The sequence below is a fragment of the Myxocyprinus asiaticus genome, chromosome 28 (assembly GCF_019703515.2).
Source record: "Myxocyprinus asiaticus isolate MX2 ecotype Aquarium Trade chromosome 28, UBuf_Myxa_2, whole genome shotgun sequence".
NCBI classification, from domain to species: Eukaryota; Metazoa; Chordata; class Actinopteri; order Cypriniformes; family Catostomidae; genus Myxocyprinus; species Myxocyprinus asiaticus.
In genome coordinates, this window is record NC_059371.1 from 21,072,610 (window position 1) to 21,216,788 (window position 144,179).

General features: G+C 38.8%; 3 protein-coding genes across 6 annotated transcripts; 1 reads left to right on the plus strand and 2 right to left on the minus strand.

The window, feature by feature from the left end:
- Window positions 1–316: 316 nt before the first annotated feature.
- On the minus strand, window positions 317–65,183 carry LOC127418995 (polyhomeotic-like protein 2). Of its 2 annotated transcripts, none has more exons than XM_051660001.1 (15): window positions 65,072–65,183; window positions 42,167–42,395; window positions 39,386–39,529; window positions 36,538–36,615; window positions 35,633–35,794; window positions 33,813–33,965; window positions 33,267–33,579; window positions 17,625–17,998; window positions 16,602–16,764; window positions 9,489–9,685; window positions 7,381–7,486; window positions 7,139–7,253; window positions 4,998–5,094; window positions 4,627–4,900; window positions 317–1,772 (listed from the first exon to the last, which is right to left on the minus strand). In XM_051660001.1, exons 2-15 carry the CDS (start codon window positions 42,329–42,331, stop codon window positions 1,618–1,620), a joined length of 2,496 nt encoding a protein of 831 aa, XP_051515961.1. In that variant the 5' UTR covers window positions 42,332–42,395; window positions 65,072–65,183; the 3' UTR covers window positions 317–1,617. The 2 variants fall into 2 exon arrangements, with proteins under 2 accessions (XP_051515961.1, XP_051515960.1); XM_051660000.1 differs by having other exon boundaries at window positions 9,489–9,688; window positions 65,072–65,182.
- Window positions 65,184–83,592: 18,409 nt separating this feature from the next.
- Window positions 83,593–89,702, minus strand: LOC127419008 (hereditary hemochromatosis protein homolog). 3 transcript variants are annotated; one of them, XM_051660025.1, is made up of 7 exons: window positions 89,451–89,702; window positions 86,004–86,299; window positions 85,736–85,781; window positions 85,279–85,530; window positions 84,676–84,873; window positions 84,221–84,478; window positions 83,593–84,098 (listed from the first exon to the last, which is right to left on the minus strand). In XM_051660025.1, exons 2-7 carry the CDS (start codon window positions 86,022–86,024, stop codon window positions 83,977–83,979), a joined length of 897 nt encoding a protein of 298 aa, XP_051515985.1. In that variant the 5' UTR covers window positions 86,025–86,299; window positions 89,451–89,702; the 3' UTR covers window positions 83,593–83,976. The 3 variants fall into 3 exon arrangements, with proteins under 3 accessions (XP_051515985.1, XP_051515983.1, XP_051515984.1); XM_051660023.1 differs by having other exon boundaries at window positions 84,676–84,948; window positions 89,451–89,698; XM_051660024.1 differs by lacking the exon at window positions 86,004–86,299 and having other exon boundaries at window positions 84,676–84,948; window positions 89,451–89,699.
- Window positions 89,703–102,475: 12,773 nt separating this feature from the next.
- Window positions 102,476–120,519, plus strand: LOC127419002 (solute carrier family 2, facilitated glucose transporter member 1-like). Its single transcript, XM_051660015.1, has 10 exons — window positions 102,476–102,685; window positions 112,063–112,158; window positions 115,084–115,244; window positions 115,339–115,579; window positions 115,690–115,852; window positions 116,102–116,289; window positions 116,450–116,554; window positions 116,924–117,025; window positions 117,320–117,523; window positions 117,826–120,519. Exons 1-10 carry the CDS (start codon window positions 102,668–102,670, stop codon window positions 118,012–118,014), a joined length of 1,467 nt encoding a protein of 488 aa, XP_051515975.1. The 5' UTR covers window positions 102,476–102,667; the 3' UTR covers window positions 118,015–120,519.
- The last annotated feature ends 23,660 nt before the right edge of the window (window positions 120,520–144,179 follow it).

Below are 144,179 nucleotides of genomic sequence, written 5' to 3' on the forward strand. Positions count from 1 at the left end.
GTTTAAAGGAGTAGTTCACCAAAAATGGAAATTGTCTCATCATTTACTCACCCTCAGGCCATCCCAGATGAATATGACTTTCATCTGCAGAACACAAACGAACATTTTTAGAAGAATATTTCAGCTCTGTTGGTGCATACAATGCAAGTCAATTGTGGCTAGAACTTTTACGCTCAAAAAAAGTACATAAACGCAGCATAAAAGTAATCCATATAACTTCAGTGGTTAAATCCATGTCTTCAGAAGCGATATGATAGGTGTGGGTGAGAAAAAGATCAATATTTAAGTCCTTTTAATTCTGATGCTTTAATGTAGAGTTCCCACAATCATGGAACCCGGAAATATTGACATTTTGAAATTGTAATTTCCAGGACAAGATAAGCATAAATGTATTGAAATTCCTATTGTTAATATAATTTTGTCCAAATATTCTCTAAACATTTAATTGGCCAAATTTTTTTTTTTTGTGAGCATTTGTGAGTCTATGTGCCAATTTGATGGTCTAATATGAGATTAAGTATAATCAGTTAAGTCTATCTAAATACTTTTAACATACAAATGGAAATTTGCCCAGCAACATCTGTAAAATGATTTCTTAAAAACAAACTTGTTTAATAATCATGAACTACTGGAAAATAAACATTTTAGAAGGAAGCAAAAAAAAAAAAAAAAAGTGTTTTCTCAGGTTTTATTTTCAAATATAAAAGAGAATCAGAGACTTGCTCTCAATAAATACAGAAATTTGATTTAAAAAAATGAATGTAAAAATACAGAGACAAGCTGCACTAAATTTCCAAAGATGAGTCCACACTGAAGTGATTTAGAAGAAAAAAAAAACAAAAAAAAAAACATCAGAGCTAATCAGATCATACTGAGATGGGATTAGATCTTAAATGTAGAATGCTTTTATCTGTAGTTTCAAAATCTGAATGCTGGTATGAAAAACTATAACTGGCAAATGGAAAAAACATTTTTAAAAGTTGTGTATAATCTTTGGGATATTTAGAGAAATATTAGGCACATCTTGGATAGTCATTGTCATTTTGAGGACAAAATCTGAATTGTAATTGCATGTGAATTGAGGAATTTCTCAGAAAATGTCTGATGAAGAAACTCGAACAAGTTTACTACCTACTAATGATGGCACACTCCAAGGCTAATGGTTTATTAAATGAAAGTTTCCTTGGCTAAACAATCAAACTTTTGAACCGGAACTACAACATAACGTCTGTATGTCACTTGAAAGATAGAACAGGAACAGAAACTGTAAACCTGTTTCCATGCTACCATACAATTTCCCTGTCTATGAATCAAGAGCCTTTGTTTGCACAAATGGTAAAGTACTTGTGCTTGTCTTCTATGGGATATCTCAAGCAAAATGGATCGTTACCCTCTGGGCCTGGCACAGTGGATTACACCAGAGTTCCAGAATTAATCACAACATTACCCTTTGAGGATAAAACAAAAGTCCAATTGTGACCAAAGGTATACACAAATTTTAATTGTTTTGAGGAGCAGCAGTCCTCAGGACCCAAAGCCTTAATGGGATGAGGAAAACCAGTGCAGAAGTTTAGGGTGCCCTTTCCAGTTGTGAGCTTGATGGAGCAGTGGGAAACGCTACGAGTCCTTGAGCATATTGATGCGGGCAAAGATTTTCAGTGCAGGCCCTAGTTTGATGTTCATGGTGCTCATGAGATGGTCCTCTTTCAGCAGCAGCAAGGCCTGCCCATCGATCTCCTGAGAGCGGAACTCTTCTGCAATCTCCTGGCAGCCTGACATAAACAACAGAACATTTTTTGTTAACTAAACCTCAGCATAATCAGTAAATTAAATGCTTAAAGGAATATTCCGGGTTCAGTACAAATTAAGCAAAATCAACAGCATTTATGGAAAAATGTTGATTACCACAAAAAAATTATTATACAAGGCTGATTTCTTCTGTTATTGTGTATATCTCATACTAAATTGTTTCAAAAATTCAAACAAAATCTAACAAAACAAAGGCAATCTGAGTAAACGCCAAATACACAAAATATATTAAGGGGGCAGTTAGTTTTTCACATGGGTGATATAGGTGTTGGATAACTTTTTTGCTTCGATAAAAAAAATATATACAGTTGAAGTCAGAAGTTTACATACACCTTAGCCAAATACATTTAAACTCAGTTTTTCACAATTCCTGACATTTAATCGTAGAAAACATTCCCTGTCTTAGGTCAGTTAGAATCACTACTATTTAAGAATGTGAAATGTCAGAATAATAGTAGAGAGAATTATTTATTTCAGCTTTTATTTCTTTACATCACATTCCCAGTGGGTCAGAAGTTGACATACACTTTGTTAGTATTTGGTAGCATTGCCTTTAAATTGTTTAACTTGGGTCAAACGTTTTGGGTAGCCTACCACAAGTTGCTGGAATTTTGGCCCATTCCTCCAGACAGAACTGGTGTAACTGAGTTTGTAGGCCTCCTTGCTTTCACACGCTTTTTCAGTTCTGCCCATATCGCATTGAGGTCAGGGCTTTGTGATGGCCACTCCAATACTTTGACTTTGTTGTCCTCGAGCCATTTTGCCACAACTTTGGAGGTATGCTTGGGATCATTGTCCATTTGGAAGACCCATTTGCGACCGAGCTTTAGCTTCCTGGCTGATGTCTTGAGATGTTGCTATAATATACCCACATAATTTCCTTCCTCATGATGCCATCTATTTTGTGAAGTGCATCAGTCCCTCCTGCAGCAAAGCACCCCCACAACATGATGCTGCCACCCCATGCTTCACAGTTGGGATGGTGTTCTTTGGCTTGCAAGCCTCACCCTTTTTCCTCCAAACATAACGATGACTATTATGGCCAAACAGTCCAATTTTTGTTTCATCAGACCAGAGGACATTTCTCCAAAAAGTAAGATCTTTGTCCCCATGCACACTTGCAAACTGTTGTCTGGCTTTTTTATGGCAATTTTGGAGCAGTGGCTTCTTCCTTGCTGAGCAGTATTTCAGGTTATGCGATATAGGACTCGTTTTACTGTGGATATAGATACTTGTCTACCTGTTTCCTCCAGCATCTTCACAAGGTCCTTTGCTGTTGTTCTGGGATTGATTTGCATTTTTCGCACCAAACTACATTCATCTCTAGGAGACAGAATGTGTCTCCTTCCTAAGCAGTATGATGGCTGAGTGGTCCCATGGTGTTTATAATTGCATACTATTGTTTGTACAAATGAACGTGGTACCTTCAGGTGTTTGGAATTTTTTTTTTGGAGGTCAAGCAAAGAGGTTTTTTTGAAGGTAAGCCTTAAAATACATCCACATACATACCTCCAATTGACTCCAATTTTCCAAGCTGCTTAAAGACACAGTTAACTCTGTATGTAAACTTCTGACCCACTGGAATTGTGATATAGTCAATTAAAAGTGAAACAATTGTTGGAAAAATGACTTGTGTCATGCACAAAGTAGATGAGTGGTTAAAGAATGAGTTTAAGACTTCAACCTAAGTGTATGTAAACTGACTTCAACTGTATATTTGAAAACTGTATTTTGTGTTTACTCAGGCTGCCTTTGTTTTATGTTATCTCGTTTAAAGATCTAAAACTATTTAGTATGAAAAACACAAAAATAGAAGAAATCAGGAAGAGGGCAAATACTTTTTCACTGCACGGTATAATATACAAGAAATAAATATATAATAATATTTTAACATTTAGGGATTGGCCCAATTCACTTCCATTGTAAGTGCCTAGCTGTAACCCATATTTTTGCTTTTTAAAAAAAAAAAAAAAAAAAAAAAAATTTATATATATATTATTTGATCTATAATTAATTGTTAAATCAACCATTTTTAGGTGGTTTCTGGTGTTACATTGTCATGGCAACAAAGTTGTAAAATTGGATAAAAATTTAAAGATTAGTAAGCAATTTTATCACATTAAAATCCTGTTAACACATATTGTTTCATATTGTATAGTGTATAGGAGCTATTTTGAAACTGATCTACATTAAAGCTGCTTGAGCGGGCAACTATCCGATAATATATGATATGAAATCAGAACTGTATTTTCTGGCACAGCACAATGAAGGGGCTCTGAATTTTCATAGAATTAAACTTGAACAGATAAACTTACATCAAATACAATGATAAAACAGAAAACACTAGAATAAACTTCTCTAACATAGTAGACAACAACAGCAGCGCAGGGACGCAGGTCTGTAAATCATTATTTGAATCTGTTAATTTAAATTAACTGCCAGAACAAATCGATTCACTATAATTAATCAATTTTTACAACGCTACGTAGGAGAGTGCATTTGATTATTGCCTCAGCTTGCTGGTCTATAAAGCTGAGTAGAAAATATAAAAACCAGAGATGTAGCACTTTTTTATGTTACACATGCAACATGTTGGAAAAAGCAGCTTGTTGCTTTTCCAGTAACATTTTGAAAAAAAAATAAAATAAAAACTGAGCTAGTCACTCTACTAAATTTTATACTTTTAGTAAAACATTTTTTTTTAGAGGAATAGCGACCTTTCAGGCAGCAAGATTTATTTGCTTGAGCTATTCTACATTAGGCAATTAAAACTGTTACAGCTCAAAGTTAATCCTATAAAATCTCTAGGGTAGCTACCTGGAAGAGAGCAGATGAACTCGTAAACATCCTCAACATTCCACTTGGCTGGATCACTGGCCAAGAAGTGCTGCGTAAGGAGAGGGAGCTCTCTACTGTGATCAGATCTGTCTTCATTTGGAAGCCTCTGGGCACCAGAGCTTGCTGCGGACAGTGGCGAAAGAGGCTCTTCATAGCTGGACATGTCTGAGCACTGGCTTGACTCACCATAACTAGGATGTGAGGGGTGTGGGGACAAAATAGATGCTCCCATGGCTGTTTGAGAGCTTGGATTCTGTGAAAGAACACGAGACAATAAAGCACATTTCTGCTCAAATCAACCAAATCGGACACTGACGTGATAAATAAAAGGGGTAGACATAATGCATTACCTGTTTCTTGATATCTGCGGCTCTCTGTTTCTTTAGTTTCTCCAGGGTTGATTTTCTTGGGAAAAGTCCCATTCGCTTTGTGCATCCCACATTATACCTGGAAGTGAAGAAAAAAAAAGAAGAAAAAAAGTGTCAACCAACCATTCATTATCATTTGCAATAGTGTTTTATTAGTAATTATCAGAATTTAGGGATTTCACCAGTAAAGGTGAAATGTTGTTGATCATAGACTGATAAAATCAGATGATATTTGGCCATTTTAAGATTATCAGCACTGGCTTTTAACTGTGCCAACCTAACAGAAGTTTCTTCCAAATCGACCCACAGCCTTGTCCAAAGGTAATGTCCAATTTCTGTTTTCACACATTTTTAGTGAATTTCATGAAGTACATTTTGTACATATACAATTATTATAAGTGTATTACCATATATCACAATTTATTGGCATGCACACATTTTATACATACATACATACATACACACACACACACACACACACACACACACACATACATCGATCAGTCACAACATTAAAACCACCTGCCTAATATTGTGTAGGTCCCCCTCATCTGGCCATTCTCTGTTGACCTCACATCAACAAGGTGTTTCCATCCACAGAACTGCCGCACACTGGATGTTTTTTTGTTTCTGGCACCATTCTGAGTAAATTCTAGAGACTGTTGTGTGTGAAAATCCCAGGAGATCAAGCAGTTACAGAAATACTCAAACCAGCCCATCTGGCACCATCAATCATGCCATGGTTCAAATCACTGATCACATTTTTCCCCATTCTGATAGTCTCTAGAATTTATTCAGAATGGTGCCAAAAACAAAAAACATCCAGTGAGCGGCAGTTCTGTGGACGGAAAAGCCTTGTTGATGAGAGAGGTCAACAGAGAATGGCCAGACTGGTTTGAACTGACAAAGTCTACTGTAACTCAGATAACCGCTCTGTACATTTGTGATGAGAAGAACAACATCTCAGAATGTTATTCTGAGATGCAGGTTGGCGCTGTTTTGGCGGCATGAGGGGGACCTACACAATATTAGGCAGGTGGTTTTAATGTTGTGGCTGATTGGTGTATCTGTATTATATATCACAATTTATTGGCATTTTATCATCCATCAGCCACTCCACTCTAGTTATCGCCATTGGTCACTGAGAAACCCTTATCTGTCTACCACTAAAAAAAATTGATTGAACATAAAAATAAGTAACAAGTATAACTAGATAGGTATGGTCTTTCAAGACAAACTTTGATATTGGCTTGACAAATCCATGTCTGAAAGTTTACTATAGTTTTACAGTTTTAAAGTTTGATGGATATGCAGACATCACAGTAAGACAAACAGCCAGTACAGAGAGAGTGAGAGAGAGAGAGAGACTTAAGGCGGTTGCACACCGAACGAGAAGTGCCATGTTGCATCGCGGCTAGGACACAGCACAGGTATCAAACACAGAGCATGTCGATGCGGTTCAGGTGGCAGACAGTACACACAAAAGTTACCAAGGTTTTTCCCTTCTTAAAGAATGAACAACGCTAGAGTAAATAATCTATGTCCTTTGATAATGATTTGGGTCGAATTTAATGGAAAATATGCAAGTTGTGCTCCGGGCAGAAATTTGAGCAGCCTCCGGAGTCGTAGCTAGGTGCCGTCGACAGGCGGCAGCGATGTGTACCATGTCGTCCGTCAGACACGTCCGGTGTGCAACCCCCTTTAAAGCAGTTTAAAAACCTTGTCTTGGTTTGTTTACATTTGAATAAATGACAGTTGGAGTTTAACAAGCATTCTGATGGCCCGTTTGAACATGGGATTCCCCAAAAATATATGGGATTTCCCAAATTTTCAATGTCTGCTGTGCGAAAACCATAAGTTTGGTCAGTTAGAAAAGACATACCACACTACTCCAGAATAGATACAGTCTGAAGGTCTGTATCAAGTTTGGTGGAAGTAGCTTGAAAGCTCTAAAAGGAGTTTGTGTTAGAAATGTTGGGCTTGGTTTAGGGATTTTGAAAGAAACTCTAAACAAAGTTTGTGAATAACAATATGTTGGATTTGTCAAACCAATGTAAATATGCTGTAAAAATACAAAATCTTAAATAATGTATGGGCTGCAGAAGGATTTGTAATCCACATACCTCTTTGCACACACTGTAGAACAAAACCGCTTGGATCTCCTGAAGTTATAAGCAAAGTCTATATTTCCACAAAATTCACATGACAGCGTTGGCTCCTCATCCAGGTTCTTCAGCTCTATGGATGAGTTTACATTACCAATTACATATGCATGACTGATTAGACAGACAACAGTCTGTGTGTTATTGATCCATCATGTTGACCCTGTGCCAGTGTTTGCATGTGCCACTAAAGTAACCCTTACCTCGTTGTGAAAGGTCTTCCATCTCAGAGTCTGCATTGTGAGAGGTCTGAGACTGAGGCTGCTTCTGCTTCTTTAAATTCTCTATCAGCAAAGATGGACGTTCAACCTGCATTGATCAATAAAGTAGTTTCATAAGGTAACCACATTTGTTTAATTATATTTATTTTCAATCACTTCAAGGACATTTTACTGCATTCTCAAATGTACCAGAGTATTCAATCAGTGTTTGCTCAAAGCTCACAGCTTTTAAAACTACTAAAGTCTGTGCATATATCCCTGGTATATTGTCCACTAGAGGGAAGTGTGTCTCTTTCAATAAACAAAGACTTCAAACTGGATCAGATTTACCTTATCCCTTAAAAAAAAATCAAGAGTTCTGGCAAACTTGCCACAAGTGTGTCACTCATTTTTACATGCAAATGAGCTTTTGCGGCAAACTCTTCATTATTGCCACAGGTTTGCCAGTAGTGACAAATTGTCCATTGTTGCCAAAGATTTGCTTCAGGTTCACTACTACTGGTGAAGAGCTGCAAACTTCTGGCAATAATTTTCAGCAAATCGCAAGCTCATTTGCATGTGAAAATAATGAGCGGCAAATTTTCCAGAACTCTACATTTTTGTAAGTGAGGTCAATTCCTCCAACCTTATCAGAGACTTGACAATGACATTTTTCACTACATTTTCATTAACTGTAACTATCAACAGACATTTTTTGTAATGTTAGCCAAGCAAAAATGCTTTCTGGCCATTTATCACACAAACACATACAGACTTCTACACACACTTGCGAGGACCTCCCATTGACTTCTACAGTTCATACATTATGCTAATTATAATAATTACACCCCTAACCCTTACAGACACCTTGTGGCATTTTGCCATTATTTGGTCCTTAACAAGCCTTTTCTACTTGCGAGGACTGTCCACACAAAAATGTGTCCCTCAAAATTACAAAGAACTGTAGTATACTTTAAAGGGATAGTTCACCCCCCTAAAAAAAAGTCTCATCATTTACTCCCCTCATGCCATCCCAGATGTGTATGACTTTCTTTCTTCAGCAGAACACAAAGATTTTTAGAAGAATATCTTAGCTCTGGAGATCCATACAGTGCAAGTGAATGGTGGCCAGAATGCTGAAGCTCCAAAAAGGGCATAAAGACAGCATAAAAGTAATCTATATGACTTCAGTGTTTAAATCCATGTCTTCAGAAGTGGTATGATTGGTGTTAGTGAGAAACAGCTGAATATTTATGTATTTTTTACTATAAATTCTCCTCCCTTCCCAGTAGGCAGCAATATGCACAAAGCATGCAAATTGCCAAAAACAAAAGTATGTGAAAGTGGAGATTTTTTGTTTCAAAAAAAAAAATTTTTGATCTGTTTCTCGCCCAACACCCATTATATCGCTACTGAAGATATGGCTATAACCACTTGAGTCATATGGATTACTTTTAAGCTACATTTATGTGCTTTTTGGAGCTTCAAAGTTCTGACTACTATTCACTTGCATTGTATGGACCTACAGAGCTGAGATACTCGTGTGAAAATCTGTGTTCAGCAAAAGAAAGAAAGTCATACACATCTGGGTTGGCAAGAGGGTGCGTTAATGATGAGAGAATTTTCATTTTTGGGTTGATTAATAATAACTGTAGTAAAGTAACTATGGTATTTATGCAGAAATACCATACATTTTTAATCACAACCATGACAGGTGCCGTTTTTAAATGTGTTCAGACTTACATTTTTCATGAACACCACCAAGGGTGTAGATTTTTTTTTGGGGGGGGGGGATGGGGGTTGCAGCATGAAGCATCTACATGATTCCATTGATCATGGTATAAATATGGGGAGGGGAGTTTGTACTTGCTTGTTTTGATTATGGGGGGGGGGGGTTACCTCCCTCCCATCCCCCCTGGAAACTACGCCCCTGAACACCACAGTTTCTCTAATAGAATCAATAGTTACATAAAACAAACCATGGCATTTGACCATCTAACAATGATCTTTTTACAACAATGTTGGTTAAACTATTGTTATTACGAAAGAACTCTGGGACAAGAAAAAACAAATACACCAAATACAAATAATCAGCGGAAATGGGCACTCACGGGGAAAGGCTCCGCTCCCTCCTGAATCACGAATCCCTCGATGACATGCGTGAGGATCTGGGGCTTTACTATGGCCTGTGGTGGTGGTTTACTCTCGCCATTTTGCGGAGCGCTGCCGGTCACAGTGGGCGCATTGTTCCCGCTGCCCGAGGTCATGTCTGGAGGTGAGCTCACACCTGCCTTCACATTCACTCTGCCTGCTGGACACGAGGACAACAGCCCCTTAAACACTTAACTATGATACAGCTTTGTTCGTGTCTTCATAAACTGAGCTGATATTACAGTTAAATTAATGTTCCGGGTCCATGTTAAACTCAATCAGCAGCATCTGTGACTTAACATTGATAACCACAAATAATCCAATACAGAAATAAAAAACGACTCGTTTTATAATTCGCGGTTACAGTAAGGCAGATGCAATGGGAGTAAATGGGGTCTAATTTGCTAATCGTATCTGTGTAAATTTATAGCCAATATTACAGTTTGTACTGACGACAACACCGGCAAACCCCTTAATCTGGTAAAACGCCGGTAAATCTCTGATTTTATCACACCAAAATCATGTTTACACGTATAATATTTACATACTGTGGCTATACTTTTAGAAAACCAGTGTATTTTATTGTTTTTTGACTGGCCCCATTCACTTCCGTTTAAAGTGGGTGAGTGTGAATACAGTAACTTGTATAACACTGATACGTTATTAATAATCTCCTCCATTTGTTCGCATACAGTTTAATATAACTATGTATATGTATAAACATGCATGTACTTGCTCGTTTCACAAGCTTGTTGCTAAATAATCTGCAATGTCTGGTTAAAGCACTCAGGAAACAGCTCTGTGAATACGAGCCATGCACAGCTCTCTGCAAAGATCCAGGTCAAAGTCAGAAGTTTTTGTGAGCACTACCCATTTTGAAAAGCTGCCAAAATGCAACCCCTGTACTGTAAGCATTATTATTTCCATGCTTTCTCGAAACTGTGTGAAAACACTCACATTCACGTGCAAACAACACTTCAACATCAGAAAGAGTGACTAGCGTCGCATCTCTCCGTCCTGGAACAAGTACCGATTAACGAGCAACTTTGTAACTTTATATCCCGAACATTTTGCTGAGGTTACACACAAACACTGCAGACAAACGCGCACGTACATGCGTTCTGGTGATTGTCAACGGCACACGCCTTTGTTCCGCTCGGCTCACGCACTCTTTACTTACACTTTCAAGCGTCAACAGAGGAAAGCACGAAAGTGGATTTAGCATTCCAACGTTAAGGACAGCTCTTCCATAAACCACCTGTTTAGCCACAAAGCAGTACAACGAGTGATCCGATCCGTTGCGAGCTTTTTGTGTGCGTAGATCTATTTGTTCTAACCGATTCCCTCTATGTGAGCAGCGGGACCACACTTTCTAATCCTCTTTGTATGGGGGAACTGAATAGGAAACATTGCGCAGCTGCGATTGGTCCGCACCCTTGGAATTCCGTCCAATGGCAGGCCGTATTTACAAAAACGCAGATCCCTGATTGGTTGAAAGGCAGAGAAAGAGCATCTACTTAATTATATGGTCAAGTTCTTTGTACCCATAACATTGGCATATAGTAATACAACTGAGTAAACATAAGTGTTCAAACTTTATTTGTAGGACAACATTAAATGTTAAGGAGACCTTACTCACAGTAGCGCCATCTTTGATTTTTAGTGGGAATGACAACGAGGCTGTGAGGGATAGACTTTCAGTCTCTTTAATGGCACGAACGGTATAAAGCTCCTAGATCACATCTGATTTTCCACAACTCATGTTGTCTGGAGTTTTTTTGTCTACTGAATGTTCTTGGAAAGACATTGTATCAATGTTTTGTCCGCGGAACGACTCAAAAACACTTTAAACTGCAGTACAGACCACTGAGGAGACAGTAAGTCTATCCCTCACAGCCTCGTTGTCATTCCCATTAAAAATCAAAGATGGCGCTAGCGTGAATAAGGTTATTGCCACTCGTTTATGAATGCAATTTAAACTTGCCTATGGTTGCAGATGGTTATATTGTTGTGTAAGCATAAATCACGCATATATAAGACTCCACCATGAATTGGCCTACTCATTAAAAAATAAAAATAAATTCTTTCGTTAAATAATCCATCTACACTTGTATGCATCTTCAAGACTTTTTTAAAGGGACAGTTCACCCAAAAATGGAAATTCTGTCATCATTTGCTCACCCTCATGTTGTTCCAAACTTGTTTGACTTAAGCTGCGTCCCAAATCACATACAATTTTACACCATTTTGCCATGTAAGAAGTGTGAGTAGTGCAACGAAAAGAACAGTACGATGAATACTTGGATAACTCTTCGACTTAAAACACATGCACTGAACGATCGCAGCTTGCTTTACATAGCGGAAGGGGCAGGGTTACTACATCCTGATGCTGGCCTGACAAAACAATTGCAATTAATGGATAATGTTGCAACTGAGTTAAATGCTTTACCATCATCCTACTCAGGGCCATTTCACCCTAGGTGAGATTGCGATTGTCGGTAGTGTATTAACATTGTGACTGCACCACTCTTTTATGTACTTAAATGGCTCAATGCATCAGAGCTCTTGAATCATAAATCATGTCATGTTCTTAACTGTCCCGAACTGGCTCCAGATAATTTTGCTTGATCCAGATAATTTATCGTGCCTTTTGTGTTAGATCAAACAAATATTAGCCATCTGTCTTGTGTGGGCTTAAAATGTAAATACTTTAGCTATTTTCTAACCAACACAGAGGTGAGTAGCTAGTTGTCTCACAGTATTGACTTGGTTCAAGTTCAAATCTAAGTGGATTGGAATAACTCTTTTTTTTTTTTTTTTTAAACCAATAACAAAGCTAGCTGTTCCTGTCGTGTTGCCTGATCATGAAGAATGTGTAACTAGATTGCAGCAAAGAAATGTAACAGCTCCAGACGTTGGTAGTTCAGTGTGAGACAAGTGAGACAAACACCTATGCCTAGAAAAGGCCCTGATCCTACTCTCTGTGAATATTTACATTATTTGAGATATACTGTAAGTGTTGGACTCAACCTGGAAATATTTCCACTATTTAGTAGGTCCACAAGGTGGCAACACTCACAATTGAGCCGTTACTGTAACAAAGAAGCACTAGATAGATAAATAGATAGATAATTTATTTGTCCTCAAAGACGAAATTTGTTTCCACCGTGGGTGTGTAGAAAGCATAAACACAACAATACCATACATATTAACCATCAAAACAATCACAAACATATATAAAAAAAATAAATAAAAAAAAACAAGATCATACAACGAATGCCAGAGCATAAGATGGCATCACAATGGCACATTACCTATGTGTTTAAATGTCGTATAGCCATAGGAACAAAACTCCTACTATAGCTGGCCTTTCTGCACATGGGTAGTCTATACCTGCGGCCAGAAGGAAGGAGGATGAAATACTGATAAAGTGGATGGTCTGGATCATTTAAAATTTTATGTGCCTTCCGGAGTGTATATGAAATGATACAGTCTGATAAATTAGGGGTAGGAATACCAATAATTTTACTTGCTAAATTAGTTATCTTTAAGAGTTCGTTCTTATTGGTAACTGTTAGCATATGAAAAAAACAAATGGCACCATACATAAGAACTGACTCAATAATACTTCGATACAGAATAAGAAGACTAGGCTGAACAGACAGATGTTTAAGTTTACGAATAACTCTAAGTCTCTGTTGACAGCACTTGTAAATACCTAGAGTGTGCTGATTGAAGTTGAGATGTTTATCCAATGTAATGCCAAGATATCTGAAATGCTCCACCAAAGAAGCACTAGAAGATGTAATCGCCGGTAAACAACAGGAGACAAAGGTGGAAACACCAACAGTGGATGTGCATGTGAAGAACATGTGTGTGAGGAGGTCATGAGATACCTGCATTTGTATAACTCGAGTCTGAAGAACTATAAAGACATCTTTATGGGTCTAAACTCCTGAAAAGAAATAGTCCACTTTGTCTCATAGCAGTCGTAGTGCATGCGCCAACCTCCTGTGAATGCGTGCACAGTTAAATGTAGCATACTTCAAAAGGCTAGCGTTCGACTGTACGCAGGCGCTAAGCGTACATGTCAAAACCAAAGTATACTTTGGGCTTATGTGTACAGTGAATACTGTATAGTGCTTCATTTGGGATGCAGCTTTTCTTTATTCCATGGAACACAAAAGGAGATAAAAGATACAATGGCACAGTCACTAATGGAAAAAGATGCAAAGAAAGTGAATGGTGACATAGATTGTCATTTTGCCTAACATCTCGTTTTGTGTTCCAAGGAAGGAAGAAAGTCATATGGGTTTGGATTAGAGGTCGACAGGTATTGGATTTTGCCGATAACTAAGGTGGTGGGAAAGGCCGATAACCGATTAATCAGCCGATAGTTTTTAAAATCGATTTATAGAATGTCAAAAAAATGTCAAATGATGAAAAAACTATCTGCAACTATCGCAATAGATTTTTGCCAATAACGATAGTTCCAAAAAGCAACTATCGTCACCGATTAATCGCAAAAACCAATATAACGTTCTACTTCTAGTTTGGACAACATGAGAGTAGGTAAATGATGACACCATTTAAATTTTTTTTTTGTGTACCTTTAAAGCTATTCACTGCATTAGCCACACGATTCTCTTTTATTCAGAGCAGACACAAATGTTTCGATAACAGGGTCTTGGGTTCCACAGGGACAAAGAGAGACCCTGGGTAACACGAGGTGCATGTATAGAAAGTCTATCGCCCATAAGATATAGAATACCACTCAAGTGGCACCCTCAGCAGCTGGGAGTCGCAGCACAATGGAGTCTTGTATTGTAGGATAAACTCACGTTCGTCTCACTTGTCTCACACAGAACTACCAATGTCTGGAGCTGTTACATTTTCTTTGCTGCAATCTAGTTACACATTCTTCATGATCAGGCAACACGACAGGAACAGCTAGCTTTGTTATTGGTTTAAAAAAAAAAAAAAAAAAGAGTTATTCCAATCCACTTAGATTTGAACTTGAACCAAGTCAATACTGTGAGACAACTAGCTACTCACCTCTGTGTTGGTTAGAAAATAGCTAAAGTATTTACTTTTTAAGCCCACACAAGACAGACGGCTAATATTTGTTTGATCTAACACAAAAGGCACAATAAATTATCTGGATCAAGCAAAATTATCTGGAGCCAGTTTGGGACAATTAAGAACATGACATGATTTATGATTCAAGAGCTCTGATGCCTTGAGCCATTTAAGTACATAAAAGAGTAGTTAATCATCTTTCATAATTTAATATTTGAAAGGTTAGGCCTCCACCACACCTGTCAGACAGCCAGAGTGTCCACCTTTATTCCCACATCCCACAGAGGACGATGGAGTTCAGACCCTCGCCTCTAATTATAGCAGAGGCTGTCACATTCTTGCAAGTGCGTGGACCGGACAATAGACACTGGGGGTGTGACAGATCTGCTCTTCCGCTTGAGGGGAGAGATCGCGTTGTTGGCCTTTGTGTTTTTGTGACTGGCAAGCCTACAGATGGCGGTGACATTGTAGACACGGTGTCTGGCAAGGTCAAGATTGCTGCTTTTTGATTTGGGGATCATAGCCTTTCCACTTGCTTTTTGTAATCTATATCAGTGGTTCCCAACTGGTTTTGCTTCAGGACCATGACATTACATGAACACTAATTTGTGACCCAACACCTTATTGTTTATCACATAATAAAAGTGAAACAAATTTCTTCAAAATCAAACATTTAAAAGTTAGTTATTATTCATTATATTAAGCAAATAATTAACCACACAAAACATATTGTGGTTGGCACAAACTATGTCGATCCTCATTGCAAGTGAACCTGTATTTAAATTAGTCTGGGTGTTTGTTTGTTTGTTTTTTAACTTACATGGTTTACAGGGTTGAGGGAAAGTCACACAAACTGTACATGTTGGCATCTACCTATTTTGGCTAATTTGAGTTTGATAGGATGCACAAACCTTGACATCACCAACAAAAGATATGGGATGCGTTTTGTACTCGATTTTAAAATTGATAATCCTATAAATTTTGCTATCTAAAACTATGCACGATTACATGGTTTGTTGCATTTCATTATTTGCATTAAAGGGATAGTTCACCCAAAAAAAATTAAATTCTCTTATCATTTACTCACCCTCATGCCATCCCTGAAGTTTATGACTTACTTTCTTCTGCAGAACACAAATGAAAATTTTTAGAAGAATATCTCAGCTCTGCAAGTGAAAGGGTACCAAAATTTTGAAGTTCCAAAAGCACATAAAGGGAGCATAAAAGAAATCCAGTGGTTAAATTCATGTTTTCAGAAGCTATATGAAAAGTGTGGGTGAGAAACCAATCAATATTTAAGTCCTGCTTTACTATAAATCTCCACTTTCACACTCTTCTTCTTCTGTTTTTGACAATTCACAGAGCTAAAACATTCTTCTAAAAATCTTTGTTTGTGTTCAGCAGGAGAAAGAATGTCATTCACATCTGGGATGGCATGAGGGTGAGTAAATGATGAGAGAATTTTCATTTTTGGGCAAATTATCCCTTTAAACATTGTTTTTCCTTGTTGTTCACGGCCCTATCTGAACAGACCTGCTGTCCATTTTTGTGTCACAACCCACCAGTTGAGAACCACTGGTCTGTGTTGTTGAATGTGATCATGCCTTTTTTTAGAAGGGCCTAAAGCTAACTAGTCTATCAACATTCACTCTATTAATTGTTCAAACATATTGTATTTGAAATTCTTCAAAAGTTAAATTTTCAACCAACTGTTAAAGCTTTGTTGTAATTGCAGATCTGATGCAGTAAATACATTCAGCCAAGTTACTGATTACACTAACATTGTGTGCATTTGACTGCTAGGACAAACACACATGCTGAGAGACAGAGGAAGCCAAATTGGCCTAATTTAAAGATGTATAAACGAAAAGTGAAGCATGCTTGCAGGGATGAGTGAATTAAAACATCATTCAACAATGTAACCCTTGCCCTTTTTGAACCAACTAAACAAGTGTGAGTCATGGAGATGAAACAATGTAGAAATAAAGCAATACCTTCTCTGTTTTCTGTCACTTGGCTTTGATCAGACTGTTGGCAGGCTGGCACTTGTGTCTGTATGGGTAGCAGCTGCTGTTGGCTCTTTACAGGGCAGAGCTCTCTAACTTCAGGAGGAATGGCACTGTCCGTATCGGTCCCATCCTGTTTGGCTACTCCCATCTGGAATTCATGTCAGAACAGTACAAGGTCAGACTAGAAAAGAATGCCAGTACTTACAGAAATAGTTCACCCAAAAATGAAAATTCTGTGTATATATATATAAAAAAGGACTTATTCACCCTAATGTTGATACAAGTCTGTTATTTTTATTTTTTATTTTTTTGTGGACTACAAAATGTGAAAGTTTTGAAAAATCGTTATGCAGTCCTTGCTATACAACAGCAGCTCATGACCATGTCGTTTAGCTAAAAAAAAATAAAAAAATAAAAAGGCATCATGAAGGTGCTGTAAAAGTAGTCCATATGACTTGTGCACTATATTCCGATTCTTCCCAAGATCAGTCCGGATCATGAATGAATCATTCTTTTCAATTAACCACTTGATCACAAATTGGAATGAGCGATTTGTTTACAAATCTGACTGATCTGGTTCTTAAATGCAACTCACTGACACAATGATCTGGTCAAAGTAGTTCTAGATTTAACAGTTCATTGGAAAGGATGATTATCAATGATAATGACTTAATTTTTGTCGGTTCCTCACAAAGCTATTCTATGACTTCACAAGACTTGAAATATGGTACCTAAGTTGTATGGACTACGTATATGGCAAATTTATGGTGCTTTTTGTCCTTTTTAGAGCTTTACGGCCTCAGGACAAAATTAACTGTTGTTATATGGCAACTGCAATCCATGTAACCATCCTGAAAAAAATTTAACTTTTGTGTTGCACAGAAAAAGATAACCTACAAAACAAAATAACGTGAGTAAATAATGTCAGAATACAATGAAGATACAAAACACTGAGAAAGAAATGTAACAATGGCCATTGCATGATGTGCAATCTTTGTCCTTTCTTACTTGCGTTGGAGCTGGTTGGATCTGGAGGTTAACTGCTGTAAGTTGTAGAGGTGCTGCATTGTTGTGGCTCAAAATGGGCGACTGTCCATTCTGGGTGAGTGCCTGCTGACTCACCATGGTGGAATGGAAGATGGTGGCTTGTTGGCAGGTAACAGGCACTTTGGGCAACACAGGGATAGGGCACTGATGAGGCTGAGCTGCCAGGGTTGGCTGGATGGCTACAGCTTGCACAATGTGGGCGTGGGACTGGAGACTGGGCTGAATGGTGGCGCCCTCTAAAAGCTGGGCTTTTGGCATTATTTGGGGCTGCTGCTGTATTACAAACTGCTGCTTGTGTTGCTGGAGCAGCTGATGGGTCTGGATTTGAGTATATGCTGAAAACAAAAGAACCACAGTGTTGGATAGATGGTTGATGTGTGTCTGAGAAAGAGAAATTTGCATTTTACATCTAAAAAAAAAAAAAACATAAACCAGTCTAAGTCAGTTTAAGCTGGTCTCCCAGCCTGGTCAGGCTGGTCTAGCAGTTTTCCCATCAAGGGAGACTAACTACACTTGTGGTTACTCCGCGAGCTGAGAAAACCCGTGTAAAGGTCCTCAAAATGCAACTGAATGATGGCCAGAACTTTGATGCTCCAAAAGCACATAAAGGCAGCATAAAAGCAATCCTCACGACTCCAGTGGTTAAAGGAAAAGTTCACCCAAAAATGAAAATATTCTCATCATTTACTCACCCTTATGCCATCCCAGATGTGTATGACTTTCTTCCATCTGCTGAATTCAAATGAAGATTTTTAGAAGAATTTCTCAGATCTTTTGGTCCATACAATTACAAGTGAAAAGTATAAAAGTAATCCATTAGACTCCAGTGGTTAAATCTATGTCTTCAGAAGCAATATGATAGGTGTGGGCGAGTAACAGATCACTTTTACATTCTTCTTGTGTTTTTGGTGATTCACATTATTCATGCACATCACCCCCTACTGGGCAGGGAGAATAATTTCCAGCAAAAAATGACTTAAATATTGATGTGTTTCTCATCCACACCTATCATATCACTTCTGAAGATATAGATTAAAACTCTGGAGTCATATGAATTACTTTTATGATGCCTTTATGTGCTTTTTGGAGCATAGAAATTTTGGCAACCATTCACTTGCATTATATGGATCTACAGAGCTGAAATATTCTTCTAAAAATCATAATTTGTGTTCAGCAGAAGAAAGAAAGCCATACACATCTGGGATGGCGTGAGGGTGTGTAAATGATGAGAGAATTTTCATTTTTGGGTGATCTATTCCTTTAAATCCATGTCTTCAAAAATGATATGATGTGTCAGTGAGAAACAGGTCAATATTTAAGTCCTTTTTTACTGTCAATCTCCACGTTCACTTTCACTTTCACATTCTTTTGTTTTTGATGATTCACATTCTTTGTGGATATTACCACCTACTGGGCAGGGAGGAGAATTTATAGTTAAAAAGGATTTAAATATTGATCTGTTTCTCACACACATCTATCATATCGCTTCTGAAGACATGGATTTAACCACTGGAGTCTTATGGATTACTTTTATGCTGCCTTTGTGCTTTTGGAGCATCAAAGTTCTGGCCATCATTCAGTTGCATTTTGAGGGTCTAATGAGCTGAGATATTCTTCTAAAAATCTTTGTTTGTGTTCAGCAGAAGAAAGAAAGTCACATATCTGGGATGGCATGAGGATGAGTAAATAATAAGAATATTTAAATTTTTGGGTGAACAATCCCTTTAACATCAACCATTGGTTTTTGATAATAAGGCATTTCCCTTTAAGTAAATCCACTCAACAATAAACAGTGAATGCACATTTTCTCTCATCTACTTCAACACCAATTCTGCTGCTCTATTTCTTTTATTCAAAATAAGACACTACCAAGGATGATTCAGTACATGCAGAGAGAACATGACAGAACAGGGAAAGATTTAATGCCTTCCTCAGGCATAATGAGCGTGATGTGAGAGGATGTGATATGTTTTACTTTAGGATAAAAATATGTCCTTTATCTGCTGTTTTACTGAATATGAGTTACATTAATTACATCAAATGTAAGTTTCAGGGTTTAACCTAGAATTTAAGTGACACAAATTAAGTTAAAATAAAGATAAACTGAATTATTATACACTTTTTGGGGGTGGCTAAGTCTATGTACATTACAATGTTCATGCCTTATGAAAATTATGCAAAATACTCTCACCATAAGATTTATAGGGTTAGTTCACCCAAAAATTAAAAGGGTGAGAAAATGATGAGAGAATTTATATTTTTGGGTGAACTACCCATTTAATGTCAAAAGAATCAAGGGCTACGATTTTGGTTCAGTCTTTATATTAATGACAATGAAAACATGTTGAAAAAGTACAAGAAAAAAATGATTGTTCCTAAAATATTACCATCATATATTGTAATAAATCAGATAACATATAAAATATGATGGCTAGTTTAGCACAACATCTTGATTCATTGTTCTTGCAGCTTTGTGTAGCTGATGTTAGGTTAATGGGTTCAGCTTTCTCCTGCACAATGTCTGTAAGGGGTCTAAAGCATAGTTCTGCTCATCCACACGTGAAGTACTACACAACCTGACTGAATCATATGGCTCCAAGTAACCTTTAGTTGCTCAGACATACTCTGACAGCTTGTGCTGTGGTAACTCCTAATGTTAGCCTAATTTATGTATGACCTTAAAGGTGCTGTGTTGATGCTTTCTCCTTTCACAATTTAACGTGCAGAAACAACTATAAGATAGATATTCATAGGTTGCTTTCCCTGAAAAGTGTAAACACTGTGGTTCTTTAAACATTATGTTTGTTTAGAGGCCCAACATAGTGATATTGGCTCCACCAATGGCGCAACTTTGGGGTGGGACTACCTGTTTCACAAACAATGGAAGACGACACTACTTATTATTTGTGCAATTCAACTTGGCGGCGCAAGTTGTTGCAAGTTTTTTGTAAACCTGATTCAAATCAATTGTATTTGAGACTTTGAAGATTGTTGAGCTCAAGAAAATGTAATTTTCATGTCATGCTTTCCTTCGGTGAAAAGAAACAACTTCAGTGATAAGCAAAGTGATCAAAAGTCATGGTCTTGAAATCATCCTCCTACATTCTCAACACTAAGTCTGTGCAATGGTCTGCTCAGAGGTTTTAGGAGTGTGTTTGCCTCTTGTATCATCCTAATGCTGTTTTTTAATGCCAAAATGAGCACAATATTAGTTAGTGTGCAATATTCACTCCCTGCCCCAACGGACTGCTAAGTTCAAAGAATTCACAGAATAGCAACAACAGACGCAGGCCTTTCTAGGCACATTAAAGACCACATTCTGGTTTAAATTCCAACCATGTTAATAAATAATTAACTGCTGCCCTTCATGTTCTCAGCCCAGTTTAATACATCCCTGCATAAAAAAAAAAAAAAAAAAAAAAAAAAATGTCTGCAAGACTTCCTGGCCTTTGAGGGGAAAGTGCCCAAGGAATAGCATATACATTCTCTCAGTCTCAATACTGAGCACTGCTTAAGACAACAAGAACAGTCTAGAGTGGAACTAGAGACCTTCAATTTACATCTTTAGCAACATATTGTATATACTGTACAATATCGCAAGCAATATATTGTGAAAGCTGAGGACCAAACTCTCTTGGGATTCGCCATGTTGCGATTCCTGTGTTGACATACTTCCTATTAAAAAAGGAAGTCTGGGTGGAACATATCAAATAGCTTGTCCATTTGTTTTTAAACAAATTCAGTTACGTCACAGCCAAAAATATTGATTTGCTCTTTACTAGTTGGTTGTAGGTGGTATTAGGGGGAGGGATTTTCTTATTCTAGATAGCATTTGCTTAGACAATAATCTGTGTAGTGCAGGATGAGTCATCAGTATTTTTGGTCCATTTCTCAACAGGATAAAGACAGTAGGCTAAATTTTAAATGTATATATCTGCTCAAAATTTGTAGAAATGGACTAAAAGCCGCAAAACCCTAATTTACATTTTATGGGGTCTTTAGTTATAACAATTGTTATTGATTCATATATATATATATATAAAACAGAATAAACAGAATATATATATACAGAATCAACTTTAACCCCCATTATCCCCCCCCCAAACCCCACCCTGTCCCTCAACAAACATCCATGTGTTCAAAGCCTAAATTACACAACGTACACATATAAACAAACAAACAATATTTTGTTTTGTTTTTTTGAGAAAATAAAAGTATAAAAATCAACAAAGAGAAAAGAAAGAATTTCACAAAGAACAGAATCCACAATTACTACCATAATTTTGTTTCTCTCCACGTGGTCCTCACTGAGAACCTTCCAGAAAGGACAAATACCTGTTACATTTCTTACCAAAAGCGCCAATTGACTTCCATTCTTTGTGAAATATTTGTCTATGCTAGTTTGGACCCAGCATTTAGTCAATTTGTCACCTAGTTTAATAACTTCCCCATCACCCGATATACATAGTCTGGGGCAAATTTAAATTTGAGTATCTAAAACCTCAAGATAAAATTCTGGACCCTTGCCCAGAATTCTTGAATATTAGCGCAGAACCACAGAGCACGGGCTATGTCTCCATCCTCCAACTGACATCGCCAGCAGGTAGGTGTGTCTTTTAAACAAAGCCATACAATCTAGAGGGAGTCCAGTAGAAATTATGCAAAATCTTAAACTGAATAAGGCGTACCCTTGCATCCCTAGACATAGTTTTAACATTTTTAAAAATTCTTTCCTACTCCCCATCCTCCAATACCAAGTTCAAATCTCTTTACCAGAACCTCTTATGAGCTGATAAGGCCCCGTCACCAAGACTCTGAATCAACGAGGAATACACTGAAGCTTCATGCCCCTTTCCAAAGGCTGTGAGCACCATACAGAGGGTGTCTGCAGCTTTAGGGGCTGTGTACTAGCACCAAAAATAGTACAAAGTAAATGGCGCAACTGTAAATACCTGAAAAAGTGAGACCTAGAAATCCCAAATTGCTGTGTTACATTTTCAAATGATCTCAAAGCTCCGTTTTCATAAAGGTCTCCAAGTGTAGCAACACCCCTCTCCATCCATTCTTTCCAGCAAAAGGTGGACCTGTCAATACATAATTTGGGGTTCAGCCATATGCTTTGTTCATAATTGAACAAACCGGAAACCTTTGTCCATACTGAATGTAAGTGTGAAATTATGGGATGCATTTTCAATTGTCTAGGCATTTTGACAGAAAGTCTTTGCAATGGTAAGATTGGGGCAAGGACTGCTTGTTCAATCATGTACCAGGGAGGGGCTCTCTCAGGTGGAAGAGACCAATGGGCCAGGTGTCTAAGACTAAAAGCATAGTAATAAACAACATTTTGGGGAAGCCTAAACCTCCTTTGTCAGTTGGTCTATGTAACTTACTGAAATGCAGCCGAGGTCGTTTACTATTCCAAATAAAAAAACTTAGATATTCCATCAAATTGTATAAAATAAGAAAGAGGAACTTCTAAAGGGAGAGACTGTAGTAGATAATTGAATTTGGGGATACAATTAATTTTTATAACACTGACCTTCCCTGCCATAGACAAATGTAATGAAGCCCACTTATCCACATCACACAAGAACCTTTTTGTTAATGGGTCAACATTAACTCAAACTTAACTAAATCTATTAAATTTGCTGAAAATAAAATGGCTAAATACTTAATGCCTTGCTTGGGCCATTGAAAGGCACCAGGTTGGAAAGCTGTGATAGGGCAATATGCTGTCAGTGCAAGAGCTTCCGATTTAGACCAATTCACCCTGTGACATGAAAATTTGGAGAAAGAATTAAAAATTTTATGGAGGCTAGGGATAGATCTACAAGGGTCGGAGACACATAATAATATATATATCATCTGCATAGAGTAGAAGTTTATGCACCACGCCTCCTGCTACAACACCAGGAAAATCATCCTCTTTTCTTATTGCTGCTGTTAATGGTTCCAGGACAAGAAAGAACTATAAAGGGGAGAGAGGACAGCCTTGCCAGGTTCCCCTACCAAGAGAAAAATAATCTGAAATTAATTCATTAGTTTGCACTACTGCTAATAGTTGTTTATAAAGTAACATAATCCACCTAATAAAAGTGTTCCCAAACCTGCAAATTTCCAAAATCTTAAAAGATAATCCCATTCCACCCTATCAAACGCCTTCTCGGCGTCAAGTGATTTGGCATCGGGATCTGACCAATCACAACTGACCACATAATATTTATAAAACGTCTAATATTATCAGAAGAACTACGACCACGAATAAACCCCACTTGATCTATATGTATAATAGTTGTAATTACTCTGCTTAATCGATTAGCCAGAATTTTAGACAATATTTTAAATCTAACTGGATCAGGACAATTGGATGATTTACATTAATTTGGGTCCTTATCTTTCTTAAGAATGAGACTGATCAAGGCTTGTATCATGGTTGGCGGTAGTTCACCTTTCTATAATGACTTTGTGTAAACTTCTAACATAAGTGGAGCCAGTTCTGTGACATAAGGCTTTAATTACCTCAGCAAGCTCCTCCAAAGTAATAACTGAGTCAAGAAAGTCTTTTTGATCACTTGTCAATTTAGGAAGTTCTAATGGCTCTACGAAGTTGCTAATATCCTTATCGGTAGACGAAAACATGGACCTATAAAGATCAAAATAGAATTCTTTAAAGGCCTTATTAATATCTGTGGCAGAAGTAAATATATTGCCTCATTTCACTGCAGGAATGGTGGGAAAAAACTTTCTCTGTTTTAAGTATCTGGCAAGAAGTTTCCCTGCTTTGCCGCCCAACTCAAAATATGTCTGTCTTGCCCTGAATAACCAAAACTCAACCTTCTGTGACAGAATAGTATTGTACCTATATTTTAGCTGGGTCAACTCTCTAAGACCACTGGAAGACATTTGGCACTTCATCTCTGTTTTAGCACTTTTAATCCTCTCCAATTCTATGAATTCTTGTGCTTTGATCTTTTTAATGAATTAGGCATATTGTATGATCCGCCTCCTAAGAACTGCCTTAAGCGCCTCCCATGCCACACCCACAGAGGACACTAAGGACCAGTTGGTTTCTACATAAACATTGACTTCTGTCTTTAACATTTGTTGAAATGCTGGGTCCTGTAGAAGAGATGTATTAAAGCACCATCTACATGATTTTCTTTTCTCTATATGCGGCAACATCTCTAAACACACCATGCATGATCTGAAACTAAAATGTTTCCAATTGAGCAGTCAGTGGCAGATGGAATAAGACATGTAATTATATTGACATGTAAAGATAAATTGTGTACCCAAGGCAAAATTATATGGACTACTTTCCAACATTTATGTAACAATCAAATCCTGAACAACCCACAGAACAGAAGAAAAAAAATGCACTTCAATCCCACGCACAACAGTCCCAACTGGCATCCATCCCCCGGAAATCTGACGGTCCATGCACGCACACAAGATTTTCTGCAACACTATTGCTACCAGATTGCTCAAGTCCAGTGTTGTTGTTTTTTCCCTTGTTTTGTTTTTGTTTTAACATATACCGTGCCATTAAATTGCACAAAAATGTAATACATAAAATAAGCCCAAGTAAATTATCACATCGAACCCACAAAATGAACAAATGATCTCAACAATAAGTCAATAAAGGGAGAAAGAGAAAAAAAAAAAAAAGAGTAGAGCAAGAGTCAGTGGGCAGCCAACAGAATAACATACCCTCTCAGGCTGCATCAGTAAAATGCACGATGTGTAGTCTGTATTGTTGACCGAGTGCAGGCAAAATTACCCACTCACACCATTGATTTAATGAAGGCCATAGCTTGTCGTGGGCATGTAAAAGTCTTGCGACCACCTTTGGGGTCAATTCTCAGCTTAGCAGGAAAAAGCAGTGTGAAGCCCACCTTCTGTTGGTGAAGCAATTTTTTACACTCTTTGAATCCTTCGCACTTCGTTAGTGTCGCACTAGCAAAGTCCAGAAAAACAATGATGTTGTGGTCCTCCCAGCACAACATGCCTTTATTCCTCTCTGCTCGTAGAACAAAGTCTCTGGATCGGGGTCTGTTACCCGCCATGGGAAGCTGACTGAAAACTCTGTCGGCGCACTCAATTTCGAACTGGCGTTCCGCGGTGTCGATAAAATTCGGAATGAGCCCGTCCAAAAACATCACCATATCTTGACCTTCCTTTCCCTCTGGGATTCAAACGAAATGAAAATTATTACGCCTGCTCCGATTTTCCATATATTCTAGTCTTTCCCACACGCATTCCACATCAGCCTTGCTAGCAGGCAGGTTAGCATGTAGCTCTCTTTTGGTCAACTCCAGAAACTTGACCCATTTTTCAACATTGTCCATTCTTGGAGCCTGGGTAGCTCAGTGGTAAAAGATGCTGGTTACCACCCCTGGAGTTCGCTAGTTCGCTAGTTAGCCTGTAGCTCTCTTTTGGTCGACTCCAGAAACTTGACCCATTTTTCAACATTGTCCATTCTTGGGGCCTGGGTAGCTCAGTGGTAAAAGATGCTGGTTACCACCCCTGGAGTTCGCTAGTTCACTAGTTAGCCTCCAGCCAGGTCCCCTAAAAAACCAAATTGGCCCGGTTGCTAGGGAGGGTAGAGTCACATGGGGTAACCTCCTCGTGGTCGCTATAATGTGGTTCGTTCTCGGCACGTGGCGAGTTGAGCGTAGTTGCAGCGGTGGATGGTGTGAAGCCTCCACACGCGCTATGTCTCTGTGGCAATGCCCTCAACAAGTCACGTGACAAGACGCGCGGGTTGACAGTCTCAGACGCGGAGGCAACTGGGATTCGTCCTCCGCCACCTGGACTGAGGCGAATCACTACGCGACCACAAGGACTTAAAAGCACATTGGGAATTGGGCATTCCAAATTGGGAGATAAAGGGGTAAAAAAACAAACATTGTCCATTCTTGTGATCAGGGTGGAAAGTTTCTCCTCCATAGATGCGATCGCTTGACGTATTTCTGCGAGGCCCTCCAAGTCAGTCGAGATTTTCATCAGCGCTGCATGAATGTTCGAAATGTCCTGACCTACTTCACAAAGCTCACTGCCACCATCGACTGGACCTCTCCAATCCTGATCCTGCGAGGCGTCCGACAGATGGGAACGTACGTGTTTTGTAATGTCCCCACAGGCCGACGATTTCACATTTTTCGACATCCTGCCCTCCCAGCACAGTTAGCAAACAGAACTATTACAGTTCTCACCGATTAATATTGTTTTAAAGGTTAACTGTAGCAAAGTTTAAGCGGCGCTCGCCTCTAAGCAACCAACCTCGCATGGCGTCACGTGACTTCTGATTTTATGGGGTCTTTAAATAAACAATAACTTTGCAAACATCTTGTGTTAGAGAGATGTTTTCATCTAAATCTACAGATGGTTTTCTCTGAGAGGCTATTAATTTTAGTCCCAAAGTGATGGGGGTGGACTTCCTCTACTCGTGTACCTACATGATTTGTCTCTAAAGGAAAAGATCTCCTAACCCCAATCTCAGTGTTCATTGCAGCTGGTCAAAGAATCTCTGGGTCCACAGTTTCAACCTTGATCAAAATGCTCCGAGGAGGCCCAACACATCACATATGCAGTGGTCACTCCAAGAAATGTCTGGTCCTACTTAGGATTCTCCCCAGTCGAAGTCCAAATACTTTGTTGTGTTTCAAGCTCCTGGCTATCCACTTTTCTAGACTAATGAATTCCTTATGAAGAAAACATGGGAGATGGGAGGGAGAGCCATTCAAACACACCATTTACATTTACCAAGTGTTAGTCTTTCCAAAGTCTATTTTTTACCCTCTAAATATAGTACATCCACCAAGATAGAGCATAATAACAGACTTTATTTTAGAAGCTACAGCCAAGGAAGCTACTACCCAAGGAATATAGGGTAGATGTAAGAACGGAGAGTGCTGAGTTCAGTTATCAAAGTGCCATTTGTGGGTTCATGAAGCCACATGTGTGTAATGCAAAATGTATTGATGGATGGTGTTGCTAGTGAGTACTGACCATTTATTATGGCTCTCGTGGTTTCACTTACTTTGTCTCTAGCAGTTCTGTGTGTATATTGGTATTGGAGCTGTCGAATGAAGGTTTGGTTTGTTCTAAGTGGCAGCTCGTTGCTATTAATATGACTGTGACGGATGATGCGTTATAAGATTAAATGGACAAAAAAAAATAAAAAAAAATGTAAAGAAAGCAAAGTGTCTTTTTAGGGTTCACACACAAGACACAGTCTTGCATTTGAAAACAGCTAGTTATATGCGCAATAGAATGCAGGGGTCTTGAGATGCATTCTTTGAAACTGAACTGTTTTTAATTTGACATGCTGTCTTAAAGGCTCGGTCACGTTTACCTTTGCATGGTGAAATTCGGCAGGCGAAGAAGGCGTAGGTGGATGTTATGCAAGTGTGAAACTCTTAAAAACTTTGCCAGTCATCATCTTTTTTTTATGCTGTACTATACACTCTGCAGTTATAATAACTCACCGCTAAATAATTTCCTCGCCCATTGTGAATATTCAGTGTAGCTCTGTACAAAGCAGTGCCTCTATAGGGTCACTGACAAACCAATCAACTCCTTATTGGTCAATGCTGCAAATTTGTGCGTCAAAGTTCACCAAAGCGCATGCAAAATTTGCTTTGAGAAATCCTTCTCATTGAGATGATTGTATTTCACCCGTGGAATTTTGTCGTGCAAAGGTAAATGTGACCAAGCCTAAAGAATGTTATGCTCATGAAGTGAGACATTAATAAAACAGTGAGACGAGATGCATGGCAAAAGACGTCCATCTGACCAACCATTTAAAAACTGCACAAACCAAACACAAGAAGACATCCTGTACAAGGATTGCGTTTGGAAAACAGAATCCAACAGAACTGAACAGAATGCATGGGTCTCGATGATTTGCAAAGCTGAAATGTTTTTAACGTTATACTGTATGCCATCTTAAAAATGTGACGCTCTTCCAGCAAGACACTGCAAAAACAATGAGAGGTGATGGCCAAAGATGTCTGTCTGAACCATGAACCAACAATTACAAAATAGCACAGAAATAACGAAGAACTGTGTAAATGTCACCTTATAACAACTTTTAGTGTGTTTTATAAATGCAGACCAGTGTTTGTGTCTGTTTTCCAGTCTAAACCAAAATGACCATACATGTGAAAATTGCTATGTTTTCCTGTGATCCAACAGGAAAGAATCAATGAATCATTTGACTCAAGTAAAACCCTTTTTTAGATGAGTGTTACTTAATGAAAAAGGATTTGACTTGGACTTGACAAAAGACTTGAGACTTGGAGTTTGTGTCAGAAACTTATGAACATGTCCAAAATGCATTACCACACAATGACTATTTAAAAAGTTATTACTGTTAATCCATAATTGTTTGCCTGATAGTCTTTGCCTGATTGGCAGCACTTCAGGGACCAGTTGCTAATTTGAAGACTCTCACTTTACAAATAGCATGTGGGTGAAATTATGTGGTCAAGCTTTGCATAAGGATGTGCATCTGTCTCAGTGTTAACAGATATCCTTTCACAGAAAGGCCATGAGAGGCCTGGCTTTAGAGCGGGCAAGCAAATAGAGGATTCCAGCACCCACAAATACACAGAGAGCAGGTGTGGTATCATGAAACAGTGTGTTTCTCAAGACTAATGCCACGGCAACCCGACCCTCTGTGTAATGCTCAAGGCCAGATGTCCTCCTCACTTGAGCTCTCATTCCTGCACTTTCACTTCTTCATTAGTGAGACAAGAACATGATGTTCCATTTTTACTATCTGGATCCTCCCCTCTTCTTTATTTGCACATAAAGACAGCACAGCAACTGGACAGCATGTCATTCTCATGTAGGCCAGGGCTCAACAATAAATAAGGATGGCTCAATGGCCTGGGCCAAGTGTGAGAAATTTAGGGTCAGTCGTTTTCATTACATCATCAGTTTCATTACATTACATAATTACATAATCATATACATGTGTTTTTATTAGAGATTAGAAATATATTTTTTACAGATATTACATACTACAGTACATACTTTTCTTCGTAAAATTTATAGATTTTGTAACATCGGTACAGATACAGGATATGGTGCCGTTATTATTATTAATGTCCTTATAATACATATTATGTTTTATTGTTAAAGTCCAATAATTATTTAGTGTCATATGAGAAATAAGACAGTAAAATCGGTTATGCATATTGGTTTACCAATTTATTTAACCAGACACTTAAAAAAAAAAAAAAAAAAGAAGATCATTATTGAATCTATTGATTGTAAACAATATTGAAGAAAAACAATATTGGTCGATCTCTGGTTTCTATGCCTTGCAAACTTAAATATTCAGATTTCTTTAATATATTGAACTTTATTGAGCATGTTTACATGTACAATCTTACACTGATTTTGCTTAATAAGCCAACAACATGTAAAATCATGTATATGCTTTAAAGGGATAGTTCACTCAAAAATTAAAATTCTCTCATTATTTACTCACCCTCATGATATCCCAAGAGTGTATGACTTTCGTTCTTCAGCTGAACACATTTGAAGAAAAGTAGAAAAATATCTTAGCTCAGTAGGTCCTTAAAATGCAAGTGGATGATGTTCAGAGTTTTGAAGATCCAAAGTTCACAGATAGTCAACATAAACATCATTCGTACGACTCCAGTGGTTAAATTAAGTCTTCTAAAGTGACATGATCACTTTTGGTGCGAAAAAAATATCAATATTTAAGTACTTTTTACATTTAATCCATCGCTTCTGGTAAACGTCACGAGAGGGTGGAGTTCAAGCGGTCTCTCGTGTGATGTATTCGCGTTGCCATGAAATGGACATAATCTCACGTTCTCCTCACAGTTGAGACATCCAGGATAAGCACACAAACGTACCATTATGCGTAAAGAAACAGACACAAATACAGATCTAACCAAAACCTTTCCTCCTACTCAGTTGTAAACAGCGCTTCTCTTCCAGGTGTGTCACACGTGCATCAGTTCTTGTGTGTTTCACGTGCCAATGCAATTACACACTGCTGCTGACCGGAAGTGATAATTTAGAGTTAAAAAGTACTTAAATATTGATTTAGAAGACATTAATTTAACAGCTGGAGTCATATCGATGTCGTTTATGCTGACTGTCTGTGATTTTTGGAGCTTCAAAAGTCTGACCACCATCCGTTTCATTCATTTTAATGACCAGTTGAGCTGAGATATTTTTCTATTTTTCTTCAAATGTGTTCTGCTAAAGAAAGAAAGTCATACACATCTGGCACATCATGAGGGTGAGTAAATGATGAGAGAATTTTCATTTTTGGGTGAACTATCCCTTTAAATAGCTTTCCGTTATTGGGGTAAGATTTAAGTAAAAAAAGATCAACACAGGCAGACTTTTGCCCATTACCCTGATTTTGCTCTGCATGAAAACACCTTTACCAGTGTTCTTATCGGCTTATCCAAAGTGCGTAAGTGTTCTGTGCATGCCTATTTATGTTTTGACATCAAAAGCAGCGAATAACTTTATGGTTTCAAGTCAAATGTAAACGTGTTTTCTTTTGTTGTCTGATTCTTTTGAATAAGCTAACTGTTGGTACAGTAGCCATCTGCGTATTGGTGTGCGTGTAAACGCAGTCACTGTGAAGGCAAATATCTTGCTGGCTTACAGGTGCATCTCAATAAATTAGAATGTCGTGGAAAAGTTCATTTATTTCAGTAATTCAACTCAAATTGTGAAACTCGTGTATTAAATAAATTCAATGCACACAGACTGAAGTAGTTTAAGTCTTTGGTTCTTTTAATTGCGATGATTTTGGCTCACATTTAACAAAAACCCACCAATTCACTATTTCAAAAAATTAGAATACATCATAAGACCAATAAAAAAAATGTTTTTAGTGAATTGTTGGCCTTCTGGAAAGTATGTTCATTTACTGTATATGTACCCAATACTTGGTAGGGGCTCCTTTTGCTTTAATTACTGCCTCAATTCGGCGTGGCATGGAGGTGATCAGTTTGTGGCACTGCTGAGGTGGTATGGAAGCCCAGGTTTCTTTGACAGTGGCCTTCAGCTCATCTGCATTTATTGGTCTCTTGTTTCTCATTTTCCTCTTGACAATACCCCATAGATTCTCTATGGGGTTCAGGTCTGGTGAGTTTGCTGGCCAGTCAAGCACACCAACACCATGGTCATTTAACCAACTTTTGGTGCTTTTGGCAGTGTGGGCAGGTGCCAAATCCTGCTGGAAAATGAAATCAGCATCTTTAAAATGCTGCACTTCATGCAGAAGGAAGCATGAAGTGCTCCAAAATTTCTTGGTAAACGGGTGCAGTGACTTTGGTTTTCAAAAAACACAATGGACCAACACCAGCAGATGACATTGCACCCCAAATCATCACAGACTGTGGAAACTTAACACTGGACTTCAAGCAACTTGGGCTATGAGCTTCTCCACCCTTCCTCCAGACTCTAGGACCTTGGTTTCCAAATGAAATACAAATCTTGCTCTCATCTGAAAAGAGGACTTTGGACCACTGGGCAACAGTCCAGTTCTTCTTCTCCTTAGCCCAGGTAAGACGCCTCTGACGTTGTCTGTGGTTCAGGAGTGGCTTAACAAGAGGAATAAGACAACTGTAGCCAAATTCCTTGACACGTCTGTGTGTGGTGGCTCTTGATGCATTGACCCCAGCCTCAGTCCATTCCTTGTGAAGTTCACCCAAATTCTTGAATCGATTTTGCTTGACAATCCTCATAAGGCTGTGGTTCTCTCGGTTGGTTGTGCATCTTTTTCTTCCACACTTTTTCCTTCCACTCAACTTTCTGTTAACATGCTTGGATACAGCACTCTGTGAACAGCCAGCTTCTTTGGCAATGAATGTTTGTGGCTTACCCTCCTTGTGAAGGGTGTCAATGATTGTCTTCTGGACAACTGTCAGATCAGCAGTCTTCCCCATGATTGTGTAGCCTAGTGAACCAAACTGAGAGACCATTTTGAAGGCTCAGGAAACCTTTGCAGGTGTTTAGAGTTGATTAGCTGATTGGCATGTCACCATATTCTAATTTTTTGAGATAGTGAATTGGTGGGTTTTTGTTAAATGTGAGCCAAAATCATCACAATTAAAAGAACCAAAGACTTAAACTACTTCAGTCTGTGTGCATTGAATTTATTTAATACACGAGTTTCACAATTTGAGTTGAATTACTGAAATAAATGAACTTTTCCACAACATTCTAATTTATTGAGATGCACCTGTACATAGATGAGGTTTTGTCAAACTTGCAAGAGTAAATAATAATAGTCTTGGAAGCATCAGTTTAAATGTGTTGAAAATTATAAACAAATCAACGTATTCCATTGTTCACCAGAAAAACCATGTTTATAATATTATAGCTGTTATGCAGTTACATTGAAATCTAATGTTTAATAAATAATTATAAATAGAGTTCATAAAATGAAAATTATAATTTTTTTGTGGCAGGGCCAGTAGAAATATTGGCAGGCAAAAGTACAAATCTGGGGCCAGCTGAAAAAAAAAATCCTTATTATTAAGCCTTATTATTATTGCAGACTATTGTAAAATGAGTTGAATCTGATGGGCCTACCTTTGCTGATGAGAGGATGGCCTGTCACTGAGGTCACATTGGGACACATGTTAAGCTCCTGTGTTTTAAGTTCAGTGGTTTTGTCATTCTTTCTCACTGTCTCAGAGGATGTCTCTGCAGGATTGCCCTTTGCTGGAGCTCCCTGTGGATTTGGCTCTACTCCAGGACTCTTCAGTCGGGCCACTGGCTGACTGTTCACAGAGAGCTGCGCGGATGCTCCTGTTGACTGTTTCACACTCAGATTCTGTAACTGAGTCTGGGAGAGGGAGGAAGCTAACTGCCCCTGCTGGCTGCGGAGGGCCAAGTTCTGCACCTGAGTGGACACGTACACAGATAGAAGAGACTTTATTAAGGGGTACTGGTAATTAAGTAAAAATGTCCTAGAAGTAATGCAACAGAAGTTGAGGTTAATAAACAAATGCTATGCTGTCACATTCACTCAGAAATAGGAAATATATAACACATCAGCATCCAAAACACAACAAATATTAGTGACCAGCATTGCTGGTCTTTTCAACAGGGTTGTCAGATGTAGGTCAGGCTTACGTGTCCACTGGCTGGCGTTGTGTTGATTGACAGTGCAGAGTTCTCTGGTTGGACTGTTGTGACTGTGGCAGTTGGGGTGAAAATGAGCTGGGGGAACAAAGGAACAGCTCGTCCGAGGCTCCTAGCTACTTGTACAAGATTAGTTTGTTGAGCCTGAAATCAAACCAAAAATGGTTGCTTCATCTAAAAGTATGATCCACAGAAGAGCAATTATTAATAGGAAAGTTCACCCAAAAATGAAAATTCTCTCATCATTTACTCACCCTCACGCCATCCCAGATATGTATGACTTTCTTTCTTCTGCTGAACACATACAAAGATTTTTAGAAGAATATTTCAGCTCTGTAAGTCCATACAATGCAAGTGAATGAGTGGCAAAATTTTTAAACTCCAAAAAGCACATGAAGTCAGCAAGTCTCCAGTGGTTAAATCCATATCCTCTGAAGCGATATGATAGGTGTGGGTGAGAAACAGATACATTTTTAAGTCAATTTTTTTACCATAAATTCTCCTCCCTGCCCAATAGGTGTTGATATGCACGAAGAAATGCAAATCACCAAAAACAAAAGAAGAAGAACGTAAAAGTGAAAGTGGAGAGTGATAATAAAAAAGGATTTAAATATTTATCTGTTTCTCACCCACATCTATCATATCACTTCAGAAGATATGGATTAACCACTGGAGTCTTATGGATTACTTTTATGCTGTGTTTATGTGCATTTTGGAGCATCAAAATTTTGACACCCATTCACCCTCATTATATGGACCTACAGAGCTTAAATATTCTTCTAAAAATCTTTGTGTTCAGCAGAAGAAAGTAAGTCATACACATCTGGGATGGCATGAGGGTGAGTAAATGAGCAAAGAATTTTCATTTTTGGGTGAACTATCCCTTGAGCCCTAGGGCAAATGCTATACAGTTATACTTGACACTGCACTCATCAGAGAGAGCACTTGAGACATTACAGCCATTATACAGTATGCACACAGCTTAAGGGAATGGTTTGATGGTCCTGAATTTTAAATTCTGGCAAACCTCAAATAGTTCATAACTCCTAATCAGTTCCTAAGCCAAAAACTGTTTTAGAGAAATAGAAGTTGATTTGCCAGTGAAAACATTTCATAGTCTCATTGGTTTTGAAATTGCTGCAGCTGTGCCACACAAGCCACAGCCAAATCAAAAAGATGTTGTAAAATGGCAAATATGACAATCTGTCTGAAGTAAAGCATGCCACTGTAAAATGAAGCCATATGTCAATAGTACGTACAGTATATATATATATATATATATATATATATATATATATATATATATATATATATATATATATATATATATTTGTATTTTTTTTTTTTTTCAAGAAAAATACTATTTATTCATGAGGAAATCAGGGAGAAGATTGTCTAGTAGCCTTGCATTTTACAGGAAATATCTCCATAACCCACACCACAGTGAACACTGCCATTAGGCAAACAAAATGGTCCATTTACACATAGGATTTGAAATATAACCACTCTGTGCTCTTACACACCACCAAGAATCATGTGCTTTGTTGGGTTTATCAGTGTTTGTGTACGTGTTATGGTTACTTAGCTATACTTTGGGGACAAATTTGTCCCTAGATGTTGGCTAAATATGAAAAACCTCCTTTTGGGGACATCCTCATTTGGAAAAATGAGTCAAGTTTTCTGTTAGGGTTTTGGTTTGTTAGACTGATGTCATTATATTAAGCTAAATAGAAGTCTATTGTATATCCTCATTAGATAGACAGCTAAGTGTGTGGGTGTGTGTGTGTGTACTTGTGTGTATGAGGTCTTACCATCTGAGCTTGTAAGTACATCTGTGCTTGGCTGGCAGATAGAGTGGGTGTGGAGGAGTTTCCCAGCAGAACGGCCTGTTGGGCAATGCAGACAGGAACCGAGCTCCCGCTCTGGGCTCGACTGATCAAATGAGCTGCTGCTGGGGATGTGGCCAGGCTTATCTGTTGAAACATAAAAAAGAAATACAAAAGAAATAATATTTATAAAGGAAGAAGAAGAAAAAGTAAAAAAAAGTAGGTAAAGTTCTATGATAAATTAATCTTAATCTTAATACATGGTTTTAACTTTTTTGAAAGTTCTGTTGTGAATCAGTAAATCACATTGTGTTTAATCTTAACACAAAACTTGGTTGCCAAAAAGCCCCCTTATTCAGAATTCAATTAATTCAAAATTAAAGTCAACATGAAACTCCATTTGCAACCCATTTTACTGTAATGCAAATGTTTTTGCAAAAAGTATATTCTATAAGAAAAAAGAAGGACGGAACCTCATCCATTGGAAATTGATCAGATTGTGAAGAAAGAGTAGACGTTCCATACCAGAATGGTGCCAGACCAGCATGTAAGTTTTCTAAACAATGCATAAATAGCTTTTTGCCTATTGGTTAACATTATCCAAAAGCTGATGCTGCCTATGTGATGTTAGCTGAAAAGCAAAGTTGTTTCAAAGAAAGAACAAGTTACTGATGAATCATTTACAAACAAACTTTAAGATAGTAAATGGGGCAATTTTGATTTCATGTTGACTTTGAAGTACAGTACAGAAGCCACTATTGTCTGTAATATTTGTATAAAAATGTGTGTAAAAAGGGAAATTACGTAATAAGTAGTACCCACTGCCATTTCCTCTATTGCACTGGAGACCTGTTGAGTGAGATATCAATGTCAGATTTAATAATACTTACAGTGGTTTGGGAGGCCACAGTCTGCTGGGATGTAGTGCCATTCTGACTGCAGCTTTGTCTTCCTGCCACTATACTAGCCTGCGGGGAGCGAGTGAATGCCAGAGAGAGAGAGAGAGAGAGAGAGAGAAGGCGAGAGAGAGACGGTAGAAAAGGGAAAAGACAGAGAGATAGGTCACAAGTCAAACCCAACCCTCATTAATCAACAACAAAAGCACTCTACACCACGTGAAAGAGAAAACACAGAGAGAGGGCCAGGAAACAGATCTCTCTTTCCCACACTGCAATCTTAAAAGAGTTTGCCAAAAAAACTACTCTAATATACTGTGTGGTTATAAAGTCTACAGTGCCCCCAAAAGGCACTGTGTGTATATTCAGTTGTGCTCAAAAGTTTGCATACCCTGGCAGAAATTGTGAAATTTTGGCATTGATTTTGAAAATATGACTGATCATGCAAAAAAAAAAAACTGTCTTATATTTAAGGCTAGTGATCATATGAAGCCATTTATTATCACATAGTTGTTTGGCTCCTTTTTAAATCATAATGATAACAGAAATCACCCAAATGGCCCTGATCAAAAGATCACATACCCTTGAATGTTTGGCCTTGTTACAGACACACAAGGTGACACACACTGGTTTAAATGGCAATTAAAAGTTAATTTCCCACACCTGTGGCTTTTTAAATTGCAATTAGTGTCTGTGTATAAATAGTCAATGAGTTTGTTAGCTCTCACGTGGATGCACTGAGCAGGCTAGATACTGAGCCATGGGGAGCAGAAAAGACCTGTCAAAAGACCTGCGTAACAAGGTAATAGAACTATATAAAGATGGAAAAGGATATAAAAAGATATTCAAAGCCTTGAAAATGCCAGTCAGTACTGTTCAATCACTTATTAAGAAGTGGAAAATTAGGGGATCTCTTGATACCAAGCTAAGGTCAGGTAGACCAAGAAAGATTTCAGCCACAACTGCCAGAAGAATTGTTTGGGATACAAAGAAAAACCCACAGGTAACCTCAGGAGAAATACAGGCTGCTCTGGAAAAAGACAGTGTGGTTGTTTCAAGGAGCACAATACGATGATACTTGAACAAAAATAAGCTGCATGGTCGAGTTTCCAGAAAGAAGCCTTTACTGCACCAATGCCACAAAAAAGCCCGGTTACAATATGCCCGACAACACCTTGACACGCCTCACAGCTTCTGACACACTGTAATATGGAGTGACGAGACCAAAATAGAGCTTTATGGTCACAACCATAAGCGCTATGTTTGGAGAGGGGTCAACAAGGCCTATAGTGAAAAGAATACCATTCCCACTGTGAAGCATGGTGGCGGCTCACTGATGTTTTGGGGGTGTGTGAGCTCTAAAGGCACGGGGAATCTTGTGAAAATTGATGGCAAGATGAATGCAGCATGTTATCAGAAAATACTGGCAGACAAGTTGCATTCTTCTGCACAAAAGCTGCACATGGGACGCTCTTGGACTTTCCAGCACGACAATGACCCTAAGCACAAGGCCAAGTTGATCCTCCAGTGGTTCAGCAGAAAAAGGTGAAGGTTCTAGAGTGGCCATCATGGTCTCCTGACCTTAATATCATCGAGCCACTCTGGGGAGATCTCAAACATGCAGTTCATGCAAGACGACCAAAGACTTTGCATGACCTGGAGGCATTTTGCCAAGATGAATGGGCAGCTATACCACCTGTAACAATTTGGGGCCTCATAGACAACTATTACAAAAGACTGCACACTGTCATTGATGCTAAAGATGCAATACACAGTATTAAGAACTAAGGGTATGCAGACTTTTGAACAGGGGTCATTTAATTTTTTTTCTTTGTTGGCATGTTTTGTTTTATGATTGTTTAATTCTGTTATAACCTACAGTTGAATATGAATCCCATAAGAAATAAAAGAAATGTGTTTTGCCAGCTCACTCATGTTTTCTTTAAAAATGTTACATATATTACCAATTCTCCAAGGGTATGCAAACTTTTGAGCACAACTGTATATACATATATATATATATATATACTGTATATTATTTTTGCAGAAAATGCACTGCATCTGTTCAGTGCAGTCTCAAATGTAAGTACAAATAGCTGAAGTGGTATTTCACGTGTTAGCCAATATTGCAAAGCAAATCCCTCCTTTGATGTTAAGAAATGATTGTTCCACTTGGTTTCCTCAAATATCCACAGGATGTGGAACACTATTGGTTAAACAGTGCAAAACATGCCTCTGGCCATTGCAAAGAATCACACATCAATACTTGTCACAAAAGATGAATGACCCAGTCCAAGGGTTACTCACTGCACAATTAATAAAGAGCTTGTGTGGTTTTCATCAGACCTTATATGCTTTCAAATGATATGATGATCTGGATCATTTTATCATTTCTTTTTTCTTTATCTTCACAAAGTATTGTTAGTCTTTTGAAAATCCTGTGTAATAGCATGCTCATGCATGCATGTTTTTTTCTCTCTGTGTTTGATTAGCGTATTGAGTGAGAGTTCAGTGAGGCAGTGAATAAACTATTTCTTTCATCTGACCGAATTAAGCTCCTTCAGGACAAGACTTACTACAAAAGCATGAATAACATTTAAAAGCTGGTCTGAGCTGTACAAATATTAAGACAAGAATTAATGTGTTAGTTAGACCAGAGTCTTGCTTGTGGAGAACAACTTTGAGGATAGGTACCAGCATTATATCTTGCTAAGATATTCTGAAATGCATGTATTTTTTCAATAGGATTTTTCACTTAAATTGTATATCCAATGTAATTTTTTATATATTAGAAAAATGCAAAGCAGAAGCATTTTCACTAATGGACTCTGACTTTTGGTACCTGCTGTACTGCGGCCAAACTGAGGTGCTGTTGCTGTAGAGCTGCAGTCTGGAGCATGAGGTGTTGTTGTTGGGCTGCATACATCTGCTGCAGGTACTGAGCCGCTGCTGTGCTGGGCTGCCTGTTCAAGGCCTGCTGAATCACCTGAGCAAAAAGACACAGAGAAAGACAGAAGCAGATGAGGATTATTAAATAATAAAATGTTTAATAAAAGGCTTGTAGCTTTTGTTATTGATTTCAAAGCCTATAAATCACACTTTCTGGTGTGTGCATTTACAAAAGTATACATTTTCCTATTCCTATTCTATGTCATGTTAATAGTTTTGAATATTGTTGGGCCTGCATTACCATGGTAATATTAATAAATATCAATGTTTGATTTTAAGGACACTACTGTTTACTTTTGCATGATTAACAATTGTATATTATTCTTCTGGGTCCTGAAGCAAATCCAGTTTTTTATTTCACAGAACACTTCTTATTGTAAATCCTCACTCATGCCTCTCTGTTTTCATCCATAAACAAAACCAGCACATAATGTACTATGCAGAAGGACAGGACAGTATTCTGTATAAACACACAGGGGTCACTGGGTTTGTTTCAGCATGACTGCATGCCTGAGTCATGATATGGCATGTGGGGTCACCGTCATCCATCAAAGCAGCCTACACAGTGACAGCATGACTACATTCCCTTAAATCCCCCTAAGAGGTCAAAAATCCCACCTAACAAGATCTGTACACACTGCTCTCGGGGCAATCACTGGACTGACAACAACTTGTTACCTGAAAATGCACCTCAGTTTCTGGCATTACGTTACATTCATATTGTTTTTGTATTACTCTAGTACTCAACTGAAATTGGTACATTTGCGCTATTTGTATTGTTTTCTACATGTGTTTGCTTACACTTGTATTATTCTCATATGTTAGCTGCTTTTGGATGTATGCTGAATGAAAACATTTAAATGTAAAAGTCTTGACATACTGTATAAGAATACTATCTTTATTTAATATATATAACAAGTGATATTTTAGGGAATTGCTAGAGTTTAAGGGAAGGGCTTAATTCAATCATGCCTTAGGAAATACACACTAAAAGTATGACAAGTATTTATTCTTTAAATCAAATTGTGAACAGTTGTTCTTAAAAATGAATATCAGAATACAATCAAAGAAACAACTCTATATTCCATTGCAGCATGTTTTAGATTTAAATAAAACTAAAAACACATGCTGGCATTATCAACGTTTTTTGTGCACAAGTGTTGAGGTCTGTGTGCGCGGATCTGTTCCTTGCTTCTTGTCTCACAAAGACTATGCAGCATGCAAGGAAAGTGCAAATATGAAACATCTGTATAATGTTTATTTACATTTGAGTAATTTGAAATACCATCACATCAGATTTGTAAGTAAAAGTTACTGTATAAACTGAAATGTTTTCATTAGATTTACTCACTGACTTCATTCAAAATTATGTAATGACGTTAAAGGAGTGTTCCGGTTCAATACAAGTTAAGCTCAATCGACAGCAGTTGTGGCATAATGTTGATTACCACAAAACTTAGTTTTGACTCGCCCCTCCTTTTCTTTAAAAAAAAAAAAAAGAAAAAATCTTTGTTCCATTGAGGCACTTACAATGGAAGTGAATGGGGGCCAATTCTTTTAACATTAAAACACTCACTTTTTCAAAAGTACAGCAACAAAACATCAACAATATGCATGTAAACATGATTTTAGTGTGATAAAATCACTTACTAACTAATCACTTGTGTAACATTAAAGCCAATTTTACAACTTCGTTACCATGACGATGCAATGTCAACAAACCCTAAAATGACTGTAAAAATTACAATTTAAACAACTTTACAGCTCAAATAATACACAAGTTTTAACAGAAGAATTAATGAAAGTGCTTTTATAAAATTATAAGGTTCACCTTTCTGTATTTACACACTCCAAAAATTTGCCCCATTCACTTTCATTGTAAGTGCTTCACTGTTACCTTGATTTTGGCTTTCTCTATAGAAAAGGAGGAACGAGTCGAAATAATTTTTTGTGGTACTCAACATTATGCCACAAATGCTGTCGACTGAGCTTAACTTGTATTGAACCTGGAACAATCCTTTAAGTAGTTTTTACTTAATATTCTTCCATTAAAATCTACTTAGAAAAACTATGTGCAAAAAAAAAAAAAAAAAAAAAAAAGAAGGAAAAAAAAGGAAATCTTACTAGTAATTTTTCAATGATTTTTACAAATGGGATTACAATTTTTAGACCCTAGCATAACTAGAGAAATGTAGCCTATATAACATTTTCCATGACTTTTCTGTGACTTTCGATTTTTGTTAATTTAATGACATTTCCAGGTCTAAAATTACAATTCCCTGATATTTCTGTTGTATGTTTTCATTACCATGTGAACCCTGCTGTTATCTTTGTTAACAAATGCTGTGTTACTTAATAAAGAACAAAAAAAAAAAAAAAAAAACACACACAAAACACACACACACACACACACACACACACACACACACACACACACACTAATGAAAAATGAGCTATTCCTTTTGAGTGTTGATTGATTAAAGAAGTACTTGCAGCAAATGGCCAGTAGATGTCACTATTGGATCATGCAATTTTATGGGGAATAGTGAAGCTTTCGCAATAGCCCTGTCATTATAAGGATAAACCTGCCCAATTAGCTTTTGATAATGTGATAATTAAAACAGTAAACTGGCCACGTATGAGAGATTCATAAACTGGGTAAATAGGACTCTACCTGAACGGTCTGTCTGTCTGTGATTCCTCTGTAGACTGATATCTGAGGGACAGCCTGCTGTCTGTTGGAGGAGCTTGATATGGTATTGTTGCCAGTGGAGGCTGAGGTAGTGCTGGGGATGGTGACACTGGCGCTGGAGGCCACGCTGCCCTGCTCCTTCTCCATGGGGGGCCTCCACCTGCCTGTGCCCGATCCACGACTACTGTCGATCCTTCACGCTCCCCTCCAGCTGACACAGAAACAGCAGAAACATGAGTATTGTTGAAAGAGTTTGTCTTTGAGGCGCTGTTGACAATAGGTTCTTCAATGTGTCATTTTGAAATGGTTCTCTCTCATGTTTTAAGGTTGTAATAAATTCCAGTGAAATCTGACCTTTAACCTTGCGATAACACAAAGTTATAATTTATCATTATCACAAAGGAGTACAATCAGTATCACAAATTTGCTTAAATTTGAATAGTGACCTACACTGAAAAAAGTGGTAGCCTGTAAGTAATTGTTACCTTAAGGATCTGTTTCTAAATGATCTAACCCATTAAATTACTTTTGTTGGCATACCGTAATTGGTCAGGTTGATTTAGTGAAAAATAAAAAATTTTTTAACTTAACTAACTTAACCAAAATAAAACATGAAGCACATTTTTAGGTTACCTGACAAAATGTCTTTATAGTGTAGAACCTTAAATACAGTATTTCTTCTTCATGATCTTTGTCATGATTTTTCTTTTTAAAATGATTCAAAATCCTAACACTTTCATTTAATACCATGGTGTAAATGTGGTCTCAGACTTTTGGATCCCACTGTGCATGAATCATGTCCTGAGAAACTGTACTGGTCCCATAAACCTCTGCAAGGGTGTTAATTTCCTTCTTTGTTTCCTCCATAACCCTGATCTCAAGCTACTCCCAAAGATACAAACAGATCCACTCAGATTACCTGCAGATACCCAGATCTCCACCACCCTGAGGAGAAACACGAGAAGTCTTAATCACTGCCTTACACCTGTTTCCAATATAAATTTGAGAATTGCTGTGTGAAACATTCAGCATTAGACATACAGTACATGTCACTCTATTCTCATTTAGTCCCAAACAGCTGGATCAGGTTTTAATCTTAGCAGACAAGTCTGCTATACTCATAAATCCTCTTATTTTTCATTCTTACTGAATGTGGCAGCTACACTGTTAGTTTGCTGGAGGTTTTGCAGTTCTTGCCTAATTGTAACACCTCACAGAATTGCAGGCTTCGGTTCATTTATGGTCCACATGCCCACTCCAGCTCCAGTAGCTCTCAGCAAATGAGGGATTAAAACAACATAACACAGACACGACATCAGCACCAGAGGCAGTCCCTGGCTTTGATCTGTCTGCCGATCTCTGAGACCGTAGCAGATGTACCAACAGGCTCTATAGCCCAATCACAAATGCTGAAAAGTAAGATTAATGCTTACATTTCCACTCAGGTATATCTGCTTTTGTGTATTTGGAATGCATTTGACAACATTGCACTTGAGATGGTGATTGTTTCATTTAGAGTCAGTCAAACATGTAACAAGCCTGTTAGCAAGCCAAATACGTTTAATATGAATGACTGAAAGATTACCTTTTTTTTTGTTGTTGAAAAAATGTAAAAGAAAAAAATTGATTCTTAAAGGTACAGTATGTAAGATTCTGAAACCCTTGCTATTAATGACACCTGTGGCCATTAAGTGAACTGCAGCCAGCTACAGGTTGCTTGTGCTCGTGCTCGCGCACACACTCCATTGGGACGTGAGCGAGCATCAGCCAAAACAATGACGTAACGTACAAAGAGACTGAACGTGATCCACCGGCATCATGTTGACAGATGAGGTAGCATAATTAAAATTACACAGTTATGATTATTTTACTACAAACTTTGAGACTAAACTAAAACTACTAATCAGCTAACATAGCATACTGATACACACATACAGCTACATACTACCAAACTATACCAGACAGTTTACTGTTGCACTGCACTGTTATGTTGCACTATTGTATGTTTTTTATGTCATATGTTGTACTACAAATAAGAAACCAGCGTATTTGCTTACATTTATCCTGTATACCTGACTTTTAGTACAAAGAGAATATCCTTGAAATTATTTGTAAGTTACGAAGCAAGGTATCTTGCAATTTGTCAGCATTAGCAGGCAAGATTAGTTAGCTAAAATTACACAGATCAATCCTTATGGCACTACATTTCACGTGCTTTGCAGTTATGTAAGCTTACCTGTCTAATAAGAAGAACGGCAATTCAGGGTCGGTTTTGATCCCCAAAACCGAACGAATGTCCCTCCAGGAATCAAATGCCCTGCCGATGTTCACTCTAGTTTTCGCTCGACCACGATCACGTTCCTGCTTCGCCAGACGGGATTCAGTAGATAAATGTTTTTTTTTTTTTTTTGGCTTACTCTGAGTTTGTGTAGGAGTCAGTGTTGTGCTGGGAGCCGGACGTTTGCTGGATTCCATCTCTAAGATAAAGTTACCTAGTGTTACAGACTGTCTGTTGACGCTGTTGAATAGCGGAAGAGAAGCGATTACTGAGGCAAGGCTCTCGGGAGCGCACATAAACGTCACATCCTTTGGATTTTCCCGGCAAAAGCGACCCGCTCCCTTCACATGAAAATCAGTCTACAGGCTTTAATAGGCAACCTAGGAAGTCCGGGGAGGGCTCATTTTTAAGTTGCGTTACAAGCCGTTCACACATTGGCAAAAAAATATATATATATAAACACGTTTACAACAACAAGATATACAGTAACTACCTGAGAAGCAAAATTTGCATGAGATATTAAAAGAATAGTTCATACAAAAATGAAATTCTGACATCATTTACTCACCCTCATGTGTTCCAAACCATGAGACTTTCAATGTTAAGAAGAATGGCATTAAAAGAATGTCTCAGTCAACATCCACTTTCATTGTATTGAAGAAAAAAAAAAAAGATGCAATGAAAGTGAATATTGATTAGGATGAATGTCATTTGGGTTTGAAACAACATGAGCGTAAATTATGACAGATCTTTTTTTTCTTGGTGAACTTTCCCTTTAAGATATTTTTTCAAAGAATGTCTCTTGAATGCAAGTATATTTTGCTTTGCTCCATTTGCAGTTGTCAGTTGTTTTAAGCATAAAGAAATTTGCCAATGGAACAAGACCAAACACACTTATATATTCAACATACACTCTCTGAAAACATATCTTTTGCAGTTTTCTGTTCCAGGTGAAAGTATCTTGTTCTAGGGATATTTCAATATTTTTAAAAGATAAGACAAAAATACAGATTTTTTGCAGTGTGGAATGTAGAAATGCAAAAGTCTCCAGATGTGAACTCTTCTAATCCAAATATGGATCAAATCAAACCCTACAACAAGAATTACCATGCTGCAAAAAGAGTTCACAACCCAAAACTAAATCACAGGCATGCACTGTACTCACTCAGATAGTCTGACAGCTTCCGCCACTATTTGTCACAGGAGGAAAAACTACCACCAAGGAAAATCCAATCTCTCACATTTCTCTGGACAGGACTCCTCCCATTACAAATGACTGGCATCCAATAATGTCATTAAACAAACACACATCAAAGGCACCAAAGACTGCTGCAGGGGAAATGAGGTGGGGGTTTTGTTTGTGGGGGGTGAGAGGACACTTTGGTGGCCATAGCAGACCCAGCCCCACTTCCTAAATGCAGCAGATGAACAACTAGACCAACAGCGAAGCTGCTGATACACATTACACACCAAGCCAAATGGGAGAGTAGATTCTCTTCTATAAAGCAATACACCTGCTAAAACATGTCCATACCATGTGTGAGAGATCTCATGCGTTAAAGGAATAGTTCACCCAAAAATGAATATTCTGTCATCATTTACTCACCATTGTGAGTCCGAACCTGTTTGAATTTGTTTCTTCCATGGAACACCAAAGGGGAAATTTTGAAGAATGAAAATATGATAAAACAAACCAAACAACTTGTAGGCTATATTCCTAGTCTTCTGAATTTATACAATAGCTTTTGTGTAAGTCCACATCTGATAAATGAATGAGTCATTCTTTTGAGCCAGATCTTTTCAATGAATCAGTTTATCCAGTTCACAAAACTGATTTGAATGATTCATTCACAAATAAGACTGATTCTTGATTTTTTCACTGATTTAGTGGAGTGATTTAGAGCAGTTGTTCTTGAATTAAAAGCTCACTGGAGGGGAAGATAATCAGTGAATAATGACTTTGAATTAACAAATTTTGATCTGTTCCTAACACAAATCTATCATATGACTTCAGATGACTTGGAATATAACATCATCAAGTCATATGGACCAGTGATTCCCAACCGGGGGTACACATATTCCAGGGGGTACATGAGCAGGTACGAGGGGGTACGCAAACAGAATTGCATTTTAGCTATGATGAACTTATTAAAAAAAAGTATGACATATAAAAATAACAGGGATTAGGGCTGGGTTACATTTTTTTATTTTCTAATAATCTCAATCTTCATTTGAATGATCTCAATATCCATTCTTAAAATCCCAAGATAGATATTTTAGTAAAACAAAGTTAAGCAGTCTGGTTTGACTCGTCAGTGTAATTTGTTCAAAGATGAGATCCACGCAATCCATTCGTCATTGATAATGTCTCTTTTAACATCTTTATTGTTCTTAACAGTTGTTGAACAAAAACAACCAGAAGAAACATTAGTTATAATAAAGAAGCTGTGCGACTTCACTCTTGTTAATATTAGCTTAACCAAAACAAAGCATGAAACTGACACTGATATCGATCAGTGGGAACTGCCCGCTTTCTTAAAGAGACAGTACCGTTTTAGCTTGTGTTCTACATATCAGCATATATTGTACAAATTGTGCATGCAAACACCATTTTGCATACATATATTACATATATATAGTTTTACCTACATGTTTATTGTTTTTTCATGTTAATGAACTGTCTACTACAATGACTAAAATGATGAAAACCTAATGAATATGAAATAAAATCAATAAAAATAATATTTTCCAATGTACCAAGTTAGAAGGTTTGCTGCCCTGTAAAATTAACAGCATTAGTCTGTTCTAATTGCACATTACATGGCTCATTTGGCCTGGTTTTGTTTTTGTTATTGTTGATCAATAAACGTCATAAATAATACTGAAATATTTTTTATAAATAAATGATATTTAGCTTTTGGTAGATATCTTTGGTTCTGGATCAATCAAGGGGTACTTGAGCCTTCCTGATTGAGCTGTGGGGGTACTTATAGCAAAAAAGGTTGGAAAAAAATTATGACACTTTCATGGTGCTTTTGCGTCCTTTTTGAAGCATGAAAGCTCGAGTCCCTATTCATTGCAATTACATGGAAAAGAGTGACCAGTACATTCATCAAAATGTAGAAAATAAAACAACAGAAGGCTGGGTAACTGATGAACTATTCCTTTTAGAAGGCCCTAAAATCTATTGTGCAGACATACTTACTTTCTGTGTTTACAGGACTTCATTTGAATGCACAATGTACAAGACAGAAAGAGCTTTATTATGCTCAGAGACACTGAAGTAATCAGAATACATGTGAGGAATTTGTCTGAATCCACTTAACCTTCCATTAGATCCATTAGGAATCTTTCAAGGACATATAAAAGCTTAATATACTCCTCTCTCCATTACCTTGAAAAGGAGACTCGTCTCCTCTCCAACTCTTTGTCGGCCCCCCCCCCACCCCCCCAGAGCCCCCCCACCAATTCTACTCTTCTCTCGTTATTTCTCTGCCAAGCACAGCACACTATACATTATTCCACTCAATTTGCCCTCTACCATGCATTAGAGAACGGCTCACCACACACCTTTGCATCTTACTGAATGTCTGGTGTCATCATCAATCCTGGGTATCCTGCCCACAAAGCCCTCTCATGACTATCTAGACACCAAAATGTGTTACGTTCAATAAAGACAAAAGTGAATTTTAGTTTAGCAACTAGAGCAAGGAGTATGAACTGAGTAAAGCAATACAAATTGGATTAGTATGAGAGAGCTGGAGCTTTAATCTTGAAATATTGATACTTTAGATAATGATGTTGTATTGAGAGGATCGATCCTCACGTTAAAGTTTTTTACATGCTAATGGGTTTTATTATTTATTTAGCATGAAAATATTTGCATTTAGCTTTTGATGGAGGTAGAAACATTGAAATATTGAGTAATCTTGAGTACAGAGCTGATATTGGATGGTAGTTTTTGGATCGAAAAGAGTGCAATTTTCAGTCCCTGTAAAAGCCAAGAAGTTAGGCCAAGGTGTCAAGGTACAGATGGGTTATCAGGACAATGAACAGGCCACATCAAACAACCAGGGCTCACCCTTGGGCCAAACTGACACCAGATGGATGAGACACCCAATCTGAGCCTGTTTGGGCAAGCCAGAGCCAGGTTAAACCAGTCCGCTAGGATCACAGCAAAATGGCCATCAAAAGATGTTGAGTAACAGCTAAAACCAGTTGTGTGCCTTGTCGTTCATTTGTCATGTCATAAACTTGACTGAAGAGGTACTACTGCTCAATAACTCTTCCTTTGATTTTGTTTTAAATAGTGCACATATGTGTATTTGGGTAATTGACCTGCAGTGTAACATGCAACACTTCATCTAAAACTATTTATTAATTATTTTAGGTAACACTTTACAATAAGGTTCCAGTCATTAACAACATTAGTTATCATGAACTAACAATAAACAATACTTATTAAGCATTTATTAATCTTTGTTAATGTTACTTTCAACATTTACTAATACATTTTTTAAATCAAAAGTTGTATTTGTTAACATTAGTTAATGCACAATGAACTAACATGAACTAACAATGAACAATTGTATTTTTATTATCTAATATTAACAAAGATTAATAAATTGTGTAACAAATATATTGTTAATTGTTAATTCATGATACCTAATGCATTAACTAATGTTAATGAATGGAACCTTATTGTAAAGTTTTATCTTATTTTATAATTATTATTCATGTTGTTTTATATATATTAAAGAGACTACATGGATGTGTACTTATGGACTATAGTAAAGAGAAAAAGGTGATTAAAATGGTAAAAGTCCCTAAAATATATGTTTCCTTATATATTCATATAACTTGTAACCTAAAATATTGATGTTGATGTAAAAAAAAATAAAAAAATGGTATGCATCAACTGAATAAAATAATTTGTTTTATTTGATCTATTTATAACTATAGAATGCATAGTGTTTTATTGTTTTAATATTACAAAACTGACTCGATTGAATTAGACCTGAAATTAGCGTGTCATTCTCACCACACTGCTAGTTAAATTAGCACACTCTCAGGATATTAGCTTCGTCACAGGATGCTTGCTGTTAGTTTTGACACTTTTGGCCAAGTGTGAATAAATGGTTAAGCAATTAAGAGCTCCTGCCCTTAATGGATCCATCAGATGTGGTGTCACTTAACAGGTCTGACAGTACCAAGATCAACTGTGTTTTCATTCTGTCAGATTCAATCATGAACCCTTGCTCTCAGAAAGATTTTGGTGTAGTCTAAGATCTTGACACAACATGTTCACTTAACAATATGCCTGTTGAGTGCACATCAGAGTTTGTTGTAAATCAGAAGTAAGGAGAACTGGGAAAGAGACAGACAGATGGAAGGAGGGAGCCACCAGTCATATTTGCCCACAGGAAAGAAAAATCAAATGGTGGGCTCTATTTCTGTGACCGCGCTTGATGTGGCGCTAAGCGCAATGGCTGTGCACTACATCTTATCCAATTTTCTTAAGAGCGCTAATTCTAAGCACAATTTTTGTGCCAGCGCAAAGCGCAAGTGGCCTTGGGTGGGAGTTTTTGTGCTATCTGTGGTTGTATGAGTGCAAACTGTGGGTGTATTGTATGTTAAAGGAATAGTTCACCCAAAAATGAAAATTCTCTCATCATTTACTCACCCTAACGCCATCCCAGATGTGTATGACTTTCTTTCTTCTGCAGAACACAAATTTCAGCTGTGTAGGTTCATACAATGCAAATGAATGGGTGACAAAAAAATCACATAAGTCAGCATAAAAGTCATCCATATGATAGGTGTGGATGAGAAATAGATCACTTTCACATTCTTCTTCTTGTGTTTTTGGTGATTCACATTCTTCATGCATATCGCCCCCTACTGGGCAGGGAGAATAATGTCAAGCAAAAAAGGACTTAAATATTCATCTGTTTCTCACCAACACCTATCATATCACTTCTGAAGATATGGATGAAAACACTGGAGTCGTATGGATTACTTGTATGCTGACTTATGTGATTTTTGGAGCTTCAAAATGTTGGCACCCATTCACTTGAATTGTATGGACCTACAGAGCTGAAACATTCTTCTTAAATCTTTGTTTGTGTTCAGCAGAAGAAAGAAAGTCATACACATCTGAGATGGCATTAGGGTGAGTAAATTATGAGAACATTTTCAGTTTTGGGTGAACTATTCCTTTAATGAAGTGGAGCAAAGCACAATGTGCTATTTTCCTGAGAAATAGGTCATTGCGCTAAGACTTCTAATCTTGGAGCAAAGTCTAAAATCAGTTCCTGCATTTGCAGTTTGGGGGTTTCCAGCAGCAGATGACATCAAAGAGCTATCAATCACTTTTAATACTAGCCTTGATTTGTGTGTCAGTAGATTAATAATAACAGTAATAGTAATAGTAATACCAATACGTTTATTTAGTGTAGCGCCTTTCCAAAGTTCATGGACACTGTAGAGAAATTAAAAATAAAACAATAAACAGAGAAACATATAACAAATATACATTAAAAAACAACAAACAATTTCAATGAGGTGACACACGGGCGAGCAGGACAAGAGCCAACAGTCCCAGAGAGGCTGATAGAGAACATATACAACATATCGCAGTCCAGAGCAGCACAGGTAACAAACAGAGCAGGAAATGCATTGCAGATAGGCCATTTAAACTACCAACAACTATTCTTATGAATGGGCTGTTTTTATTTATATCAACGTTGCTTGACAGGAAATGAAATACTGTACATAATAATATTTATAATAGGACGTAGACAATGCAATAACCGGATAACAATTAAATTCCACTTGACCCAGCCCATAAGCACTTTGCGCTCGCAGTTTCCTCAACCCACTTGCACCTAGACTTAGCCCATGCTTCCACAAAAAGATCAAAACTTCATGGCCATGCCCATTGACTTTGCACGTATGACATATTGCATTGCGCTCTTAAAATAGGACCCCTCATCTCTTTAACTTCTCAATTATTTCTACTAGACAGCAATGACATTAAATAGAGAGCAAAGCTTAATTTATAAGAAGAATCTGAAAATGTTTCTTCTGAACAAACTAAATCACACTACTGTAGGTACACAAAGTCTGCATTTATACTATGTGCAGTGTTGTTTTAATAGTAGTTTGTTGAGGAAAATAACTAATGGTCTCCACATTAATCTTAAAGCTCTCAACCATTATGACAACAATTGTCTCATTTGTGTCTATTTTCCAAAGCAATTTTAGAAGAAACATCTGAGACAAATTGAGACAAAAAATCTCCAGTACTTAAGGTGAAGTTCTCCTTCTTTGGAAGTTCTCAGCGAATGTCAACAGGTTCCTTCACACATCAAAATTGCTGTTTGCCAGTTTCAAAGTGAGAAACTTATCTTAGCTTTGACAGCCTATTGTGCTGCCCTGCCAGAACTCTCTCTCTCCCTCTTCTCTGGTATCCATCAATCTCCATGTTAGCACATTCCCTCTATGTGGCAACCAGGCGGAGGGAGATTTGTGGCCCTCATTTCCTTAAGATTTACCATAAAAACTGATGGCTTTGTCTACTGGGGGAACATCATTGTTGAGCTGAGAAAGCATGAAATATGGCCCTCAGACGTCTTGATATCACTTGAAGAGTGACAAGACCTATAGAGGGAGTGTATTGCTGAAGGGTGCGGGTGGGGGGTCTCTGACTGACTGCAATAACCAGTGTTTTTGTATGGCCAGTGACGCAAGACATGGAATCACACATTCATTGTATTCAACAAGCAGAGGGGATCTGAGGATTCCAGTCAGACAGAATTTTGCACATGCAAATACCCAGTTGGCAGAAAAAAACTATTCACAGTGATCTCATCTCATGTAAATGGAGGATGAAATGAATATACAGACATCTGTGTTTTTGCATATTGAAATGATCCAGGTTAAATATAGAGCTGCTTTATCGTGAGCTGCCCGACAGGAAGCATAAATGGTGTGCTGTGTAATTTCACATTGATTTGGGATTCTGTGCCTTCAAAGCTACTGTTTATGATGGAAACATTAACATATAAATTAGATGCTAGATAAATTGTTCAGACATAAAGGATAAAAGAGAAAGATAGCATGATTCTGGCCATTTTACTGTTGTTTGATTCAGCCCAATGCTCACAAACAGAACGAGTATCATTTCTGATTGTCAGCTGGAATCCAAGCGTGAAATAACCTGAATTTAAACATCAATAGCATATTTTCTTGCAATAACAAAACAAGCCTCCCAGGCACACATTGATATAGTCATTAGCACCACTGCATTATTATGTCTCAATCACAAAATAATGCCTGTATTTGTACAAAATTGCTTTAAAACATTTAAACAGCACTCTTGGGAGGCATGCACTGTGCCTAAGGGATCTGAAAACACAATGTTCGTTATGATAGCTGACTGCAGCTCTTTTAATTCCTGATTTCCTTAGGGATTATAAAGTGACATACAGTCCAGTTAGTGTGAAAATATATTTATGCTGCTGATACTGAAATAAAAAGAAATGTTGTCTTGAAATGAAACATGGTGCTATGGTTGATGCTCACACACTTGGAATATAAATTACTGTCATCCAGCCAAAAGTGTGTGAACATTTCAGGCTGTATTCTTCCCCTTTGTGTAAAAATGTAAAAGGTGTAAAAGACTGCAGCCAGCAGCACACATGGCCCTCAACTCTCATAGCCGTAAAACTACATTACCACAGGGAAGGAATCAGATACAGATGCCCTAGACACCACTCAGTTTACAACGCACCTCAAAGCCTTCCATTCTGAGTTATTACTGACACAACCTAAAGAAAACAGGTGAAAATCAGTTGTCAATGCAATGTTTGCACCTTTTCCACAATAAAAAAGGAATTGTTGAGAAAAGAAAAAAAAGAAAAAAAGTTTTTAAAAAAATCAAGGCAACACAATGCACTATATTTATGCCTTAATAATAGTGCCCAAAAACAATATTTTGTTGAGCCAAATTGAAGTTGTTCGTTCACTAAATGCAAAATGTCTCATTTAGCCAATAAACCTTTGTCAAGGCAGTTACACATTTACAAATTAGCAATGCAATCAGCAATACAAATAATTTCATCATTGCATTCTTTTATATAGTATGGGTCAACAAGACTCTTAACATGACGTGAACAATCTTTGTCTTTGATAAAGTAAACTTCTTGCAAAGTAATGATACATCAGCAATGGAGCCTTCTCACCAGGGACTAAAAACTAAATGTTTTTAATTTCGGTTCGTTTTCAGCAAAAAATGTATTTTTTAGTTCCGGTTCAGAAGTTCCACAGCCTCCTTTCCAAAAGGTTACCGGTTAGAACAAAATAAAAGAAGGGTTAATAATATTCTTTTTAAAATGAGAATACTTTGCTAATGGGTGGGTGAAATACCAATTGCAATGTTGCCAGATCTCACAAGAGAAACAAGCGACCTGGTCTGGAAAAACAAGCCCAAAATAAGCCACTTGCCTCATCAAAATAACTGAAAATAAGCTATTTTTTTCTGCATGGTGGATTTATCGGCATAGAAATCATAACAAGCAGTTAATTAACAGTTAAGTATAATTTTAATTACAGATCTGCTTCTGAGTCAAAACCCGGCATCATCAAATCTGTATTAATGCATCATATCTAAGACTTGAAAACATCTGAAAAATGTACTTTTTACCTCTAATAATGTTTTATAATTATAATTATAATTTTATATAGTTGTTATAAAGGTCTTCATTCACAGAATGCAACATCCACTATGGGCAATTAGGCAAAAAATGTGTGATGCAGCAGTTTCCTTCAGGATCTCAGTCTCTCCATCCACATCATTGTCTATAATATAAAGGATTTCGGGCAACATGAAATGGTGTAATTCCAAAAATTACCATTTGAACTTTAGTTTCATGAAAAAATTATCGGAACAAAATTAACCGGTTATAACCGGTTACCAGCATTTAAAAAATACCGTTTTCATTCTGGGCCAATTGAAAATCACTTTGTTCTGGTTTTTGTTTACGTTCTGCTAAAAGTTTCATTCGTTACGTTTTCGTTCCATGAACTGTTTATAGTTCCTGCTTCACACAGACTGTGATAATGCCTTAAAGTCTCATTTAGCAGTGTAAATATAGCATTTTTTCCCAATTTTAAATGATTTAATGTTCATTTATAACATTATACTTTGTTGGAGGTCACGTGACCCCATGCGAGGAGCAGACGTGTAAACGGCGAGCTCTGCGCACTTTGCTAGTTTTTAAATTATTTTCATGTTATAATCCGATGAGATTTGATACACCCAGCTACATATTTGTTCTATGAGGTAAACATGGCAAAGAAGTCAAAATCCTCAGGCTCTGGAGACATTAAGGGACACTTACGTGCTCAAGCTGAAGCCTCTGATGGGCCTGCGGACCGGGGACTCGGTTTAGATGGTGCGGCGGAAGAAATCCAGCATAACTGTCCAACATGTCTGTGATGCTGATGAAGGAGACCAACTGGTCCTCAGCATCCTCTATGGGTGTGGCTTGGGAGGCACTTAAGGCGGTTCTTAGGGGTCGGATCATACAGTATGCCTCATTCATCAAAAAATCCAAAGCACGAGAACTCGTCGAGTTGGAAGGGAATATTAAAAGTGCAGAGGCAGAGCTGAAGCGCCAAATGTCGTCTGATGGCCTGAATTGACCCGACTGAAATACAGATATAATACTATTTTGTCACGGAAAGTGGAGTTTCGGTTATTCAGGGCAAGACAGTCATACTTTGAGTCAGGGGACAAAGCAGGGAAGCTTTTGGCTAGATATATAAAGCAGAGAGACTCTTTTTCTACAATTCCCTCAGTGAACTCTGCTGGTGGTGAAATTTTGACCTCGGCCATTGATATAAATAATGCCTTTAAAGAGTTCTATCTTGATCTTTATAGTTCCATGTCTTCGTCTACTGATGAAGATATTAGAACATTTGTGGAACCATTAGAACTCCCTAAATTGATGACTGAGCAAAAAAATTCTCTTGATTCTGAGATAACCTTGGAGGAACTTGACGAGGTAATTAAGGCCTTACCTACAGGCAAGGCTCCAGGTTTTTAGATCTTATGCTACAGAATTGGCTCCACTATTGTTAGAAAGTTATACAGAATCATTAAAGAATGGAAAGCTTCCCCCAACCATGACAAAAGCCTGGATCAGTCTGATTCTTAAAAAGGACAAATATCCAAGCGAGTGTAAAAGTTATCGTCCAATTTCCCTGACCAGCTAGATCAAAAATTTTGGATAACCGATTAAGTAAAGTTATGACATCTCTTATACATGTAGATCAGGTGGGGTTTATTCGGGGCCATAGCTCTACTGATAACATTAGGCGTTTCATCAATATCGAATGATCAGTCTCCGGTCGCTGCCATCTCACTTGACGCTGAAAAGGCGTTTGATATTGTAGAATTTGATTATCTTTTTAAGATTTTGGAAATGTATGGGTTCGGGAGTACATTTATTGATTGGATTAAGTTACTTTATAGACACCTTTTAGCAGCGGTACAAACAAATGGATTAATTTCAGATTATTTTACTCTGGATAGGGGCACTCGGCAGGGTTGCCCTCTTTCCCCATTATTGTTCTGTCTTGCCCTGGAACCATTAGCAGCCGTGATAAGAAAGGAGGATGATTTTCCAGGGGTGGTGGCAGGAGGTATGTAGCATAAACCTTTGCTTTATGCAGATGATATTTTATTATTCGTCTCTGACCCCACTAGATCTATGCCTTGCCTCTACAGAATTATTAATTCCTTTTCTACGTTTTCTAGAGTCAATTGGTCTAAATCTGAAGCTTTGGATCTGACAGCATACTGCCCAGTAACGGCTTTTCAGTCGGGCGCTTTCCAGTGGCCCAAACAGGGCATTAAGTATTTGGGCATTTTATTCCCAGCAAAATTGTGTGATTTAGTTAGAGTTAATTTTGACCCCTTAATAAAACAGTTTTCGAGCGATGTGGACAGGTGGGCTTCATTAACATTTATCTTTGATTGGGAAAGTTAATGTTATTAAAATGAACTGTATTCCAAAATTCAATTACTTGCTACAGTCTCTCCCTGAAGATGTCCCCCTCTCTTATTTCATGCAATTTGATAGCATAGCGAAGTCCTTCATTTGGAATGGTAAGCGTCCCAGATTACATTTCAATAAGATACATAGGCCGATTGACAAAGTTGGGCTAGGCCTTCCCAAGAATTTATTTTATTATTATGCATTTCGGTCTCAGACATTTGGCTCATTGGTCACTTCCACCTGAGAGAACACCTCCCTGGTTCTGTATAGAACAGGAAGTTCTTGTCCCTATCTCGCCATTGCAAAGCCTGTCTATCAAACTAACCGGAGAAGTTAAGTTACATCCCGTTATCTCGTATTTGCATTCGGTATGGACAAAAGTGTCCACACTGTTTAATTCTGACATTTTTTAAAATGTTGCCTCGAGCATATGGCTGAACCCCAAATTATGTATCAACAAGTCCCCTTTTTGCTGGTCAGAGTGGATTGGGAGGGGGGTTACTACACTCTGTGACCTATATGAGAGTGGAGTGTTGAGATCCTTTCAAAATTTGGTTCAACTTATTGGGATTCCCAAATCTGAGTTCTATAAGTATTTACAGCTGCGCCACCTGCTCTGTACTGTTTTTGGGAGTAGTTTACACCCCCCCAAAGCGGCAGATACTCTGGGAGTGGTGATTACTGCTTTTGGAAAAGGTCATGAGGCATCAGTGTATTACTCCCTGCTAATTCAGAGTCTGGGTGACGGAACTTCAACTTCTCTTGAGAGATTACGGGAGAAAGCTCTAAACTTGGCACTGGATGAGGGAGTGTGGGCTAGGATCCTAAAAAACATCAAGTCTTCAAGTCTGCATCTAGAGATGCAAGGGTTCGCCTTATGCAATTTAAGATTTTACATAGAGTCTACTGGACCTCCTCTAGATTGCATAGGCTTGGTCTTAAAGACACACCCACCTGCTGGCGATGTCAATCAGAAGATGGAGACACAACCCATGTCTTTTGGGGATGTGTTAAGATTCAAGAATTTTGGTTGAGGATTCAGAGTGTTATGTGCGAGGTTTTGGCCTCTCAAATTTTATTTTGCCCCAGACTCTGAATTTTATGAGATGGGGCAGTCATTAATTTGGAGAATAAGCACATGAAAAACGGGGTCCTAACTAGTTTTATGATTGCCAGACAGATTATTTTAAGGAGTTGGAAGTCGGCTGGAGCACCCCCATTTCAGGAGTGGTGTTCAGAGATGGCCAGAGTGGCAGCTTTTTAGGAGGGGGTATCCAAAAGACTGGGGAGTCTAGACCTCTTTTTTGGATGGGGGGGATAGTGAGGGTTAAATATTGATTCTGTATGTATATGTTTTGTTGTTCTTTATTTAATAGATGAATCAATAAAAAAAAATTTAATCGCAAAAACAAAACAAAAAAAAACATTATACTTTGTTATCTTACTCTGGCATTCATTTTAAACACACAAGCTTTGCTTTTGGAGCAACTGGGAATGCAAAAATATTATTTGCTGTGGTCTCCCATTCACGACTACAAACGTTTACCCCATTATAGTTTACTTTCGCTTTCCAGACTGGGAAATGCGAAAAGGGTCCATAATTCATGCAGACACCCATAATCTCAATTATTTTACGTTTACTTAATCAACAAACATCATTAAATGAAAATATGAACATCACAACACAATAAATATCTAACAGTGACAAAAAACAACAACAGCATTAAAATTATAGCAAAAAGTTATCAAACAGCAAACAATAATCCTATGACAGCCACTGCAATGCTGCATTTTGCCCAAATTGGAGTACGTTTTATGTGGATTCGTAATTTACATTTCCTTGTATCTGTGACTTAAAAAGCTCTTTATGCTGAATAAAATGTAATTCTTTTTTTTTTTCAGTAGCAATTTTGAATTTGTATTTCGTGGGCATAATTTGAAATATGCAGTTAAAAAATCTTTAAAGTCGCTTCTTTATCTAAATACAAGTTAAGATTTAAAAGATATACTTTGGTCAGTGTTATCCTTCATTGCAAATGGTTACTGATAGCTTGCCAGACAGAGATAGTTGCATACACAGCTTAACACCTGAGCAAACCTTCTTGTGAAACATAGTCAACTGTCATAGCCACAGTCCTTATGTGTGAATCTGTCAAGACCCTACTTAGCAAACGGGGATGAAGCGATGACAGATTTTCTAAGTAATTTAAGACCTCAGAGTCAAACACACTCAGACCTCTGATTTACTTCAGTATTAACATGGAAAGCCTAGTGTTACACAAGAAATGTAGAAATAACTGTAAATATTGTTGGTATGCTTTAATGTGTTATAAAAGCTCTGTCCCTCCAATTTGTCTGACAGAGATGTAATAAAAGAAATCCATTTGTCCTTTGAGTATTAAAACCTCCACATCTGCTAAGCACTGACAATAATGGGTTTAATTAAATAACTTCCTTTCATTAACAAATGTTCCACTTCAGGACTGACTTTCTTATTTATGTGTCTCAGAGAAGTACGAATAAATATTATGCTATTACGATTTACCCATTTATTGCTTTAATGCCTTTAAACATTCCTCAGTTTCTCTGTACTTGATTAGAAAATTATGCAAAACCTGACAACTAATTTCTTTCTAAACAGGAAAAATGCATTATGTTAATGGTATAATAACTTTATACCTTCTATTTGCTCCTTACGTATGTGACTCTTAATATAGGTGCTTATTCTATGCTAAACAACAATTAGTTCAGTCCTCTTATTCAATTGGACAAGCAGCATTCTAGGACAGCTGATATTTCATATACTGCCATATTTTTGATTTCTGGAATACTTGATTCCGATTGCTAAATAGTGCCATTCGATCAAATTCGATTTGTGTGTGTAATGATGACACAAAACTGTATAACTGACCGTTGTCCCAGGCAACCAATTTCCTACATAGCTGTGCTAATTTCATATCTCTCATATCTCTCGTCACTACTCAGAAAAGACAAAAAAGAAAAATCTTGAAAACGTCATACTAATAAGCAACATTCACATAAGCAAAAAGTTTAATTGCAGATGCTTTTACATGTACGCTCAATGATATGATGAACTAAGCATCCAACAGCCTCAAGTTAAAAATAAACAGGTGGGAATATGGGCCAAACATCAGTGGTTGCTGCCTTTCGGTAAGGAACCAAATAATTAATGCCCTAAGCTTTGCCTTTCCAAAAAAAAAAAACAATAAAAAAAAAAAGTAAAAGAAAGGGAGATTGATGTCAAGCAGCTGTGTGGCTGTCGGCTCCTGAGCCAGAGAGCTGAGTAAGAGGGAGAGGAGGACAGAGAACACCTGGGCATGAAGCTTAGAGGCAGGCAGGGATCACTTTCATCTGCCCAGGCAGCAGTCCAGCAGGGGTGAGAGAGAGAGAGAGAGAGAGAGAGAGAGAGGAGAGAGTTGTCTGCATAACACTCTCAAACAGTTACTACTGTCAGTAGCTCTCACAAAGACACTCTAAAACTGCAACAGGTTTTCTTCTCAAAAATAAGACTTACTCTGTTAGGAGTGTGAGACCTGTGCACAAGAAAAAGTGAAAGGAATAGTTCACCTAAAAATTATAATTTTGTCATAAAGTCTCTGATTTAAGTCTCTAAAGTTATTCTTCGTTAGAAAAGAAGGTCGAAACAGCCAGGCAAAAATATACTATCTGCGAACATTTGGACATAGGTCACGCCCCTGGGGGAGGTGTTTAGAGGATCAATAAAATATGAGAGGCATGCTGCAGAGATAATTTAGCCCAAGATGGAGCACTTGTATTATAATGAATGGGAGAAATTGGAACGGAATATGGTGGATGTAGAAAACCAAGTCCCGCCTTACAGGAAAAAGAGCCGATAACTTTTAGATACAGTCATTGCCAGTGTCAATCAACACAATGTGCGCTCATGTGCATTAGCTAGACCAGTCTGAAAAATAGTGTTTTTTAGGGTGAACTGAGTTAAAGAAGCACAATTTATGATACCAATGAAGTCAGATTTTACTGCTAAATTTGAAATATGTTCTTTGATCGTAATCTTGACCAAAAGTTTAGGAGATTTCGGTCATTCAAGTAGATAGGAGCTTTAGAAAAATACTATTATATTAAGTAATGAAATCTCTTCAAACAAGAAATAATCTGCTGAAATTGGCTGAAGACCTGTTCAAGATAACAGGGTATCATCAGATGTTTTTGCCACTAATAGGCCAACTTAAATCAGCACTTAGTACTGATCTTTTGAATTTCAAGACTAAACATTTTCGTCCAGTTCTGCTGATACAGCTCTTCAGTTGATTCATTACATCAGAAAGTTTTTGGTTCTTGAACCAGATCCTCACAAGCATACACAAGCACTCTGAAGAGATTTCTCTGAGGACAACATATGTCATTCTTCAGGCTGTGTACACATCTAAGCTTCAGATAAGTATCAGAAACTGTCAAAAATGAAAGATAGAGCCCTGACACACTAGTATGTTTTGAATTTTTGTAAATGGGCGAGTCACACAGCAGAAAGCGTCATCAGTGATAGAAGAATGTCATGGTGAGCACTGAGGTGAGCGCGTTCATTCTCAGAGTCTGCATCTCATCATCATGAGGCCTCAGACAGCGCTGTATGAAAATATCTCTGCTCATCTGTTACTGCTTCTCACAGCTTTCATCGCTGAAGATGGATCTCCCCATTTGATGCCACATAACACTTATTCCTGAGTTCTGTATCTCTCATTTGGGATCAAGGGTTCACTGCCTGTGCTCAAACACATAGCCCCTCCCTCAAAAGAACCATCAGCAGCATGATATATGGCCTGAAATGAGCTGCTGTCTGTTAAAAGCAATTGTGTTTAGTGCTCTGTAAACTGTGCAGGACTGAGTGGTGTCTTTATTTTCTTACACAAGTTCACTGGTTCATAAATTTCTGGAGCACATTAAGTTAAACAGATTTGGTGTGCTGTCCATAATGGAGGGGCTTGAACATGGGACTGAGCTTGAGCTCTGAGATCCACTGGTTGACCCAGTGGTACTGTGTCAGGGTGGTTGGGATCCTCAGACAAACAGAGCAGTGTTTTAAAAGAGCCACACAGCCAGCGTCTTCACAGTTTTAGAGGAAATCAATCTACAAATTGCTTGCTTATAGTCTAAGCATATTAAGCTCTATCAGAGCACAACAGTCTGGTTCTATATGTAAAAATCCCATTCATTTACAATGATATAATTCGCAGTTCTTCATGGGATTGTAGTTCATACCCTAGTGAAAGATGGTTAAGTACACAGTCTTGAACCTTTGTCTTTTAATCAGTTTTTCAAGTACTTTTTTGCCTCAAAACAAAGTTTGTAATGTTGTGATTCACCTCGGAGCTGATTGGTTTAGTTTATGGCTTACAACTCTTTTATGGAGGATTTTTTGAAAAGCCTATGCAAAAAATGAATGGGAAAAATACTTCCAGAACCCAGGCAGCTGAAAAAGTAGGTGGGCACTGTTGCACTCTGTAGGAGAAAGTATTACACAATTCATCCTTAATCAAACGAATTACATATAGAATAACTCTACTAATGCATTAACTGTTTTTGGAAGGGTACACAGACTCATATGAGCAAAATACTGCTTATCGTGCTATCATATATATCAGATACAAAATTGTGTGATATCAAACATTAATATTACTGTTATTAGCCTCTTGTAAATAGTTTAGGGACAAGGATTATCTTGAATTTATTTGTGTTTTAAATCTCTTACATTGATATGAATGCAAGCAACACAAAAAGAGTTAGTTTGTGGAGTGGATCTGGAATCAAAGGCAATGTGTTATAAACTATTTTAGAAAGGACAAGAGTCAATAAAGTGTTAAGATAGTTTAGCAGGTTTTTAGCTTAAACAACCAACAGATATCCCTTGTGTTTACAAAACCGTCTTGTAATTAAGACCATTTGTAGTTCAGTTTAAGGAATGTATCCACTACAAAACTAGTTCAAAATGATTACCGTAACTGTAGTTTTAAGTTGATTTTTATATTTAGGCCATGTCCACACTTACACATTTTCAGTTGAAATGCACTGACCTTGAGAGAGAATGATAGAGGAAAAAGCTTGCATATGTGTATTAGTTTCAGTCTGTCTCTCTTGACTGAAACCCATCCATGAATGCACTAGAATCTACAGGAGATTTTACAGGTGCTTTAAGGGGGAACCAGAAGTGTGGCCCTCCACACAGACCAGTTTGATTGATTATTTGAGTGACCCAAAGGTGAGTGACTCAAACTCATTGTGAGGCCCATGTAAAACACAAGGGTCTTAATCCAGTTAACGTACAGTGGTGACATGCCCACTGGCGGTATGGGACCGACAAGCTTTGCTTGATTCTCAATGAATAGAAAAAAGAAAAGAAAAAAAAAGTTTGCAGAGCTAATCTGGAAGTGCCATAGTAGTGCAGAAACAGTCTCATGACATGTCGAAATAATAGTATTACTTTTAATAGTTAGCTCGTACAAAAACATACAACTTTTACTCCCATAGAAAAAATAAATGAACCAATGAACAATGTTATTGCAATTTTTCCTAAGTTTAAAGGAATAGTTCATCCAAAAATGAAAATTCTTGTATTATTCACCAGATGCCGTCCCAGATGTGTATGACAAAAGGCATCTCCAGTCAGTCAATTAATGTCGTCTGAAGCAAATCAATAGGTTGGTGTAAGAAACAAATCGACAATTAAAACGTTTTCAACTTTAAATCGTTGCTTCTGCCCAGCGCTGTGTTTCTGTTTGAAATGAACTAACTCTTGCGTGACATTCATTCCTCTGTTGTGAATGCGCCATAGCGCTTATGTCAATGATGCATTGACTGCTGGCAGGAAGCGACTTTTTAAATTAATAAAGATTTAATTAGCAATTTGTTTCTTACACCAACCTATCTATTTGCTTCAGTCATGTGGATTACTTTTATGCTGCCTAAATATGCATTTTGGACCGTCAAATATCCAGCAGCCTGATGGCACCCATTTACTTACATTATAAGGACTTACAAAGCTTCAACATTTTTCTAAAAATCTTAATCTGAGTTCTGCTAAAGAAAGACAGTCATACACATCAGGGATTGCATCAGGGTAAGTGAATAATGAGAGAATTTTCATTTTTGGGTGAATTATTCTTTTAACCCCCAACCCAAACCTAAACATAAAGTCTAACTCCTTTCCCAAACCCTACTACTTACCATGACTTTAATAGTAAAATAACTTTTGTGTTAAAGAAGAAAGAAACCATCAAGGTTTGGAACAAGACTAGGAAAGTGTATTACAGGTTATTGACACACATCAGTCATTTGTTTTGCATAAATAAACATGGAATGAGTAACCAACATTAAATTGTTGGATAGAGGCCAGCTAAAATGTTATGCTTGCATTGTATTGATTTGAAATTCTGTTTGTCGACTGTTCAGGTTGGTCTCTATTGGAATAAAAGTCATACCATTTCGTACTAGCCAAGTCACTAGGTTGGAACTGCATGACACAAAACATAAAAGGGACTGAAAGACAAAACTAATAAACTATTATTTCTTAATACTCTAATGCTGTAATGAAAGCATTACAGTTCACCAAAATAAAATGAATCAAATTATTTTTATTATTCAAAATGAACTATTTGAAAATGACAATTCTATCATGTATTGTAAAAGGAAATGTTCCTTTAACCATTCCTTTAAATAACAACTAAATAAACACTAAATGTTAATTATGTTCATAAGAAGACACCAGCAAGATAACACACAGGTGCAAGTTTATGTTTACAGAGCATTGGGTCAAACTGGTGTGCACCGAAAGAGTGCAGATGGTCATGTTATTTGAGAGGCAGTAGGTTAAATGCATTGTATCAGCACTAGTTCTCTGGCTGTCACTCAGTCCATTCGCGCAACAATGCGTTGTCCGGGAATGCATTGTCCCCATTTGGTTTAAAAGCTTCTTGTGTACATGTGTGCTGAGCAATCTCATCAATAATCCTTAAAAACATTGCAAAAACATTGCAAATGATGTGCCATATGTCCACATTAATCACTCTCTCATTCAGCTTTGACAGAAATACTTGACGGTTGCTTCTCTGTCACAGTGATTGTATTGGCTATATTGATTTATGTAATCCAGTTGGCACATCTAGGTAGGGTCTTAAGTTCCTAAAGCCCACCTAGATGATGTCTGTTAATCTGTGTCCCACTCTATGAGCTCTGTTGTTAGTAACTGTAGTGAAAACTAGTGCAGTGAAAACATGTGTTGGAATTCTCCAAAGTAAACACCTTTTCATTATGCCGAAACAGACATGCACAGACATACACACACACGTGCACACACACTATTTACATACAGACACACATTCAGACCACACATACTGTTGATATAACATACACAGCCTTCAATATCCACACACACATAAGAAACATAGAAAAAGACAGACATACAGTCCCTCCTACAGGATTCTGGATGAAGTGCCATTTTCATTCTCATGTAAAGCAACAAACAAAACACATCTTAATAAAGCTACATACCCTTGGCATAGGCCTTGTCTCCTTTCTCAACTTTAATCGCTTGCTCCTTTTCTGATATCCTACACCATGTCTGGGGTCTGCTCTATCCGACAGCCACAGACTACACCAAGCACAGAGGAGGAGTTGAGGAGGAGAAAAAAAATGCAGCATGAATTAGCATTCCTAAAGCAATCATGTGACTTCACCTCACCAATAAGCTGCCTCAGATTCATTATGATCCACCTCTTACTCTTCCCTCCCTCTGAGCTTCTCCCTTGTTTCACTCTCTCATAGATAATAAAGGATAGAGTACTGTTTATGTCCATGGTGCTTTTATAATGCTATTACACTTCCAATATCCACAATCAATTACTCTCTCAAAGGAAATGTTAGAATATGTACAGAGTTGAGAATTATGGAAATAGTGTTATGAAAAATAGACTTCTATAGGGATTTAATTACTGTAATGTGTGAATGGAGATGCACAAATGATGCAACAATGTGAGTGTAAATGAACTGAAATACAGTATATGAAAGCCGGATCCTGCCACAGAATAAAAATAAAATAGGTAATTCTGACTTTACATCTACCAATTTTTACTTTATAACTCACAATTGTGAGTTGCAATTGTGAGATATATAATGGACTTTGATATGAAGGTGCAATTCAGAGAAATAAAGTTGCAATAGGGAGATAAAAAACTAACAATAGTGAGATGTAAAGTCGCAACTGCGAGATATAAACTTAAAATTTGCAAGATATAAAGTCGCAATTGTGTGACATAAACTCGCAATAGTGAGTTTGATATAAAGTCGCAATTCCGATAAACAAAGTCACAATTGTGAGATATAAAATCAGCATTCCAAAAAAAATTGCAATTGCGAGTTTGAGATAAAGGTGCAATTCCAAGAAATACATTTGCGACTGCGATACATAAACTCACAATTCTGTGGCATAAACTTGCAAATTTTTTTTGCAAACTTTATATCAAACACTCAATTCCGAGATATAAAGGAGCAATTGTAAGAAATGAAATCGCAATTGTGTGAAAAACTCGCAACTGCAATTGCAAGAAATAAACTCAGAATTGTGAGAAATAGAGAATTTTTAATTTTTTTTATTCCATGATGGGATAAAGGCAATGCACAAATGCAACAAGCAAAGAAGAGTAAACAAAAAAACAAGCATAACTCACACACACACAAATACAGAGACTTTTGAAGCTATGTTTGCAATAGTCTCTTGAAGATGCAATGGTTTTCATTATAAGATAATAATATTTACTATACTCTTAAAGCAAAAGTACACTTTGGTTATCCGCAATGCAAATCGGAGCACGTACAGTGTGCGAGATGCAAATTTCGTCATCAGCATAGTCTGCGCAGAATGTCCGCTTGCGGCCCTGATTTTCTCGACATGTGAACAGTTCTCATTTGTGTGCATGCGTTGAATGAGTTTGTTTTCGCTCGTGTTCAAAAGAGTATACTTTGAAAGGCGACGTGGTCAACTGGGCACGATCCAATCTGGTATACGAAGTATGGGCCTTGAGTCTAAACCTAAATCTCACAGAAACCTCTTGTTGGATTTAAATGTGCACTCAGTAATTTTTTGCTAATTGCTGAACTTTTAAACAGACATTTTTTTTGGGAATAGAATAGTATTAAATGATGTACAGTTTAAATGATGTACAATCACATGAGGTGAAGAATCTAGAAGACTCTAGTCACATCAGTCTCAGAGAAAAATTGCTTTATTCTAGATATGGTGTTGGGTGCACATTCGTGAGTGCCGTCATGTTCCTATGAGATCATATGACCAACCGAATATTGCTTGTTTTATCTCAGTAGTACCCTATAATTGGACACTTTCACTCTAGAAATATATTAATCATGGCTGACTGTGAATTTTTAAAATGGTATCACAAACATGATTTTCTGTTTATGCGTGATGCTGCATCCACACCGCTAGGTGTCAGCACAACATAATCATAAACATTACTGAGTGCATCTTTCAATGCAAAACATGATTTTGATGATTGATGAGCCTTTCAAATAGTGAAACTGCTTCAAATGTTCTAACAAGTTGGTTTTCGACATGTTTCATAATTTTTTTAGGACATTTTCAAATATCTAGTCAAACCTGTACACACCCACACTCTGTCATAGATGCTTTGAGAAAGCGGCTCAGCTACAGAACTGAGCTGCCACTGAGGTAGGAATTGTAGTCCAACAACAGAGTGGAAACGTCTTGTCTGAATGTGTGCTCTATCCTCCATCTTATTAAAGTCTCTGTGTCTCATTAAAGCCAGTGGGGGGTGGAAGCATTCAGCACACCTCTTTCGCCTGACCCTGAATTTACGAGCCCACCTCAACAAAGGACATTAAACGGCAATCATGCCTGAATCTTGAATGCCTGAAATACATGATTGCTCTGGAGGTGCATGTATCACTCAAGGGAGACTCAAATAGTAGCGATAGTTTTCAGTTGTAGCGTGAGGCAATAAATTGCTTGAATGTGGTACAGGATGCTTAGATACTAAAAGCTGTTAAGTGATGGGAGATGTAATAGCCTGGGACACACAGGTGCATAAGCGGTGTTGACATAATTAAACAGGTCAGAGGACAGCAAGGAGAATGAAGGGGTGATTGTGTTATTTCCTGCTCTAATAATAAGTTCCTTATGCTTCTGTTATGTGTGTGTATGAGAAAGAGAGAGAGAGAGAGAGAGAGAGACCATTGCCCTATAATGAGCTTCTGCAGTGTTTTTTTTTTTGTTTTTTTTTTGTTTTACATTTTAAAGGAATAGTTCACCTCAAAATGAAAATTCTCTCATCATTTACTCATCATTACCCTCATACCATTCTAGATGTGTATGACTTTCTCTCATCAGCAGAACACAAACAAAGATTTTCAGAAGAATATCTCAGCTCTGTAGGTATGCAGTGAATGGTGATCAGACCTTTGTAGCTCCAAAAATCACATAAAGGAAAAAAAAAAAGTAATCCTTAAGACTCCAGTGCTTAAATCCATATCTTCAGAAGTGATATAGAGGTGTGGGTGAGAAACAGTACAAAATGTAAGACCTTTTAACTCTAAATCTCCACTTTCACTTTTACATCTGAAAGTCAGATGTGGTGATTGTTTACTTTCAATTTTACATCTGAAAGTGAAAGTTAAAGTGGAGATTTAGAGTAAAAAAGGACTTAAATATTGTTATATATATTCTGAAGATATAGATTTAAACACTGGAGTCATATGGATTCATTTTTATGTTTCCTTTAAGTGATGTTTGGAGCTACAAAGGCCAGAACACCATTCACTTATATTATATGGACCTACAGAGCTGAGATATTCTTCTAAAAATCTTCGTTTGTGTTCTGCTGAAGAAAGAAAGTCATGCACATCTGGGATAGCATGAGGGTGCAAAAATGATGGGAGAATTTAAATTTTTTGGGTGAACTATCCCTTTAATGAAAGCTAATAAACCAGGATGAAGGTAGTGCATCAGTATTTTTCAGTTATCTCATAGGAAATCGATGACAGGAGGTTGAAATTTTTGTTTGCTAAAATCGGTCTCTGCTTTCCAAATTTTCAATCTGCTCCCAATGGCCAAAGCTGTTGAATGCATGCGCACACTTACGCGATGCACTGCGCAAGACATGAGCAAACAATATCCGAATGATACACCTGAATTATTACATGAATATACTTCTAAACCAAACTCTACACCTAACACTACAGAGACCAAAACTGCATTCTTTTTTTCCACATACTTCTTTGAAAATATAGTATCCCGCTTGCTGGAAATCAAAATGGACATGATTTTTTTTTTTTTTTTTTTACAGTACAAATTATAAATATATCCATTATGTGTTTACAAAGCAGTTTTAGGATTTAGACCAATTGTTGTTTCAGGAATGTATACACTATAAAACTTGTTGATGTAATTCTTGATATGAGGTCTAGCCATAGTACTTGAATTATATTTTTAGCTGCAAGCCCTACTGCTAGTGTGAGCGTCCACTGTGATAGGCAAAGATCTGCCAAGAACATAGTAAATGTAAAAAAAAAAAAAAAGTAAATGTAAATGCAAGGATGTCTTTGTGAAGTCCGCTGGAGAAGTGGAAGTCACTCCAGTAAATCAGATTTTTGTGACAATGCAGAGCAATAACTTAAACTTCTCTGACACGTTTAATTTAAATGTGACTTGAACGTGACATTGCAACTGAGTTTGCGTGACTTTACCATCTACAGTAGTAGCAGAAGGGAGTCTGTCAGGTGTCCTCACTAGGAATGGGTGATACCACTTATTTTCTTTTCGATCCGATACCAATCATTTCAAGTCCAATATCGTTGATACCGACACCAATACCGATAATTCTATTAAATAATTTTTTTTGCAATTTCTTCGGATAAAATGGGTAACTTAAAATATTATTTTTAGTCATAATTCAAGTCATGTTTTTTTACATTTGTGAGCCTAAACAGAAAATTATTAGACTTCTGTTTTCTTTACCCTTACAAAAATTAACCATGGTTTCACTACAATAACTATAGTTTAACCATAGTGTTCAGTTAAACCATAGTTACCACACAATTATCCATGGTTACTACTACAATATTACTTTAGTAAAACCATGATTAACTATTTTTTGAATTACTTATTAACAACAATTACACACAAACTCATTTTAAGAAATGTCACCTGTAGATATGTTGTTATTTTAGCGTGAATTTACTCCAGAAGCAGTTTCTCTGATTTTCTATCATTACCTCCACATGGCACTGATCCCTCTTGTTTGAACGAGTCTTGTGACAGTGCAAGTGCTTGTCTGCTTGTGTCTTTCAGCATTTATGTTAAGATGAGTGGAAGAAGAAACAGTTCCCATCTTGCACAAGTATTTGCTAATATAGCCTAATCCTTTTTATTTCACTTTGAATGATTATTGTTCATGTTCATGGTAACCAAATAATAATATAATTTTTTTTTTTTTTTTTAGAATCAATATTATTGTGTGAGGATCGATATTTTTGAAACAACATCAGTATCGAAAGTATCAATACTTTAGGATCAATTCGCCCATTCCTAGTCCTCACAATTGTATCTTATGTGTTATGCAGGGCTCCAGATTTAAAAAAATGACTTAGGAGCCATTGGCTCCTAAACTGAAACATTAAGGAGCCAAATGGCTGTTTTTAGTTGCCAAATCACAGATTTTCTCGATTTAGATTGCTGTTCAGAAACCAGATATAAAGCAGAACGAAATCAGCTGATAACCCAATAATCAGAGGCTTAATAAACAGTATATATAGTTGAGAAGATAAGTTTGCATTCCCTTTTGTCTCATAAATGTTCACACCCCTTTCATAGTTTATACAAATATAAGAGATAAAATATTTTTTTTTATTTAATACTGCTCTTCAGAATCTACATTACAGATATTTACATCTAGTTTTAACGTTGTTGGCTGCTGACAATGATGCCAATGACGAAGACGTGAAGATGAAGAACCCAAGTGCAGTTTATTAATAAACGTGAACCAAAAAACCCTAACTAGAAACGTGAAACATAAATCATAAACATGAACTTGACTATAACCTGACTAGACTTGACTAGACTTGACTTGACTTGACTTGACTTGACTTGACTTGACTATGGCTTGACAAACACATACAATCACATTCAATACTAGACAACCAGACAATGCAAATATGAGGGCTTAAATACAAGACATGGGAGAACATAAACCAATGAACAAACAGAACTGATAACAAGATAATTAAACAATAAACCAATGAAAACATGACACATGAACATGGAGGGAAAACAAGACATCACATGACTAGGGAAACAGGAACACATGACATGAACCAGGAACTAGAATTTCAAAATAAAAGACATGAATCAACAGAATACCCATGACAATAGTATGCGTATAGTTGTGTGTTGTCTTCTTGAGCATCAGTGAATGTTTGCACAAGTCTCTCAATTGTCCTATGTGTCAAAAGCTTGATTTTATACCAATCATCAAGCTCATGTGAAATAGTACACACCTGTCTTCACCTGAAGTGAATCTGATTAACTTCAAATAAATCTCAGCTGTTCTTGTAGGATTTTTCTGACATCTTCTTGGCTGCATGCTACTACAAGAGCCATGGGCCACAAAGAGCTTACAAAGCATCAATGGGAGCTCATTGTTGAAAGGTATCGCTCAGGTGAGGGCTACAAATTTTTTTCGAAAGGCATTAGATATACCACGGACACAATGAAGACAGTCATCAACAAGTGGAGAAAGTATGGCACAACAGTGACATTATCAAGAACAGGACGTCCCGGGAGACGACATGACGCCATGCAAGAAGCAGACTTGTGAAACACGAGCTCTGCGCACTTTGCTGTTTTTTTTTATTATTATTTTCATGTTATAACCAGTGAGATTCGATACACCCAGTTATATATTTGTTCTTTGAGGTAAACATAGCAAAGAAGTCAAAATCCTCTGGCTCTGGAGACAATAAAAGACACTTACGTGCTCAAGATGAAACCTCTGGCGGCCCTGCGAGCTGGGGACTCGATTTGGATGGCACGTCGGGAAATGAAATTCAACGTCAACTGTCCAACATGTCTGTGATGCTGACGAAGGTTGTTGCTGACATGGAGGATCTCGCTGTAATACGTCGATCGATTACGGCGATGGAAGCAAAGTTCTCTGAGTTGGTTACAAGAGTGACAGAAGTTGAGAAACGAATCGATTATCTGGAATCATCTGAAAGGAAATTATCCGTTAATCCGCCCGCAACCAAAACAGTCATGGAAAAAGTCTTGGAAAAAATGGAAGATTTGGAAAATAGGAGCCGAAGGAATAACATATGCATTGTTGAAATTCCTGAGCATGAAGAAGGCAGAGATATGGTGAAATTCCTGGATGTGCTCTTCCAGAGTCTGCTCGACATAACAGGCCATAAACTGGAAATCGAGCGAGCTCACAGAGTCCCGGCTCACAGATCTGCTGAGGGAGACAGGCCCCGATCAATTCTGGCCAAATTTCTGAGATTATCCGATAAAGATCTCGTGTTGCGCGAGGCGAGGAACAAAGGAAAGCTTTCTTGGAAGAATCACAATATTTTCTTGTTCCCGGACTTTGCGAATGCGACAAGAGAGAAACATGATCAGTTCAACGAATGCAAGAAACTCTTACATCAACGGAAGATCGCTTTTGCACTGACGTTTCCGGCCAAACTGAGAACAGAAACGAAAGATGGTCACAGGGTATTTACCTGTCCAAAGCAAGCAATGTCTTTTATAAAAACAATGGGTGAGTTAGCCATTTGGGGTTTTTCATGTAGCTCTAGAGTGGATTAATTCGCTGTACTTACTCTGGCTGTCTGAGGAAGCTGGGCGCCATTTTTGTTTCTTTTTGCGTTGGCTCCGCCTAGCGACTGAAGTTTGTTTTGTGGCATGACTCAACTTTTGCATGGACGGGTGATCGCTTTTACACTGAAGTTCCCGGTCAAATTGAGAATGGATACTAAAAATGACTGCAAAATATCTTCATGCCTATACAAAGGATGTCTTTTATAAAGATGACGGACTGAGTAAGTCATGATGTATTTTTTTTATGCAGCCTCCGTGTGAATTTGACTCTTGATCATCCGAGGAATCGGGATATCTATTTCTTTTTTTTTTTTTTTTTTGTGCTGGTTCCGCCTAGTGGCTGGAGCTTGTTTTGTGGAATAACACAGTTATGGATGAATCTGTTCATTCTTTGTGCTTATGCCTCCTGTTGACTGGAGTTTGTTTTTGTGGAGTATTTTCACGGGACATTGGAATGATTATCTGAACAATTGAACAATTGAACAATTGTTTGTCTGTCCGAGGAAACTGAACGGCTTTATATCAGCTTGAGTTTGTTTTGTGGAGGAACACACCTTCAAGACAGTTGTGTGAATGAATCTACATGTTCTTTCTGTTTATTCTGCCTGTTGGTTGGGGTCTGTTTTACAAAGTATTTTCTGTTATGTAATTTTGCCTCACAAAATTTGTGCAGAAGCACCGGACTTGAGCATTCCGATGGCAAAGTTGTTGCGGGGGCTCTCGTAGGTGTAAATGGACTGTTTGAGTTTAGAGGGATTGACGCCGATTGGCGCTGTCGAGCGCGGGCGGGGTTAATGCGCACGTTTTTCTTTTTTCTGTTTGTTTTGTTCAGGGGGAAGTTCGGGGTTGATTGTTGCAATAATGTTTGAATGTGGTCTGTATAAACTTGTTTTTGACACACGATTTATTTTTTTTATTATATCAAAATGTAAAATGTTAATATGAGTGGGTTGTCTCTCTCCACATGGAATGTGAACGGGTTGGGGCACCCCATAAAAAGAAGGAAAGTTATTTCTTTTCTCAAGCATAAAAAATATGATATAGTGTTTCTTCAAGAAAGCATCTTTCCCCACAGGAAGATGAAAAAATTGGGAAGATATGGGGTGGAAATGTTTTCTTTAGCGCTGGCTCAAGTAAGAGTATAATTTAGTCATTATATTCAGGGGCAAAGGTTGATTTTGGCTAATATCAAAATCACCTAACGCTGATGATAAGGGCTTTTTTATAGATCTTGAAGGGATGTTGCAAGTCGCTGGCACCCCTCATGATATAATATTGGGAGAAGATTTTAATCAATTGATGGACTCAGTCCTTGATCATAGTGAAGCAAAAGTGTGTAAGCCCTCTAGAGCAACAGTGACGCTTCACAGGATGTGTAAAAATCTTGGTCTTGCAGATATCTGGAGACTTTTGAACCCATCTGGTAGGGACTATACATTTTTTTCATCAGTCCATAAGATTTATTCAAGAATAGATTTTATTTTTTTATATCTATGTCCCTCATTTCATCTGTTGTCGATTGCTCAATTGGAATCATCTTAGTCTCAGATCACACCCTGGTGAGTTTAGAGGTGTTGCCACATACGGAGAAAAAGAAATCATACAGCTGGTGCTTTAATGTATCCCTTTTGCAAAATCCTGATTTCCAACAAATGTTAAAGGCTGAAATCAATGTTTATATGGAGACCAAATGGTCCTCAGTATCCTCTGTGGGCATGGCTTGGGAGGCACTTAAGGCAGTTCTTAGGGGCCGGATCATACAGTATGCCTCATTCACCAAAATATCCAAAGCACGAAAACTCGTGGAGTTGGAAGAGAATATTAAAAGTGCAGAGGCAGAGCTGAAGCACCGAATGTCGTCTGATGGTCTCAGAGAACTGATCCATTTGAAATACAGATATAATACTATTTTGTTGCGGAAAGTGGAGTTTTGGTTATTCAGGGCAAGACAGTCGGGAGACAAAGCAGGGAAGCTTTTGGCTAGATATATAAAGCAGAGAGAGTCTTTTTCTACCATTCCCTCAGTGATGTCTGAATCTGCTGGTGGTGAAATTTGTACCTCGGCCATTGATATAAATAATGCCTTTAAAGAGTTCTATCTTGATCTTTATAGTTCCATGTCTTCGTCTACTGATGAAGATATTAGAAACTTTGTGGAACCATTAGAACTCCCTAAATTGACAACTGAGCAAAAAAATTTATCTTGAATCTGAGATAACCTTGGAGGAGCTTGATGAGGTAATTAAGGCCCTGCCTACAGGCAAGGCTCCGGGGCCAGATGGCTTTGCCACGGAATTTTTTAGATCTTATACTACAGAACTGGCTCCACTTTTGTTAGAAGTTTATACGGAATCATTAAAGAATGGAAAGCTTCCGCCAACCATGACACAAGCCTGGATCAGTCTGATTCTTAAAAAGGACAAAGATCCAAGCGAGTGTAAAAGTTACCATCCAATTTCCCTGATACAGCTAGATGTAAAAATTTTGGCAAAACTTCTGGCTAACCGATTAAGTAAAGTTATGACATCTCTTATACGTATAGATCAGGTAGGGTTTATTCGGGGCCGCAGCTCTTCTGACAACATTAGGCGTCTCATTAATATCATGTGGTCAGTGGCGAATGATCAAAATGGCGTTTGATATGGTAGAATGGGATTATCTTTTTAAGATGCTGGAAATATACGGGTTCAGAAATACTTTTATTGGATGGATTAAGTTACTTTATAGACACCCTGTAACGGCGGTACAAATAAATGGATTAATTTCAGATTATTTTACTCTGGATAGGGGCACCCAGCAGGGTTGCCCTCTTTCCCCATTATTGTTCTGTCTTGCCCTGGAACCATTAGCAGCCGCGATAAGAAAGGAGGATGATTTTCCAGGGGCGGTAGCAGGAGGTGTGGTGCATAAGCTTTTACTTTACCCAGATGATATTTTATTATTCTTCCCCGACCCCACTAGATCTATGCCTTGCCTCCACAGAATTATTAATTCCTTTTCTTAATTTTCAGGATACAGAGTTAATTGGTCTAAATCCAAAGCTTTAGCTCTGACAGCGTACTGCCCAGTAATGGCTTTTCAACCAGGCACCTTTCAATGGCCCAAACAGGGCATTAAGTATTTGGGCATTTTATTCCCAGCAAAATCATGTGATTTAGTCTGAGTTAATTTTGACCCTTTAATAAAAAGGTTTTCGAGTGATGTGAGTAGGTGGGTTTCATTACATTTATCGATGATTGGAAAGGTTAATGTTATTAAAATCAATTGTATTCCAAAATTCAACTACCTACTACAATCTCTCCCTGTAGATGTCCCCCTCTCTTATTTCAAGCAATTTGATAGCATAGCGAAGGCCTTCATTTGGAATGGAAAGCATCCCAGGTTACATTTCAACAAGTTACATAGACCGATTGACAAAGGTGGGCTAGGCCTACCCAAGATTTTGTTTTATTATTATGCATTCGGTCTCAGACATTTAGCTCATTGGTCACTTCCACCTGAGAGAGCCCCTCCCTGATTTGGAATCGAACAGAAAGTTATTGCCCCTATTTTACTATTACAAAGCCTTTCTATTATACTAATTGGAGAAGTTAAGTCGCACCCCGTTATCTCGCATTTGCACGCACTATGGTCAAAAGTGTTCAGAGTGTTCAATTCAGACATTTATTTAAATGTTGCCTCGAGCATATGGCTAAAACCAAAGTTGCGTATTGGTGAGTCCCTTTTCTGCTGGTCGGAGTGGATTGTGAGGGGTGTTAATACACTCTGTGACCTATATGAGAATAGTGGGTTGAGATCGTTTGAAAATTTGGTCCAACATGTCAGGATTCCTAGCTCTCAGTTCTTCAGGTACTTACAGCTGTGCCACCTGCTCTGTACTATTTTTGGGAGTAACATACACCCCCCTAAAAGGGCAGATATTCTAGAAGTGGTGATAACTGCTTTTGGAAAAGGTCATGAGGCATCAGTGTATTACTCCCTGATAATTCAGAGTCTGGGGGATGGAGCTTCATCTTCTCTCAAGAGATTATGGGAGAGAGATTTAAATTTGGTATTGGAGGAGAGAGTGTGGGCTAATATTCTAAAAAACGTCAAGTCTGCATCTAGAGATTCAAGGGTACATCTGACGCAATTTAAGATTTTGAATCGATTATATTGGACCCTCTCTAGATTGTATAGACTTGGTCTTAAAGGCACACCCACCTGTTGGCGATGCCAACCAGAAGACGGGGACATAACCCATGTTTTTTGGGGATGTGTTAAAATCCAGAAATTCTGGTTGAAGATTCAGGGATTTATGTGTGATGTGTTGGACACACGGTTTTAATTTTGCCCCAGACTCTGAATTCTGGGTGATGGGGAGGTCATTAATTTTGGGGATAGTCACTTGAGAGGTTGGGTCTTGGCCGGAGTTATGGTGGCCAGGAGAATAATCCTCAGGGGATGGAAGACGGCTGGGACACCCTCGTTTCGGGAGTGGTGCGGGGAGATGAGTGAGGTTGCGGCATTTGAAGAGGCGATTTACAGATTGTTGGGAAAGTGGGATTTGTTTAATAGGAAGTGGGGTGGATATTTGGATTTCTTGGAGGGTTTCGGGGAAGGGCAGTGGAGACTTTCATTTTTAGTTTGATGTGTATGTGCACTCTTGTTTTTTGAAAATATTTTTTTAGTTTGTTTCTAATTTTTTGTTATAATTGTAAGAGACCACTGTAATGCGTGTTTGTGTCATGGGTGGGGTGGGGGTAGTGTTCAGGGGGAGGGGTTTTAATTTATATAACTGATTCCATATTTTATGTTGTGTTTATTGGTTTTTGTGTATGGAATCAATAAAAATGTTAATAAAAAAAAAAAAAAAGAACAGGATGTCCCTCCAAAATTGATGAGAAGACAAAGAGAAAACTGGTCAGGGAGGCTGTCAAGAGGCCTACAGCAACATTAAAGGAGCTGCAGCTCTTTCTGGCAAGTACTGGTTGCTCCCTACATGCGACAACTATCTCCCATATTCTTAATCTGTCTGGGCTATGGGGCAAGGTGGCAAGACGCAAGCCTTTTCTGATGAAAAAAAAACATCCAAGCCTGCAAAAACCTATATCCAGTCTCCCAAAACCATGTGGAAAAATGTGTTATGGTCTGATAAGACCAAGATTAAACTTTTTGCTCAAAATTGTAAAAGGTATGTTTGGTGCATTAACAACACAGCACATCAGCAAAAGAACACCATACCCACGGTGAAGCATGGTGGTGGCAGCATCATGCTTTGGGGTTGCTTTTCTTCAGCTGGAACTGGGGCTTCAGTGAAGGTGGAGGGAATCATGAATAGCTCCAAGTACCAGTCAATTTTGGCACATAACCTTCTGGCATCTGCTAGAAAGCTGAAAATGAAGAGATCTTTCAACTTTCAGCATGACAATGATCCAAAGCACACATCCAAATCAACAAAAGAATGGCTTCAGCAAAAAAAAAGATTAATGTTTTGGAATGGCCCAGCCAGAGCCAAGACCTGAATCCTATAGAAAATCTGTGGGGGGACCTGAAGAGGGCCGTACACAGGAGATGCCCTCGCAATTTGACAGATCTGGAACATTTTTGCAAAGAAGAGTGGGAAAATATTCCAAGTCAAGATGTGCCAAGCTAATAGACTCTTATCCAAACAGACTGAGTGCTGTAATATAATCAAAGGGCGCTTCAACTAAGTATTAGTTCAGGGATGTGCACACTAGTTTTCAGTGGCATTGCATAGGTTGTAATTTTTACATTAAAGGTGCAAAAATTCTGATAAGATTTATCTATGTTAAATTTTTTACATCACAAAAACCTGCTGTTTTAACAGGGGTGTGTAGACTTTTTATATCCACTGTATGTATTTACAGTATGTATATATACAGTTGTGCTCAAAAGTATGCATACCCTTGGAGAATTGGTAATATATGTACCATTTTTAAAGAAAACATGAGTGAGCAGGCAAAACACATTTATTTTATTTCGGATGAGATTCATATTCAACTGTAGGTTATAACAGAATGGCACAATCATAGAACAAAACATGGCAACAAAGAAAAAAATTAAATGACCCCTGTTCAAAAGTCTGCATATCCTTAGTTCTTAATACTGTGTATTGCCCCCTTTAGCATCAATGACAGCGTGCAGTCTTTTGTAATAGTTGTCTATGAGGCCCCAAATTCTTGCAGGTGGTATAGCTGCCCATTTGTCTTGGCAAAATGCCTCCAGGTCATGCAAAGTCTTTGGTCGTCTTGCATGAACCGCACGTTTGAGATCTCCCCAGAGTGGCTCAATGATATTAAGGTCAGGAGACTGTGATGGCCCCTCCAGAACCTTCACCTTTTTCTGCTGTAACCACTGGAGGGTCAGCTTGGCCTTGTGCTTAGGGTCATTGTCATGCTGGAAAGTCCAACAGCATCCCATGTGCAGCTGTCATGCAGAAGAATGCAAATTGTCTGCCAGTATTTTCTGATAACATGCTGCATTCATCTTGCCATCAATTTTCACAAGATTCCCCGTGCCTTTAGAGCTCACACACCCCCAAAACATCAGTGAGCCACCACCATGCTTCACAGTGGGGATGGTATTCTTTTCACTATAGGCCTTGTTGACCCCTCTCCAAACATAGCGCTTATGGTTGTGACCATAAAGCTCTATTTTGGTCTCGTCACTCCAAATTACAGTGTGCCAGAAGCTGTGAGGCATGTCAAGGTGTTGTCGGGCATATTGTAACTGGGCTTTTTTGTGGCATTGGCGCAGTAAAGGCTTCTTTCTGGCAACTCGACCATGCAGCTCATTTTTGTTCAAGTATCGTCGTATTGTGCTCCTTGAAACAACCACACCGTCTTTTTCCAGAGCAGCCTGTATTTCTCCTGAGGTTACCTGTGGGTTTTTCTTTGTATCCAGAACAATTCTTCTGGCAGTTCTTCATGAAAAAGACCCGGTTCAAAAGAGTAATTTGTTTACGACTCTTTCGCGCTGTGCTTGTTGTTGCGTGCAGTGCAGCGAGTTTGTCATCACAACAACGGTTGAAAAGTGGCGCGAGACACGCTGGTAGTGCGCAATCTAAAGATGTATTCATGAGAGATCTGACGAAACTGCATATAAATGCACACAACCCGACTGTCGCCATTGGCGACTAGATTTTAAATTATTGTTGCAATCAATTATTTTTGGTCGCATTTGCAAATATTTTAGTTGCAGTCTGGAGCCCTGCCATGCAATAATCTTTGTTGTAACTCTTGTTACACTTATTACAAACCTTTTGGTAGGGTTATAGGCTACATATGGGCTGTCCATGTCTGTGGCGAAGCTCTCTGGAAACTAAGAATCCCTGGGTCAGCTACATTTTAACCGTAAAATATCAAGTTTACAACTACAAAGACAAACTCAAACTAACTACAGTTTTAACTACCCATTTTACAGTATATGTTAAAATTGCACACAACATTTTTTTTATCAATGGCATTTCTTGGAAAAGCTATCAAAAGTTTGTCACAGAGATAGAGCAGAAAGACTAAAGTTTCGTTTCACTTCAGTTGTTCTGATTACCAATGGCAAAACAATGCTCAAACAAATGAAAGTGCCCCAGGATAAACACCTGATGTGTTATAGACAGTTTAGCACTGAGCTTATCATAGCATTTTGTTTTAATAGACGTCATTACCGCAATCATAAGAAAATTAGGTTTTCATAAGTCCGGTATGGACAGAAGAGTGTGAGCCGAGAATTAAATCCATTTTAGCAGATATAAAAATAACATGAGTGACACTGACATCATTGCTGGCACTACCCTGGCACATACCTTTCTGAAAAACTTTATAAACGTCTTTCCCAGGCACTAATGAATGATTGGTCATTTTCAGGAATTCACCACACTGGCCAAGCTCTTAAAATGTTTCATGATCACATCAGTTGTAATGAGCCTCTGTTTTTGCTGAAAAGAAAAAACAAATAGTGAAGGGTGCATAAAATTGAGATACAGTTGAGTCACACCATCAACTTCTGGATATCTTGTTTCTGGTTACTCTTTTACAGACATCACATTACAATGTTCAGGATAGAAAAACTGGCATAGGGCTAGTTACCAAGGATCCATCACTCTTTATAGGGCTGTTGTCAGGGGCGAAAAAGGCTCACCCCCACTCAGTGCTGTTACTTATCAGCCCTAAACGCCCCAGCGTCCCTGTAATTGCCCCCATATATATGAGAGACCTTCCCCTTTCCCATCTATCTCCCTTGTGCTGTGCTGTAAATCACTCACCGCCTCTCAGTGGGGGCAGACTGCTGCCTGTCCTCCACACATATGCCATACATATGCCATGGACAGCTTACTATTCATTTTTCATGCCTGAAGACATTCACATTTGTAATAGCAGCATTTTTTTTTTTTCTAACTACCATTTTTCACTCCAAACAAATGAATTCATGAAGACACTCTTGAAAAAATTACATTGTAGGCCTACTTGCATTGAAATTTGCTTCAATGGGCAAAGCAGTGTAGATGTCTCGTCTAAAGTAATTGTGCATTTACATATGTTGTAATGAGAGTCAACTCCATAAAATGTCTCTTCACATGTCACCAAAGTGAGGACCGTAAAGGCTGAGCGTGATGTTTGTGACAGGACTCAACTGGTGCAGTGTCTTTTTCAATTTATCTGCGGTTCACGCTATTGGTTTCACTGTCAGTCTGGCTGGCCATGGCTAATAAAATATTAGTGATAAAACCTTCAGCTTCGTCTACATAGTGCTAATACAGAAATATCCCTGAGGTACGTGCTTAACATTTAAGAATAATATTTTGATTGCTGTTAAAGCAAATATGTGCTGTATCTATATCTATAAAATGTAATAATTCAGTATTTTACCTGTTGAAAGCTGTTTAAAATGAGCAATGGAGATAAACAGAGGACAGCGACATATCAACCTTAGTGTTTCACTGCTGCCATCTGCTGGTGTTTCACTTTGACTGTTACCGTCAAAGGGCCTTCATTTAAAATGAAAGGAATAGTTCACCCAAAAAATGAAAATTCTCTCATCATTTCCTCACCCTCATGCCATCCCAGATGTGTATGACTTTCTTTCTTCTGCTGAACACATACAAATATTTTTAGAAGAATATCTCAGCTCTGTTGGTCCATATAATGTAAGTGAATGGTGATCTGACATTTGTAGCTCCAAAAATCACATAAAGACAACATCGAAGTAATCCATAAGACTCCAGTGGTTAAATCTATATCTTCAAAAATGATAGGGTACAACGGGGCTAAAGGTTTCCACGGGGTAAAATGCCCCTTTGATTTTATTTTCTCCCAAAACACTAAATAGCATCAAAACCTACCATAGTCATTTCCTAAACACCTGTTTGACACGATGAACTGCAGAATTTTCCTCTTCCAAGAGATCATTGCATGTAATGCCTAAAGGTTGATTTTGAGACAGTTTGATCTAATATTTAATATTTTTTAAATTGTTGTAAATTTATGTAGCTAATGAATATCCTGGAAATTATCATATTTATTTTGGAACAAAAAAACGTATTTGTCATTTTCAATTTTGTTCAAGGTGATTATATATAAAACATTTCAATAATTGTCCAATAAGTGAAAGGATAGTATTTGGGGTAAAATTGCTGGAGCTAAAGGCCCCTATTTATATTTGCTGAAGCTAAAGGCCCCTATTAAACTCACTGTTTTTCTTAAGTGGAGGGAATAGACTTGTTTACAGAATAATGAAGATGTAATGAAATGTCAAATGTGATTGAAATGAACAAGAAATTATGCATCCTTTTCTGAAGTGGTTATTTTGAATAAGTATTATCTTAATTTGTTACTAAACAAGCATCTTGTTGTCTCAAAAGTATTTGCATAAGTTGACAAATTGTCCCCTATAACTATTGCTCCGGTATCTACACTATATCAATATAACCCCTTTGTGGGCTTTTTACCCCAAGTGAAGGTGTGGGGTAAAAGGCTCCCTCTACACTTAAAAAAAAATTGTATTCAAAACAACCTTCTGTTGTTATTTATTTCCACGCGAAATATGTTGCTCCATCAATATTCAGTAAAAATAAATGTATTTCTTGAATCTTGAGACACTTTGTGACCAGAAAAAAAGCTAATTTTCATTAAGGTGTGCCTTTAGCCCCTTTGTACCCTATAATAGGTGTGGTTGAAAAACAGATCAAAATTTAAGTAATTGTTTTACTCTAAATCTACACTTTCACTTTTACATCTGAAAGTCACATGTGGTGCCTGTTTAGTTTCACTTTCACATCTGAAAGTGAAAGTAAAAGTGGAGATTTAGGGTAAAAAAATTACTTAAATATTGTTCCGTTTCTCACCAACACCTATCATTTCGTAATTTAACAAATAAAACCTTTTTTAGTGAAACATTTTGCTTGAAAAGTGTGATTGTGCACACTTTTTTAAATAAATGCCACTTGGATATATATTTTTTTTGTCAAATTCTATGACATTAATGTATTCTTATGAGTGACTTTATTGTCAAAATACTTTTGGGGGCCACAAATGGACTTTTTCCAAAGACATTATTTGGCAGTTCTAGTGTTTGACACCCATTACAAAGAAACAGATTTGGGCAGGTTCTCCCATTCTCTGAATTGAGTGTGCTGAAGTGGTCTGGACAGAAGTGGTGCTCAAGATCAGATTACTAGATGGTAAAGCATGTGCTTTGCAGCTCTCTCTCTCTCTCTCTTTCTCATTATGTTAAAAGCTATTTGCTTGTAATTTCCACTGCAAATTATACCCCCAACCTGGTTAGTTTTTTATGCAGCATTGAGCACTTTGGATCAATTATGTGGCTTTAGAGTGGTCTTTTGGTAAGACACTGTTAGTGCTTGGCTTCAGCTGATGATCACCTTCTCATCCCAGATGATCTCACATCACATGATCCAAACACTTTCAGGCATGCTCTCTCTACTGTGTGTGAGTAGTTATGTGGCAGTTTTTGGAACAAACTAATTTGACACCCTTTGCTTTGTAAACCAGTGCGAGACAAAAAGGGGCTGTTCTCTGTGTGTGAGCAGTACAGCATTGTGTAATGTAAGACCAGACTGGAAATTATGCCACAATGGCAACGTTTGACTTCTAAGGAAGATGAAATTGCACTTCTGTAAAACTATGTAAAACTGAATAAAGATCTGAGATTAAATCGTAAAATATCTTTATCCTAATTTTTTGGATAATGAACGTCTTTCTCAAAACAGACAATTAGTTGAACACAAAATGATGGAAAATGACACAAATGTCACAGAAAGACCAACAAAACTAACATTATAAGATATACAACAACAGTCAGTATAACACAATAAAACGTTATACTATAAATAAGAAAATAAAGATCTGAAAAAAGATCTGAAAGCTTTATCATATCATCTATTTACAGCAGTTGAAAATTGCCTTTTTCTTTGTAAATGGGTATTTTGCTACAACAAACTATAAATAGTAGTTTAGGATATTATAGATAATATAATATTATAAAAATATATGATAAAATGATAATTTATGTAAAAAATACAATTATAAAGTTTTTAAATGACACGTTTCATTATAAAACAGAAAATAACTATTATTACTATAAACACCACAATAAGTGCTGCAATCAAACCAATGTGCTTTGAAGAATTTTCATTGGCCATACCTGAGGATCCATCTGTGTGAGACAGGAACAGATAGATCATATCAGGTTGATGTCAGTCATAATGAGCTGTTAACTAAAAGTAATATTTTTTTTAATAGTTTTCCATAAAAGGAACAATTGTGAAATATTATTACCCCATGTAAGGACCATCGGCTCTTGAAGACTGCTGTGCTCTATTTGACAGGAGTAGTTGTGTGTAGCATCAGATAACTCAATTGACATTTGAACTTGGTACGTCTGGTCATGATTTGGCAGGAGACCTGTTGATGTCCCATCTAAGGGTTTCTTTCCATCAATTATCCACTCCACAGTGATTTCTTTAGGGTAAAACCCCGTCACAACACAGATGAGAGCACTAGTACGTTGGCGCCTGATCGTAGCTTCTGGACGAACTGTGAGCGCAGACAAAACAGATATAATCAGCTAACTATAAATGAAAAGTACAATAAGCTGAATATTATATGTTTGTAATTAAGGGTGACAATGTAAAACCCAGTTTACCACCCTGCATATAACCTGGTCGGATGCATGGATACCTACAGCATGAACAACATTGGATGCATGTAAAAATGCACAAATATATACTTGCCTTTTTGGTCAATTATTGCTTTACTGTGTTTGTAGAACATCTTGAGGCGAGGAACACAAACACGGTGAATGTATATAAGATTATTGTGATTCCAGAGCTCAAACCTGTCAAGAATGTTCTTAATGTCCAGATCTTGTGGCAAATATGAGTACCATAGGGGGTTGTCCATGTCCATAGACAGACTGTACTCTCCATTGACTGAAAAATGATACAATCCACTTGATGTTCCATTATGGCTGAGCTGACATCCATACATTAACTGTAAAAGTGGGCCTAAAAATAGTATAGTGTAGTTTTACTATGGAATACAATAATGGACTCATTGCTGGATCACTGTATAATTGTGATCTGTAACCTCTTTCATTCATTAAAATGATTGCACTTGCAATATTTATAGCAGTAACTGTAATGTTGATATGAATGTTATTAAAGTACAAAATCACATTAATGTAAAGTAATAACTTCATTTAATTGCATGAAGTTCTACATAACACTACCAAGTGGTCCACATATTTTCTCAATTTATTTACTGCTTTGTGGTTTGAGTTTAGAGCCAGTTTAAAACGAGTTTAGAACCAGACTGACATACACTATCAAACCTACCTTTCAACCCCAGTGTTGCATTTGCATATCTTGAAAACAAGTTGAAATAACCAGTTTTAAAATGTGTGCAATCCCTAAGATCTCTCCAGACAGTGGAGAGAGATTCCTGTTGGCCAAAGGGATGTGAGAAAACATCAGAGACGCTGTCGTAGGTAAATACTCTGTAATCATCAAGCATGCCATACGAAGAGTATGTCGGCAGATATTCAAGTCCTGGAGCAAATGTCACATATATGACTAAGCGGTGATCCCCTGTTTGTCAAAAACCCAAGAAATATTTATGCATATACAGTATACGATAGGTGACACTTTCTATTACAGTTCTTTTGTAACAATAAAGAAAGGGTCCTTGAAAATTATGGAAAGTGTTACCAAGTTACTGTATCCAATGTACACTTACAGTATTTCACAAATATGATACTACAGGAGGAATGAAAAGGATAATTAGGCAACCCACCTGAATATTGAGTGTGTAAAGCCACCACTGAGGACACCAACAAGAACTGTAATAAAAAAAAAAGAAAAAAAAAGTAAATATACACCTTGCTTAGGTTCCATCAGCACCTTAGTCCTTTCTGTAATAGAAAATTATATTCAAATACTGTACCCTCTAAACGAAGGAATTCATTAATTAATACTACACAACATATAATTTACAAGGCATTAAAGAATTGTACTGGACTTTTATAAGACTACACAATATTTATTTAGGTAAGTTGCCAAACCTGTACTACTCCCGTTGACATTGTGTCGGAATATCACGGACATGTAGCGATACTGTGGTACAGTTAGTGTTGTTTTTAATGTCCGAGTTACAAGAAAACACACACGGCGGTTTGACCAGAATGTTGTGACAATCTTGTATAGATAAGACAACCCAACACTGGGTGAGCTGTCAGTGGTTTTCTTAGTTGTATTTTGCTTGATCGAGCCAGCTATCACACCATCAGATACACGCCCATCCTCAGATGTTTCTATTAGGTGTGGTTAGCAACCTGCGTCATTTCACCTATGTTACAAACTAGAAAAAAAAAAAAAAGTCACTCTTTGTAACAAACATTTATACAGTATGTTATGCATAGACTGCAAGGACAATCTCTCCTTTAAACAGTTTTTCTTGGTATGTGGAAAATATCTTCTACGGAGGAAAGCATTTTTTGCATGAACCAAAATACAGAAAACATGCTTGAGGCACATTTAACACATAGGCCTTTGATCTATAAATGTGACTGTTTTATTTAAAAAATACTCACAGTTTATAGCATACAGACAAAACATTTTAAAGAACTTGTCTCCTGCCTCCAAGTGTTTCACACTGTTCTGGAAGCGCTATGTGTGTGCGTTCCTCCATCTTTGAATGACTTTACCTTGTGGATCTATAATACACTGGTGACCAAAAGTTTGGAATAATGTACAAATGTTGCTGTTTCGGAAGGAAATTGGTACTTTAATTCACCAAAGTGGCATTTAACTGATCACAATCTGATCACAAAACTGATCATCAAGTATAGTCAGGACATTACTGATGTAAAAAACCACTATTTGAAAAAAGTAATTTTTGATCAAATCTAGACAGGCCCCATTTCCAGCAGCCATCACTCTAACATCTTATCCTTGCGTAATCATGCTAAATTGCTAATTTGGTACTAGAAAATAACTTGCCATTATATCAAACACTGCTGAAAGCTATTTGGTTCATTATATGAAGCTTAACATTGTCTCTGTGTTTGTTTTTGAGTTGCCACAGTATGCAATAGACTGGCATGTCTTAAGGTCAATATTAGGTCAAAAATGGCAAAAAAGAAACAGCTTTATCTAGAAACTCATCAGTCAATCATTGTTTTGAGGAATGAAGTCTATACAATGCTTGAAATTGCCAAAAACTGAAGATTTCATACAAAATTGTACACTACAGTCTTCAAAGACAAAGGACAACTGGCTCTAACAAAGACAGAAAGAGATGTGGAAGGCCAGATGTACAACTAAACAAGAGGATAAGTACATCAGAGTCTTTAGTTTGAGAAATAGACACCTCACATGTCCTCAGCTGACAGCTTTATTGAATTCTACCCGCTCAACACCAGTTTCATGTACAACAGTAAAGAGAAGACTCAGGGGTGCAGGCCTTATGGGAACAATTGCAAAGAAAAAGCCACTTTTGAAACAGAAAAACAAAAAGAAAAGGTTAGAGTGGGCAAAGAAACAGACATTGGACAACAGATAATTGGAAAAGAGTGTTATGGATCTTAACCCCATTGAGCTTTTGTGGGATCAGCTAGACTGTAAGGTGCATGAGAAATGTCTGCCACATCTATGGCAAGTGCTACAGGAAGCGTGGGGTGAAATGTCACCTGAGTATCTGGACAAACTGACAGCTAGAATGCCAAGGATCTGCAAAGCTGACATTGCTGCACGTGGAGGATTTTTTTGATGAGAACTCTTTGAAGTAGTTTAAGAAGTTCTGAACATTTTTTTCAAATTATATAGTAATTTTTCACATTATTAATGTCCTGACTATAAATGTGATCAGTTGAATGCCAGTTGAATAAAAGTGAATAAAAGTACCGATTTCTTTCCATAAGAGCAAAATCTGTACATTATTCCAAACTTTTGGCCGCCAGTGTATATATTGTATGTACAGTATAATATATATTTTTTTCAAAAGTGTCAATAAACCTGCTCTTTGGCAGAGTTTCTATTCAACTTATTTGCTCTGCAAACTCTTTGCAGCCTTTGGATTTTCAGGACATGTATTACAGAATGACTAGAGCAACATTTCAGATGGTCTGCTGGTTAGTAAAGTTTTAAATGAATTATTCAGTCACATTACTTTTTTGATGCATATCTTGTTTTTCCTAATAAATTCAATAGGAGTTTATTCAGTATCCATCATAGTTTATGCGCATTTATCATTGAATAAAAAATTGATCCACCTCAAGCGAGCATATACTTTTTTATGTGCATTTTGGAGATTTTATTCACATTTTGGTGTTACTATGGAGCCAAAATGATGACAAATGTATTGTAGTCGCAGATAAAAAAAATATATAAACGTGAATCATAAAATTAAACATACATTTAAAAATTTATTGCAAAAATATAGGTAGGTCCTCACAATGCACGTGAATGGGTGCCAAATTTAAAAAAAAATTTTAAAGCTAAAAAAACAAAACAACATACAACTTATTAAATGTAGCCGGTGGGTTGTGAAAAAATGACACAGAATACCAAAATATATTTTGGGGTTTTATTCTGACTGCCGTTTATAAAAATAAAAAATTAAAAAACGGTTACACGAAAATGAAATACAAAAATGAAATATGGTTCAACGAAATACAGTAGAGCCAGTTCTCACATGTGTGCACCTGAACGTAGTCAGACTCCATTCATGCAATCCATATGCATCCCAAATAATTCTCAAACAATGAACAAAACCAGGAGCTCTCCAGTTCAATCTACGTATGTTCTCATGTTTTTAACACAAGTGAGTGCCAGAAAGCAGGTCACAAAACTCCAGTCCTTAAAGGGGCCACGTCCAATTTATGACTAGAGTTACATTACATTAAATTTCTCCACTTGGCTACATAAATATCCTATTTCTGTATAGAAAGTCTTGTAGTTAATGCTCTATTTCTGAGACCCATCAAATATCAAGTTTACTAACCAGCATTAAGCCAGTAATTCATGCTAATTAATTAGTACTGGCTTTACAAAGTTGTTACTTATTAATTGCTAATATCTTGTATAAATACAACTGAGTTGCAGTTTAATCCATTAGCCCCTGAGTCTTAATTTAAAGACAACAGTTTTATTTTGCCACGAAAGAAGAAACTATGTAGGCCTATAACTTAAAACTGACATTTTTAATGAAATGTTTCACCATTAAACACATGTATATATTTAAGGCATAAACATAATATTTAAGCTACATTATAGGCTACCTATCAAACTGTTTACAAATCCATCACGCTAACAAATCGTTTCCAGTTCACTAGAGGGCAGCATTATACAACTCTTGAATCCGGGATATGTCACGTCACATCTCATTTCATGCTTGGTCCTGTGTTTTAAGAAATACTGTCTTGTTTTTTTCTGAATGAATTAGTCACATGAACAGTTGTTTAGTCTATTATAATGTTAATTACATAGTCTATTTTTTAATTTGTGCTTACCAAGAGGAAAAACAACATTGCCTTCTTGTCACCGAGGGTTATTCCCCAAACTCGTGGGGAGTTCTAACATCTGTGTCCAGTTTTTTGTCGCTTTGTTCTTCATTCACTTCGCTTACCGGTGTTCTTATATAAAATATTATTCCTCTAAATATGAGACTGTCTCAGTGCCTAGACCCGGGAGACACTAACAATAGATATGTTATTTCTCCCTTGTACTTCCTTGTTTCAAACAGTCCCGCCCAGAGGAAACAAGAAGGGACATCTTGTTTCTTCAAGAAGATTATGCAACAAAATGTGCATTTTACCGTGTCATGTAATTTTAGATTTTTTATGACCACTTTTTGCTGTGTAACCTGCTTGTTAATCTTAAATATTTCTTATTCCAGTTTAATTTATAAATGTCAGTGTAAAACTGATGCAAAAGACATGCTTAATCAAGGTCTTAAAGAAAAAGCAGTACATTCAACTACTACCAATTACAAATACATATTTCAAACTATTTTTAAGATTTATGTATTTCAGTTTCATAAAAAAATTCCATCAAATTAAATTTGTGTAGGCCTATTCTTAAATGAGTTTTTATTATCAATATTTAATTATGTTAAAAATTACTCAATTCAATTTGATGGGAATTTGTTCTGAAATTGAAATGCTTAAATCCTAAAAATATTAAATCAAAAATCCTTAAATAAATACAAAACATCCAAAGTGGTATGAGGGCTCAGTATATGAATCCTTGCAGACACTGTACAATATCTTTTTCAAATGCAAATATTTATAAATTCCTTGAATATCTGAGTCTGGCCAGACACACTTGGAAACAGTAAAGCTATTATAACATATGATCAGAACTGACCAGCTCTAAAGTGAAGTACAATGATGATCAGGATATATACAGGATCATATTTCAGGATATCAGGATATATTATATTAAATTATATGTTTGGCCTTTATATACACTGAAGCAGTAAACTGTCACGTATTTGTGTATTTTTGTTCACTTTCATGTTTTGATTTCATGTCTTTTTTCTTTTTTTTTTTTAGTTTAGTTGCCATGTTTCCTGTTCCTATTTATGTTATGTGATTTCCTGTTCCTGCCATGTTTCAAGTGTTTTGTTCTTATTGGTTCCTTGGTTTATTAGTTCTGTTTTTTCATTGGTTCTTATTTCATTGTCTGGTTATCTTGTTTTCAGTTCTAGCTCATCATTTGTTGTCTTGTTATCTTGTTTGCCCCAGTCTCTGTATTTAAGCCCTCGTGTTTGCCTTTGTCATTTTTTGTGTATTGTGAATAGATCATTTCTTGTCCTGGTTAGTCTTAGTCTAGTTAAAGCTACACTATGTACTTTTGGCCCTCTAGCAGTTAGAAAATAAATCTGCATGCGTCTTGCAGAACAACATTGGCTGTGGTTTGGCTCTGCTCCTCTACGAGGATAAATGTAGTTCAAGGCACTGATACACAGATACAGGACATCTTAGAGCGACTGGACAAATAAATAATGAAAGAAAGGAAAGATGGATATGCGAAAACATGTAATCTGGGCAGGTAAGTGCCCTATCTTATGCTGTTGTTTTGACTTATTGGAAACATTGATGTTTTGAAATAAATGACGTTACAAAAGTTAGGCAACATTTGTTAACTTTAGACACAATGATTGCTAGTCTGATAAGGTCAAACGTTGTAAAGTTTTTGTAACTGCAGGATATTCTGGCCAAACAGACCAAGGTAGTAACTAATTTATAGATTGTCATTGTTACCAACCAGTGGTCAACATAATTTCAAGACTCACATATCCTTGGCAAACCTAAGACTAAAGGGTTTATTTTGATAAATTATTACCGTTATAAAGAAAAATACACACGTGAGCTTGCAAGTGAAAAGTTCTGCACCCATTACAGTATAATTTGTATTTCACTACACACACACAGATGTGTCAATAAAATATCTTGCCTGTTGAGTAAGAAAAAGGCCTCTGGGTCCCTTTTATATCCTTTCAGATCTTGGTGTTTTCGTCACCTTGTCGTGTATATCTTGTTGATTCATGTCTTTTATTTTGAAATGTTTAGTTCCTGTTTCCCTTGTCATGTGATTCCTGTTTTCCCTCCATGTTCATGTGTCATGTTTTCATTGGTTTATTGTTTAATTATCTTGTTATCAGTTCTGTTTGTTCATTGGTTTGTTCCCCCATGTCCATGTATTTAAGCCTCATGTTTTCCATTGTGTAGTTGTCAAGTATTGGATGTGAATGTTTTGTTGTCAAGTCAAGCCAAGCCATAGTCAAGTCTAGTTTATGTCAAGTTCATGTTTTTGTTAAATCACGTTTATAGTTAGGGTTTTGGATTCACTTTTGTAAATAAACTGAACTTGGGTTCTCATCTTCATCATCGTCTTCGTCATTGCCATCATTGCAAGTTCCAGCATACGTTACAGAATACTAGACCACCCATGAACCCAGCAGTTTTACTTCTGCGCCTTCGTCAGGGCAATCGTCCCCTGGAGGACTATGTCGAGGACTTCTGCGGTCTAGCCTGCCAGGTGGATTTTAATGAGGTTGCCCTCAAAGACTGTTTCAGATTTGGATTGAATGAGTCCATTTCTTTTTTGATGCCTGGCAGTCGCAGTTCCCTCAGCCTGGTTCAATATATCGACCTCGCCCTACGGATCATTGGTTCCACATTCACTGTGTGGGAGGCGGATGCCGAGCCAGAGTGCCACGTCACGGCCGCCGCCGAGCCAGAGTGCCACGTCACGGCCGCCGCCGAGCCAGAGTGCCACGTCACGGCCGCCGCCGAGCCAGAGTGCCACGTCACGGCCGCCGCCGAGCCAGAGTGCCACGTCACGGCCGCCGCCGAGCCAGAGTGCCACGTCACGGCCGCCGCCGAGCCAGAGTGCCACGTCACGGCCGCCGCCGAGCCAGAGTGCCACGTCACGGCCGCCGCCGAGCCAGAGTGCCACGTCACGGCCGCCGCCGAGCCAGAGTGCCACGTCACAGCAACGCCTCAGCCTGCTCCATGCCACGTCACAGCAACGCCTCAGCCTGCTCCATGCCACGTCACAGCAACGCCTCAGCCTGCTCCATGCCATGTCACAGCCACACCTGAGCAGTGGGACCTGGAGATGGTTCCCACCCTTATACCCACCCTTAGTTCTCCTGAGCAGGCAAGGGGAACTTTCGGCCCTCCGACCCCGCCTGGACCCTCCGAGCCCTGGACTTCGCCTTGGCCTGTCGGTCCCTCGACATTGCCTCAGCTCAGCGTTCCCTCGGCTCCTCTATGCTCCTTCAGCCTGTCGGCTGTGCCGGGGTCCCTCGTCCCTCCGGCTCCTCCTTGGTCTGTCGGTCACCTGGCTCCACTTTGGCTCTCCGATCCTCTGGCTGCGCCTTGTCCCTCCGATCTGTCAGCTTCACCAGGGACCTCCTTCCCTACGGCTCCACCTTGGTCCTCAGTCCCACCGGCTCCACCTCAGTCTTCCGATCCCTCAGCTCCGCCTTGCTCCTCCGAGCCTCCAGCACCGCCTTGGTCCTCTCTGCCATCGGCTCCACCCTGGCCCTTCGAGTCTTCGGCTACTCTCCGGGCACCATGTTCCATGGCTCCGCCCCTCGAGCCTCTCACGGCTCCACCTTCCATGCCCCTCGCCCTTTCTCGCCACGCCCCACGCCTCAAGACACCCCCCCCCCCCCCCCGCTCCCTACAGAACTTTGAATTTATGTCATGTTTTACGGGTTTTGTTTGTGTTGGGGTGTCGGGAGCCACCCCTTAGTGGGGGGGATATGTCATGTGTATTCTGTAGATTCATGTCTTTTATTTTGAAGTGTTTAGTTCCTGTTTCCCTTGTCATGTGATTCCTGTTTTCTCTCCATGTTCATGTGTCATGTTTTCATTGGTTTATTGTTTAATTATCTTGTTATCAGTTCTGTTTGTTCATTGGTTTATGTTCCCCCATGTCCATGTATTTAAGCCTCATGTTTTCCATTGTGTAGTTGTTAAGTATTGGATGTGAATGTTGTTTTGTTGTCAAGCCAAGCCATAGTCAAGTCTAGTTTATGTCAAGTTCATGTTTTTGTTAAATCACATTTATAGTTAGGGTTTTGGATTCACTTTTGTAAATAAACTGCACTTGGGTTCTCATCTTCATCATCGTCTTCGTCTTCATTGCCGCAGCCAACAACGTTACACACCTCCTGAAAAGCCAAGTCGATGTTGATGCAGGTTTTATTACAGATTCTAGCGCTTTCCCTTTTTGCTTGTAGACTCTGTCTCGTCTTCGGGGTTTCTTTGTTTTTACAACCAGTGATTACCCGCAGGTTTGCAATTTTGAATGATCCATGGTACATTTTTCTCGTTCATTGTGACAAACTTTCAGCTTCAGCTACTCCCACAAACGCGCCACAGTAGCCGGAGCTTATTTGCGAAATCCGTCCTGACAGCTCTAAAATATAATCATTATTACAGGTTTATCAAAGTGTATTTTGGTAAAGACATGGTTTGAAAGATGGATTTGTTGCACTCTCATTAATAACATTTTGTTGTTGCTTTTTAACAAAGTTACATAGTGTAGCTTCAGTATATAGTACATCGTTTCAGTATACTTTCACACTGGATGAACATTGTAAATTGCACTTGGGTTTTTCACATTTTTGTCATGTCTCGTCTCTATCTGCTACTGCTCTGCCAAAGTTACTTTAACAGACTCTAGATCCTAATTTAACTGCGGACATACTGTAATACAACCTAGAAAAAAAATTAACACAAATTTGTTAAATCAGTTGCAACTGAGGTAAAATATTTCCTTCTGTTGTCATTTTGGTCTGCATGGTATTTTAATTCCAACAATGTATAGTCACAATTGCTACAAGTTTTTCTTGGTCATAGTGCATGGTCACAAATTTTGCCTTCAGTACATATTTAACATTTACTGTAATCCTATTTTCAAAGGGATTAATGGGTTCTAACCATAATCCAAATCCTTCAATCTTGAATCCAAAACAAAAAGCACTTTCATTTAGACTTACTATTGTGTCTGTGGTTGTCCACCAGGCTGGAATGCTTGACCAGGCCATCAAGAATGAAATCCACAGTTTTGTCAGAAGTGGGATTTCTGCCCATAGCACAGGGGCTTGCAGTGCTTTTGTTGCCTTCGGTCTCCAAGTGTAATGCTTTGTAAATGGGCTCATTATCTCTTTCACAGATTTCTATGGGTGGACAGGACAAGTCTCTAATTGGACCATGTGAAAGAGGGGGTACAGTATTACTCGAGGGGAAAACTCATCTCCTAGATTTGGAATGGGTCTCTCCATTATTCTGTGTCCTAATGTTCCATCATTGTTAGTGTGAAAGTTTCCATTTAATCCACCAAAAGGTGCTCTTTCATTCAGTGCCAAGGGGCTAAATGACAGTGTCAGCAAGGATAATGGAGATGACTGAGATGACGACACAAAGAGATGGTGGTATGGATGCTAGTCTAATCAGACTGGTCAAGCCTTGCTCAGTCCTGACTGTCTCTGACTGTCTCCATTGTCTAACCCTGGGCTATTCAAATATGCTGGAGGGCCACCATCCTGTAGAGTTTAGTTCCAACCTGGCACTTGCACTCCTGCCTGTAATTTTCAAAACCGCATCCGAGTTCGAAATCTAAGGCAGCTGCCATGCTGCCTCGCTGCCAGTCAAAGACTTCATAGGCAACGTTTTGTGTAGGTTTCTCATAAGGAAACTGGTTTCTAGATAGCCGGTCAAGGCACCATAACATGTCTAATAATCTTAGGCTACCTCCACAGTAATTCCTGGCAGTTGAACTGATCTTTTTTTTATTTTTATTTTAAGTTCCTAATGTCATAGTTTTTCAAAGTGTGTGGTTATAGAGGGCATTTTCCAAAGTTTCCATTTTCGGATAAAGCAACGGTTGCCTGAAAAGGGTAAACGAGACACTGCGTCAGAAGCTGAAACTATGGGAGCACCTCCCAGGGGGGCGCTGTCTTCGAAACCCTGTACCATCATGCCCAGTTTGACTATGCAGACGTCATTGTGGGCGTTTAAGCCAGAGCCTAGCGCCACACCATTTGGATTTTCTGACTGAAGAAGAGCGTATCTCTCGTCCCATAATAGTGAATAATCAGTTGCTGCAGCACAGCTATGCATTGACTTGTTCTCTTTGATCAAGGAACTCCGGTTTTGAAAGTAACCTAGACATTCCTTTTCAAGAAGAAGGGGAGAAGAGCTATCGTCTGGCCAAGGGCTCTGATACAATGACATTAGCCAACATGGTAGTGAAACACTGCACATATGTGGCTCCATTTTCACAATGAGCAAAGTGCAGTGCTACGCGTTACGACCGTGTGCAATGTCTTTCAGTTGTCCAATCCAATTTTCGTGAGCGCACTAATTCTAAGTGCAATTTTCGTGCATTTGGGTGTGGATGGGAGTGTTTGCACTACCTGTGGGTGTATACGTGCAAACTGTGGGTGTTGTATGGTAATAAAGTGACGCAAAACGCAAATTGTTATTTTTCTGAGAAATGGGTCATTGCGCTAAGATGTTTCAAAAACACGTCTTATCTCAGCTCAAAGTTTAAGCTCAGTTCCTGCATTTGCAGTGTGGAGATTCCACCAGCAGGTGGTAATAAAGTTAATGTCCAAACTCTGAAAATATAGTGGAACATCAAATTAAGTCCCTGACAACCACTGTCGTAGCCATTTTATAAAACAAAAATTGAGATTTGTGTTAAGATATCTATAGGTCATGATTTATTTTTCTATTATCATGTTTATATTAACAATTTTTCTTGCGATCTAATTTGTATCAGTATTTTTCCACCTGTTGTCATAGTGATTAAATCACTGCAAAAGGCCCCGGTGGAAGAAATTTGAGAGAGTAAAATGTTTTGATTTGGTATGATTTTTGACCCCTTCGCTATTATGACTATATTTTTATTTTGTTTGAAGTGTAAATTGAATTTACAAATATTATTGGTTTAATTTTTTCATGTTTGATTAAATAATTTAAAAAAAATTAATCGACCAGTAAAAGTGATGTGTGAGCTGATACAATCACTGTTATTACTAGCCATGATCTGTGTGCCAGTAGATGAAAATTATTAACTTACAATCTCTATAATTTAATGGAGCATACATCCAAATTCTGACAAGAATCACATTTTCCATGCATTTAAAAGGAGTGTGTCACAGTCATAGAAATAGGATTATATACAGTAATAGGACTCAGATGTAGTAATAACTGAGAAAAAAACAACTCCAGAATTAAATTGCACTTGGCCCATTTGCGCATTACGCACGTGATTTCGCCAAACCCACTTGCGACTAGACTACAGCAGTAAGAATGGAGAGTCCATAGTTTTGATCTAACACCAATACTAACCAACTGGTCATTGATCAGCCTTCCTCAACGATCCGGAAAGAGAGAAAATACACATGCATCCTATGAATCCTGGCAAAGGTGTTAGCTGAAGCCCAACCTGTAGCCTGACCTATGCCTTCTATTGATATGTCCTTCACCTATGCCCAAGAGGAGGCCATACTCCTGGAGATTTTATGCCCATTGTATGCCTTGCGAATTGTAAGCGAGCACAATAGCATCCACGACCCATTGGGAGATCCTTTGCTTTAAGACGAAAAATGAGTAAACCTTTTGAGTGACCCCCAAAGCTAACAGAGTTCTTCAGATAAGCTGAATTAACTTGTTCAGTCAATGTAGGAAATTAGGCATGTACAGGGCATTATCTAACTCAAAGGGAGGAGGAGAGAATGTCCGAAGGGTAATAACCTGGCCCTAAAAGGAGCTTTCCAGTACAGTTGTGCTCAAAAGTTTGCATACCCTTGGAGAATTGGTAATATATATGTACCATTTTTAAAGAAAACATGGGTGAGCAGGCAAAACACATTTCTTTATTTCTTATGGGATTCATATTCAACTGTAGGTTATAACAGAATGGCACAATCATAAAACAAAACATGGCAACAAAGAAAAAAATGAAGTGACCCCTGTTCAAAAGTCTGCATACCCTTAGTCCTTAATACGGTGTATTGCCCCCTTTAGCATCAATGACAGCATGCAGTCTTTTGTAATAGTTGTCTGAGGCCCCAAATTCTTGCAAGTGGTATAGCTGCCCATTCGTCTTGGCAAAATGCCTCCAGGTCATGCAAAGTCTTTGGTCATCTTGCATGAGCCTCATGTTTGAGATCTCTCCAGAGTGGCTCGACGATATTAAGGTCAGGAGACTGTGATGGCCCCTCCAGAACCTTCACCTTTTTCCTGCTGTAACCACTGGAGGGTCAACTTGGCCTTGTGCTTAGGGTCATTGTCATGCTGGAAAGTCCAATAGCGTCCCATGTGCAGCTTTCGTACAGAAGAATGCAAATTGTCTGCCAGTATTTTCTGATAACATGCTGCATTCATCTTGCAATCAATTTTCACAAGATGAATTTTTCCCGTGCCTTTAGAGCTCACACCCCCCCAAAACATCAGTGAGCCACCATCATGCTTCACAGTGGGTGGTATTCTTTTCACTATAGGGCTTGTTGACCCCTCTCCAAACATAGTGCTTATGGTTGTGACCATAAAGCTCTCTTTTGGTCTCGTCACTCCAAATTACTGTGTGCCAGAAGATGTGAAGTGTGTCTAGGTGTTGTCGGGCATATTGTAACCAGGCTTTTTTGTGGCATTGGTGCAGTAATGGCTTCTTTCTGGCAACTCGACCATGCGGCTCATTTTTGTTCAAGTATCATCGTATTGTGCTCCTTGAAACAAACACAACATCTTTTTCCAGAGCAGCCTGTATTTCTCTTGAGGTTACTTGTTGGTTTTTCTTTGAATCCCGAACAATTCTTCTGGCAGTTGTGGCTGAAATCTTTCTTGGTCTACCTGACCTTGGCTTGGTATCAAGAGATCCCCAAATTTTCCACTTAATAAGTGATTTGAACAGTACTGACTGGCATTTTCAAGGCTTTGAATATCTTTTTATATCCTTTTTCCATCTTTATAAAGTTCCATTACCTTGTTACCCAGGTCTTTTGACCGTTCTTTTCTGCTCCCTATGGCTCAGTATCTAGCCTACTTAGTGCATCCACGTGAGAGCTAAACTCATCGACTATTTATACACAGACACTAATTGCAATTTAAAAAGCCACAGGTGTGGGATATGAACCTTTAATTGCCATTTAAACCTGTGTCACCTTATGTGTCTGTAACCAGGCCAAACATTCAATGGTATGTTATCTCTTTTGATCAGGGCCATTTGGGTGATATGCACCATGCACCATGCAGAAATCTGCTGACCAGAGGGTGATTGCCTACAGACAAGGCCTTTAGAGGTCATTAGTGGTTAACCAAGCAAATATTTAGGCCATATCTATGCTAATTCATTTGTTTAAAAACTCCTTGATTTTGCTATGTTTATACCTGTAATCTACAGTGGAATGGTATTTTCCTCCACTGAAAACAGACTTTTGAAAATGCTTTCCATAATTGCTTTGTAAAACAATGATGTTAAGAAACTGAATAAGGAGATTTTTAGACCTAATTTTTGGGTGAACTATTCCTTTTAAAATTTTCAAATTTTTCACTTACTGTGATGCCATCCCAGATATGTATGACTTCCATCAGCAGAACACAAATTGCCACGGTAAACGAGCCAGTGCCGATGCCTGTAGCCTCGACCATCCCAGAGCCAGCATCCTCGGCCAGGGAGACCATTCCCGCAGCTGGGAGCGCTGTTGTATGGAAGAGGAAAGGGAAAAGGACTCCCAGTCGATGCTAGCACTTACATCCATGGAGGCAGCTCCCTGGCCACTGCCTGTGTTCTCGTCCACGGCTCCTTCGTCCAAGCCTTCCATGGCTCCGATCTTCGAGCCTTCCACGGCTCTGCCCCTCAAACCTCTCACGGCTTTGCCTACCTTGGCTCCACCCCTCGAGCCTCTTCTGGCTCTGCCTGCCTTCAATGGCTCTACCCCGGAATCTCCACCTCCTACGGTTCAATCTGCTCCACCACGGTCTCCACCACCTAAACCTCCAACCTCTGCTCTGGTTGCTTCGCTTCCAGATCCGCCTATGGCTCCGCCCCCTAAGTCTCCACCTCCTGCGACCAAATCACCTCCCAGGCCTACTGACCCAGTCCCTGCCCTGTGGCCTCCTCCCAGGCCTCCTGATCCAGTCCCTGTCCTGCGGTCACCTCCTGATCATCAGCAGACTCCTCCCTGGCCACCGGATCATCCGCCAATTCCTCCTTGGCCTCATAACCGCCTCCTGGACCCTTCCCTGTCATCTGTTTCTTCCTGCTCTCCTCATCCACCTTTAGGCCAGGAGTTGCCCTTTGGGGGGGAGGTAATGTAACGGATTCACCAGGCTCCCTCTCTCACTCCACACTCTGCTCTCTCTCTCTCTCTGAACACTAATCACCTGCACCTGTCCATCACCACGCTAATCAGCTCCCTTCATAATCCACACTCACTCCTCAGTCGATGTCTAGTCTCCCCAATGGAATGCAGACTCACTTACCTGCTACTTACCTGTTCTCCCGTGATTCTTCACATTCCACACCAACGACATTTTACAATCTCTCCACGTTTCCTCAAACGTCTCCCTCGATTTGTGTGTTCCACTCCAGCGACTTTCAAGCGATCTCAAAGTTTCAAATTGTGTGTGTCTCTTCCAGGATAATCACTCCCTATACCAATACAAACTGTCATCAGGTTTGTTCATCTTACCAGCTCAATACTTTGTTTGATACTCACCTGTTTCTCTATTTGTGTTTTTAAATAAATACCTGCCTTTGGGTTCTAACATCTTCGAGTCTGGGTTTCCATTACACCTGCTTTCCGGCACACTCTGTTAGAGACGTGAAAACATGCATTGTGCAAGAGCGCTCCCGGTTTTGTTCATCGTTTGAGAATTCTTTGGGTAAATATCCAATTTCTCAAATGCTGATAAATTGCATTAAATGTGTTCAGAAGAGTCGTATGTTAAAATTGAGTGTTATGAGTTATTTTTGAAGGATGCATATGGATTGCATGTGTGGAGTTTGACCACGTTTTGCACATGCGAGGGTTGGGTATGTAAATTTAGTATTAATCATACTTAAATGATTCATAGCCCAGTGTTTTCTAGTTTAGTGAATAAGCGTAATACGTGTCATGTGTAAAAATAAATAAATAAAGTGGTATTGTTGAAACTGCAATATGTCCTTAACAACATGTTCTCACTCCCAAGGTGTCAAAGACTGACGCTTGTGCAAGAGCCCAGCGCGTCAATCTACAGATGCCAAAAGCACCCTGTGGCATCAGTTTGTAATGCATTCGGCAAGTGTGTTCATTTCAACAGTGTACACTGAGGTACAGTGTAAATGAACAAAGCTGATACAGGATTGATTTTTTTCAGTCATGCCAAGGTGAGTCGGAGTGAGTGGTGCACTCAACCACTTAGCTGCTGAATGCTCAGAGGTCACATGACCAGAGGATTACAGTATCATGTCCTTAAACCTTCTCATCCTTCGTTATGGTAATCATCAACAATACTATGAATGGTGTAAAATGTATTAGTTTTAAATCAAACAACTGATAAGCTCTGTTTTAATTGCAATTAATTTGACTGACATTCAGTCAGATTTTGATCATAACACAAAACCATGAACTTTAAAAGAGCTTTTTAAGTGAACTCCTAATTGAAACTGTTCTCTGTTTTGGATTATATGCACTTCATGTGCTTAAAATGGATGACTTTGTCATTCATTCTTCTCTGTTCCCATGCTGTCAGAGGTGTTGGCAATCATAGCCATGCACACAATAATGGCATTCATTGATAAGTCCCTCGTTCAGAAATAGCTGAGAGATCCAGTAAGTGTGTGTCGTGGACTGCAGGCACTTCAGTTGATTCAAACTTTTGCCTGCTCATGTTATTCAGATTTTTTTGTGTGCAAATTAATGATAAAAAAATACTATGATATAAAAAGCATGACTGTTTGAGGTGACTGCAGCAAAAGTGAGGGAGTTTACTTTGAAGTTATGCTTCTGGCATCAGCCTCTTTCCAGCCTTTCCTCTGCATTCTAACTAAGACTGCAAGATTTACTGTGTTTTTTGTTAATCGTAAATAATCGCACAATGTTCTTTAGAATTAAAATAAATAAATAAAAAGAATAGCAGTAAATAAGCCATGGCATTGACATATTTTTGATTTACTGAACAAAACCAACCTACGGACACCCACCAAACCCACCCAGTCTTTGATCCAATATTTGTTTATTGTTTACAATGCCTCTCAAATATCATTTATTTAATCCTGAGGGGCCAAAGTCTCGAGAAATGTTTCTCTCTTTTTGAATGGCGTACGCAATTAGAAGACAATGCAGGAGAATTTTTGCAAACATTTTTCCAACTGAGAGGAACAAAAGCGAAGAATATGATGTCAGGATGAATTTATGAAACAATTACAAAGCTAGGCACTACGTGATTACCAGACTGTGTCTTAGACATTACAAAATGTATTAAAGTTATTAAAAGTGTATTTAACTTTATTTCAGATATAGCCAATTTTAATTCTTCTCTCTTATAAACTGTGGTCAGCAAATCATGTCCTGAATGACAATTAAGTTTTGGCAACATCAGACAATTTTCATTCCAACATTAAATATTGTGCCCAATATGGCAAAATGTCTCTGTTTCTTTACATATATTTACAGCCAACAGCTGTAACTTGTGCGCATCCATCCATGCAATATCCAAGTAGATATATCTACTTTTCTATATTTTATTAGCATATTATCTCTGCATAAGGCAATATCCGTGTTCACTCTCGTGCAAATCTGAAAACACACTCTTAAGGATTTTCAAGATTAAAAATCGATAACATTTACGCGCTTTCATTGAATACGTGCAGCAAATCGGTGCGCCCATTTCCAAACATGCCTGTGTACACATCACCACACTGTCGGACGTAACCAAGCAACAGCCAATCAGAGCCTATGTTGTGAGATTTACATTGACCGCTATACTCCACTGATGGCAGTATCCTACTTGCACGCAGTTGAGGTGGAATGATAGAAAAAGAACAACTTTTATATTAGAGATGAAGCATTCTTTCAAGATGACAAGTGGGATGATACATTGTGGATTTTAAATATATGCTTTTTTGTTAGGCGGACTACAAGACTGCATTTTTACACGAAAACTAAAGGAAGAAAATAATTATTTTTTTGAAAACATTTTAACCTGCCACCATGGAGTCTGAAAAAAAGGTAATTCAATGTTGCTGAGGTGGTTAGAGTACAGACTGTCTTAACAGTACTTAACAGTTTATGAATACATTTAATTATAAATGTACATTTTATTTTGCATTCCATTTTCTTATGGAATTGGAGGAAATTGTTTAAGTGTTTTACTGTTTAAGTGAACACCTGACACATCCAAGTTTGGGTTATTGATATTTGAACTTGTTGGGCGTTTTAAAAGCTAGATTTAAGATTTAATGTCAAGAATCTTTTTTTTTTTTTTTCTAGAAAAACATTAAGCATTTTTAGATTACTTGTCAAAAATATGTTTTTTATTGCATGGCAACAGCTGAGTGAACTGATTTTATTAAACTTTATTTTTTTGTCTAAAACTATTTTATTGAAGTTCCCTATCTGTCACTCACTCAACGTTGGTGTCGATGTAGTGACACTAGGGGTCACTCGTGGGAGCCCGAGACACCTCTGGTCTTTGATAAAAGGCCAATGAAAATTGGCGAGTGGTATTTGCATGCCACTCCCCCAGACATACGGGTATAAAAGGAGCTGGTATGCAACCACTCATTCAGATTTTCTCTTCGGAGCCGAACGGTCATTCTCATTGAGCTGAATAGCACTGTTCATTCACCTCTGCTGGATCTCACGGCGCATTTCAGCGGCTTCTCCCTCCTCTGCACTGGTGCACTGCAGAGAACGCCCCTGGGCGCTTCGGCAGAAAAACTAGAGAGTATATTTTCTGAGAGCGTTTTTCCCCTCTAAAAGAGTATATTTCTCTAAAAGAGCGCACACACGGAACGTCTTTCTAAAGATGCCTTTCCGATCGGGGCGATTTGGGGACCGCAATGGGATCGCCTCCGCCGGGTATCCCCCCGCGGACCTCCCATTCCCCAGCACGCTCGTCTGCCCCAGTCGGGCTTCCAGATGAGTTCGCCGGCTCGTCACACGGCGAGTCTGGCTTCTTGTTCGGGGCCCGCGAAGATGATGAGCTCTCAAGCACAGCATCGGAGAGCGAGCTTGTCCAGTCGGACGCAGAAGCCTCAGCTGGGCTTCCCCCTTCGGGGACAGTCGCCCAGTTACAGGCCGATGCCGAAATAACGGACATGCTTTCCCGGGCGGCCGCGAGCGTCGGGCTAGAGTGGAACCGTCTGCTTAATGATTGGATTCTGGGCTCGCGGCACCGCTCAAAACAGCTGCGCCCCGCTCCAGTGCCACTCTTCCCGGAGGTGCATGAGGAGCTGACGAAGTCATGGGAGGCACCTTTTACTGCCCGACCCCGACTCCGCAATTCCCCCGCTCTCACTACCCTCGATGGCGGGGCGGCCAGGGGCTATACGGCGATTCCCCCGGTGGATAAGGTGCTCGCGGTGCACTTATGCCCGCAGAGCGCCGCCACCTGACGTGGACGCCCTAAGCACCTGTCCAAGCCCTGTAGGCTCACATCGTCCCTGACGGCTAAGGCCTACAGCGCTGCTGGACAAGCCGCCTCTGCCCTGCACGCCATGGCTCTCCTGCAGGTCCACCAAGCCAAGGCGCTGAAAGAACTGCACGAGGGTAGTTCCGCCCCAGATTTATGCAGGAACTGCGCTCGGCGACCGACCTCGCCCTCCGGGCGACGAAGGTCACGGCGCGGTCTCTCGGGCGGACATTGGCCACACTAATGGTCCAGGAGCGCCACCTGTGGCTCAACCTGGTCGAGATGGGCGAGGCCGACAAGACACGGTTTCTTGCTGCCCCCATTTCCCAGGTGGGCCTATTCGGCGACACCGTTGAGGACTTTGCCCAGCAGTTCTCGATGGTAAAGAAGCAGACGGAAGCAATCCGGCACATCCTGCCCCGGTGTGGCTCAAGATCCTGCACCCCATCTGCTCGTCGCCAAGGGCATCCCCCTGCGGTGACTGCACCGGCTCCACCGCAGCCCGCCCCTCTGGCCCGGCCCCGGCGTGGAGCCCACCGCAGGAAGCCAACGCCACCCGTCTCGCAGCCGGTTGACGCCATAACCATGGCATATCTCACCCAAAACTGCCGCCCCCAGTAGGGCTACAAGCCCATTCTACCCGTGGTATAGTGGCTTCTTGGGCCCTGGCCAGAGGTGCCTCTCTAACAGACATTTGCAGAGCAGCGGGCTGGGCAACACCCAACACCTTTGCAAGGTTCTACAACCTCCGGGTGGAACCGGTTTCGTCCCAGGTAGTGGCACGCAACACAAGCGGATAAGCCCGGGATAGCCGGCCGGGTGTATCGCTTGCACATAGCGCCTTCCACCACCTTTTGAGCTGAAGACGTGTGCCGTTAATTCCCAGTAGTGTTAAAAAATGTGTTCCCTGGTTCACTTCCTCCGAGCTCTGTGGCAGTCGAGTTTTCGGAGAGACTCGCTGCTGGCCCAGTACACACGCTAACTAAGAGCCCTGTTCTGGGGTAGGTGCTCCGCATGTGGTGGTTCCCTGTAAGGCTAAACCCCATGTGATCTATATCTTCCGCTAGTTTGTTTCCCTGCTGGCAAACTGCATCTTCCTTGGGCAGAGCCCTTCTGCCACAGTCTCCATGTTTGTAGTAACTCCTCCCCAATTGGGCAAGATCTACCTTGAAGGCTCTCCACTTGGTTGGAAAGACCATGTGACGTATTTTTCCACTTAAAAATATCCCCCCTCTTTTGGGGCGAGGTGTGGTCTCCGCGGTGTCCTCCCCTTGGGAGGGACACCCCCGACTAGACCTGGCGGCCCAGTCGGATAATCCCCCTTCTTTTTTAGGGAGTGGAAAAAGAGAAGGGGAAAAGAGGCCACGACTGGGTTAAGCCTGTCTCTATCTTTGGGTAGTCGACTTGTCCCCAAAAAGGGCCGTTCGACACTCATAACTGTGTTGGGGGAGGTTACGTGTCGACCTGGTGTGCTGGCTATGAGGCACACAGCAAGTCTGCCCACCACACACCGCCAGTTCACGTAACACCATTCAGCCTTGTGGCGTTTTGTATAGGGACCCCTAGTGTCACTACATCGACACCAACATCAAGTGAGTGACAGATAGGGAACGTCATGTTTACTGGTGTAACCTCCGTTCCCTGATGGAGGGAACGAGACGTTGGTCCCTCCTGCCACAACGCTGAACTACCCGTTGAAATGGCCGGACTTTTTATCGGCCCGTCAGCATAAAACCTGAATGAGTGGTTGCATACCAGCTGCTTTTATACCCGTATGTCCGGGGGAGTGGCATGCAAATACCACTCGCCAATTTTCATTGGCCTTTTATCAAAGACCAGAGGTGTCTCGGGCTCCCAAGAGTGACCCCTAGTGTCACTACATCGACACCAACGTCTCGTTCCCTCCATCAGGGAACGGAGATTACACCAGTAACCATGACGTTTTCTTTAGTATCAAAAATACTATTTAATATGACTGAATAAACCTGAAGTTATTAGATTAATAAAAGTAATTTTAAGGACCAAATCAGGTAGGAAAATGCTGCTTAAAGTAACAACTGCACAGTTTCACTTTTTACAGTACAAAATGTCAACAAAACTGACTTCTAAATCTCTAACTCGCAATGATGTCAGTTTGAGCTGAGATTTGTGCATATTCACATAGACAGTGAATTTTGGATTGAATTCTTATTTTGCATGTCTTATGCACTGCACCAGGTTTCTTTCTTTTACCTTTTTCTTTAGGCCTACCTATTTTTCTTTTTTTCTCCAGTGGCAAAAGTGTCATCAGATTTAAACCCTTCTAAGTAATGGAAATATGTGATAAAACCTTTTAAATGTGAGCTCTTTGGCTTAGCTTACACAGATTTAGAGCAGAAACAGAGCAGAAACAGAATAATGAAATCAACCATTTGTGTCATGCTGAAACAAGTCTGCTTTATCTTGTTTATTTGGAAGTGATGAAGAAGAGAGAGATGGCTGTTCATAAAAGCTTTCGCAACTGTATTTGAACAGGAGGACAGGGTTTGTTAAGGTCACAAAGGAAGAATATACACATTGTTTTGCAGAATTACAAGAAAGTGTATACAGAATAAGAGAAAAACATAATTTGTTGTATTAATTTGAGATGCTTGTTCAAATGTAAGATGTCAAATACATGTGGATCAGTCACTTATTTTAGATCATCTGATTGGCCCATGATGTAGATTGACATGTCGTCAAATTAATTTGTAACATTTAAATGGCATATGACAATTATCTAAGAATATGATCACATATCAAAATAGTTAATTTAGTTGAATCAAACAGTGCTTGGTACTTACTCGCAAAATGTACATTATAAACTGATCCATTTGCTTGAGCAATGAAACCGTGCTTATTAATGTGTTAAAGCATGGCCATAGCTCCTTATTATTGAGCAAAGGTGCTGCTGTAAACCCTTTCAAGTCTGACCATATTTGCTTCAGTGGACCATACATTGATCAAACATTTTGATGTCTGTTACAGCAGATTGGTATAAGGTTTATAGCACTTGAGGCCACAATTATCAAGTAAAAACTTAATATTTTGTTTTTAAATTAAACAGGGATAGAAGACATGAAATACTTTTGGGAAGTTGTCCTGCGGTGTGATCTGCTGCACTATACTAAAATGATTTTAAACATCATTCACCAGTCTTTTACAGTATAATTATGAACAGTAAAGTTTTGACTGTAAGAGACCACATGGAATATTAGTATTTTTACAAATTTTGTCACACTGCAGGGCAAAAAGCTGATTTAAAATAATAATAAAAAACAAAGACAGAAGTGATGACCAATCACAGCATTTAAAATATACACTTTAATATGCACAATATCCTTAATGGGATAGTCCCCCCCAATAATTTAAATTTAGTGATTGTTTACTCACCCCTATGTTGTTATAACCCCATATGACTTTTTTCTTAACACAAAGGGAGAGATTGTGGTAAAAATACTGTGCTCAGTGATGTCATAAAATGGCAGTTTATGGTGACCACCTCTTCAAGCTCCAAAAGGGTGATAATTCAGAAGTATAATAAATTATTCCATAAGACTCAGAATTGTTATTAAAATTATACAATAAGGTTTCGTGAGAAACAAACTGAAATCGAATGTATTTTGTGAAACTGTTGACCGACCGTTGCTGTCCTCTGCACGTTCCTGAGATTGCAAGAGACCAGTAGTTCACGCAGCCCACTGGCGAAATAGGGTGTTCAAGCGTAAACGTGTGTTGTTTAACTAAAAACAGGTCTGCCACAGTGATACTAAAGAACAGAACATAGCTGCACACTGAATGTAGAATGTACGTTCAGAATGTAGAACAGGTGACATACATTCCCGCCTACTCTGTTTCTGTTTGACTGAATATTCTGGTTAAAGAAAAAAAAAATAAGGCTGGGCATAGAAATGCATCTATTGTTGGACTACAAACACTTTAGACATGTTTTGCAAGTTTTGTTCTCTGATTTGTGTACAGCTGTGTTGTGTTCTGTTCTTTAGCATCACTCTGGCGGATCTGTTTTTAGATAAACAAAACACGTTTTCGCCTGAATGCCCCTTTTCGCCAGCAGGCTGCTTGAACTACTGGTCTCATGCAGTCTCATGGGGGAATAGAATGCAACAGTGCCTGCCCACTTTTCAGCCATCTGGGTTCTGGGAGTACTTTTCCCATAATTGTTTTGCATAGGCTTTTCATAAAACGCTCCATAAATGAGTTGTAAGCCATGAAACAAACCAACCAGCTCTGAGGTGAATCACAACATAAGCTTTGTTTTGTGGAAAAAGTATTTGAAAATCGGACAAAAAGTCAAAGGTACAAGACTGTGTACTTACCGTCTTTAACTACAGTCCCATGAAGCATTGCGAAAGATGTAATCGAATGAAAACAATGGGAAAATCTAAAGCTATTGATTTTAGGTCAAGTGTAGAAACAGTATATTAAGTTTATTGCAAAATATTCTGATATGTACAAATATATAAGTAATTTAACCCTCCTATGGTATTGAAAAATGGCACCTCCCTTTGGTATTTGTGGTCATTTCTGACCAAAAGTGTCAGTAACCTTTTTTCTGATGATGATAATTAAACCATTTCTTCTTCCCTCAAGTAAGAACATTAAAATTATGCATTTCTTTTTGGATTTTATGCTATTTTGATCTTATTTACATATACATTTCTAAATTGTACCATTAATTTTCATATTCAAATAAGCAAAAAAAAAAAAAAAAAAAAAGCATAAAAAAATTCAGAACCTAGACTTCTATAAGTTGAAACATGAAGAAAATATGAGAATGTCACAAAAAAATTGCAGGCAGATTGCTGCCATCTGGTGAACAAAATATAAATAACATAACTTAAAAACAATGTCATGCCAGTAACAGCCAGTAGATGGCTGTAGACTAATGTGTAGTCTGATGGCTTGTAACCTAATTTTATATTATCACAAGATATGCATTTGGATATATATTTAGACATAATAAAACTATTATTTGTCAAAGTTTATTATTTTAAAATTGATTTGAAGTGTCAGTTTTTAGCAGTTGATGTCATATGCTTGCAATCAAACCTGACTATGGTGTTACAAAGAAGACACAAAATAAGCATTTTTCTACCAATAATTTATTTCAAACAAAATTTATGATATGTTAATATAATAATGCCAAGAAAACGAACATCAAGAAACAAATAACTACAAAATTCTGAAAATTCAATTAGAGTATAAAACAGAGAATCAGAGTAAACATTTTGCAATTTCAAACTTTCTGTAGTAAACATTTATTTAGCAAACGTGTGTGTGTGTGTGTATGTCAGATTGCTGTCATCTGCTGGAAAACAACAGATGACTTGTAATGCCAACAATGACCAAAAGATGGCTGTAGAGCTCCACTTATTGATGCCCAGGGGCTGGATTCACGAAAGAAAAAATTAAGAATGTTCTTAGGATAAATAAGTTCGTAAGAATGTTCTTAAGTGCATATCTTGAAACATTCATAAGTCCTCAAATATTTTCTTAAGAACATCTGAATTTTTTTTCTTAAGAATAAAAAGACAGGCTTTGACATTCTCTGATCAGCCTGCTCATGGGATTGCCTTGTCTAATAGCCTACAACAATTTCAATACTTCATCTAGGTAAATCATAACAACAAATTTATCTATTAACCTTTTTTTTCTTTTTTTAAAAATAGCAAGCACCTCAAAATCATTTTTTGAACGTAAAGTGCGTGAGATGTTAGTTTAACGACATTAAACATCATAGGAGAATTTACTTGCTGTTAACCATTTGATAACTTTTAATTTGACAAGGAGGAAAAGAAAAGAAACCGAAACTTCAGTAGACAAAAGCTGGATGTTCTTGTTGAGGAAATTACTGCAAGGAAAAGTTCTGCTTGGGAAGCTTGATAATAATATCATGTCGGAAATTAAGAGGCGAGTAAATGGGAAAGGGTGGCGGAGGCTGTCTCCGCTGTGCCCAACTCCGATAAGGATGTGTTTGGGGGGGGAGAGTCTCAGCCTTCTAATGTTATAACTATTATGTTTCTATGAACTCTATCTACAATATTCTCAGCGGTTCCACTATATTTTGCTAGGTGGGCGGAATTTCCGGTTGGCTCGCGGAAGTGCGATTGGTTGGCGTTTTTGTGTGTAGTCGGTCTCTGCTTGCTTGCGTGTCATGTGGTTAGATTCTTGCTCTTTAAATATTGTAAGATGTCTTTAAAATTCCCCGGACAATGTGTGCAGTTAATGGTTATCCTAATAATCAACCTAAACTAAATTGTTATCTAAAAGAGCAATGTTATGATCAGAAAGCACCCTCAAAGCACAGTGCTTCAGTCCCAGATGCTGCTGCTTCCATTGGCTGCCTACAGAAGGATTGACTTAGGAACATCTGTTTGAAAAAGCTTGAAATAATTTGTTTTTGTGCTCTTTTCACTTTATTGGCAAAAAGTCAACAGCAGGAATTACTTATTATACACCGTTACGGTCCGGCTATGATAGACATCCAGAAAAAGAGTGCAATGAATTACATATAAACTATAGCATTATTGTGCTAACAGGTGTGTGTGCATGTGCTGAAAGTTCATAAGACATTTTGAGAGTTTGTTCATATCTATTTAGCATGTTTTTTGTGAATGCTTCACGTTTTGAAATGGCATTATTACTAAAAGTATAAAAAGGAAGAGAGTTTTACCTGAACTGTCTGTGAGTAGTAATGATGTTTTCATGCTGAGATGCTAAATGGATAAATTCTACAGTGAAAGACAATTATTAGATGAGACATGTACAGTAGTGAGATGTTTTATCATGTTTGAAATTAATTGTATTATGATTTTCCTCTTTCCTGCATTTTTCCTGCCTGCAGTTCACTTGCTTGTCTGCTTGCTTCTCTTAAGGGGTAAAGGTGATTTGGAAAACAGTGTGAACATTAATTCAGTATCAATTAAATTTATTTGTACAGTGCTTTTAATAATACATACTGTTTTATAGTTGCTTTACAGAGAACATTGAACTTGTGTATCAGGTTCTAACTCAATATATTCTTTAAAAGAAACATAATTATCTACAGTTCTCAATATGTCCAACTTTACATCTGTGAAGGCACTAATAGGCCACAAAGCTTTTCAGGTTAGTCTGCTCAGGTTCTTCCATCGATGGATGAAGATTCAACAAAATAAATAAAATGCTTCTATTTGTGATATATGGCCATCATCCTGAAACCCATAATCATTAACAGATAGGTGAGGAAGAACAATATCGCCTCGTTATAATTCTGTGATCATTTGTTGTCAAGTTTCCTTCATTTTTAATGCTGCATTAGAACATAACATATCGATTGTTTACGCTTAACTGGAAGTTCCGCCAACATCGCCCACAAAGCGTTTTTTTATTTGAATGCTTCAAGTTTTTTCTTAAGAAGAATCTTAAGAAAAAATAACGTAACGTTTTTTTCGGGAATACAAAATATTCTTTATTTCTTAAATTAGAAATTAAGAAGAAAGTGGTAGTTAAGAAGAAATTTCTTAAAGAACGTTTTCACAATGCCCGTTGTGACTGATTTATTTATTTCTTTTTTTGACAAATGTAAAAAAAAAAAAAAACATTTGTGTTATAGTCACATCAGTTCATTTTTTGGTGGTTGTAAGTGTATTTGTGTGTATTTGCACTCCATTGGCCCATAATGAATCTTCTCAAGCAGTCGCTATCTGTTGCCCCCAGCAACATGTCAGGGAGAGGGGATGTTAGCAGTCTTTTATATAGCAAAATGAGCTTTTATATAGCATATTGTTTAATTCATACAGTAATTCATCAGCAAAAATGACCACATTAGACTTTCGTCTTTGATATAAACAGTAATACTTTCTATGTAGGATTGATTCAGAAGGATTCACATTGATTAAAAGGCAAAATAAACAATTTCTTTACTCAAATGCTGTTCTTTTACCCTTTATAGCATGTAACGCTCCAACTTATGATGGCTGTTTGTACAGCTGTGATTGGCTCCTTGCAGTTTGGCTACAACACAGGTGTCATCAATGCCCCTCAGAAGGTGAATGCTCAAACGTACACTACAGACACATGAATTGTCATAAGCACTTCTACTCTATATCAGCATTTGATAAATGGATTTTGTATAAGATCATTTTAAGATGATACATATGATATTCAGGTAAACAGATTTCTGTTCCCTTCATACTGTATCTACTGACTACTGAGTGATTGACCACAAACCTAAATTATACTATCATGGGATGTCAGACACCATAGACAATAACAAGAGAACTTTACAGAACACATGGAGGTGAACAATGACTTGAGATGTGATGAGTTCTCCTGAAATTTAACATATATTTATTCACCATAGTATTTTTAAACTATTGTTGATGTTCAGATATTGTGGTTATGTAATACAGCTAATTACAGATTAGCTGTAAACTCTATATGGTATCAGTCCTCCTTGTAAAGCCTTAAAAGAAATGCTAATTCATATGTGAAGAGGTCTCCAATAATAGACAATTACTGCTGTTAGAATCTCTTAAGAGTAGATTCTTAAAACAGTAGTCCAGTGCCTCTCTTCCAGTCCAAAGGCAAACATGAAATGGACCCATACAGAAATCTGACAGATGGCAACATACTGTATGTAAAACATGTATATACAGTACATATGGTTTTCACAAGTCATATACTTGTACGGTTGTGCAACATATATTTCATAATTCTAAAAAATGGGTGTTATCATATACCGTATGTAATATATGATATTATCACATATATTGTATTTTTACAAGTAATAGTGGAAATTGAAAATGTACTTGTCTGCCCAGATATGTGAACTATAGTTTTATATATATATATATATATATATATATATATATATATATATATATATATATATATATATATATATATATATATATAAAATACACACACTGGTGGCCAAAGGTTTGGAATAATGTACAGATTTTGCTCTTATGGAAAGAAATTGGTACTTTTATTCACCAAAGTGGCATTCAACAGATCACAATGTATAGTCAGGACATTAATAATGTGAAAAATTATTATATAATTTGAAAAAAATGTTCAGAACTTCTTAAACTACTTCAAAGAGTTCTCATCAAAAAAATCCTCCACGTGCAGCAATGTCAGCTTTGCAGATCCTTGGCATTCTAGCTGTCAGTTTGTCCAGATACTCAGGTGACATTTCACCCCACGCTTCCTGTAGCACTTGCCATAGATGTGGCTGTCTTGTCGGGCACTTCTCATGCACCTTACAGTCTAGCTGATCCCACAAAAGCTCAATGGGGTTAAGATCCATAACTCTCTTTGCCAATTATCTGTTGTCCAATGTCAGTTTCTTTTCCCACTCTAACCTTTTCTTTTTGTTTTTCTGTTTCAAAAGTGGCTTTTTCTTTGCAATTGTTCCCATAAGGCCTGCACCCCTGAGTCTTCTCTTTACTGTTGTACATGAAACTGGTGTTGAGCGGGTAGAATTCAATGAAGCTGTCAGCTGAGGACATGTGAGGCGTCTATTTCTGAAACTAAAGACTCTGATGTACTTATCCTCTTGTTTAGTTGTACATCTGGCCTTCCACATCTTTCTGTCCTTGTTAGAGCCAGTTGCCCTTTGTCTTTGAAGACAGTAGTGTATACCTTTATATGAAATCTTCAGTTTTTTGGCAATTTCAAGCATTGTATAGCCTTCATTCCTCAAAACAATGATTGACTGACGAGTTTCTAGAGAAAGCTGATTCTTTTTTGCCATTTCTGAACTAATATTGACCTTAAGACAATTGACCAGTCTATTGCATACTGCGGCAACTCAAAAATAAACACAAATACAATGTTAAGCTTCATATAATGAACAAAATAGCTTTCAGCTGTGTTTGATATAATGGCAAGTGATTTTCTAGTACCAAATTAGCAATTTAGCATGATTACTCAAGGATAAGGTGTTGGAGTGATGGCTGCTAGAAATGGGGCCAGTCAAGATTTGATCAGATATGACTTTTTCAAATAGTGGTGTTTTTTTTTACATCAGTAATGTCCTGATTATACTTTGTGATTAGTTGAATGCCACTTTGGTGAATTAAAGTACCAATTTCCTTCCGGAACAGCAAAATCTGTACATTATTCCAAACTTTTGGCCGGCTGTGTGTGTGTATGTATGTGTGTATATATATATATATATATATATATATATATAAACATACTGTGTAATTTTATATATGGCCATATGTCAGATTTCTGTATACAGAATAAAAGATATATAAAATACTGTATTCTTTATACTGTGAAGTTTGTTCTGTATACAGTATATTAGGGTCTGATATGAAGGGAGGCTCAGGACAAAAATGCCACTGAAAGTGAGAAAAATGCCCCCAAAATTCAAAATATAGGGGCAAAAATGTCCCCATAATGAATTCCTCTGTTTAGACCTAATTATATATTTTGTATAAAGTATGAGTTGATGTTGATTTAATTTTATGGGTAAGAGGTAGTTCTCATCTAGTTAATCATATTGAGAATTTATGCTAATTGATTGTTTATAGGTGCATTCAGTAATGTTTTCCTCATTAAAAAAAGTTGTACTACATAAGAAATTAATTGTAATTTTAAAACAAATGTATAAAATCATGAGCACTCACTTGAGATGAAGACTCCAGTCATATCAGAAACCTTATGAAAGTTGTTTTATTCTACATGGAGAGGGTCCCCTCATCGGGGCTATAATGACCAGCCGAATACTACTCACTTAATCTCAGGGACCACCCTATTATTGGACACTTTCACTCATGGATTAAATTAATCATGACTGACTGTGAATAGTACATTTGTGGCATTGGTAAATGAAAACTATTGCATTTGAATGATGCTGCAACCAATCCCTTGCATATACATATTTATACATAATTCTAATTATATATATGTACTGTATAATTTTCATATGTCATACTGCATGACATTTTCTTTGTAGATCATTGAAGGCTTCTACAATGAGACGTGGAATGACAGATATGGAGAGTTCATGCCGCCAACCACACTAACTACACTCTGGTCTGTATCAGTGGCCATTTTCTCTGTAGGCGGCATCTTCGGCTCCTTCTCAGTTGGGCTCTTCGTAAACCGTTTTGGAAGGTAACTTGACAAACCAATCAGAACTTAAAGAAGTAAACATGCTTGTTTGCTGAAGTCCTGTGTCTTTGATCTTTCTCCTTTGATCTTTTAACAGGAGGAATTCAATGCTTTTTGTTAATGTTCTGGCCTTCATCGCTGCTGCATTCATGGGCTTTTCCAAGCTGGCTGCATCCTGGGAGATGCTTATAATTGGACGTTTTATTGTGGGCCTTTACTCTGGCCTGTCCACAGGCTTTGTTCCAATGTATGTGGGAGAAATTGCCCCAACTTCATTACGTGGGGCACTGGGCACTCTTCATCAACTTGGCATTGTGATTGGCATCCTTATGGCACAGGTGAAGTAATATGTTTCTTTTATTTTGAGAACACCTTTACCAATCATTAGAACTCTCTCATTGTTTAGATAGAATGGATGTTACCTGTTTTTTCCTATGTTGTTCTGTAGGTCTTCGGCATTAAAGAAATCATGGGGACCTCCACAATGTGGCCCTTCCTTCTGGGCTTTACCTTTATCCCAGCCGTATTACAGTGTGCCCTGCTGCCTTTCTGCCCTGAAAGCCCTCGCTACCTCCTGATCAACCAGAACGAAGAGGCCAAAGCCAAGAGTGGTGAGTTACATATTCCAAATCTGAATGTTTAAAGACTCAACTCTTAAAGGGATAGTTTACCCAAAAATTACTGACAGTCTCAGTCCATTCACTTTAATTTCATGGAAAAAAAGATGCAATGAAAGTGAATGGTGACTGGTCATTTTCATCGGTCATCTTTGGGTGAACTAACCCTTTAAGAATAGTCCTACAACGAGTTGAACACATACTTATTACTTATCAGCCTAACTACCTCTAACTAACTTCCAGTGCTTAAGAAGCTACGTGGAACTGAAGATGTGGGTGCGGACATGGAGGAGATGCGGGAGGAAAGCAGGCAGATGATGAGGGAGAAGAAAGTCACCATCCCTGAACTGTTCCGCTCCCCGCTTTATCGCCAGCCAATCTTCATTGCTATCATGCTGCAGCTCTCCCAGCAGTTCTCTGGCATCAACGCTGTAAGCTTTCCTGTTTATCTGTCCGTCCATCCTAAAAATACCAACTACAGTAAAATTATGAATTTAAGATTACCATGATGTCTAAAGACATGATAATTCCTTTCATGTGTACAAATAGACAGTAATTTGCATACTCAGTGAGGGTAATTGTGTTTTTCAGGTTTTTTATTATTCTACTGGTATATTTGAGAATGCAGGAGTGCCCGAGCCTGTCTATGCCACTATTGGTGCAGGAGTTGTGAATACAGCATTCACAGTGGTATCGGTAAGTTATTCAAGTATTCCCTGTTAATATGTTCTTTTCTAATGCCTGTATCTTAAAGGTGAAGTGTGTTATTTTTGCATGACCAAATTGCACCAAACGGAATTGCTAAATTAATGGCTGTTTTTAGAAGTTTCAAACACGTCCCCTGTCCTTAAATGTTCATCAAACAGGTAGTCTTACCCCAAACTCATGACAATGGTTGAGCCCCCGTTGGGCCACTCAAACAAACAGATTGCAATTCTGTTTTCTGCTGCTAGTAGGACAAAAGAATTATACACTTTACCATTAAAGACTGATTTAGTCTCACACTAGTGCTTTGTGTTTTGGTTGGTCTGTTGATTGATACCCTTCTATCCCCTTCTAATTTAGCTGTTCATAGTTGAGCGGGCTGGCCGAAGATCACTTCATCTCATTGGGCTGATGGGAATGGCTGTATCTTCTGTTCTCATGACCATAGCTATGGCACTACTAGTATGTATATGTTTAAATGTATTTATTTTAAACCATAAAATGTTTTGTTGGATATCTAAATAATGTACCTCACATGGTAACATTTAAAGTAACTGAATTCATTCTTGTCATAATTATTATTTCATTTGACTGAATCTACCTCAAAACATTAGGTTACACCACTGAAAGTAATTTGTAAGGGTTTGATCATGTAGAAATATATCCTTAAAGTAACAGTTTAAGGTCATAACTTTTGTGTAGTGCTTTGGGTGTATATTCACTAATCTTTAACACTGTCTCTCCAAATCCTCTCAGGAACAAGTGAAATGGATGTCCTATGTCAGCATTGTTGCCATCTTTAGTTTTGTGGCATTCTTTGAGATTGGACCAGGCCCTATCCCATGGTTCATTGTGGCAGAACTCTTCAGTCAAGGCCCCCGGCCCTCTGCCATTGCTGTCGCCGGTTTCTCCAATTGGTTTGCCAACTTCCTGGTGGGAATGTGCTTCCAGTATGTTGAGGTATAGAAAAATGAACAAGATTATAATCTTTCTTTTTCTTCTCTCCACTGATAAAACGTATGTTTTGAGTTTTTCCTTACTACATTCACCCTGGGGGCTTCAAGCCAATAAGGCATGTTTTTCTTTAAAGCTGTTCACTGGCTATTTTAGACATAAAGCCATGATTGTCTGTAAAGCTACTTTGAAACAATGTGTATTGTGATGTGTAAGTGTTATACAAATAAAACTGACTTGACTGTTCTTGTTGTTTTCACATTCATTAAAATGCTCACTGTTTTGTCCTCTCATTCATTCCTTGATAGCAACTGACGGGCCCGTACGTTTTCATCATCTTCACTGTCCTTCTGCTGATCTTCTTCGTGTTCACCTACTTTAAGGTTCCAGAAACCAAGGGCCGGACATTTGATGAGATCTCAGCGAGCTTCCGCTCTGGGGCAGAGAAATATACCAGAGATGATCTCAGCACACTGGGGGCAGACTCCCAGCTGTGAGCAAATACATTAATGCTATAGGCTAACCAAGTGACTGTCCTCTGCTGTAGGATGGTGGGTATGTTCACAAAGGCATGCTACCATATTATTCCTACTAGGAATACAGTATGTGTACTGTGAACAGTATGCATTTTTTCTGTATGCACTGAATATCTAAATGACTTACTAATTACTGCATTTTCCAAAATGTGCAGTGTTCAACCAGTGCACACTCAATAGAGAGATACTGTACTTCTCAATACAATATCATCCATAAAAAGGAGTGCCTAATTGGACTGCCAAAAGCTATAATATTTATATACAAAATTGCCACAAAATTTCCTAATTTATTTCTGAGATCATAACTGGAGACCTCTCACTGTAAACATGCCATGTAGTGAGTCATGTTACATCAATGTACCATATTAGGATTTAAAATATTTGTTTTTGCATACTTCTATTTCGAATACTATAAAAAAAAAAGCATGCAGTGTACAATATGAACAGTGTAGTATAGAGTTTTCAGTATTTAGTATTCCATTCCGGGGGCCTGGGTAGCTCAGCGAGTAAAGATGCTGGCTACTACCCCTAGAATCATGAGTTTGAATCCAGGGCATACTGAGTGACTCCAGCCAGGTCTCCTAAGCAACCAAATTGGCCCGGTTGCTAGGGAGGGTAGAGTCACATGGGGTAACCTCCTTGTGGTCACTATAATGTGGTAACTGAGGCAACTGAGATTCACCTCCGCCACCTGGATTGAGGCGAGTCACTACACCACCAAGGACTTAAGAGTGCATTGGGATATGGGCATTCCAAATTAGGGAGAAAACAATAAAAATAAAGTGTTCCATTCCAAACATACCCACTGTCTCAGTTCAGATACAGTAGAAGCATTTCTCCCCAGCAGGGCAGACAAAGAGCGGCATAAAAAGTCCTCCTTTTTTGCTCACCTTATGAAATCGAATAGTTTACTAATAATGATAATCACTCACTTTTTGTTCTTTTCTGCATATTTACATGCATATGAATTTGAATATATTATATATTTGTGTACTACTACTGTAGATCATTTGAATGATTTAGTTCGCACATTTCAACTTAAAGATATTGTTTAATTTTTCTTTTATTTGCATTATTATTGCATAAGCATTTTAACCATTTATTTTTTATTGTCCAGTCAACACAAGACAAGTCTTTTGTGAGTTCTGAAATGTCTACTGAAGGTAGATCAAACATGATGTAAGAATTGCATATTTTTTAGTATGTGATTGATATTTGAAGTTTACCAAGGATTATTATGTCAAGATTAACTAACACAATAAATACAAACTCAAAACACATTTTAAAACTGATATAGTTATGCCAGCAGTTCTCCTTCCTTTTAAAAGTGTGGACTAGAGTTTAATGCCGTATGAGGTTTAATATCTTTTAAACTGGAACAAGCTTACCTCCATTAAATTAACTCAACTAATTCAATTGCTATGTTATAAATAACAGATATATTTGATATTTTTAGATTTGTCTATTCAAAATACGTAATTGGATTGATTTTGTGCATAATGTTGATGAGAATTTAGTACATTGTTCATTTTGCAAAAGTGCAATAATTGTTCACATATTCTTGTTTATTTATTCCACACATTACTAGGCATGCGTGGCATTACTAACGAAATATACTTCTAATATATTTTGACATTTCTTGTGTAAAAATGTGTTTTGGTCTTTGAGGGTGTATGTGCTATGTTGTTTTCACTTAACATAGCATAAAAACTGGGAAATTACAGGAAAACTGTAAATAGGTTCAGTATGTGCTCAGTATTTTCAATTTTTAAACCTCCTAAAAATTCATATGAGAAGGTTTTGCTCAGTACATCACAGAAATTTCATTAGAAATCCACAAATTGTGCCAAGATATGCCATTGTTGCGAGATTTATTATATTTTTTCCAAATAATTAATGTATATTTGGAAATAAAAACAAAGAGGATTTTTCTTTGTTGTTGTTGTTTGTTTAGCCAGTGTTGAGAATAATGCATAGCAAAAATGTGTACGTTTATATGATAATAAAAAAAGAAGGAAAAAAAAAAAGCAACAATTATTCCCAACACCAGAAGATGGCAGTATTTCTCTTTACAGTAGTTTTAGCTATGTGCTGTGAAAGAGCTATAATGTCATACGATGCCACAAATGTGAGTAATATATGGGATTAAATGTGAGTAATGTATGGCAAAACGTATCTAGTGATTACACAAATTTCATCGTGTGAGCATCACATGCAAAATGATCCATTCATTTATCAAAATCTGTCAGACATACATGTATATTCCATAAAAATCTATGACATGGAATGTTTTTTCACTGTTTTTTTGTTTTGTTTTGTTTTGTTTTTTTGCATGGATGTCATTTTGTGGCAATTTTCTGTTCACTATATATGACTTTACATGTAAGAAATGTGTAAAAATGGACATGCAAATGTGAATTTTCTGTTGTAACACATTGCTACAGAAATAAATTTACTGTAAATAAATGTGCATATCCTTTTTCTGTGTACTACAGTATTGTACATTATTGACTTCCCAGTAAACTTTTACCTACAGTTGAAATCGGTCTCTAAAAAGCTCAGTGTAATACACAATAGTATTCAGCAAGACAAAACTGACATTCTTGTATAGTACACTAAGCAGTCAGTGTCAACAAAAAAGTAGAACAAAAATTAAATTTGTATATGACAAATATTTCTAGGGTTGACTGCCATGGTGAAAAAACATCTAAACATTTTGACCAGTACAGCTCACATGACAAAAAAACTTTTCATTTTGGTGGCACTGGCCAATTTACTGACACAATAATTAGGTTTTGAAGCATGAATTAAATGTTTTGGGTGAGTTACTACATTTTGCAATAGAGTTGTGATGTCCCATAAAACAGTTGTGACAAATGCACTTACAGTTTAGAGAATGTTAAGACTGTCTCAAAAAATGAGCCAAAGCGACTGAGAAAAACTGTAACTCAGATGCAACCCTAACCTAAGCTTGACAGTGGACTCCCCAACCCCATCAAGGCATGGATAAAAATAATAAAAGTGTTACAATATGGGGTCAACTTTATTTATTGAGTAATGCCTTGCCATGAACAGTTACACTTGTTCACTTCTGTTCTGCTACTAAGGGGAACAATAAAAAGAGGAATCAATAAAAAGGTCCAAATCAATATAAAGGCAAATGAAAAGATGAGGCCTGTAATTCCAAATGGAATAAATAATTCATTTTAAAATGTTGAGAAGTGATAATACATTGTTAAACATTTAAATGTAAAAGAGCAATGGACTACAAATATTCACAAATAAAGAACGACAATGACAATGATAAACAATGCACAAAACTATTGTTACATACTGTTTACATGAAAGTACATTGTGAAAATGTTATAGTGTGAGACACATCAAACAGTTCTTCTCTCTTGGGTTATATGGTCTGTGAGTCATAGGATAGATCCAGTATGAGGAGCACAGGGGGTGAAAAGATCGGACCCATTAAAACTAGGACGGTATCTCTAGCCGCACAGCCAACTAAGAAGGAACAAATTTAATTAGCAGACTGTGAGGAGTCATACCACAGCTCCCTCACTATTCATTATAAACACAAAACAACTCATTTTGTGGCCTAGTTCTGCCTCAGGGCATAGGATTTACTTAAAGTAATTTAAAGGACTTTTTTGTTTGATTGTTCCTATTTTATCAACCAAAAAAAAAAAAAAGGGCTGAGAGACTATTTTCCGGTGCCATGAAAATGTAATGTGTTGGGAGTCTAGCTACAGTACGACTCTCTTTCAAGATTCGAGATTTGAAAATGAGTACATGAGCAGGGGAGAAAATGCAATTAATAATCTCTTCAGGAGACTGTCTCCGCTTGACTGAACCTGCAAACTAATAACCTTCCTCTTCCCTTATTTAATTTTGGAAAATCAATTCAGGTTATGCATAGTGCACACTTTGTCAGCATTCCAACTGCACACTGTAAAACAAATTCGTAATTTTAATGGTAAAATTCTATAAAAATGCTACAGTAAAAAATTTAAATTGGTTAATGAATGGTTACCGTTAGTATATTTAAAATGACTGTTGGTAAAAAGTATGATTTTCCTGTATAATTAATGGTAAAAGTTATATTATGTTTAACAAGAGAGTACATGTTCTTTTTATGGTAAATTATTGGTAAAATTACGGTAAAAACATTAATTGGGCGTTCCCAGAATTCCCTGCATGACCCATTATATTTCATTATATTTTATGTGAATAGATATGTTTCTTCTTATTTTTAATATCAGTTTTGTATATAATGGGGTGTTCTGTGTTATATTTGGTGTAGTTTAGTTAGTGTTTATTGTATTATTTTAATTTCACATGTGTTACCCTGATGGTGTTTAGTGTTTGTGTGAGTGACACTGAGCACTGTCTCTACATGTTTATTGGTTATTGCTCCTGGAACGGCTGCTATTGATGAACTTCATGTCATCACGTGCCCTTCTGTAATTACGACAGTGATTAACAATCAATTATAAAGTGAAAAGCAGATTTTCTACAGTTTCAGAAGGTTAATATATTAAGTTTATCATTTAAAAATATTAACGACGGTACTGCACCTTACCAAAATATACCGTAAAAACAACAGTTTTAAACTGTTAAATTTACATGTTGTTCTGTAAAGTTGTTTACATTTTTACTGTATTTTTTACATAATTATTTTGGCAACCACAGCTGCCGACCAAACCATTATTATACTGAATCCACAATCCAGTGAAGTTTCCTCTTTTTCTGTCATTTGATTCTGATTATATGGAATGGACAGCACTACATGGGCTACAAAAACATTTTCTGCCTCTCACTGAATCTCACCCTTAAAGGAATACATAGTACATAGATAATCTCTTTGAAGACAGCCCTCCTGACTGTGCTCACCTCCATCAAGAGGGTAGGAGACCTGCAAGCGTTCTCTGTCAGCGAAACCTGCCTGGAGTTCGGTCCGGGCTACTCTCATCTTGAGACCCCGACCGGGCTATGTGCCCAAGGTACCCACGACCCCATTTAGGGACCAGGTGGTGAACCTGCGAGCGCTGCCCCAGGAGGAGGCAGACCCAGCCCTGTCGTTGCTGTGTCCGGTGCCTGCTTTACGCATCTGTTTGGATTGCACGCAGAGCTTTAGTATCTCTGAGCAGCTCTTTGTCTGCTTTGGTGCACGGCGGAAAGGAAGCGCTGTCTCCAAGCAGAGGATTGCCCACTGGCTCATTGATGCTATAGTCTTGGTATATCACGCCCAGGAGGTGCCGCCCCAGGAAGCGCTACGAGCCCATTCTACCAGGGGTGTAGCGGCCTCCTGGGCCCTGGCCAGGGGCGCCTCTCTAACAGACATTTGCAGAGCAGCGGGCTGGGCAACACCCAACACCTTTGCGGGTTCTACAACCTCCGGGTGGAACCGGTTTCGTCCCGGGTAGTGGCACGCAATACAAGTGGATAAGCCCGCGATAGCCGGCCGGGTGTATCGCTTGCACATAGCACCTTTCACCTCCTCTGAGCTGAAGACGTGCACCATTAACTCCCAGTAGTGTTCACAAACTATGTTCCCTGGTTGACTTCCTCCGAGCCGTGTGGCAGTCGAGTTTTCAGAGAGACTCGCTGCCGGCCCAGTACACGTGCTAACTAATAGCCCTGTTCTGGGGTAGGTACTCTGCATGTGGCAGTTCCCTGTAGGCAACCCCATGCGATGTATATCTTCCGCTAATTCATTTCCCTGTTGGCAAACTGCGTCTTCCTTGGGCAGAGGCCCCTCTGCCACAGTCTCCATGTTTGTTGTAACTCCTCCCCCGTTGGGTAGGACCTACCATGAGACTTCTCCACTTGATCGGCAAGACCATGTGACTTATTTTCCACTTAAATATCCCCCCTCTCTCTGGGCGAGGTGTGGTCTCCGCGGTGTCCTCCCCTTGGGAGGGACAGCCCCCGACTACACCTGGTTGGCCCAGTCGGATAATCCGCACAGTTCAGCCAGTTGCGGCGTTTTGTATAGGGACCCTCAGTGTCACTACATTGACACAACGTCGAGTGAGTGACAGATAGGGAACTTCATGGTTACTTGCGTAACCTCCGTTCCCTGATGGAGGGAACGAGACGTTGTGTCCCTCCTGCCACAACGCTGAACTACCCGCTGAAATGGCCGGACCTTATCACCTGAATGAGTGGTTGCATACCAGCTCCTCTTATACCCGTATGTTCGGGGGAGTGGCATGAAAATACCACTCGCCAATTTTCATTGGCCTTTTATTAAAGACCAGAGGTGTCTCGGGCTCCCAAGAGTGACCCCTAGTGTCACTACATCGACACAACGTCTCGTTTCCTCCATCAGGGAACGGAGGTTACGCAAGTAACCATGACGTTTTTTATTTTTAATAAATTTGCAAAGTTATCAAAAATCTGTTTTTTGCTTTGCCATTATGGGGTATGGAGTGTAGATTAATGTGAGAGATTTTTTTAAAGCATTTTAGCGTAAGGCTTTAACATAACAAAATGTGAAAAACATGAAGGGATCTGAATACATTCTGAATGCACTGTATATATACACATACACACACACTGCGGCACCCCAAAGCAAGGAGAAGAATGGGTTGCACCAAAATAAGACCACCAGAAGCAGAGAGAGAGTAATCTTAAAAAAAAAAAAAAAAAAAAAATATATATATATATATATATATATATATATATATATATATATATATATATATATATATACAGGTGCATCTCAATAAATTAGAATGTCGTGGAAAAGTTCATTTATTTCAGTAATTCAACTCAAATTGTGAAACTCGTGTATTAAATAAATTCAATGCACACAGACTGAAGTAGTTTAAGTCTTTGGTTCTTTTAATTGTGATGATTTTGGCTCACATTTAACAAAAACCCACCAATTCACTATCTCAAAAAATTAGAATATGGTGACATGCCAATCAGCTAATCAACTCAAAACACCTGCAAAGGTTTCCTGAGCCTTCAAAATGGTCTCTCAGTTTGGTTCACTAGGCTACACAATCATGGGGAAGACTGCTGATCTGACAGTTGTCCAGAAGACAATCATTGACACCCTTCACAAGGAGGGTAAGCCACAAACATTCATTGCCAAAGAAGCTGGCTGTTCACAGAGTGCTGTATCCAAGCATGTTAACAGAAAGTTGAGTGGAGGGAAAAAGTGTGGAAGAAAAAGATGCACAACCAACCGAGAGAACCGCAGCCTTATGATTGTCAAGCAAAATCGATTCAAGAATTTGGGTGAACTTCACAAGGAATGGACTGAGGCTGGGGTCAAGGCATCAAGAGCCACCACACACAGACATGTCAAGGAATTTGGCTACAGTTGTCGTATTCCTCTTGTCAAGCCACTCCTGAACCACAGACAACGTCAGAGGCGTCTTACCTGGGCTAAGGAGAAGAAGAACTGGACTGTTGCCCAGTGTTCCAAAGTCCTCTTTTCAGATGAGAGCAAGTTTTGTATTTCATTTGGAAACCAAGGTCCTAGAGTCTGGAGGAAGGGTGGAGAAGCTCATAGCCCAAGTTGCTTGAAGTCCAGTGTTAAGTTTCCACAGTCTGTGATGATTTGGGGTGCAATGTCATCTGCTGGTGTTGGTCCATTGTGTTTTTTGAAAACCAAAGTCACTGCACCCGTTTACCAAGAAATTTTGGAGCACTTCAGGCTTCCTTCTGCTGACCAGCTTTTTAAAGATGCTGATTTCATTTTCCAGCAGGATTTGGCACCTGCCCACACTGCCAAAAGCACCAAAAGTTGGTTAAATGACCATGGTGTTGGTGTGCTTGACTGGCCAGCAAACTCACCAGACCTGAACCCCATAGAGAATCTATGGGGTATTGTCAAGAGGAAAATGAGAAACAAGAGACCAAAAAATGCAGATGAGCTGAAGGCCACTGTCAAAGAAACCTGGGCTTCCATACCACCTCAGCAGTGCCACAAACTGATCACCTCCATGCCACGCCGAATTGAGGCAGTAATTAAAGCAAAAGGAGCCCCTACCAAGTACTGAGTACATATACAGTAAATGAACATACTTTCCAGAAGGCCAACAATTCACTAAAAATGTTTTTTTTATTGGTCTTATGATGTATTCTAATTTGAGATAGTGAATTGGTGGGTTTTGTTAAATGTGAGACAAAATCATCACAATTAAAAGAACCAAAGACTTAAACTACTTCAGTCTGTGTGCATTGAATTTATTTAATACACGAGTTTCACAATTTGAGTTGAATTACTGAAATAAATGAACTTTTCCACGACATTCTAATTTATTGAGATGCACCTGTACTGTATATTATTTTTGCATTTTCTACAAAAAACAAAATAAATAAATAATGATTGAAATACTTAAAAAATGCCAAGTGGTGTAACCATTAAGTAAAAGGAATTAAAATATTTTCCTTACACAACTTTAAAAAAAACAATTAAAATTTTTTTTTTATATATTAATTTTTGTTTCATGAATGTAAAGATGTTGTCTTAGGGTTACTCCATTTGACATGAACAAAATGTGCCTTTTCATAAAAATGTCAAAATATCTGATATTTTTTTTAAACTTCACACAGAGTCATGAGGGTCTAAAGGGGTATTCTGCTAGTTGTTGTTGTTGTTGTTGTTGTTGTTATTGTTGTTACACCAGGGGTTTTCAATATGATGATCTTCTTGCTAAGGATCCCTTTTCAAAAAAATAAAAAGACTGCTATATAGTTTCATGTATAAAGATAAATTGTAAACTTTATAAAGACATGTTGTTTGAAAAATAAATAATTGGATTTTGCATTGTCATCTACTAAAGCCAAAAGTAATGATTAAGATATTATCTGAAAAAATTTCCTTTTTTTTAAGTTGACCACAGATCATTTTTTCTACCCACAATTAGAGTAATGTTACATGTGTAAACCTGAAAGAAAACATTTTCAATTCAACAGACATCTACATGAATTCCTTAGAAAACTTAATGGAACTGTAGTTTCAGATCTGATAAATGTTTCTTTCTTGTTAATTTTGTTTACACTCTTCATTGCCACTTTCCCTGGAAGTCCCCAGACACCAGTTTGAACACCCCTGGGTTACACTACCTGACTCTGAGTTCAGAATGGCACACTTCTATACTACTATAACTATTTCTACCATACCTTTATAGGGCATAAATATTAAGAGTAGTATGGTAGTATGCAAATACGAATTCATATTTGAAAAAAAAAAAAAAAAAGTGTTTCTCTGCTTATATTTTTTTTAAGAAATACTAATACCAAATTACTCTAAACTACTCATGCTAATATATATATATATATATATATTTTAAAGAATTTCAGCTTTGAGACTTTTAATTTTTTATTCATTTGTTTAACTCTCTCCAGACAGTTTGACTAGTTATACACAAAATTGTATGTCACTTCATTGACCCATGTATAAATGTTAATTCATCAATGTTACTAATTGGTGTAATGTACAGGTTAAACTCTAGGACTAAATGTTAGGCTTACTATTGGTATATTCCTGAGGAATGGACATTAATAGGGTGGCTCTTAGCACGAGTCTGGTTTAAGTGCTTTTTCTGCAAACATCCTTCCAATGCCAGAATGAGACTGTTTCTAGTTTCAGATGAATACAATCCTAGCATATGACATTTATGTTGCAATAATTTGCATCATCATCATTGCATCAGTTAATAAGGTAATAAGGAACATCTCGGTTACTGTCGTAACGTCTGTTCCCTGATGGAGGGAACGAGACGTTGTGTCGATGTAGTGACACTAGGGGTCAATCTTGAGAACCCGAGACACCTTCAGATCTTTGAGAAAAGGCCAATGAGAATTGGTGAGTAGAATTTGCATGCCACTCCCCCCGACATACGGGTATAAAATGGAGGCTGGAATGTGGATTCATTCAGGTCTTTGCACTGAGGAACCGAGACAAGGTCCCGGCCATTACAGCGGTGTAGTTCAGCCTGTGGCAAGAGGGACACAACGTCTCGTTCCCTCCATCAGGGAATGGAGTTTACGACAGTAACCGAGACATTCCCCTTCTGTCACTCACTCGACATTGTGTCGATGTAGTGACACTAGGGGTCCCTATACGAAATGCCACAATGGCTGAACTGTGTTATGTGAACTGCCAATGCAGGTGTAGGCAAGCTACTGTGAGCGTAGGAACAGATGCACTCGGACTGCACGTAGACTCTCCAGACGCCCCAAAATGTCATGTAATTCTCAACAAACCTGAGGGGGGGAAGGAGACATATCAAGTATGGGAGCAGGCTGCACCAGCCGCAGCCTTTTCTCTCTGTTTTTCTCTCCACAGAAAATTAGATTCGGCTGGGGTCTTTAATACTCACAAAATGCGCCGGGGAAGGTGTTCTTTACCGTTCCTATTCTTTCAGGGGGAAAAGACCTCGCGGAGGCCACACCCTGCCCTGAAGGGGAGGGTAAAAAAGTGGCGAATACGTCATATGGGCCTAAGGCCGCACATGGAAGAGGTGCGGCGGTAGGTCCTGCCTTTCGTAGGGGAGGAGCTCTACAAACACAGTGACCAGGGCAGAGAGGGCTCTGCCAAGGGAGACGCGGGTCTACCGAAAAAGGGAGACCGTACCGTGGAAGATACATCACAGGAGGTTACCGGGGTAACCGAGACCTGTGGAGCACTTACCCCAGTATAGGGCACGTTAGCACACGTACTGGGTCCGACTACAAATTCCTCCGCTGAATTCATGAGCCAGAGGGCTAGGAGGAAGGACATCCAGGGTTCACAGGTCGTGAACACGCATGGGAGAGAAGAGCGCACGGATTCACCTCGTGGAGGGAAAGGCACTATACACAAGCGGTACACCCGGCCAGCTGCCCCACGTAAAGAAACTTACCTGTTCACACCTGAAAGAACATGGGACGAAACTGGCTCAACCTGGAGATTGTAAAATCTCGTGATGGTATTGGTTGATGCCCTGCCCGCTGCTCTACAGATGTCTGCTAGAGAGGTGCCAATGGCCAGTGCCCTCCTTCGGAGTGTGCTCGAACCCGCAACGGGGCAGGCACGGACTGAGTCTAGTAGGCCAAAGCGATGCCGTCCACGATCCAGTGGGCAAGCCTCTGTTGGAGACAGCGTTCTCTTTCCGCTGTCTGCCGAAGCAGACAAAGAGCTGCTCAGAGCGTCTAAAGCTCTGCGTGCGATCCAAGTAAATGCGCAAAGCACGCACCGGACACAGCAACGATAAAGCTGGGTCTGCCTCCTCTGGGGGCAGTGCTTGCAGGCTCACCACCTGATCCCTAAAAGGGGTCGTGGGAACCTTGGGCACATAGCCCGGTCGGGGTCTCAGGATCCCGTGAGAGTGTTCCGGACTGAACTCTAGGCACTCTTCGCTGACAGAGAACGCTTGCAGGTCCCCGACCCTCTTGATGGAAGTGAGTGTGGTCAGGAGGGCTGTCTTCAATGAGACGGCCTTTAACTCGACTGACTCTAGGAGCTCGAACGGGGCTCTCCGTAGGCCTAAAAGGACCATGGAGAGGTCCCATGAGCGAAAGAGGCGCGGCCTAGGAGGGTTCAACATCCTGGTGCCTCTCAGGAACCTGATGATCAGGTCGTGCTTACCAAGAGACTTACCTTCAACAGCATCGTGGTGTGCTGCTACAGCAGCTACATAGACCTTGAGAGTGGATGGGGACAGCCGCCCGTCCAACTTCTCTTGCAGGAAGGAAAGCACTGACCTGACTGCGCACCTCTGAGGGTCTTCACTACGGGAGGAACACCACTTAGCGAAGATACGCCACTTCAGGGAATACAGCTGCCTTGTAGAAGGAGCTCTGTACTGAGTGATCATGTTAACCACTGCGGGCGGTAGACCAGTTAGGCCTTCCGTGTCCCGTCCAGGGAATAAAATGGAGAATCCAGAGGTCTGGGCATGGGTGCCAGAGGGTGCCCTGTCCCTGAGAAAGAAGGTCCTTCCTCAGGGGAATTTGCCAGGGAGGTGCAATCACGAGGGGCTTGAGGTCCGAGAACCAGGTCTGGGTGGGCCAATATGGAGCCATGAGAATGACCTGCTCCTCATCCTCCCTGACCTTGCACAGAACCTGTGCAAGTAGGCTCACTGGGGGGAATGTGTATTTGCGCAGCCCCCGGGGCCAGCTGTGTGCCAGCGCGTCTGTACCGAGGGGAGCTCCCATCAGGGCATACCAGAGCGGGCAGTGGGAGGATTCCCGGGAGGCGAACAGGTCTACCTGTGCCTTGCCAAATCAACTCCAAATCAGCTGGACCACCTGGGGGTGGAGTCTCCACTCTCCCCTGAGCGTCACCTGCCAGGACAGAGCATCTGCTGTGGCGTTGAGGTTGCCAGGGATATGAGTGGCCCGCAGCGACCTGAGTCGCCGCTGACTCCAGAGGAGGAGGTGACGGGCGAGTTGCGACATGCGACGAGAACGTAAACCATCTTGGCAGTTTATATAAGCCACTGTCGTCGTGTTGTCCATCCGGACCAACACGTGCTTGCCCTGGATCAACGGCAATAGCCTCCACAGGACGAGCTGTACTGCCAGCAACTCGAGGCAGTTGATGTGCCAACGCAGGCGAGGTCCTGTCCAGGAGCCAGCGGCTGCATGCCCGTTGCACACGGTGCCCCAGCCTGTCTTGGAGGCATCCGTTGTAACCATGACGCACCTGGACACTTGCTGTATGGGGACTCCAGCCCGCAGGAACGCAAGGTCTGTCCAAGGGCTGAAAAGGCGGCAGCAGGCGGGTGTGAGAGCCACACGGTGTGTGCCGCGGCACCATGCGTACCTCGGAACTCGGGTCTGGAGCCAGTGCTGTAGCGGTCTCATATGCATCAACCTGAGCAGCGTGACTGCTGCTGAGGATGCCATATGCCCCAGGAGCCTCTGAAAGTATTTCAGTGGGACCGACATTTCCTGCTTGGATAAGTTCAGGCAGTTCAGCACCTACTGCGTGCGCTCGCATGTGAGGTGCGCTATCATTGACACTAAGTCTAACTCCATGCTGAGAAAAGAGAGTCTCTGAACTGGGGAGAGCTTGCTCTTTTCCCAGTTGACCCGAAGCCTTAAATGGCTGATGTGTATGAGCACCAGGTACCTGTGTGCACACAGTAACTCTCAAGAGTGCGCTATAATCAGCCAGTCGTCGAGGTAATTGAGTATGCGAACGCCCACTTCCCTTAATGGGGCAAGGGCTGCCTCTGCGACCTTTGTGAGGACGTGAGGGGACAGGGACAAGCCGAAGGGGAGGACCTTGTACTGATATGCCCGACCGTCGAACACGAACCGTAGGAAGGGTCTGTGTCGAGGTAAAATCGAGATGTGAAAGTACGCGTCCTTCAGGTCTCCCGCCGCGAACCAATCTTAATGCTGGATGCAGGTCAAAATGTGCTTTTGGGTCAGCATCTTGAACGGGAGTCTGTGCAAGGCCTGGTTCAGAACTCGTAGGTCCAAGATTGACCGCAACCCACCGCCCTTCTTGGGAACAATGAAGTAAGGGCTGTAAAACCCCTGTCTCACCTCGGCTGGAGGGACAGGCTCTATTGCAACCTTCTGTAGGAGGACCGCAATCTCCGCCCGTAGGACGGCGGCGCTCTCGTCCTTCACTGACGTGAAGAGAATGCCGCGGAACCGGGGTGGGTGCCTGGCGAATTGAATCGCATAGCCGAGTCGGATGGTTCTGGCCAGCCAGCGCGACGGGTTGGAAAGCGATAGCCATGCGTCCAAACTCCGGGCAAGGGGCACTAACGGAAGGATCGCATCCAATGTTCCTGGGGGTGGGGCCTCGTGGCGGGGGGAGCAGGGAGTGCCGCGTCGGGGAGCGGTGCTCCAACTCGAGACAGCCGTGCTGAGGGGACCCTCGAAGCACTTACCTTGCTCCGCACGCCCGGTGTAAGGCGGGCTGGCGACTGAGGAGGAGGGCTTCTCGGGTCGTCCTCGAGACTCGTCACTACCGGCCGTGCCCATAGAAGCCCCTGAATTGAATTCAGCGTCAACCAGGGCGGCCTCATACCCGTAGGTAGAAGGACCAGCGGGGGGGACAGCTGAAGTGGCTTTCCCTCGAAAGAAGGAAAGCTGCGACCGTAACGTTGCCATGGTCTTGTTCTTGCAATGAGAACCATCCACGAACACTTCCTCAACGTGATTTTGGCCCAGGCACGTGAGGCAGTGATCATGACCATCAGAGGCGGAGAGGTAACGACCGCATCCAGGAACTACACAGAGACGGAAGGGCATCTTTAAAAAGACGCGTCTTTAAAAAGACGTTCAACGTCACTGTGCCTGCTCAGTATATATACTCTTTAGAGGAAATAAACTCTTTTAAAGCGCTGTCGAAGCGCCCAGGGGTATAGTCTACAGTGGAGTGCAGAGTGGAGAGAAAGCCGCTGGAATGCTCCATATATCCAACAGCACACGCTTCTGAAGAGGTGAATGGATCAGTAGTAGTATTCAGCTCGCTGAAATACAACCGCTCGGCTCCGAAGAAAAAATCTGAATGAATCCGCATTCCAGCCTCCCTTTTATACCTGTATGTCGGGGGGAGTGGCATGCAAATTCTACTCAACCAATTCTCATTGGTCTTTTCTCAAAGATCTGAAAGTGTCTCAGGCTCTCAAGATCGACATCTAGTGTCACTACATCGACACAACGTCGAGTGAGTGACAGAAGGGGAACTGAACTTTGTCATTGAGATGTTAAATGAATATACAATATTACAATATTGAAAATGGGAGTCTATTGATATATTGGTGCTTTCTGTACCATTACTGCTTGTATAGGTGCTGTACTGTTCCAAATACAAAAATGCGATTCCAAAAAGATTAAAATTGCTTTGTTGTACTCACAGTTGATTTGAAACAGATCCATAGTAGTGTGATTGCTTTAGTAAGAGCTCATTCAATCTCTCAGAAAGAATATGAATGCAATTTATTCTGTGTACAAGACAGCCCGATAGATGTTACGGAAAATACACTGCAGCTATGTCTTTTAAATACTGTAAGCATTTATCTGTGTTGGAGGTTGTGTTGCCATTTCACTCTGAGGGCTTTATTTGCATATTAATATACATTGGTTGCAGTTGTGTCCTAGTGTCTGAAGAGGTGGGCAAAAAAACAAAAAAAACATTACATTTATATAAAATACATACGTATGTAAAATGTGTAAGATTATTTTTTTTTTTCTCCATTAAAAAAAATTATAGTAATTATAAGTCCCACATAAACTTACAAAATATATATCAGGGTAAGTTTCTTGCTGGCATGGTGTAGAGTATACTGCTAAGAACAATGGTATGGTAACTTGATGTTAAATATGTATTTAAATTAATAGGTGTCATTAATGTTCCCTTTATAAGGCAACTATGATAATTGTTAATACATTATTATTACTCTAACTAATAAACAAATTCATAATATGCAATAAACTGTTAAGCATTGTAGCTAATATGAGTGTAGTAATGTTCACCTTAACACATTATCTTGTGTTAACATATATAATCTCCATAAGAATGAATGGTTATTTGTTTTATTTGTGTACTATAATGTGCTTTTCTGTGTATGGTCAAATTGGTTTCTACTTAGAAATATAAATTGAAATGATTTGATATAGACGAGAAAAAGGCAAAACCGTCAGCAGTAAAAGGCAAAAACAAAATAAAAAAAATAAAAAAACTAGCAGAGGTGCAATATGCAGTATTTTCACAAAGTTTAATTGCATAAATTAAATTTAAATGCATATATATTTACGTTTAGCAGGGAAATAAATTTGCAGTGCAAATTATGGTTACTCCAGTGATGCTTGTGCATCAGATGCTGGAAATGTCCTGCCCCTTACCGAAACGGAAAATATTATTGGTTAGCAAACATCCTGCTCCAGCTCCGTGCGTGTTTAGAGAGAATCTCTGCACATAATATATATATATATATATATATATATACATATATATGTATATATTTACTGGTGGCCAAAATTTGGAATAATGTACAGATTTTGCTGTTTCGGAGGGAAATTGGTACTTTAATTCACCAAAGTGGCATTCAACGGATCACAAAGTATAGTCAGGACATTACTGATGTAAAAAACAGCACCATCACTATTTGAAAAAAGTCATTTTTGATCAAATCTAGACAGGCCCCATTTCCAGCAGCCATCACTCCAACACCTTATCCTTGAGTAATCATGCTAAATTGCTAATTTGGTACTAGAAAATCACTTGCCATTATATCAAACACAGCTGAAAGCTATTTGGTTTGTTAAATGGAGCTTAACATTGTATTTGTGTTTATTTTTGAGTTGCCGCAGTATGCAATAGACTGGCATGTCTAAAGATCAATATTAGGTCAAAAATGGCAAAAAAAGAAACGGCTTTCTCTAGAAACTCGTCATTCAGACATTGTTTTGAGGAATGAAGGCTATACAATGCTTGAAGTTGCCAAAAAACTGAAGATTTCATACAAAGGTGTATACTACAATCTTCAAAGACAAAGGACAACTGGCTCTAACAAGGACAGAAAGATGTGGAAGGTCAGATGTACAACTTAACAAGAGAATAAGTTCATCAGAGTCTCTAGTTTGAGAAATAGATGCCTCAAAGCTGTCATTGCTGCACATAATTGTAATAGTAATTTTTCACGTTATTAATGTCCTGACTATACATTGTGATCAGTTGAATGCCACTTTGGTGAATAAAAGTACCAATTTATTTCCATAAGAGCAAAATCTGTACATTATATGTACATTAATATCTGTACTGTACATTGTGTATATATATATATATATATATATATATATATATATATATATATATATATATATATATATATATATACATATATACAATTCATTCAACAGTGCTGCGGCATCTCATTAGTAGACTGAAAAAGTTCCGGGTCAAAAGACTTCTAGTTGTTCTGGCAGCCACATGTATCATCACTTATTTCAGGTGGGCATATGCATAATCCTAAAAAAGATAGGTGGGCACTGGGCATATGCCCTAGACTATGCTACTGATTGGTTGCATCTTTACAGATGAGATTCTAAGGCACATTTGGTGTTGCTTTCTCCTAACCTGATACCTTTTTTCAGATGTTCTTTATATGGAAACTCATGTCAGATTCTAGAGATATATTTGTGTGTGCATGTGCATGGTTGCCAGTTTAAATATTTCATGCTGTTTTCAATATTTATGAAACATAGCAAGAACAGTGTACACTTCCTGCTCTGAATTCCAGCTAAAGCGATTCATGCTAATTTGCTTTTGTTTATGTAATCATTGTTTCTCCAGCTGTTCGTGTCATTCACTGTGTGAATTTATTCTCTATGATTTCACTCAATAACAAAATCTCTGCAGAAGCAATGCACTGTACTTTGCAGAAATCCAAAACATCCTATTGGGCAAAATTCCAAATTATACAAATGAGCTCTGAATAACTGAAATAACAGAAATCAACAATGGAGAAACACTGAATCATATTTCACTTAAGTTAATTTTATGAATGAGTAAGAGAAAAACAACAGTATATTTTTCAGTTTAAAGTAATCAAACTTTATAGGTTCAGAAATAAGCAAAAGAGGAGGAGAAAAGGAGAAACAGACATGCACATATACTAAAACATGTACCAATACAAGTCTAAATTAATATTGCACATCTTTTAGTCTTATGTTGTTCTGGTGCAAATGAATTCACTTTTCTCTTTTCTAGCATCAATAATTCATAGTGCAAGTGCTGTTTCCATCAAATATACATAAAAATAAGCCAGCCTGTCTTGGATTGCTTCCTCCCAGTGAGATCTGGTTTGAGAATGAATGAATGTCTAAAGATGAGAGTAGAAATGTTCAGAACAGCCTGCAATAAATAGAAAAGGCCCTTAGTTCTTCATTCATGCCTTATGGGCCAAATAAAGTCAGATTTGTTGCCCTGGCACATTTGCTCTTGTTCAGGGAAACTATCTTGACACATTTCCCAATAATTACAGGTTGTTGTTAAAAAAATGCAAGTTGACTTTCCAACTCTCTGGATGGCAACTATTATGAGAGTAATTTGTATCGTGTCCTCCAGTCCCTGCCATGCGACAAATAGCTTTGAAATTCTGTTTCGGTACTCCTCCGCATCTCTGCAGCTCTGAGGAGGAAGATCTGAATTTCATTTAGACAAAGATAATGACTATGTATAAGACCAGTTCTGGGCATGAAAGGTGTGATTAACTTTCTAAGCTGGGAGACTGGGCTGAAGGATCTAGCGGAGAGCCAGTGTATTTTAGGGTGTGTTGTTCTGTGTTATTGGTTGAAAAGCACTACTGAGGGCTAGACTTTGTTGTTTGTTCTTGACTCAGTAGAGTCAGCCAGGACTGATGTGAAGGGATTAGCATAGAGATAAACACATGAAAGGATCGATGACTTATTTAGCATAAACCAATCTAGCTATTTCTCGTATGTGTGCTGAGGGTGGTGTGCACTGATTCAATGACACACCCTATGATTAGAAATAAGGAAATGATAGACAGACAGGCAGCCAGCCAGCCAGCCAGCCAGCCAGACAGACAGACAGACAGACAGAGAGATAGATAGATAGATAGATAGATAGATAGATTGTCCCTGAGCATTGGTATGATTAGTATGTTTACAGAAATTCACAAACCAATCCTAATTCAAACATTTAGAGTAATTCATCAAAACTATGCTTACACAAGTATACCACACTTGCCTCAATGCAGCATATGTCATGCACACTGTAGTCAGAGTGACTGCATGCCTCAGGGCAAGGTCTGTGCAATGTAATATTTGACAGAGGCCTGTGTCATACATACATAGAGTCATAGATTTCAAAGTACAACCATCCTATTATTTTCATTCGTGATGTACTGAACATGCATGGATATCTGAGAGAGCAGCAGAGGAAAGAATGTATTGGATATCAGTTCAAAAACCATAAAGAAAAATAGAAAAAAAGAAAAAAAAAATGATAAAGAATGCACGTTACAGTATATATCTGTAGCTGTATCATACAACCTTGCAGGGGGCAAGCTAGAATGAATACATCATGTAAGCGAAGAGCCAAAAATCCAGCTAAAGACATAAGAGTTAATCAACAGATAGTAGATATACCATGAGAAAGTAATAAAAGTAATATAGAAATACAGACTATATAGCCCAAAGGCTGAGAATCACTAACAAGCTTTGTCATACGGCAATAAGTTTAAGGACAAAATACTTTTCTGCTTTCATTAATGTGCAATTGTATTTTCAGTTGCTGATGTTTGTTGTTTTTATATTCTAAATAAACCCTACATATCATCAATCATTCAAAATGTTATTGTAGAGAGAAATGTAGTTTACCCATTTAGTAAAATGGTCATGATTAACTCTAGGTTATTTTGACAGAATACAATTTTAACAAATATTTTCTCTGGAGAGACACTGTCCAGTTGTTGTATGTTTTTAGTATTACATTAAGATACTTAACAACACATGGCTGCATTAGCAAAGATAGCCTTTGGAGATTTAAATGAATATACAGGTGCATCTCAATAAATTAGAATCAGGAAAAAGTGTGGAAGAAAAAGATGCACAACCAACCGAGAGAACCGCAGCCTTATGATTGTCAAGCAAAATCGATTCAAGAATTTGGGTGAACTTCACAAGGAATGGACTGAGGCTGGGGTCAAGGCATCAAGAGCCACCACATACAGACATGTCAAGGAATTTGGCTACAGTTGTCATATTCCTCTTGTCAAGCCACTCCTGAACCACAGACAACGTCAGAGGCGTCTTACCTGGGCTAAGGAGAAGAAGAACTGGACTGTTTCCCAGTGGTCCAAAGTCCTCTTTTCAGATGAGAGCAAGTTTTGTATTTCATTTAGAAACCAAGGTCCTAGAGTCTGGAGGAAGGGTGGAGAAGCTCATAGCCCAGGTTGCTTGAAGTCCAGTGTTAAGTTTCCACAGTCTGTGATGATTTGGGGTGCAATGTCATCTGCTGGTGTTGGTCCATTGTGTTTTTTGAAAACCAAAGTCACTGCACCCGTTTACCAAGAAATTTTGGAGCACTTCAGGCTTCCTTCTGCTGACCAGCTTTTTAAAGATGCTGATTTCATTTTCCAGCAGGATTTGGCACCTGCCCACACTGCCAAAAGCACCAAAAGTTGGTTAAATGACCATGGTGTTGGTGTGCTTGACTGGCCAGCAAACTCACCAGACCTGAACCCCATAGAGAATCTATGGGGTATTGTCAAGAGGAAAATGAGAAACAAGAGACCAAAAAATGCAGATGAGCTGAAGGCCACTGTCAAAGAAACCTGGGCTTCCATACCACCTCAGCAGTGCCACAAACTGATCACCTCCATGCCACGCCGAATTGAGGCAGTAATTAAAGCAAAAGGAGCCCCTACCAAGTATTGAGTACATATACAGTAAATGAACATACTTTCCAGAAGGCCAACAATTCACTAAAAATGTTTTTTTTATTGGTCTTATGATGTATTCTAATTTTTTGAGATAGTGAATTGGTGGGTTTTTGTTAAATGTGAGCCAAAATCATCACAATTAAAAGAACCAAAGACTTAAACTACTTCAGTCTGTGTGCACTGAATTTATTTAATACACGAGTTTCACCATTTGAGTTGAATTACTGAAATAAATGAACTTTTCCACGACATTCTAATTTATTGAGATGCACCTGTATGTCCCACCTGCGTCCCTAGGATTTCAGCTGATCTCCTGGTAGTGCCTGTAGCTAAATCAAGGCAATGTTTAGTACTCATTACATAATGGAATCTCAGAACAGACTCAGTCCAAATGGACTGGGTGATCTTTATGGACTGCTGGTGTAACCAGTCCCACCCGACCCGCTCTGAGTGGGATTTGATCCAACGTCGGCCGACATGGGCTAACAAGGAGGTTAAAGGCTGCAGACTCTTGTGTCAGTCGCTAGTGCACCTCTTGAGGCCAGAGGAGTAAGGTTTACACACACTGCACAGCTATCACGTACCAGCTGGCTCCCGTTACACTGGATCATGCACACACTCTCCTTTCTCCTTTCTCTTCAAGTCTGAATACCAGTATCTTTATAGTATGCACTGAATTCGATAAAGAGCATACTTCTTGACTGTTGATGAAGTAAGTTTTGTAGGAATGCAGATGTGTAGTATGAATGCATTCCAGAATACTACATCCAGCATGTTGGCATTGCCCTTTGACCTATGATGTACTAAAAACAACAATGAAAACTTGGGTGTTGTTAAATAAGTAAGATTTAACCACGAGGGACATCTTTTAATGGTACCTATAGTCGTTACATTTAAAAAGAGCAGATGCAGTATGTCATCTGGGTATTGTTCGCTTACCACAGTGTCATGAATATTGAGTATTCAGGCATCTTACTAATTAGACTTATTGCATACTGTGTTGCAGGGAAATATGTATTTTCAGGCACAAGGTCTGTCAAACCCATCTCAAGGACAGTAGGAGCTTTCTTTGGCATGGCTTCATTCTGGAACAAATTCGACAAAAAATGCTATGTCTGTGGTACAGGGAAGAATTTCTCACATTTTCAAATAAGATTCAAGGTAGAATCTGCCAGGAACAGCTGCTCGTGTCTCAAAACAACATCTTTCAATTGCCGCTGATTCAGCTTTTGTGTGGCAGGGGAGTATTATCTGTGATAAACTATGCATGCAGAACTTGATGGCCTAATGTATTTTGAAAAGTCTAGTATAGGAAATGGGCTTTATGGAAGGATGAAAACATGATCTCACAAATATGTCAAGACAGAATTGCAGCATAGGCAAGGCCTAAAAAGGAAACAAATCACTCTGCAAATACATGACTTTGTAAACCAAGAGACAATGATTTATTCTGGTCTTTACTTTGGTTGTAGAGACACGTTGATTACAGGTTGGAAATAAATACTTAAAAACTAATCTCAAAAAAGATCTTTATGTTTATGTAAGAAAAAAAAATCTTGAAACCTAAAAATGTATCAAAGATTTGGCAGCAGTTATTTTTACACAAGCAGTTGCAGAGACCGTTTTGGAGCATGATGCTATTTTCTTTGACAGTGGATCTCACAGTGAAATTAGAAACAGTAGATTGGCTTTTTTTGTTGTTGTTGCTTAAATCGGCTTGTACGCTTACCGAATTGCGAAACACTGCCCCCACTGGCTATAGCAGTAAGTGTAGTGGGGCGGATGGTCACGTGTAAGCTCCATTTCCCGAGTGTAATGTCCACTTATGGGGTGCCTAAAGCGAGTTGTGAAACAAGTTGTTTTCAGCTGTACAGGCTGTAATACATCCATCCATCCATCTATTATAGCCGCCTATCCTATGCAGGGTCATGGGTAATGCTGGAGCCTATCCCAGCTGTCTTGGGCCGAAGGCAGGGAAACACCCTGGACAGGTGGCCAGTCCATCACAGGGCAACACACGCAGACATACACATTCACATTCACACTCTCACTTTCACCTACACCTACGGGCAATTTAGGGTCTCCAATTAACTTAACCTGCGTGTCTTTTGGACTGTGGGGGAAAATGGAGCACCCAGAGGAAACCCACGCGAACATGGGGAGAACATGCAAACTCCACACAGAAAGGCCCAGTTGAAAGGCCAAATTATGAAAGGCCCTTCTTGCTGTGAGGTGACAGTGCTACTCACTGAACCACTGTGCCACCCCGGCTATAATACAGTGAAGAGGAATTAATATTTTATAAAATGTACCCCCCAACCTAAACCCCTAAACCTAAAAAATGTTATGGTAGAGGTAAAAATGCAACCTCCTAATCACACTCGTCGCTGATTACATGTACACGATTACTTCCTGGTTTCAACGCAGGAGCTGAACCCAGGTTTCTCACACTGATGATGCAACACACTTCCGGTCATGCCACAGGGAAAGGCAACATGCTGGAGCCGGTGCAAAAATGTCTGATAGCAGATATGGCACTTGTCGGTGAGTCGGCATAATTTGGCCGATTCTGGGGTACCGGAACTGTCAGAAACAACATGCCAACTTACCATGTGATCATGTTGTCTTAGAAGAGTCTAAGCAATGTATCAGCTATGTCTCAAATGATAATAACAAGCACAGAAATAACTCTATGCCTTGTTTTTGTTGCTATCCCTGTTCATCCTGTTTTGTCCTACAAAATGTCAAAGTTACTTGGGGTTTTAGTGGGTAATTTCTCTAACTCAGCCTTCACCTCAAAATTGCAAGAAATTCAACCCCTTAAACCACCTTTGACATTTTAAATATCAAAAGGAGTGGTGATGTCATGTGGTTGCAGCTCTGGAAATGTAACAAAAACATACCTAAGGATTTTAAGATGAAAAAAGCAATCAAGCATGCAGTTCTACACACATGCATAAAAATGAATTACATTTGAGAAGCATAAAATTTGTTTTAAAATAGATGCCTCTAATTCTGACCCAAAAGCACTTTGTAGTGCAGATGTATGTCTCAGCTGCATGTATGTATTTTTCTGTGCAGCATTTTTAAGCTTTGTGATGCTTTTTAACATAGACATTGTTTATCCTAAGCTGCATGCAGTGACATCTAAAAGCCCATTTTGAGTTTGAGGAGAGCTGGCAAATAACAACAGATCTGCAATTTGTGAGTATAACTGGTTTTGAACGAGTTTCTAACCTTGCTCACTTTATGCTGTCCTGCAAAATCAGAATCAGCATAAGCTTTATTGCCAAGTATGCTTACACATACAAGGAATTTGTCTTGGTGAAAGGAGCTTCCAGTGCACAACAATACAAAACAGCAACAAGACATAGATAATAATTAAAAATAATTAAAAATGTAATAAAAAATATTTTTTTTTTTAATAGAATAGAAAATAAAGTGTGTATGTATGTATATATATATATATATATATATATACAGTACATACACACATACATATATACACATATACACACAGACACACACATACATACACACATACTTAGTGCAAATCTAAATACAAATCTGTTATATACAGTGCAAGGGAATGTAATGGCAGAAGAGGTTGGATGTGTTGGATAAATATAAAAAGACTAGACTGCGAATTGCACATAATTATTGCTCAATGGGGCAGTTTTAACTGTTCATGAGATGGATAGCCTAAGGGAAAAAACTGTTCCTGTGCCTGACAGTTCTGGTGCTCAGCGCTCTGAAGTGTCGTCCAGAAGGCAACAGTTTAAAAAGGTAGTGGGCAGGGTGAGTGGGGTCCAGAGGGATTTTTCCAGCCTTTTTCCTCACTCTGGAAATGTGTAGTTCTTGAAGGGAGGGCAGGGGGCAACCAATAATCCTCTCAGCAGTCCGAACTGTCCTTTGTAGTCTTCTGATATCCGATTTCGTTGCTGAACCAAACCAGACAGTTGATGAAGTGCAGAGGACAGACTCAGTGACAGCTGAGTAGAACTGTATCAGCAGCACCTGTGTCAATGTGGGTCTCCCACTTCAGGTCCTGTGAGATGGTAGTGCCCAGGAACCTGAATGACTCCACTGCTGCCACATTGCTGTTTAGAGTGGTGAGGGGGGTCAGTGTTGGGGTGTTCCTCCTAAAGTCCACAATCATCTACACCGTTCTGAGCGTGTTCAGCTCCAGGTTGTTTTGACTGCACCAGACAGCCAGCTGTTCAACCTCTCTTCTGTATGCAGACTCATCGTCATCTCGGATGAGGCCGATGACAGTGGTGTCATCTGCAAACTTCAGGAGCTTGACAGAGGGTCCTCGGTGATGCAGTCATTGGTGTAGATGGAGAAGAGTAGTGGGGAGAGCACACATCCCTGGGGGGCACCAGTGCTGATTGTACAGATGCTGAAAGTGAATTTCCCCTGTCTCACAAGCTGCTGCCTGTCCGTCAGAAAGCTGGTAATCCACTGACAGATAGACGTGGGAACAGAGAGTTGGTGTAATTTATTCTGGAGTAGAGCTGGGATGATGGTGTTGAAAGCTGAACTGAAGTCCACAAAAAGGATTCTTGCATATGTCCCTGGTCTGTCCAGATGTTTCAGGATATGATGCAATCCCATGTTGACTACATCATCCACAGACCTGTTTGCTCGATAAGCAAATTGAAGGGGATCTAGAAAGGGTCCAGTGATGTCCTTCAGGTTGGCCAACACCAGTCTCTCAAATGATTTCATGACCACAGACATCAGGGTGACAGGTCTGTAGTCATCAAGTCCTGTGATTTTTGGTTTCTTTGGGACAGGAATGATGATTGAGCGTTTGAAGCAGCATAGGACTTCACACTGCTCCAGTGATCTATTGAAAATCAGTGTGAAGATGGGGGCCAGCTGGTTAGCACAGGATCTAAGACACGTGGGTGAAACACCATCTGGGCCCTGTGCTTTCCTTGTCTTTTTTTTCGGGAGCCATGGCACACCTCCTCTTCACAGATCTTAAGTGCAGGTTGAGTAGCAGGAGGGGGGAGGAGGGGGGTTGCAGGAGGTGTTGGTGTTTGTGTGAAGTGAAGGTCAGAGCAGGTATGGGGTGTGAGATTGGACCTTTCAAATCCATAGTAGAACACATTCAGGTCGTCAGCCAGTTGTTGGTCCACCACAGGGTTGGGGGCAGGAGTCCTGTAATTCGTAAGTTGTTTCATGCCACTCCACACTGATGCAGGGTCGTTAGCTGAAAACTTGTTTTTCAGCTTCTTAGAGTATCTTTTTTAGCCACTCTGATTTCCTTATTCAGAGTGTTCCTGGCCTGATTGTACAAGACTTCAAAATGCTCTTAAGTCCACCCTGGAAAAGTGTTTTGAAAATGGAAGTACGCTGTGATGGGCTTTCAGAATGCAAAATACTCCTCACAGCCAGACAGGAGACTATTGGGAGTTAAATGACTAATGGATAATAAGTTAGTCTAATGGATGCACCTGTCACCTTGATTCTGCTGGCCTTCCTTTCAGATGACAAATTTAAAATTTAATTTTAACATGCACCTAAAGTAAAAAGGCAACATTTATTGTTTGTTACATAATGGTAGTAATAGTGGGCTTTATCATAATAGAAAGAAGACAAAGTCCCATTATCAAAATGTAAGAATGTAAAACACAGAGTGAATATGTGCACTAGGAGTAAAATAGCACCTGTTACAGCACAGTTATTTGCACTCCAATAATCTAGTAGAAACACAACAATTGCAAACAA

Coding starts and splice junctions, on each gene's coding strand:
- LOC127419008 (XM_051660023.1), bottom strand. CDS start 86,024: ATGTCAACGGGAGTAGTACAG. Junction 84,949..85,278: donor TGCAACACTGGGGTTGAAAG/GTAGGTTTGATA, acceptor TACTATTTTTAG/GCCCACTTTTACAGTTAATG. Junction 84,479..84,675: donor AGCAATAATTGACCAAAAAG/GCAAGTATATAT, acceptor CTGCGCTCACAG/TTCGTCCAGAAGCTACGATC.
- LOC127419002 (XM_051660015.1), top strand. Junction 116,290..116,449: donor AGTTCTCTGGCATCAACGCT/GTAAGCTTTCCT, acceptor TGTGTTTTTCAG/GTTTTTTATTATTCTACTGG. Junction 117,524..117,825: donor TGTGCTTCCAGTATGTTGAG/GTATAGAAAAAT, acceptor ATTCCTTGATAG/CAACTGACGGGCCCGTACGT.
- LOC127418995 (XM_051660000.1), bottom strand. CDS start 42,331: ATGGAGAAGGAGCAGGGCAGCGTGGCCTCCAGCGCCAGTGTCACCATC. Junction 33,580..33,812: donor CAACGCCAGCCAGTGGACAC/GTAAGCCTGACC, acceptor GTGTCCACTCAG/GTGCAGAACTTGGCCCTCCG. Junction 7,254..7,380: donor GGAAGACCTTTCACAACGAG/GTAAGGGTTACT, acceptor ACTCATCCATAG/AGCTGAAGAACCTGGATGAG.